This window comes from Ictalurus punctatus, chromosome 19, assembly GCF_001660625.3.
Source record: "Ictalurus punctatus breed USDA103 chromosome 19, Coco_2.0, whole genome shotgun sequence".
NCBI classification, from domain to species: domain Eukaryota; kingdom Metazoa; phylum Chordata; class Actinopteri; order Siluriformes; family Ictaluridae; genus Ictalurus; species Ictalurus punctatus.
In genome coordinates, this window is record NC_030434.2 from 12,001,168 (window position 1) to 12,103,630 (window position 102,463).

The 102,463-nt window shown below is 39.7% G+C and overlaps 1 protein-coding gene across 6 annotated transcripts; it reads left to right on the plus strand.

Annotated features, from left to right (window-relative positions):
- Positions 1 to 4,556: 4,556 nt before the first annotated feature.
- Positions 4,557 to 93,391, plus strand: usp6nl (USP6 N-terminal like). Of its 6 annotated transcripts, none has more exons than XM_017494070.3 (15): positions 4,558 to 4,731; positions 14,921 to 15,007; positions 50,811 to 50,884; positions 56,415 to 56,497; positions 60,440 to 60,479; positions 66,222 to 66,302; positions 71,116 to 71,223; positions 74,513 to 74,622; positions 74,739 to 74,787; positions 78,166 to 78,286; positions 78,826 to 78,920; positions 80,661 to 80,726; positions 81,556 to 81,655; positions 81,751 to 81,903; positions 89,086 to 93,391. In XM_017494070.3, the coding sequence occupies exons 2-15, from the start codon at positions 15,004 to 15,006 to the stop codon at positions 90,324 to 90,326; spliced, it is 2,325 nt and encodes a 774-aa protein (XP_017349559.1). In that variant the 5' UTR covers positions 4,558 to 4,731; positions 14,921 to 15,003; the 3' UTR covers positions 90,327 to 93,391. The 6 variants fall into 6 exon arrangements, with proteins under 6 accessions (XP_017349558.1, XP_017349559.1, XP_017349556.1 ...); XM_017494067.3 differs by lacking the exons at positions 4,558 to 4,731; positions 14,921 to 15,007 and adding an exon at positions 34,127 to 36,406 and having other exon boundaries at positions 89,086 to 90,370; positions 91,587 to 93,391; XM_017494069.3 differs by lacking the exon at positions 14,921 to 15,007 and having other exon boundaries at positions 4,557 to 4,731.
- The last annotated feature ends 9,072 nt before the right edge of the window (positions 93,392 to 102,463 follow it).

Sequence of the window (102,463 nt, forward strand, 5' to 3'; positions counted from 1 at the left end):
TCCTTAATTTACATTTAGAATGAAACGTCATTTACATTACACACAGAAAACCTGGTTTGAAACACAGTATAAAATGTCTGTGCTGATATTGTTCGGGGTTTCGCTTTGACTCCGGCAAACCCAAAGTGCTTCATGTGCTTTGTCACTGTCATGCTGTAATAAAGTTATTCTTCATTGAGATCTCCGACATCCTCTTCATTTTTTCTTACACCTTCATGTTAGCTTGAACCGTTCTAGCCATTCTCCTCTGACTCTGTTATAAACAAAGCATTTCTAGATCCTGATATAGATCGCTGTAGATCAAGTTCATGGCTGGTTTTAGCCTCGGAGTGTATAGTCCCTCTTCTGTTTCATATAAAACCATTCATTTCATTTACCTGACAAACAAGGTGATGCTAAATTCACGGTTGATGCTGATACATATAGTAGTGGCCTCCACTAATATTGGCACCCTTGGTAAATATGAGCAAAGAAGGCTGTGAAAAATTGTCTTTATAGTTTAACATTTTAACCTTTGTTAAAAAAAAAAAATCACAACAATACTCTGCTCTCATAGGGTGCATGGTGGCTTAGTGGTTAGCACGTTCGCCTCACACCTCCAGGGTCCAACAATTATTGGCACCCTTTTAGTCAATACTTTGTGCTACCTCCCTTTGCCAAGATAACAGCTCTGAGTCTTCTCCTATAATGCCTGCTGAGGTTGGAGAATACATGGCAAGGGATCTGAGATCATTCCTCCATACAGAATCTCTCCAAATCCTTCAATTTTCCAGGCCCATGCTGGTGGACTCTCCTCTTCAGTTCAACTCACAGGTTTTCTATGGGATTCAAGTCAGGGGACTGGGATGGCCATTATTTTGTGGTCAGTAAACCATTTTTGTGTTGATTTTGATGATCCTTGGATATTTTTTGGCCACTTGAACCATCCTCTTCACAGTGTGTTGGGACAATTTAGACACAGGTCAGGTCAATTCATAACAATTCCAGTTGACTGGAAAAGCCTTTTGCCACACATCACAGCTATATTCCTTGGTCTAACCCATTGTTATGAATGCCTAAGGGAATTTGGCCTATGTGTTACCTCATATTTATACCCCTGTTCCAGGAAGTTATGGCTGAACAATTTCCTGTTCCTAGTCACCCAGGTGTACTTTGTACTATATATATATATATATATATATATATATATATATATATATATATATATATATATATATATATATATATATATATATATATATATATATATCCATGAGAATATACTTCAAATATATTTTTCTCAAATGAATTCATAAGGGTGCCAATAATTGCTGCACACCTATATTTAACAAAGATATATATTTTTAATAAACCTGTCTTGTGTTTGTGATTGTTTGATATCCATGAGAGCAGGGTATTTTTGTGATTTTTTTTTAAAAACAAAAGATCAAAAGGTTCAACAGTAAAGACATTTTTACAGCCTTTTTTGGAATTGCAATTGTAATTTTTTTCCAATTCTTTTTTTTTTATCTTAATGACCATGATGGACATGGTCAATCTAGCAATATTAGCTCCTCTGCCAAAATGATAGTTTGAACCTGAATTATTTAGCATGCCTTTGGGACAGTCATAGACTGTTTTTTGGCATAAGTTAAAAAAAAATTGTGAACATTTCCTTCAAGGATTTTTCTGAAGGTCCCACTCTTGGGATTTGTACTCACAACCTTATGATAACAAACACACCACACTAAAGTACAACACTAGTCATCGAGTGTATTGTCATGTTCAGTAGTTCAGTGGAGTAAAACATTAGACACATGCAGTGAGGAATGTTGGTCACTAGGTGGTGGTGTAACATTAATATCTATAGTCTGCAGCCTGAAGCGACAGTAATCTTAATTAGTCACTGTGATTAATTTTTCATTCACAGCAGCAAAGGCACTCAGCCACTGTAACACTAAACCCGGAGTGAATGCTAAATGTTTAATGTTTCTCAGCTTTACTCTGTTGGCTCTTCCACATACAGTAGAGGCCACAGAAAGAAACCAGTTCAAACAGATATATCTATATCTATATTTCTGGTATTTAGAACTAGTAGTTATGTAGTACTTAATATTAAGTTAAATTAATACTATTGATTTTTATTTATTTTTTAATTAGTTAATATTTTTTATGTATCTTTGATGATAATAATAATAATAATAATAATAACAATAATAGGCCTGGTGATGATGATGATGATGATGATGATGATGATTATTAATAGTGGTAGTAGTAGTAGTAGCGTTGTTGTCATTGTTGTTGCTCTTCTTCTTCTCCACCTCCTGATTCTTCTACTAATTATTATTATTAGTATTGTTGTTTTTGTTGTTGTTTTGGTTTTCTTCTTCTTCTTCCTCTTCTTCTTCTTCTTATTATTAGTAGTAGGAGTAGTAGTAATAGTGGTAGTGTTGTTGTTTCTCTTCTTCTTTTTCTTCTACTTCTTCCTCTTCTTCTTCTTCCCCTACTCCTTCTTATTAATATTAGTAGTAATAGTCGTGTTGTTGTTCTTCTTCTCCATCTCCTTCCAATTCTTCTATTAATCATTATTATTAGTAGTATTGTTGTTTTTGTTTTTCTCTTCTTATTATTATTAGCAGTAGTAGTGTTGTTTTTCCTCTCTTCTTCTTCTTATTATTATTAGTAGTGCAAGGTGTAGTTATAGTGGGTTGATATGATTTATTAATGTTTTAAGTTATTTATCTGAAACATACACATGTTGTGAAGGACACCAACGCCACCCCAGTCGTGGAATCACACAGTAACAGTAGGAGCAGCAGTAGCAGTGTTAAACCCTATTCGGATTAGATTACTTTATCAGTGGGACATCTGTAATACAATTGTTTACACATCAACATCAGTGATAAAACTCTCGCACCTGGACAGCTATAAAATAATCACAGGAGCAGTGAGTTTCTATCTAGTGGGTTGTATTTTCTATGAACCCGGATGTTTGCGTCACACCGTTGATCCACGCTCCATGGGTGCCTCTTAAAGTAGTCGAAGAGGCACTGGAGTACAGAAGAGACACTGGCTCTTATTTCAGTTTGGGGTGAACCAAAGTGCCAGAAACAGTCTGAAAATGCATTAAATCAATAGTCACAATCTACACTCGGGCGGCTGTGGCTCAGGTGGTAGAGCGGGTTGTCCGCTAATTGTAGGGTTGGCGGTTTGATTCCTGGCCCACATGACTCCACATGCCGAAATATCCTTGGGCAAGACACTGAACCCCAAGTTGCTCCTGATGACAAGTTAGCGCCTTACATGGCAGCTCTGCTACCATTAGTGTGTGTGTGTGAATGAGAACCAGCGTAAAGTGCTTTGGATAAAAGCAGTATATAAGTGCACCATTTACTCCTGGGCAAAAATATTAAGCTTTTAATGATCTTAGCAACAAATTATTGGTCAGAAAATTAGCAAGAATGAAACAAATGCAGTCCTGAGACCTCCTGTGCCACCATATGCTTGTTTACTTTTGCTGCAATGAAGTGTTTGGGGGAAAAGAAAGAAACTCATATACTGTCATCCTCTTGTACACAAAGGTAAAATCATGATAATTATTCAAATGTTTGATGTACAATTCCAACTAACACATGTCTGGCTGTACAAAAATAAAATAAAGTGAAAATAAGTTCAAATGAATCAAATAAAAAAATAAAGTAAAATAAAAAGCTGTCTAAAAGTTTACCCACAAGGTTTAAACATTTAAAGGGATTTACAGAAATCAAAGGGACAAGCTATCCCATACTAAGTTACTTACTTCTTGCTCATTTTCTGACCAATAATTTGTTGATAAGACCATTCAAAGCTTAATATTTTTCCATTTTGGGCTTGGCCCATTTTTGTTACCCAGAAGTGTATACAAGAAGCATCCATTTTTCATTGCGTGTTTAGGAACCCTGCTGTAAAAAAAAACAACAAAGAAACCATTATGGAAATTCTTATGGTTTTAACGGTTATAATGGGAACTGTATTGGTTTTAATGGAAACTATAATGGTCGGTGTGGGTCTCTACTGGTAATGTGTTGGGTTCTATTGATGGCATGTTTATGTCTAGTGGAAACCAGTACAAACCATTAAAATAGAATATGGCCCAAAACACACTACTATGTTAATGGTTCTAATGGTATTTGTAGTGGGAACTATTAGAATTTCTGTTATAGTTTCCATTGTTTTTTTGTTCAGCAGGGAAGTGTTTAATATCTAGGGGAGGGTCAATGGTGCATGTGCAACAAGACTGAATACAGTAAGTAGCAGCGGTCAAAAATCTGTTTTTTTTTCTTTCTCTCTAACGTGAGGTGCCGTCTTCACAGAAAATCATAGACATATATCTGGATGTAGGTAATTTGGCCTGTAATTTTCTCACAGGAGGACAGAAAAAAATATATAGACAGGGCCGATCCAGACGGAAATAAAATCCCCAAAGAGCACATGTAAAATAGGAAATTACCCCATGGACCCCTGTACATCTAATCCTGTCTGGACAGGGTGTTAGTGCTAGTACTGATGAGGTGAGAGGTGGGCGTGGCGCTCGGATCTCCACCTGGTTTGGCGCTTGGCTGAGTTTTGCCCCTTAGGGCTTTCCATACTGAGTTTCAGAACTCTTCACTTCAGCGGGTAAGAAGCGCCCGATTTCCTGGTACGAGGCACAATGGGCATTTCTTTGAACTGGGGGAGAATGACTCGAATAGACGAGAGCGGAGATGAAAACAGGTAAAGCAGTCCGTTTATTTCTTCAAGCGCTTTATTGTGGTTTATTTGCCAGCCTACAAGCAGACTGGCTAATCGCGGTGCTTAAGCAACACGCTTAGCACAGCTAACAGCGCTTTCCAAAGCGGAATAAACATGCAGGTAGAGTTTTCTCTTCTTCCGCAGGCGGAACAAGAAATGCATGGATACTGTACTTGTTGTTTGCTTGGTAAGTGAGTACATTTGACGCAAGATTTTCTTCTTCGGTGTGTTTTATTAAGGCCTAGCCAAACACTCGGGGCAGCAGCAGAGCCCGGAAACTGACAGGCGGTTCCTAAACAGATATGAAGCTTCGCTATTGGTTGGAGCTCACCGATCCAGTTTACCGAATGGCCAGCGCGATCCGTCACTCACCGAGTCGGCGCATGTAGTATAATCCGTCGCTGGATACAGAAATGAATTGTAGAAGTAAGATTGATGTGTTGTGCGGTGATAAAGTTTCCTAACTGTGGTTTGGTCTGTCTGAAGGATTCACGATTTGTTTATGTGAATTAGCAGACATTTTATTTACTTGTATTTAAATTACAGGCGCGTGGTGTAAACACTTTCCTCGCGTTATAGTTTGGTCTATTTGCATATTTGAGGCAAAGTCACTCAGTAGTTTTATTATTATTTTTTTTTGTAGTGCACTTACTAGGGTAGGTTTATGACAAACTCGATCTGATATAAAGAAATCCAAGATGAGGTTTTCAAACATTTAAAATAAGTGAAATATTGAGGTGATAAAATTCAGGTTTGAATTGGAATCCACGGACAGGTGTGGAAATACCTTTTCTTCATAATCTGCTCATTTCTCTCAAAGGCACTATTTAGTTTGGTGGTGCACTATACCTCTTTTACTCAATAAACACTAATGCTTCTTTACACAGCAGCTCACTTTACTTCCTAGTCACAGTATTCCATCGCTGCTCCACTTGTGCAGTGTGCTGTTGTTCCTTTACTCAGTAGTAGTGTTCAAGACTGCTTTAGCTGTGACCGATAGAATCCGAGACAAGACCATAGCCGATAGAATCCGAGACAAGACCATAGCCAATAGACTCCAAGTCAAGACCAAGACCATAGCCAATAGACTCCGAGTCAAGACCATAGCCAATAGACTCCGAGTCAAGACCAAGACCATAGCCAATAGACTCCGAGTCAAGACCAAGACCATAGCCAATAGACTCCGAGTCAAGACCAAGACCATAGCCAATAGAATCCGTGTCAAGACCATAGCCAATAGAATCTGAGTCAAGACTATAGCCAATAGAATCCGAGTCAAGACCATAGCCAATAGACTCCGAGTCAAGACCAAGAACCTAGCCAATAGAATCCATGTCAAGACTAAGACCATAGCCAGTAGAATCCGAGTCAAGACCAAGAACATAGCCAATAGATTCCGAGTCAAGACCATAGCCAATAGAATCCGAGTCAAGACCATAGCCAATAGAATCCGATTCAAGAGCAAGACCATAGCCAATAGAGTCTGAGTCAGGGCTGGGTATGACGAGGGGGCAAGACCTAGATGAGGCAAACACCACACAAGACCGAGTCCATGCCAAGATCGAGACCAGACTCTCAGATGTGTTAACTTGCTGGTTGTTGTATCTTCCTAACCTGACATGAAATATCTTAACTAAAATCACTCCTCTACTTTGGTATTATCATATTGCACCAATACGTTCACAGGACATACATAGTACATTAAGCATAGGTCATTCTTCTAGCATGCGCTGCAGTGTAATCCTATTTTATATCATTGCACTGGGGGGGTTAAGTAGCCAGGGCTGTACAGTGCGACCATTTCACTCGCATTTGCGTCTGAAAAGTACTTTATGCGAGGGTGAAAAAATATTCAGTTGCACCGGTGCTAGTGACCTGTTAAGAGTTGAAATATTGAGGTGATAAAATTCAGGTTTGAATTGGAATGACTTTTAGTCCACGGACAGGTGTGGAAATACCTTTTCTTCATAATCTGCTCATTTCTCTCAAAGGCACTATTTAGTTTGGTGGTGCACTAAACCTCTTTTACTCAATAAACACTAATGCTTCTTTACACAGCAGCTCACTTTACTTCCTAGTCACAGTATTCCATCGCTGCTCCACTTGTGCAGTGTGCTGTTGTTCCTTTACTCAGTAGTAGTGTTCAAGACTGCTTTAGCTGTGACCGATATATATATATATATATATATATATATATATATATATATATATATATATATATATATATATATATATATATATATATATATTATCCTGTTGTATAATACAACAGGAATGAAAACTACAAGTCCAAAATGCTTCTAGCTACACCGTGCAACAGGGTTTAATTCACACTTCTTTAATAAATAATTCCTCACCAATCATAATCAAGAGTTCAACTGTTCAGTCTGTAAACATACAGTACACTGCTGTTTTCCCTTCACTCTCTTCACTAACTCTAATAGACAGCGAATTCACTTCATTTAAACTCACGGTTGCCAGATATTACCAGAAAAGTCAACTTCAGTTTTCATGTTTTGATTTAATCCCTCAATAAACACAATATTATCAGCAGACAAGGCAACACTGTAATATAAATAATAGATATTATAATAAATTAGTAAAATATAAATAAAATGTGAAATGAAATAATGTTTAATTACTATGGGTTGCATTTAATATCAATTTGACATTAATCTTAGTAAGCTATTTCCTTAGAAAACTATTAGCCTATTTCCTAATATGGATCATTTTTGTGTTAGTCTACTTTTAATTAGGACTCTTTATTGTTTAAGATATTTAAACAAAACCTAAACTTCAACCGTGCTCCAAAATTTTTGACCGTGCTCCTAAATTTTTGTAATTAGGAGCACAAGTGCTCCTAAAATAAATGGTTACCATAGAGCCCTGGTAGCGTGCGTGAGGTAAATGAAATGACACAGAGTTTGCTAATAATACAAAGGATTTAAAAAAAAAGAAGAAGAAATGCAACAGCACATGTAAAGATTTGCAAATGAAAGCACATTTCCTTTGATTTAAGGACACAACGGGTAAATATAATGCATTCAAACCTAGAATTTGTTTTGGCTCAAATGACTTTGAGAGACCAAATCCAGCTGTGCATTACAGCTGCGTGTCCTGTATTATTTTAAACATAAGAGAACGAAGTATTTTGAAAAATACCCACTTGAAATTTATAGGCACTATGTAACTCCACATGGAGAGAGAGCCATTTACATTTTGTACTGTAACGAGAGCATTGGAGTTCTAGTTCATGAAAATTACGTTCTAAAACACGGACAAGTAAAATTTCACCCGCGTTAATGACAAAACCGAGACCGCTGATATGTGGTCTCAAGATCAGTTCTCAATCTCGAGTAACACAACTTTACTCAGTCATGTGCTATCATTTACTCATTTTCTTCTCCTCTCCATTGATTAAAGAGGCATTGCTTCATTGTTGAGCGCAGTATCGCTCCCTTTCCTCCCTGCACTGTTTCACTCCCGCTCACTCCATAGTGCAGTTTTGCTGAGCTTTGCGTTTTCCCTGCCGCAGGCGTGCCACTGGTCAGCCCTCACTTTCCAGGATTACCGGTTTGTTAGGCTTTCAGCAGATGAAACACTCACTGATGAAGTGCTTTGTGTTGATGTCCCTGTGGAAATGACCGGAAGTAATAAAAATTAGTGTATGGCGTTAACAAAGGAAGCTATTAAAATGTAGCAGGCTTGTCTGTCAGCATTGAACATGTTTATTCCAGAGAACTCCAGTGCCTGCGTCATGAGGTAAGCGTTTTAACAACAAAAACAACAATAAACAAAAAGAAAAAGATAGGACTGTTTTCTCCAAGAAGGCTCAAAGGGACATGACTCTGTGTTTGTGGTGATGATGGACCAGGTTTGTTTCTGTGTTTTGTATTTTTTGTCAAAAAACTCCCCAGTTTCAGGGTCTAAGAATATTGTCAAACTAAAACACTGTTGGAGAAAGTAGTGCACGAATAACCTACTAGTCAAGGTAGTAGCCAGATTGTATACAATGAACTGTGTAATTTATACAAATTGCAGTATAAAAAAAAACCTAGGAAATTTTAGACCAGCCATGTTCGCTTGACTAACTCTAATAACGCACGGCACAGGATTGACGTGAAACCGTTAGTTGTCAGACCTGTTCACGGTCATTTGTGAAACAATTTTGACCATTCAGCCAAAAGTAAATGCAGCATGCAAAATGTGGAGGGATGGAGAAAATGTTAATACTTTCGTACAAACTGTGAAAGCTGAAACAGTGCGAACATAATGTTTCTATGACCATATCAGGGGAAAGAAAGCGCTAGATGAACCTGAACACTCCCGTCAACAAACAGCCCTGTTTTTAAATAAATGAGATGGGTGAAATTGCCAACACTCGGCTTCAAATCGATTCCGCATCCAGTGTAAAGCCTCCATGCCTACTTTGCACACAAGTGCAATTCAAGTGGAAAAATAACAACACACAGAGAGTTGCTGCTTTGTGCATCTGTGCGGTTGCACTGTTACTGCCAAACACTGTTTATACTGCCTGTAATGTTACTTCATTCCTACAGTTGAACACACAGGATATAAACTGATCAGCCGTAACATTAAAAGCACCTGCCTAATATTGTGTAGGTCCCCCTTGTGCCCCCAAAACAGCTCTGACCTGTCGGATTGAGATCTGGGGAATTTGGAGGTCAAGCCAACATCTTGAACCTTGTCATGTTCCTCAAACCGTTCCTGAACAACTTCTGCAGTGTGACAGGGTGCATTATCCTGCTGAAAGAGGACACTGACATTAGGGAATACTGTTGTCATGAAGTCATGTGCTTGGTCTGCAACAGTGTTTAGGTAGGTGGTATGTGTCAAAGTAACATCCACATGAATGCCAGGACCCAAGGTTTCCCAGCAGAACATTACCCAGAACATCACGCTGCCTCCGCCAGCTCGACCTTCTTCCGATAGTGCATCCAGGTGTCATCTCTTCCGCAGGTAAGTAACGCACACGCACTCGCCTGTTCACGTGATGTAAAAGAAAACGTGATTCATCAGACCAGGCCACCTTCTTCCATTGCTCCATGGTCCAATTCTAATGCTCACTTGCCCATTGTAGAGGCTTTCGGCGGTGTACAGGAGTCAGCATGGGCGCTCTGACCAGTCTGCAGTTACGCAGCCCCATACACAGCAAGCTGTGATTCACTGTGTGTTCTGAGTCCTTTCTATCATAGCCAGCATTATCTTTCTCAGCAATTTGTGCTAAAGTAGCTCTTCTGTGGGATCGGACCAGACGGGCTAACCTTCTCTCTCCACGTGTATCAGTGATCCTTGAGCTCCCATGATTCTGTCGCCAGTTTACTGGTTGTTCTTCCTTGGACCACTTTGGGTAGGTACTAACCACTGCATACTAGGAACACCCTACAAGACCTGCCGTTTTGGAGATGCTCTGATCCAGTCGTCTAGCCTTCACAATTCGGCCCTTGTCAAAGTCTCTCAGATCCTTACGCTTGCCCATTTTTCCTGATTCTAACACTGACTGTTCACTTACTGCCGCATATATCCCTGCCTTTCAGAGCTGCCATTGTAATGAGATAATCAGTGTTGTTCACTTCACCTCTCAGTGGTTTTAATGTTATGGCTGATCAGTGTGTTCTCTTTTTTTATTGTATTCTTTGTTTATTATTTTTTTATATAGCATCTAGTAAGGAAGTTGCAAACCCAGTTTCACTGTACTCATGCAATCATGACAATAAAGATATTTATTCTATTCAAATCGATTCTAACACAGACGTCAATATACTTCGCTTGTGTTGTTGAGCTTGGGTGATGAGGACTGTCAAATTTTGGCTAGCTGTAATTACTGCACCGTTCACTTCAGAACATGTCATGAGTCAGTAGGACCTCCTCGTGCTGAAGTGAAGACTATTATTACTACAGCTACACCATCATAACATTGCACAAGTTGAGCAGGACGCCTACAGTGAAGTTTTGTCAGACTCGGCGAGTGCCGCACCTCACTTAGTCGGTGTGGGGTGTAACGTTTGTCGGGAATTGGTGTTTACCTTGACCTGTTCTGTTCTGTTGAACGCCCACCTCACTCCCAGGACAAAGTGCAATCAAGAATCTGTGGTTATTTTCTGTGTGGTTTCTGTCATTTTTGTTTAATGTAACAGGAATGCTCACCGGATGTGTCAGTGTGACACCGCAGCTCTAAAAAGAAACATACGTCTTTAAGCTGAGGTGGTGGGAATGACGCATTGTTATCTACACACACACCCTTGAGCAAAATATAAGTTTGTGTGAATGGAGGCTGGCAGCGCAAGAAGTGCTCCTGGTGTGTGTAATAGTACGAGTACAGGCTTGTATTGCGTTTTCACCCCACACACACTCTGACATCACTGACTGGTTCAGTCCAGGGTCAGTGTCAGCCGTGGAATGAGGAAAGAGGCAAGCAGGATCACGATCACTTCCTGTGTGTGAGTGAGTGTGTGTGTGTGTGTGTGTGTGTGTGTGTGTGTGTGTGTGTGTGTGTGTGTGTGTATACACAAGCACAGACTGGGGAATTTGTATGTATTCAGGTTGTCAAAGTCACTCACTTTCAGTAACCGCTTTATCCAGGAATGCTGGGTGTGAAGCGGGAATACACCCTGGATGGGATGTCGGTTCATCACAGGGCACCACACACATTCACGCACTCATTCACACCTCGGGGTAACTTTAGAGTAACCAGTCCATTTACTGGTATGTTTTTGGGAAGTTGGAGGAAGCTGGAGAACCTGGAGGACACCTGACCTACGTGGACATGTGGACACCAGACCATTACAGCCGTGCATGCTTTATGGAATTTTTTTTGTCCCTTTTCCTGTTATAATTACCTTTACCTTTCTGAGAAGGCTTTACACTAGATATTGGTGTGTGACTGTGGGGATTGGTGTTCATTCAGCTACAAGAGTATTAGTGAGATCAGATAGTGACGTTAGGCGAGGACGTCTGGGGTGCAGTTCATCCCAAATGTGTTCAGTGGAGTTGAGGTCAGGGCCCTGTGCGGGACACTTGGGTTCTTCTACTCCACCTTTAACAAACCATGTCTTCATTGAGCTCACTTTGTGCACAGGGTGTGTTTTTCTAAGTTAAATAATTGGTTTGTTTGCCCGTTTTTATTATTCGGTTCAGATTATGCAGATCATTGCAAATATAAGTCCCTGTATATGGGTTGTTACTATAGAAACCATAACACATTAGAATGAATGCATTAATATAAACCTGTGACTTTTACTGCTTAAACCCCCCCACCAATGTTCTCCATCAGACATAAATATTATGAACATTTGAATAGTATTTGGTTTATTTTAACAGTGCTACATGCGCCTATTGGCTGGAAACCACACACACACACACACAGAGGTCTGAAATCCAAAGACGACCTTGTTGGCTCTCAGGTGGACATATGGTGTCGGTAATCCCAAGTGTAAGTCTCTCTTGCTTTTTCACTCTTTCTTTCTACCCCACTCTCTCTCCCTCCTATTTTATCTCTACCATTTGCTCCTTTTTTTTAACCATCTTACACTCTTTCTTTGCCTCCTTCCCATTTATGATGTCCTTGTGTTTAACCCTTATGAGGATCAGCAGATTCACTATTGTTACTGTTATTATTGTTATTACCCTCCACTCTCCTCAGTCGCCCCTTCTGTCCGCCTCTGATAACCCTTATTACACACTCTCACACACACACACACACGTGCGCTCACGCACACACAAACACATTGAGAGAAAGTGGTCATTACACTACTATAATGATAGCCATGAGTGTAAGGGACTGTAAGGAGCAGAAATGAGGAGGACACACGAACTACTATCTCAAAGACTCGGAGGATTTACAAAAAGGAGAAGCATTCTTTTTTTTATAAGTCTCTGCTCCTTAACCAACTTAACCTGCCACCCTTTTGAATCTATCCTAATTTTTTAAAATTATTTTTAATTAATTATTTATTTTTTTAAAGTGTGATGCTGAAGACCCTGCTGGTGTGACTGTCAAGGAGTGAAGCATGTCTGAAGTCACGCAGCTCTCTGTAGCTCAGATCTGGTTTTGAATCTTGCATTTTTGAGTAGTGTGCAGTAGAGTGTCGTTTCTACAACTCCCTAATCGCTGCAGTGATTAGTTAAACCTGGACTGAAGTCAGTCGGCAAACTGAGTGAGAGTGTGTGTGTGTGTGTGTGTTTATCAGTGCTGTTGCAACACCATTAGTGCTGGTTTGTAGACTAATACAGTAGTACTATGGTATTATTCTGTTGTGTGTCCCAAAAGTCTCTATGCACAGGGGATAATTTTTGCCAGCACTAAATTTGTTAAAAAGTTCGGCACAGTGTCGTGTGTGTGTGTGATGTGCTTGCCATGTTTCCTGTTAAAGTCCATCACAACATTCCCGATCCAGCCATGAGAATGATTTCATTACGTTCTTTTTTCTTTTTTTTTTTTTGGTCAAAGGCTATCTGGGAAAAAAACCCATATATATATATATATATATATATATATATATATATATATATATATATATATATATATATATATAATATAATATAATATAATATAATATAATATAAAGTATAAAACATTTTGTAAGACATTTTGATAAAAAAGTGTTCATTTCCCCCATGTATGGAGACTTGTCTGGGACACGTTGTAGTATGGTAATATGCTAGCGGATTAACTTGTGAAAAAAAGCATGTTTTGTTTTGGATTCCAGATAAACAGGAAGCTACTTTTTCAGAGAAGGGAAGTTGAAATGTTCCTCATACCTCATGCGATAAAAGCCATGTTTTGCGACCAGCGACCTACACAGCCTGGTGAATATATTCATATATCCAATTGAGAGCTTCTTATCGAGCGATATAACCCAATATGATCCTGTACGCCGTATTGTTCCACCCCTACTAATCAGCACAGAGAGTGCTCTTTAAATATTTTGCATGGAGGAATAAACCAAGGTCCCTCTCCAACTTTGATAGACTTTACAGGAAGAGGCTCGGTGCTGCTATTCTCCACAGGAGTCTTCATCTAATGCTTTCTTTGCATGCTGATAATTTTTAAATGAACATGTACTGCTTATATAGATTGGTTGGTTATTAAATTCAAACAAGTGACTAAAGTGGCTGTTTTTTTGTTTTTCCCCTTCACGTGTCGACCTAATAGACGGGCATCTCGTTTATTAAATGTGCACTTTCGACCAGTTTCCTGTGCTTTTTACTGATGCCTTTCTCAGAGGTCAGGATGCACCGTTCCTGTTGAGCAGCCAATCGAGCAGTCTTTGTGACTCCTGCCATCTGTGCTCCAATGATGAAATTTTCTTTCAAAGTCATATAGCTCTACATCTCACCTATCTGGAAGTATCTTGCTTTCTCCACTTATTTATTCTGTTTTGTTTTGATATTTTTTCTTCTTCTAATTTTGCCAGCCATGTCTGTATATTATATGTTGAATGCAGATTGTTATTTAAATGATCGCCGTCACACCGGGGGTCATCACACTGTTGTGTTTTATTTTGTGCATATTCGGAAAATTATATGGTCTGCACTTAAATAGCGCTTTTATCCAAAGCGCTTTACACTGGTTATCATTCACCCATTCACACACACACTCGCACACTAATGGTAGCAGAGCTGCCATGCAAGACGCTAACTTGCCATCGGACGCAACTTGGGGTTCAGTGTCTTGCCCAAGGACACTTTGGCATGTGGAGCCATGTGGGCCGGGAATAGAACCGCCAACCTTACGATTAGTGGACAACCTGCTCTACCACCTGAGTCACAGCCGCCCCATTTATTTCTTGGCTTGGTGTTTGGCACGTTTTCCTCGCACCTGTGGGGTTGAGGGTTCAAACTCCGTCTGCCCTGTGTTCTCCCCGTGCTTCGAGGGTTTCCTCCGGGTACTCTGGTTTAGTCCCCCCGTCCAAAGACACGTGTTGTAGGCTGATTCTGTATTTCCAAATTGTCCGTTGTGCGTGAATGTGTGTGATTGTCTCCTGCAATGGGTTGGCTTCCCCGTCCAGGGTGTCCCCCCATTTTGTGCCCTGAGATTCCTGGGATAGTCTCCAGGCTCCACCGTGACCCTGTGTAGGATAAGCGGTATGGAAAATTGATGGATAGATGGACTCTGTACTTTTGTCACCACTGACTCTCTTGCATGCAGGTCATGAGTGCAGTGGGGATAACATCTGTGGATGAACAGCCTCACCCGGAGCTCACCTGTCTACCACAAACCAGCCTCGCAGTATGAGTGAGTACAAATACTCTCGCGCACACACACACTCGCACACATCTCACTGTTCGGTCTCCTACTGGCGTGGACATGTGGCTCAGATGGAAGTAGTCAGCTTTAAACCACTATTGTCTGGAAGTGTGTATGCATGTCTGGGTTTGGTGTGTGTGTGTGTGTTTTCTGCAAAGGTGTTGGAAGTACTAACAAGTCTGCATCAGTGTAAATGGGTCCATCTCGGGATGTAAATATGGCGTAAGAGTCTTGATCATTTTAATATTAAGGTGTGACCGAAAAGAAACAGAATTATGGATGATGGCTTCTAATATTGGCTTTTCTGAGAAGGACACAGTTGTTGCCTTCATTCATCTTCATTAACCTCTTTATCCCAGTCAGTATTGTGCTTGTTTTGGAGAACACATGTGGTAGGAATACACTCTGAATGGAACCATGGTCAGACACGCGTTCACCCATAATGACAATTTCGAGTAGCTAGTCTACTTAAAGGCATGATTTTGGGAGGTGGAAGGAAAACCGTGAACGCAGAGGAAACCCATACAGACACGAGCGGAACACGTGGGAAAACTCCAGCTCAGGATCGAACCGGAGGCTGTAGGAGTGCGAAGCCAGTTTTGATGCATCCACAACGATATTCTCATTATATATACACAGAACTGATTCTCCATATATATTATCCGTTAGATATTATAGTGAGAATCAACATTGTCCAAGAATTACGCATTATACGTCCTGTGAAAGTAATTAGAGTTGAATGCCAATATACACCCAGCAAGACGCGCAAACACAAGGCAAGCCAAATGAATGAACAAACAAATAAATAAATAAATAGTTGTTCTCTGTCATTCCCTTTCCTCTCTCTCTCTCTCTCTCTCTCTCTCTCTCTCTCTCTCTCTCTCTCTCTCTAATTAGAGTCCACAGTGTTATCGCACAGAAATAGCCTGGCAGCACACAGACCGAAAACAGCACCAAACACACCGCCCTTAAGTGAAAGCACCTCAACACATTTAGTTTGAAAGTGTGTGTGTGTGTGTATGTGTGTGTGTGTGGACTTATGGAATGAAATATTACTATTCATGTCTTGTGGGTGTGTATAGATATATTCATTGGAATGTGCAATTTGTATACTATTTTGCTTGTGTGTGTTTGCATGTTTGAATGGTACGGTAGACCCTTGCATGTGTTCTGTTTTTCTGTTGCTGTTTTGTGTGTGTGTGTGTGTGTGTGTGTGTGTGTAATTACCGTGATTACCCCCCCTGCTCTGAACTGCGGGACGGAGAAAGACCTAACGAGCGTGTAGTAATTATGACTCATACTGCTCCTGATCAACTGATTTATGCCACTTAGGTAGAAGGAGAGACATGGAAGGAAGATATCATGGAGAAAAGAAGGAAGCTGAATTTTTAATGTTTAGATGAAGACATGTTGGAAAAAAAAATCAGTGTTTTTAAAATTTTGATTGGGAAAAACATTGCTACATTGCAAAATGTCAGCATCAAGGATGGATTGTGGGTTTGTTTGGAACTGGGATTCACCATTGCACACTTATTTGAACACGAAGGAGTTTCTTCCTTCTGAATTGCAGCAGTTCGTGCTGCAATTCAGTACGTGCACACCGTTCGTAGAATAGAGACAGTGGAGCGGCATGAGTACCTGCAGTCATGACGAGACAAATATATACAGATAAATTCAAATTAAACTTCAGACTCGTTTTACAAGCAAAGCTTACTTTACAATATGGTGATCAGTCTCAGTGGCGGCTCCTGGATTCTGTAGATTTATTCGATAATTATTATGACGAATAACACAATATAAGTTTGTTAGCAATCTTGAACAGGCACGTGTTCATCTTCATTTCTGAGTTTCAGTGTAGACCAGTGAGACAGTCACTGTGCATATACAGTTATTAAAAATGCTGTAATTAGGAGCAATGTTTGAATCGTTCATAGCAGAATGATTGTTTCATTTAAAATAATGCACATGGCTGATAAGTACATAGTTTTTAAATGATAATGTTATTTATTGAAGCAAAAAAGTTATCCAGTACCAACTGGGCCTGTGTGAAAATGTATTTGCCCCCGTAGTTACTAATTCCTGAAATCTATGTAACCGCATTGATAATGCAGTTCAGCTGGACTAGAAACAACCAGGCCTGATTACTGCAAACCCTGTTCAATCAAATCAACACTTAAATAGAACTTTTTCAACAGCATGAAGTTGGTTAAACGGTCTTATCCAGTAACACACTATGCCAAAGTTGAAAGAAATTCCAGAAATGATGAGGAAGTAGGTGATTGAAATAGATCAGTCTGGGAAGGTTACAAAGCTATTTCAAAGGCTCTGGGACTCCAAAGAACCACAGTGAGAGCCGTTATCTCCAAATGGAAAAACTCGGCACAGTAGTGAACCTTCTCAGAAGTGGCCGACCTTCTAAAATTCCTCCAAGAGCACAGCAACTACTAAACCAGGAAGTCACAAAAGAGCCAAGGACAGCATAAGCAGTGAAAGCTGTAAAGTCAAATTAGTTTTCTGACATAATATGTAAGAAATCAAGCAGACCTGGAATTCTATTTATAATTTAAATTCTGTCATAAATCTTATAGGCAATGCCTATCCTGCGGAGTCGTTCATAGTATGTGAAAATGTTCTGAGTTTCTTTGTGCATAAGATCGCAGCGATCAGACAGTCGATTGTGCCTTCAAAAGATGATCCTTTGGATACTCCCAGCTGCACCATGTTCTTAAATACATTTGAGCCGATTTCTATCCTCTATTTAATGGACAGTGGTTGAAGCCCACCACTTCTTCCTTTGACATTGTTCCTACCCACGTTTTTTAAACAGATCTTTTATATTGTTGGGATGTGGATCTTAGCAGAAGTACACAAAGTCTTTTCTCTGGGTCTGTTACAGCCTATTTTAAACATGCTTTGGTGAAACCATTACTGAAAAAGCCAAATTTGAACTCAACAGATTTATCTAATTTTAGACTTATATGAAATGTACCTTTTACTGCAAATTTTTTTTAGAGAAAGCTGTGCTAGATCAACTACAGAGTTTCTTGGAAAGAAACAGCATTTGTGAAAATTTTCAGTCTGATTTCAGGAAAAAACATAGTACTGAATCGTCTCGGGGAGTCTGCAGTTTTGTTGTTATTAGATTTGAGTGCAGCGTTTGACACTGTTCACTATGGCATTCTTCTGTCATGCCTGGAGCACTGTGTGGCCATCCAAGGACGTGCCCTTTGTTGGTTCATATCCTATCTTAGTGACCTTAGTGACCAACTTTTTCTGTAAGTATTGGATGTCCCGTTTCTTCTGTAGCTCCCCTTACCTGTGGTGTCCCTCAAGGCTCCATTCTTGCTCCCACCCTTTTCGCCCTTTATATGCTCCCACTAGGGTCAGTTTTAAGAAAGCATGCTGTGGCTTTCCGTTTTTATGCGGATGAGACCCAAATTCATCTGCCGATGAAACAAAATGACAAGAAAGGCCTAGAAACCCTGCTTGCACATCTGGCTGTGATCTTGAATATCCTTGAATTTTTTTTAATTTGAGTGAGAGGTAAACAGAAGTTATTGCATTTGGGCCCATTGCGGTTAAATGAAATACAAACCTTAATCTTGGCAATCTGACATTAAACCAGCTGTCAAAAATTTGGAAGTGACTTTTGATTCTTCCCTCAACTTTGACCAACATATTAGTTCAGCGGTTAAGTCGAATTTTTTTTCATCTGAAACTTCTGACCAAAGTTAAGTATTTCTTCTCTTTTAGAGTTATCCATGTTTTCATTTTGTCTCGCTTGGATTACTGTAATTCTCTAATACCGGAATATATCCCAGTCTTCTATCTCACGGCTTCTAATGGTCCAAAACACAGCTGCTAGACTTTTAACTGGGGTGCGTAAACGTGATCATATCACTCCGATTTTAAGGTCTTTAAATTGGTGGCCAGTGTGTTTATAGAATTAATTTTAATGTATTATTGTTTGTTTTCAAGTCATTAAATGGCCTGGCGCCTCTCTATCTGTCGGATCTGTTAAGCTTAAGTAATCCTATCAGATGTCTACGATCTGTTGATCAGACCACCCTGTCCTTTCCCAGATCAAGATTAAAGCTGAGATTTGACTGTGTATTTGCGATTGCTTTTCCTAAGATATGGGACAGCCTACCTCTGTCTGTCAGATCTGCCACCTCCTTACATGAGTTCAAATATAAGATAATGTCTAACGTTTTTACCTTAGCATTTAACTCATTAGTATTAAGTATTTATTTACTTATTTATTTGTTATACTTTGAACTATACCTGGTTTTGTACAGCATAGCGGTCAGCTTTTTTGTTGTGTGTATTTGTGCTTTATAAAATAAAAAAAATAATAAAATTAATCAAAATCATTAAAAATCATTGTATATTATATATATTATTATATATTATTATATAAATCATTAAAAATCATCTGTTGCATCAATAAAGGTCACTGTTCATGACTCCACTATCAGAAAGACACTGGGCAAAAATGGCTTCCATGTTAGAGTGGTGAGGTGAAAACCACTGCTAACCCAGAAGAACATTAAGACTCATCTAAATTTTTCCAAAACACACCTTGATGATCCTCAAACCTTTTGGGAGAATGTTCTGTGGACTGATGAGTGGAATGTGGAACTGTTTGGAAGACTGGGGTCCCATTACATCTGGTGGAAACCAAACACCGAATTCCACAAAAAGATCATTATACCTACAGTCAAGCATGGTGGTGGAAGTGTGATGATGTGGGGATGCTTTACTGCTTTAGGGCCTGGGCAACTTGCAATAATTGAGAGAAACATGAATTCTGATTTCTACCAGGAAATCCTAAAGGAGAATGTCCGGTCTTCAGTCTGTAAGTTGAAACCAAGACATAGGAGTAAGTCCTGGTCCTAGAAGTAAGTGAAAGACTGATCTCCTCCAGTTATTGGAAGCGTTTGGTTGCAGTTATTGCTGATAAAGGTGGCACAACCAGATTTTAAATTTAAGGGGGCAATTAGTTTTTCACATGGGTGTTAGGTGTTGGATAACTTTTTTTATTGCTTCAGTATAAAGTATTTAGTATGAGATATACACAAAAACAGCACTGTATGTACCACGATATATAGTTTAGCCTTCAAACTGCCAGCAAAACAGTAGTGCTGCCATCAGACTGTAAAAATTCAGGATTGTAAAACTGAGTTTGATATGATATTTCTATTTAATAATTAGAAAAAAAATACGTGGGAAGAATAAAGAAAAAATCGTATATGAAATAAATTATTTACAGCAAATAAGTTGCATTCACTCAGTTCTATTTAAATTGTAATTATTTAAAATGTAAAAAAGTAATAAGAAAATATTGCAAAACAAATGATCAGAAAGTAAGTGATACCTCAGTAAAGTGTATTGTGACGGCGTTTATCACCATAACGATATATTGTCATATCCACCAGCACTATGAGTACAATTTCACAGGTTTAGAACCTGATAGAGCTAATATGTTTTGTTTCTCTCTCTCTCACTTTCTCTCTCTTACTCTTTCTTTCTCTCTGTTTGTCTCTCTCTCTCTCTCTCTCTCTCTCTCTCTCTCTCTTACTCTTTCTTTCTCTCTGTTTGTCTCTCTCTCTCTCTCTCTCTCTCTCTCTTACTCTTTCTTTCTCTCTGTTTGTCTCTCTCTCTCTCTCTCTCTCTCTCTCTCTTACTCTTTCTTTCTCTCTGTTTGTCTCTCTCTCTCTCTCTCTCTCTCTCTCACTCTTTATTTCTCTCTGTTTGTCTCATACTCGCGCTCTCTCTCTCTCTCGGACAGATTGGCTCCTCCTCTCTTTTTGCTGCTTTCAGTATTTTTTTTTTTTTTTTTTGCCATCTTTGTACCAGCATACACACACACACACACACACACACACACACACACACACACACACACACACACACACACACACACACACACACACACACACACAGACAGCCCTTTACATTTGTAGGTAATGCTAGTGACTGTATATTGCTTTGGCACCACTCTCTCTCTCTCTCTCTGTGTGTGTGTGTGTGTGTGTGTAGAGATGGAAAAGATGGATGAACATGGGAAGGAAGTCACTCAGGAGTATAATTACATTTCATAATAAACAGCAGGAAGGGGAGATGTGGAACCTGTGCCCTGTATACGCATACACACATATACACACACACACACACACACACACACACACACAGTGACCATGTGTTCATATGGGCAAACAAAACACAAAGTGAATATTCATTTCCTGTGAAGAGCCATGTTTCCAGCCACACTGATACACGACCTTAGAGTATCTCTTTTTTATGTAAGTTCTCACATCGTGTGACTAGAAAGTAAACTATAGGAAACGTTTATAACCGCAGACGTCACATGACACACCGGTGAGATCATATGCATGTTAACAGAGCGCCATGTTAACTTCACAGCACTATTATCAGTAGTCTATTCTTATCTTGGAACTTTGTGCTGATTTTCATGTAGAACACATAATTTATCAGGATGGCAGCGGGTTCGAAAACACCCACCTCTGACTGTGAAGAAAAATAAAGACTATTGGTATCTCAGCACTGCTAAAAAAAAAAACATAACAGAGAAAGTTATAACATCTTGAATATAGTCAGAAGTATCTAATATAGTCTATTACAAGGGTACAGTCAACTGAATGGTACAACTGTATAAATATGCAATTATTTAACCTATTTCTGGAAATCTTTGCTAATTTAAAGCTCAAAATAGTCTTGAAATATTGACAAATGCATTTTTTTTCCTAATTTGTGAGTATTTATCTTTAAAATTAAAATTAGAGTATTTAAATTTTAGTAAATTTAAAATGAGAGTATCTGCCGTTAGAATAAGAAATTTTAATGCTTAAAGCTAAACTTTCTTTAAAGCATCTAAAAACAGGCTGGATAATCTTTTATATCTGATTTTGTAATATCAATAAATAAGAAATATTAAATAAATTTATACACATTCGAGGTATTTTCCATTGCTAAGAGATATATATAATATGTGTGTGTATATATGTATATATAATGTATGTGTGTGTAGATGTAGATATAGATATGTACACAGTAACATAGTAACTAACATGATAGCTAATTAGCGACCATGGGAACAGAAAAAAATTCTTAACGAACATACAAGTATGAAGACTGGATAAGCTTGAAAAGCCTGTTCAAAGATCATAGCAGTACTTTAGCAAATAAAATTAGAGTAAGCACATTACATCTCCAACAGATCAGCTACAGACCAAAACAAGTTGCTACGCTCTGGTAACACACTCTACACAGCTAGGACACCCAGTTTTTTATTTGTTGTTGATTGATTGAGAGATCGATAACTCCTTCCCTGACGTCTCCTCAGCTACTGCGTAGAAATAGAGGTCCTTCACGCCAGTCAGGACAGAAGTGAGAAAGACGAGCTTACAGAACTCACTGTTGTATCTGGCTGTGTGGGTTCTTGTTCCAGGGTTTTGGTGCAGGAGAGGGGCAAGAGGGTAAATTTTACTTAGGCCTACTATGTAAAGCAGTTCAAACTTTTTGACAACCATGACTGATCATAATATTTGATGTTCAGGAATGTTCATGTGGTAAATGGCCCCAAGAAACATAAAAGTGTATTGGACTTCAATCCAAGAGTCATTTAAGGAAGGATCTACGGGTGCAATACCAAATTCCATGAAGTTGTATGGGATAATGCCTGGGATAGTAAAACCGAAGGATTACTGCTATCGGTGTTCTGGAATGTGGTTCGGAATGTTGATGGCAGAATAGTTCACATTAGGACTATGGTTGACAAAAAATCGGAATGGCTTTCATTTACATTTATTCACTTAGCAGACGCTTTTATCCAAAGCGACTTACAAATGAGAAAAATACAAGCACAGCGATATATAAATTAGAGAACAATACAAGTAGTGCTACTGTACAAGATCCATTAATTGAGTTCCAGAAGAAGCAAAGTGCACAGAGTAGAGGTGTAAGTGCAAATTTTTAAATTTATTTTTATTTATTTATTTTTACTATTATTATTTTTTATGAGTTGGTTAGGTATTCACGGAAGAGGTGGGTCTTTAGCTGTTTTTTTGAAGATGGTGAGAGATTCTGTGGTCCGGATCAAGGTTGGAAGTTCATTACACTACTGAGGAACAGTTAGTGTGAGGGTTCTGGAAAGGGACCTAGTGCCAAGCTTTCCACGCGCTCTTCTAACAATCCCTAAAAAAATGTCTTTGTCAGACTTTGAGGTAGTGAAGGGAGCAAAGAAGGAGGCTATAATGTCTCATACATTTAGATACAGCTGTAGAGAGAGAATCTTGTTCTCCAACACTCTCTACTTATCACTGGTTTGAACCCAAGACCAGGTTCTCTTCCTGGTCTCTTCCTGGTCCCTGGTGGATGCCATGGTTCGATAGCGCCTTGTTAGCGCCTTGTTAGCGCCTTGTTAGCGCCTTGTTAGCGCCTTGTTAGCGCCTTGTTAGCGCAAGTTAGCGCCTTGCATGGCAGCTCTGCTATCGTGTGTGTGTGAGTGTGTGAGTGTGTGAGTGTGTGAGTGTGTGTGTGTGAGTGTGTGTGTGTGTGTGTGTGTGAGTGTGTGTGTGTGAGTGTGAGTGTGTGAGTGTGAGTGTGTGAGTGTGAGTGTGTGAGTGTGAGTGTGTGTGTGTGAGTGTGTGTGTGTGAGTGTGTGTGTGTGAGTGTGTGTGTGTGAGTGTGTGTGTGTGAGTGTGTGTGTGTGTGAGTGTGTGTGTGTGTGAGTGTGTGTGTGTGAGTGTGTGTGTGAGTGTGTGTGTGAGTGTGTGTGTGAGTGTGTGTGTGAGTGTGTGTGTGAGTGTGTGTGTGAGTGTGTGTGAGTGTGTGTGAGTGTGTGTGAGTGTGTGTGAGTGTGAATGGGTGAATGAGAACCAGTGTAAAGAGCTCGGGATAAAAGCGCTATATAAGTGCACCATTTACCATTTAATTTTATCTGCTCTGCCACCACAGACTCGGCGCTGATGCCTTATTACAAACCTTTTGCGAAATGAAGGCTTTTGCAGTCAGCTTAGAGACAAATTAGTTGAGCTTATTGAGATTAGTCAAAATTCGGTTAATGGCCCCTGAATACTTTGGAGTGCAGTTAAGGGCTTCAGTAGGAATAATTACATTTTGTTTGCCTCACTGCTCAATGTAGTATGTTTGATAAAATATCTGACTTTGAAACCCTGCTTATTTCTCATTACCAACTAAAACAAATTTAATTAGTCAAGGTTATTCCCCCCCCCCAGATTGCACATCCACTAAAACTGGTGGCATTATCAAGAAAGAGTGTAACCAGTTGCTCAGGTCTGAAAAAGAGTTTATTATTCAAAGATAAAGACACAATTATTATTTCCATAGAAGCAGACCAAGCCACTAACTTGCTCTAAGGCTGTGTAGCAATGAAAAGCTTTCCAATATTGCTACATTTTATAGATCCATTTCATAACAGTGAAACATTTTGCTCTTCTTATTTATTTATTTATTTATTTATTTATTTATTTATTATACTACATACTGCCTACTCTTGATTATTCGAAACCCTTCATCGGCTACGCTTAACTGATTCAGAAACTTTAACCCATCTCACTTAAGTTCAGTCGGATTTGTATAGCCTTCCTGAATCAATCCAACTGCACCAAGTAAACCAAACACACTGTCCATTTTGGGTTACTGACGACGTTTTTCTGTAGAGCCCTGAGACGTAAACTGAGCCAAATGACGGAGATGACGTGCTGACGGAAACATGATGTGTTCTGGAGATGTGGACTAAAGAACAACAAAAAAAAGAAAAGAAAAGCTGGATTTAATGCACAAAATATTTTGATCTAGGTATTAATAGAATAAATTAGTAATCTATTGAGCGCTGAGTCTGTGTTCTTTGTGCTTGGGTGATTTTTTTTTTAATGCTTTCTACATGCACTTCTGGCAAATGAATGTAAGACACACCCCTTAGCCACTGTTTTTTTTTTTGTTTTGTTTTGTTTTGATTATATGCAGTGAGAAAACCAAAACCAACCAAATCGAAATAAAAGTATCAGTTTCACTCTGATTCAGACTTGACCCCAGAATCTGAGCAGTAATGAGCAAGCCGGAGGCGAGAGTGGCAAGGAAAAACTCCCTGAGAAGTCATGAGGATTTTTAACGACCACAGAGAGTCAGGACCTCGGTTTAACGTCTCATCCGAAACACGGTGCTGTTTTACAGTATAGTGCCCCCATCACTATACTGGGGCATTAAGCCCCAAATAGACCACAGAGTGAGCACCCCCTGCTGGCCTCACTAATACCACTTCCAGCAGCAACCTTAGTTTTCCCCAGTAGGTCTCCCATCCAGGTACTGACCAGGCTCAACCCCGCTTAGTGTCAGTGGGAAACCAGGCGAGAGCTGCAGGGAGATATGGCTCTGGCATGCCGTAAATGAATACAGGTCAGTCTTAAAGTCTTTTAACGAGATCACTCACTGAAGCAAGTTTTCATTAAGATATTACTATACCATTATTTGTCTCGTGCTAAAGAAAGGACTGAATATATTTCCCTAGCTACTGTCTGGCTACTCTCTCTCTGGTTGGATAAGACGTGTCTTTCGACATTGATTATTAGACTAGCGCACAAACCCTACACTGCTTTTTATTAACATATGCACCGTTTCTGACCATCTCTGCGGGCTTTCCCCCCATCATTTATTCTTATGATCATATCTAATCTTTTGATGTTTTGAAAGCGTTTGAGTGAAGTTCATCTGGAGTGGAGTTATCTGTTGGCAGTGACTGCATTTACATGCATATCTGATTCTGTTTAAGGTCTTTATTCGGGTTGCAGCCATATTCCCAATACAATGTTTATATGCGTACAGGCATGGGAGTAATGCTCTATACATGCCGATCTACAAATGCGCTTTTCCTTTCCCGCTGTTCTTTCCCAGGAGGTTCCAGATGTTGCCGTTGCTACCCACAATTCCTTGCATGCGCATATATCTCCTTTCAGTGGATTAATGTGTTTACATGCAGCACATTTCCAGTTAAAACAGGCGTGTTCTAGGGGTGGGAATCAGATTATTGTCTTAATCTGACTCGGGCAGTCGGATTGCTGTGTTTACACGACTCAGTACTATTCGAATATTGCCATTAATATTGGAATATTGTTAGTGCCGAGGTTATTTCTGTGTCTGTGAATTACTTCTGTATTAAGTAAATAAACAATCATTCACAAAATTTGAAATATGTATAATCTATGTCTCATCACTTTACTTGGCGCATAACCGTGTAATGTTTATGTAGGTTTAGAGTTTGCTGTAGACTGGCTGCATTTCTTACACAGAAAATTGTGCATTATTATTATTATTATTATTATTATTATTATTATTATTATTATTATTATAATATTTTTTTTTGTACACCTCAGTACACCTCTAAAGTCGATGTGGTTGAAAGTGGAATACATTATAATGTTTGTAACAGTTATGTCTCACTTCTGCTATGTAATTCATTGCAAATCCCTCAAACTTGCTGTTTTGTGTGTGTGTGTGTGTGTGTGTGTGTATGTGTTCACAAAGTGTGCGTTCACAAAGTGTGCAAGTTCCCACAATTACTTTGCTATCACCGTGGGAACATTTAGTCCCTATAGAGACCCTACTCCACACACACACACACACTCACATTTTTGCGTTGTATCCCCAGGACAGTAATGCAAGTGCCTTCGTAAATTACAGCATGCCCCTAGACTGTAAATGTCCTCCGGGTCGTTGAGGAACGCGATGCGTTTTATAGCCGTCCAGACGAGGAATGACTTCACTGCGGCCGAGGCGACTTATTGGTCAGAATAAACTGCGATTCCAAACCTCCTCACAGCCGTCCCTTTTGAGCAGTGTGTGCCGAGTGTTGCCTGGGTGATGCAGGTCTGCCTCCTCACACATGCCGGGAGCTAATTACTACAATAATGGTCACCCTCTTCGTTTCTGAATCGAAAAATAAAATGGATAGAAAAGAAAGAACAGAGACATTGAGACTGGGTTTCAGGGACGTTTGGAGGGAAAGTAGCAGGAGCAATTAAGATTGGCACGACTGTTTAGAGAGGAAAGAGCAGAGCAGGCAGGAATTAAGGCAGGATTTCTAGTTCACTGTCTGCTGCAGTGCATATGACGGACCACGAAATGGCAATGAAAAGTCAAGATAAAATGTATCCGACATCCCTCTACTGGCTGGCGGGTGTACGGATTTAGCCCCACCCAGCAGCGAGAAACATCCTTTCAACATAAGATGTTTGACAGGTATGCACTGACAGCTGACAGTCACACATCATGGACTTTTCATTACCCGGCAAGCTTCACCATTTGACAAGGTATGGCGTAGATTATCTGTAGTCTCTGCCTCAGCTGCTCCATCTCAGACACTTTTCTGCAAACAAGCTTCAGAATCTTAAAGGCTGCGATCTGATTGGCTGTCTGCTCTCACTATGTATGCACATACAGTGAGGGGAAAAAAGTATTTGATCCCCTGCTGATTTTGTACGTTTGCCCACTGACAAAGAAATGATCAGTCTATAATTTTAATGGTAGATTTCTTTGAACAGTGAGAGACAGAATAACAACAAAAAAAATCAGAAAAACACGTCAAAAATGTTATAAATTGATTTGCATTTTAATGAGGGAAATAAGTATTTGACCCCCTCTCGATCAGAAAGATTTCTGGCTCCCAGGTGTCTATTTTATACAGGTAATGAGCTGAGATTAGGAGCACACTCTTAAAGGGAGTGCTCCTAATCTCAGCTTGTTACCTGTATAAAAGACACCTGTCCACAGAAGCAATCAATCAATCAGATTCCAAACTCTTCACCATGGCCAAGACCAAAGAGCTCTCCATAAATGTCAGGACAAGATTGTAGACCTACACAAGTCTGGAATGGGCTACAAGACCATTGCCAAGCAGCTTGGTGAGAAGATGACAACAGTTGGTGCGATTATTCGCAAATGGAAGAAACACAAAAGAACTGTCAATCTCCCTCGGCCTGGGGCTCCATGCAAGATCTCACCTCGTGGAGTTGCAATGATCATGAGAACAGTGAGGAATCAGCCCAGAACCACACGGGAGGATCTTGTCAATGACCTCAAGACAGCTGGGACCATAGTCACCAAGAAAACAATTGGTAACACACTACGCCGTGAAGGACAGAAATCCTGCAGTGCCCGCAAGGTCCCCCTGCTCAAGAAAGCACATATACATGCCCGTCTGAAGTTTGCCAATGAACATCTGAATGATTCAGAGGACAACTGTGTGAAAGTGTTGTGGTCAGATGAGACCAAAATGGAGCTCTTTGGCATCAACTCCCAACTCGCCGTGTTTGGAGGAGGAGGAATGCTGCCTATGACCCCAAGAACACCATCCCCACCGTCAAACATGGAGGTGGAAACATTATGCTTTGGGGGTGTTTTTCTGCTAAGGGGTCAGGACAACTTCACCGCATCAAAGGGACGATGGACGGGACCATGTACCGTCAAATCTTGGGTGAGAACCTCCTTCCCTCAACCAGGGCATTGAAAATGGGTCGTGGATGGGTATTCCAGCATGACAATGACCCAAAACACACGGCCAAGGCAACAAAGGAGTGGCTCAAGAAGAAGCACATTAAGGTCCTGGAGTGGCCTAGCCAGTCTCCAGACCTTAATCCCATAGAAAATCTGTGGAGGGAGCTGAAGGTTCGAGTTGCCAAACGTCAGCCTTGAAACCTTAATGACTTGGAGAAGATCTGCAAAGAGGAGTGGGACAAAATCCCTCCTGAGATGTGTGCAAACCTGCTGGCCAACTACAAGAAACGTCTGACCTCTGTGATTGCCAACAAGGGTTTTGCCACCAAGTACTAAGTCATGTTTTGCAGAGGGGTCAAATACTTATTTCCCTCATTAAAATGCAAATCAATTTATAACATTTTTGACGTGCGTTTTTCTGGATTTTTTTTTTTGTTGTTATTCTGTCTCTCACTGTTCAAAGAAATCTACCATTAAAATTATAGACTGATCATTTCTTTGTCAGTGGGCAAACGTACAAAATCAGCAGGGGATCAAGTACTTTTTTCCCCTCACTGTATGCATACACCAGCTTCTGCAAGGAAACAAGCATTTGGACACCATAACATGAGCGTTTCTGAGCAAGACATAACCACTGGATTGAAAAAAAAAGTTTCTGGCATTCCATCTTTAAAAGATTATTAAAGATGTGAGGTCTTAGTTGAAGTAAATGGCTCTTGGCCATTTATCTATGAAAGGTATCAGACTGTTTGTACAAGTTGTACATGTTTACATTGTAAGGGTAAACATTTACCTTGAAATATGGACTGTAGTGTTAAGATACTACTGTACAGTCCTCTAGCTGCAATTTCAATTTAAATCTTTCTTCTACTCTTGAATTCTTCTCTATCTATCCATCTATCTGTTTGTCTAACTACTGTATTTGTTTTTATCTTTCTCTCTCTTCCTCCCCTCTTTGATTAACAGCAAAGAACAAGAATTCATTATGTGCTTCTCAAATGTCAATTCTAATTCAGTAGTAATTTCAGACTCCAACCCCCCCCTTCTCTCTCTCTCTCTCTCTCTCTCTCTCTCTCTCTCTCTCTCTCTCTCTCTCTCTCTCTCTCACACACACTCACTCACTCGAGCTCATAACTCTGAGGCCCACTCCATCATGCATTATTAAAGACGAGTGATCAGCCTCACTTTATTAACAGCTCTCACTGCAGAGTTAAGGTGCTGTGTGGCTGCAGGTTTTCATCCCACATCTCTGTGTCTTTCCACCATTGCACATTATTGCCTTATGGCAACAGTTTACCAACTAACCCCGCCCCCAAACCGCAAATGTTTTCTTCACATTTTTAAACATATTTTTTTTATTACTTGAACTAATTAATCCAATGCAAAATCATAATAAATAAAAAAAACCCAAACATTTTTGATGTAGATGTAATTCATGCAGTAGAAGGTCAGATAGGTCTGAATCTGCCTGATCTAATGTCTGATTTCTCCTCTGCGCAGTGAACAGATTATTCAGTGTGTACCAAAATAGAGAAAGTAATCCGAATCTGTGTACACTTTTTTTTTCCCTTCTGATAAGTATGGTATTAAGTGGTATATTGTGTCAAGTATATATTTTATTGTTGCCGCTGTTGTTGTTTTTTTTTTTTTAAAGAAGAGAATCAGAGCACACATTCTAAACACCAAATTTGTCAAGCAAGGTAAACTAACTAATAAGAAAGGCACTGATTACTCTCAACATACTCAACGGATTAAATTAACGAATAGGGTGGCAAGGCTAGACCGTGGGTGTTTACCTATGGCCTATGTTTCTTGGTAAAATGGCAAGCTGTAATATTTGTCTTATTTACTTTTAGAAAAATGAGTGACTGTTTATAGCTGTTGCGATGTGTTAACAGGTGATAACAGGATGAACTTTGTGGATGTTCCACAGCATTAAAGATAGCTATAACTTTTTTTTTTATTTAATTTTTTTTTTGTTTTTTTTTTAAAGTACATGCTGTCATTCCTTAATAAATATATGCAAAAATTGTTAGCGTTGTGATATTGCTGTGTTTTGAGAAGATTAAAGCACTTCTGGAGCTCATCCCTACCTAAGATACTGGGAGGAAATATTCTATTGAAGCAAATCTGGTAGCTGTAAAAAAGAGGTAGGGAAGAGGAACACTTGGTCATCAGTGTCGCATGTCTCATGAGACAGACACATTGATCTTGTCCTTTGTGTGTTTGTCCTGTGTCAACACCAAGAATTTAACCTGTTGATTTGTGCACTTGTTAAGATGAGCCAGTAATCTTCATCTTCATCTTTATCTTCAACTTCATCTTCATTTTCTTCCACTCTAGTTGTCACTTTCTTTACTTCAACACTAAATAAATGTTTAATAAGCTGACTTTGGGTTTAGTGGCAGGTAAGGTAAAGGATTAGCTTAATGCGAGAACCAGAAAGTAGTGAGTGGAAAATCTCCCAATTATTTGCTCTTATCTGTTGTACTCTGGTTCAAAGCAGTGCATAGTGTTTGCATGGTTTTCAAATGCCTGTCTCGGAGCCATGCTTTGGTGTGTAAGATTTACTCCACAGATAAAGTGTTGTTTTTACTATATGACCCATAGCTTACTAATGAATGCTGATAGAATGATTTAAATAACAAACTAAATGATTTAATGGATTAATATCTTTTAAGTTTATATTGCTATTATGGTCATTGTTATATTGCCCCTACCTACTGTTTTTTTTTTTTCTTCTCCTTTCTGTCTTTTTATTAAGGTTCCTTATACCACAGCACTGTTGAATTCTCAAGTCTGATTGTTCATATATATATATATATATATATATATATATATATATATATATATATATATATATATATATATATATATTAGTGTGTGTGTATGTATGTATGTATATATGTTGGAGTGTGTGCTAGAACTAAAGCATTATCATTTCTATAGTAAATACACTGGTGCTTGGTGGATAATCCACATGAACCAATTAGAAGTGTATATAACTGTTGATATGGTGATGTTTTCTGTGAGATGTCTATTTTGCATTTTTACACTTGTTGTGATGATCAGACTTTGATAGATCCGTGTTCTTTAAATAAAACAGGGCGCTCACTCACACCTGATTTGTCATCCCATTGATTGAAAACACCTGACTATAATTTCACCTTCAAAATAACTGTTAATACTAGAGGTTCACATACTTTTGCTACTCACAGATATGTAATATTGGATCATTTTCCTTAATAAATAAATGACCAAGTATAATATTTTGTCTCATTTGTTTAATTGGGTACTCTTTGTCTACTTTTAGGGCTTGTGTGAAAATCTGTTGATATTTTAGGACATATTGATGCCGAGATCTTTGAAACGGTGCGTTATTTACAGTGCATTATCCCGTTGAAAGGTCCACTTTCATTTCACCTTCAACTTTCAGACAGATGGCCTCACGCTATCTTCAAGCACTCTTTGATATGATGCAGATTTCAAACTTGAGTCAGTGAATGCAAGCTGTCCATTCCCTGAGGCAGTGAAGCAACCCCAAACCATAACATTTCCACCACCGTGCATCACAGTTCAAGCTGTCTTTGGTAAGTGCCAATATGTGGCCAAACAACTCTATCTTTGATTCATCTGTCCAGAACACATTATTCCAAAAGGCCTGGACTTTGCCTATATGTTCAATGGCAAACTGTAGTCTTGCTCCAATGTTCTTTTTAGACAGCAAAGGCTTTTTCCTGGCATGCCTCCCATGCAGGTCAAATTTGTGCAATCATTATAATAATTATAATCATTATAAAACCATGCACTTTGATACCAACAGTTACAAGAATTACTAGCGGATCCTGTGAAGAAATTTTGTGGTTCTTGGAGACTTCTCTTTGCATCAGATGTTCTGCTCTTGAGCTGAATTTGCTGGGATGGCCAGTTCTGGACAAATTGGAAGTTGTTTGAAATCTGCGCCATTTGTAGATGATTTTCCTTACAGTGGAACGATGTATTTCAAATAATTTGGAGATCTTTTTAAATCTCTTGCCAGATTCATGGGCATTAAATAATTTGATGGATTTGAAGGTGTGATCAAAGTAAGGGTGTACTTATTTTCACACGCACATATACATGGTAGTGCTAGAATAAAACACTGTTATATGGAATCGATTAACATTGTGTCACATCACAGCCTTTTTCCTATAACAGCCCCCAAAGTGTTTTGTTTCTTAATTAATTTAGACAAATTTACAGGAGTCTGATGTGTGTTGCTAGTAGATACAGTGGCTTGCATAAGTATTCACTCCCCTTAAACTTTTCCACATTTTTACAGTGTTAAACCTGCAGTGGGATTCAGATTCACTGGCTTTTTACACAAAATAGCCCATAATATCGAAGTGCAGGAAAATCAATATAAGCCTCTTAGTTGCTTCTCTGACTAATGTTCTCCTGCAGCGCTGCAGTTGTTCTGTATTCCTTTTACTTTTTAATAACGGGTTTAACAGAGCCACAAAACATGTTCAAAGTTTGGGATATTTTTATAACTAAACCCTGACTGCTGCTTCATGAACTTGTTCGGTTAACTCGTTGGTCTTCGTGACGCTTCAGGAACAGGTGTATTTTATTGAGATCATGTGACACTTTCATTACACACAGATGTTTCCTATTCGACTAATTCCATTGCTGCGTCCCAATTCGCTTACATGTATTATTTATTCGCTCTTTTCGCGAAGGAAAAAGTTCATGCTTTTGAGTTTGTAGCAAAAGAGTATGCAAGTTTTGGGACATGCTAACACATTATGCAACGGCAGAGAACGTTGTTGCCTAGTTACGCACACCGGCACCGTAAACAAACCTCATTGCTTTTCAGCATTTCTTCATGAATTATTTCTTGTATAATTTATACTATATAATATACCCTTGAGGTATTTTCCCACATTTCCATGGAAACCTTGGTTAGTGCTTAACATTTAAGTTCTTACATTTAAATACTGAAGACGCATCACTGACGGTCTGCTGGTCCGCCCTGTATGCCATACCATACTACCAGTGTGGTAGTATGTAAATGAGTATCTCAAAGGCGCCAGGATGGTCTACTATTTCCAGTGGATTTTCAGTGGACTTTTTCAGCCAACGTTGCCCACAACGTTAATTCGCCGAATTCAACCTGCAAACAGTCACCTCCGTCATGTCACGCAAGGAGTTGTGGGCAATGTTAGCTGGAAAGGTCCACTGAAAATCCACTGGAAATAGTAGACCATAGAGATCTGACTATCCGGGTGCCTTTGGGATACTCATTTACACACTACCATACTACCAATTGGGACACACTAATTCTCATCTCGGATACTATTTAGGACGGATAGTAAGCGAATCGGGACGCAGCACATGATCTCTCTTGATTGCATCAAGACTAATTTAGAGGTTTTACAGCAAAGGGAGTTAAGTCCGTTTTAGTTCCAACACTACAATATGGAAAAATGTTCAAGGGGGTGAATACTTATGCAAACCACAGTACATGTAGGCGATCCTGAAAGATGAAGGAGTGTGGTGAATTGTAAACTACGATAGAAGGTTAGGCAGATATTGCGATCAGTAGATGATCAGTAGTTATGATTTCTATAGGGGATAAAACCCCACAAATGAAATCAATAACATAAGCAGTGGTTGGAGACTCGCGCAGCTCCCCGGGGTTTAGTTCGTGGTTTCTCTGCACTGGTGTTGCAGTTATTGCGAGCGAGGAGAAGTCCAGTGCGGCCGTGGCAGTGTGTTTTTATTAATCCAGTGTGTAGAGGTGATGTGTGTGTAGTAAAGAGGCTTAGTGACGAAAGCAGCTGTGTAATAATGCAGGTTTAGTGTTTTCACTGCAGTGGTGCGGGATGTTGTTTTCTACTGAGTCACTGTGAAAGGATGAGAATGAAGGCCATTAGAATGAGATTGATTATAGCATATGGAGTCATGTGTCTCCTACACACACACACACACACAGACGTGAACACACTGTCCTTGAAGATAATTGGTGAGACTGAAAGTTAGAGAGGTGGAAGGTGTGTGTATGTATGTGTGTGTGTGTGTGTGTGTGAGAGAGAGAGAGAGAGATGCCGAAGTAGGTCTGATTGCCATCAAACTAATCATGAATTTCTATCTCTAATACTCATTTTTGACAGAGGTGAGAAAGAGAGAGGGATAAGGAGAGAGAGAGAGGGATGAATCTTTCTCTCTGTTTTTCTATCTCACTCATTCACTCACTTCACCATGCCACTTGCCTTTACATTAAGAAAGAAAGACATGGACGAGGAAAGAGAGAAAGTGAAAAGGGTAAGAAGGCAGGGCAGAGAGAGAGAGTGAGAGAGAGAGAGAGACAGACAGACAGACAGAAAAACATAAATGGAGAAGCAAAAGAATGACAAGAGAAGAAGGGATGAAGAGAGGTTAAGAGAGAGAGAGGGCGGGTGAGGAGTGAGAGAGTGGCGAGGAGCTGTAGAGAGGGATGATCAGAGAGAAAGCGGGATGAAGAAGGGAGAAAAAGAAAGAGGGGCTGAGAAGAGAAGGATGAGAAGAGAGCTAGAGAGGAATAAGAATCTCTGTGGGTCACTTTGCTTTCTCTCTTCCATCATCCCTCTGTCTATCATCCCTTTCATCTCTCTCTCTATCTCCTCCCCTCTCAGTTCAATTCAACGTGCGCTTTATTGGCATGACAATATTCTCTCTCTCGCTCTCTCTCTGTCCTCATCCCTTCTGCTCTCCCCTCATCACATCCTTCTCTCTTTCTCCTCATGCCTTTCTCTCTCTCTCTGCCTTCTTATCCTTTTCGCTTTCTCTCTTTCCTCATCCCTGTCTTTCTTCCTTTAAAGGCAAATGGCATGGTAAACGAGTGAGAGAAAGGGAGGGATACACAGAGGATGGGAAAAGAGAGGAGAGGGAAAGAAAAGAGAGCAGAGGGAAACTTGAAGCTTTGCTCAATTCTGAATGAAGGAGAGAGGAGGAGACAGCAATTGTTTGAGATCTGATAGAGAGGTATGAGGAGAGGAAAAAGACAGATGTGGAGAGAGAAAACGTGTGAATGAGATGAGAGAGAGAGAGAGAGAGAGAGAGAGAGAGAGAGAGAGAGAGCACGATGAGGAGAAGAGATGGTGTGAGTGTATGTGAGTGAGATGAGAGAGTGAGTGAGGGAGAGAGAGAAAGAAAAGGAGCTGGTCTCTGGCTCGGAGCAGCAGTGTGTCGGGAGACATCAGAGTGCGGAGGACGGAGCGGTGTAAGGATGAAAAGATGGAGAGAACGGAGGGATAGAAGAATGAGAGAGCGTTAATGGGGTACGAGGCTGCAGTACGCGCTCAGTACGCAGGAGCTTTTCATCAAGCCTCGACTTGTTGCATCATTAGAGCTGCACAGATTAACTGCTGCTAATTGCCACTAATTACCGATCGCTCACCAGGCTGCAGGACTCGAGCGTGACCCGGAGGCATTCTTTCTTTCTGATTGGATATTTAAGTGTGACAGAATTCAGGTGGGCGTGAACTTACTGAAGAGCTGAATTTCTCTCCACAAGGATTTAATATTGGATGAAGAAAATATGTAGATAAACTACAGACGCTAAGGCTTGGACTGTACAGACGTGTGTGGTGTGGGTGTGTGTGTGTGTGTGTGTGTGTGTGTGAGATGTCTTGGTCTTTGTATGATAGCAATGAGGCTCTCGGAGATCTATGTACGACTTTTCTTCTGCCCATCCCAATGTTTCCTGCCTCTGCTGCTAACTCCGCCACATATTCAGCCCTTGACTCTGCCTTCAGTTGACCATGCAGGTCATTCAGATTGTCAAAGAGCTGGTGTCTCCGTCTCGACGCCGTGCCGGCTCCAGGTTCGCAGGTGCGTGTTTTTGCGTGTGTAAAACACCCCTTGTATGTAAGAACACCTGTGTGTGTGTGTGAGTGTGTGTGAAAGAGAGAGAGAGTGAGAGAGAGCCCGACACTGGTGTTTTCCCTTGAAAGACACTTCATTTGTTACTGACTTTTGACAAGCTGCGAAGTTGTTTCACACGTGTTAACACATAAAAGCTGTCAACACTTCAGACTTCATACCACCATGTGGGACTCGGAGAGAGAGAGAGGGAGGGGGGGAGAGAGAGAGAGGGAATGAGAGTGAGAGAGAATGAGAGTGAGCGAGAGAAAGAGAGGGAATGAGAGAGAGGGAATGAGAGAGATGGAAAGGGAATGAGAGTGAGAGACTGGGTATGAGAGAGAGTGAGAGAGTGGGAGAGAGAGAGAGGGAGAGGAAATGAGGGAGAGAATGAGCGAGGGAGAGCGTGGGAATGAGAGAGAGAGGGTTAATTATTACAAAAATAATTAACCCCGAAAAGCAGAAAAAATGCCCTTCAGTTAGCATTGTAGCGCTCACGCTGCCAGCTTCGCCTCGAGCTCCAGCGCTTTGCGCGAGGGGAAATCATGACACTAACGTGTTGCTAAACGGGACTACAGAGGGTGTCGGGGACATTAAACGTCATCACACCGAACAGGAAAAGTCTTTGCAGATAAACTGGTTCAGGTTTGCTGTGCACAATTCCCAAAAGAAAAACGTGGATGAATATTCATCCACAGAGTAAATCCGTATTATGGAAAATGTTTTAAGTCAAGTTTGGGAAAGTTGTGGGAAGCTCGGTGACGGTGATGTTGAAGTCGAGTGGTGTAGTTCGTTTATAGCGTACGGTTAGCTGTTTATTTCTGCCGATTGTACTTAGGCTTCACGCTTCATAAAAGTTGTGTTCATTTGTGAAAATGATCTTGATGCACAAAACGTGTTAGTATTGTAAACTTTTGTTGATCACAAAGTTTACTTTTTGCAATAACCCAAAAGACTATGTGAGAATCCTATTGGGTTTTTGTCGAGGGAAACTTCCGGGTTCCGGTACAAAATGACGTCACCCCTGCACCACCCTATTGAGTGTTTCGTCTGCGTCTCTCCTCCTGTAAACTCTGTTATTGCCTTTTCTGCATACGCCTGAATTGTTTTCATTTGGTTGATGGCGTTTTTATTTTTACTTATCCTGTATTTTGGGTACAATTTTATTTATATTTTGCATGTATGAGATGATTCATTTTAAGGACCAGTCTAATTTGATGCAAGGATTTGTACATTAGCAGGAATGTAGCACGACATGGAGGTGAAAGCAGCGGTCTGTTTATTTAAATGTGAAAGTGCAGTAAAAATATGTTGTCCTTAAAATCAATGAATAATCGTGATAAATAATCGTGATCTCAATATTGATCATGATTATCAGTTTTGGCCATAATCGTGCAGCCCTAAGGTAATTGTAACGATATATTTCATACAGCTCAGATCAGAATTTGTTTTCGTTTATTTGGACAGGTAGGCCTGAAATTCTCATGACTTGTGTAATAGAGATTTATTTCCATAAGTTTAGGATCGTAAGGGATAAATTCACGAATGTAAAAACGTATACTCGGAAGTGATGTGTTCTGTGTAAATTGATTTGTGCCGATAGCTGTGTTGCATTGTTATACGAATTTTGGGATATCGCATAAATATTTAAACAATGCTGGATGGAAACATCGGCTGTGAATAAAATCTCTAAAATGTACATAAATGACTTATGTGCTCAGTTGAAGCTGATTTATTTTTAAAATTTAATAAGAAGACATGCGCATAAACTAGGATGGAATAATATTTACCGAATAAATTCCTCGATGCGCATCCAAAAAAAAAAAAAAAAAAAAAAAAAGTCATGTGACGTTTCCTCAACAAATCACGTGACTGGATAAGTGGCTCATAAACGTCAAAATGGCGGAGAGCGAGACGCACCGGTTTCCCCGGAACTGACCGTTTTGTTCTGTTGAACACGTGGATGGGAACGGTGCGATGTTTGTTTGTAAGTTGAAGTTGCAGCTTGGATGGAAACACGGCGTCTACGTGTTGTTAAAAGTGCTACGCAAGCGAAATCGAATCGAATTATTGTCCATATTTTTACACAGAAACGTCTCATTACCACGGAAACGAACATTTAACCAAAAATGTTAGAGGATTGCGTATTAAAAAACCAAACAAACAGTCAAACAGATTTGAACACTTGATGTGTATCTTTACACTGCTGAAGGACTGTTCGTTTATGATTGATCCATTCGATGATATTCACCACTTCTTTCATTACACAAACATAAACGCTTGTTTCAGAGCAATTATTTGGTTAATCTCTATCGATAGGTCTGTGCTGTTAGTTCTGCTCCATGAAAAACCTCCTGCAGTTCTACATCAATACAGTCTGAAACACACACACACACACACACACACACACACACACACACACACACACATACACACAGAGCAAGCTTAAGTGGTTGGGTACAGGGCTTTCTTTGTGAGATCCTGTGACATTTTGCTGGTTTGAGATGAAGTGATGTTGCTTTAGTAAACCATTTCACCTATCTGTCTTACTATCTGTCCTCCACTCTCTCTCACTCTCTCTCTCACTCTCTCTCTTACTCTCATTCTCACTCGCACTCTTTCATTCTCTCATTCTCACTCTCTCTCACTCTCATTCTCACTCTCATTCTCTCTCACTCACTCTCATTCTCACTCACTCTCTCATTCTCACTCTCTCACTCACTCTCATTCTCACTCACTCTCTCATTCTCACTCTCTCACTCACTCTCATTCTCACTCACTCTCTCATTCTCACTCTGTCTCTCGCACTCTCACTCACTCTGTCTCTCTCTCACTCTCTCTCTTACTCCCTCTCTCTCTCCCCATGTCAGTCTTTTATGTATTTTTATTTCAGCTGTGAAGTTTGGCTAAGTTGGAGACCTACAGCACTCTGTTACACATGTAGGCCTCTGGTCAGGGAAATGCGCAACAAAATTCTACAGATGCTGTCATAAAACATTGTGTGTGACAGCGGCATGGAGCAACCACTGTGTGTGTCCACACACGCACACACACACCACTGTAAAGAGTACAGAGATCAACATGTCACTGCACCTGGAGGGAGGGTGGGAAGGTAGAAAGAAAGATGGAAGGAAGGAATAAAAGATAGAATGAAGGTCGGAAAGAAAAATGGAAAGGTAGAAAGCTACAGAGAAGGAAATAAAGAAAGAAAGATTGAAGAGAGAGAATGTTATGGAAAATGGAAGGAGGAAAAAGATTCAAAGATAGAAAGAAAGATATTAAAAGAAAGAAAGAATGTATGATTGGAGAGAAAGAAAGACCAATGGTTTGTGGAGGTAATGTGAGCATATTTGAGACTAAATCAGTCATCAGCTATCTCGTCCTCTCTCATTCAGCACGTCTCACCAGTCTGAGGGAGTTTTGGGCTTTGTTCCAATACTGTGTATGAAGTGCCCTAGTCATGTTCCCCTCACTATTAGTCATTGGGGGAATTCCCTTTGCCATCGTAACAGCTGCTCTAGCACATGACCTGCTCAGGGAAGTTTGGAGGCCTGAGGGATCTCATCAGCAAGTGTAGAACTTACCCAGAACGCACTGCTGTGACATGGTTTGCTATTCAAACTAGCAAAAAAAGGCAGACATTATAACCACCAGCAGCAACAAACTGTCTCGTATTACTGAGCTACAGAAAGGTAGTTATCCAGTTCTCAGTTCTCTGTTCTCACCTGCGATATAGCTGTGATAAACTGCTGTGTAACAAGCTGTGATTGAATTGAATTGAATAAACATTCATTCCCTCACCACTCTCTCTCTCTCCCCTCTCTCTCCCCTCTCTCCCCTCTCTCTCCCCTCTCTCTCCCCTCTCTCTCTCCTCTCTCTCCCCCCTCTCTCAGCTTCAAAATGGCTTACTTTTCTCCCATAGACAGCTTTCTACTCTTCATGTTGGTTGATCCTTTTTTGAACAACAAAAGCAATCTTCACAGGAGAAACCGAAGGCTTAAACCAAGAGTAGACGTTCAGAGCTGTTTATTGTTTAGTCAGTGTAACAGGACACACCTGGGGAACAAGAAACACCTGTCAGTCACATGTCCCAGTATTTCTGATCACTTGAAAACATGGGTGAGTGCAAACTAAAGGTGACCCGTTCTAATTCACTGAACACATCTAGATGTAAATATGAGGAAACGTAAGCTGAAATTCTGATCTGTCGTGTCATATTCATCTTTAGACCCGAAACCCATGTGTCTTTAGTGTGTATCCGTTCCAGTATACCCAGTTATGATTTGTTCTTGATTTATGCTCAACTCACTATGACTGTAGAATAGCAGAAGACTCGTGTTAGCATTACCATCTGTGAAGCCTGTTGTCAAATCACATACTTTTAGTTTCTAGTTGAATCTGAAGTTATGTCTGGAAGGGAAACAGGGTTATGCTGGAAAAGCACTGTCTGAGAAACTTAAAAAAACAAACAACAAAAAAACATATTTAGATATGTTTATGCCAAATTAATCACTCAGAGGCTGTCTGAGTGGGCTGCAGGTGTGTGTGTGTGTGTGTGTGTGCGCGCTGTCAGAATTAGGTGTGTGATGGCAGCAGTTGTTTATTGTAGAAGTTGGTATGCAGTTTGTTTGTATTTGTGCACTATTAAGCTGGTATTTGTGTGTGTGTGTGAGAGATACTGGATGGTATGTAGTGTGTGGGTCTGTACACTGACGTGTGTCTGAAGTCAATAAACAGTCGCATTGTTGGAGCGTCTCGCTGTTAGACTTCTTTTCTTCACGCTGTCTCACTGTCTTCTCCAGCTTCTTTCGCTTCTTCTAGACTTTTCTGTTGTTTTATGGAATGATGGAAATTGGGGCTCTTTTCGGTGAAAAGCATACTATTGTAGAAGAGGAAAGATGACATTGATATGGACTGTATAAATAGTAAGACAAGTCGGTTCCTGTGAGTGTGTGTGTGTGTGAGAGAGAGAGAGAGACAGACCCGTACAGATGGAAAGACAGAGCTTTACTGAGGACATACAAGAAGAATGGGAGCAAGGTAAGAGATGATGTCATCATACACCTGGTTTAAAGCTCAGTCTTGTGACATCACATTGATGAGGCATTTACGTTTCAGTCTATAATCAGGCGTGCTGAGTTTGACAGAAACCATAAGATGGATGATCAGTAAACTTGTGAAAGTAAATATAATATGCAGTGAATATGATTATACACTGAACTTCTACTTTATTCAATTCAATTTCAGTTCAGTTTTATTTGTATAGCGCTTTTAACAATGGACATTGTCTCAAAGCATCTTCATAGAAACACAATTCATGCATTTATTCATGCAGTTTTTCCATCAGGCAATCGTGTGGCTACAGCACAATGCATAAAATCAAGTAGGTGCAGGTCAAGAGCTTCATTTAATGTTCACATAAAATATCAGCAGTAGGACATAATGTGACGGGGGAGGGGGGGGGGGGGGGGCTGTTGCTCTCCTGAGTTTTTCCTCAAACAACACATCTTGTTGATGAGAGAGGTGAGAGGAGAAAGCTCTGTACAAGGTCGAGCTGACAGGAAGGCTATGGTCACTTAACAACCACTCGTGACAACCGTGGTGAGCAGAAAAGCATCTCAGGATGCACACGGGATCCAGTCTTTTCAGCGAGGAAATGAAGCTACAGTGGACACAGGCTCATCAAAATCAGCTAGCCAATTTTAGTGAAATACTAAAAGAAATGGCTAAAAAGACTCCATAGAACTTATAGGGTTTTCCATCAAGCTCTTTTAATACGACTTTGCAAAAAAAATTTCAAAAATGTAAAAAAAAAATACAAAAAAAATGAATAGAAAAGAAATAGAGAGAGGACAAAGAGAGAGAGAGGACAGAGGCAGAGAGAGAGGGAGATGACAGAGAGAGGACTGAGAGAGAGGACAGAAAGAGAGAGAGAGGGAGATGACAGAGAGAGGACAAAAAGAGGGAGAGGACGGAGAGAGGACAGAGGGGGGGGGGCAAAGAGGGAGAGAGAGAACACAGAGAGAGGGGACAGAGAGGGAGAGGATAGAGAGAAGACTGAGAGAGAGATAGAGAGATGACAGAGAGAAGGAGGGGACAGAGGGAGAGGGAGAAAGAGAAAGGAGAGAGGGAGAGGACAGGGAGAGAGAGAAAGGAGAGAGAATAGAAAATAAATTTAAAAAAAAATCTAAAATGTTGTACTTTAAAAAATAATAATAAATAATAAACTGTAAGGTGTTTAAAAAAATAAAAAAAGGAATATCTGCAGGGGACAGGGTGTCTTAGTGGTTTGCCTTGCACCAGGGTTGGGGGTTCAAATCCCGCTTCAAAGTGTAGCCTCCCAGTGCTTCGGTGGTTTCCTCCGGGTACTCCCCCAGTGCTTTGGTGGGTTCCTCTAGGTACTCCCCCAGTGCTTTGGTGGTTTCCTCCGGGTACTCCCCCAGTGCTTTGGTGGTTTCCTCCGGGTACTCCCCCAGTGCTTTGGTGGGTTCCTCTAGGTACTCCCCCAGTGCTTTGGTGGTTTCCTCCGGGTACTCCCCCGGTGCTTTGGTGGGTTCCTCTAGGTACTCCCCCAGTGCTTTGGTGGTTTTCTCCGGGTACTCGGCCAGTGCTTTGGTGGTTTCCTCCGGGTACCCTCCCAGTGCTTTGGTGGTTTCCTCCGGGTACCTTCCCAGTGCTTTGGTGGGTTCCTCCAGGTACTCCCCCAGTGCTTTGGTGGGTTCCTCCAGGTACTCGGCCAGTACTTTGGTGGTTTCCTCTGGGTACTCTCCCAGTTCTTTGGTGGGTTCCTCCGGGTACTTCCCCAGTTCTTTGGTGGGTTCCTCCCCCAGTCCAAACACATGTACTGTAAGCTGATTTGACATTTCCAAACTGGGCGTGTGTACGTCTGCGATGGGTTGTGCCCAGAGTTCCCTGGAACAGGCTCCAGGCGTGTAGGATAAGTGGTATGGAAAATGGATGGAATCATTTCAGATCTCTTGGGGTCTCGACCCACGAACACTGAAAGAGCGCTACGCTATGAACACTGGTGCACACTTATCGCCTCAGCTTTCATCATGCATTATGCCATTTAAATAAAAAAACTCTTCCCATGTGTTCACTTGTTCGTGCGTAACTAGACAGCAGTAATGTCCTGAGGCTTAACTAGCTAAGCAGCATCCCAGATGTGTCCACAGGTAGTGGTGGTATTTTGTCAACGATTACACTGTGATATTCTACACAATATTCCGGTTAATGACCCATTATGCGAGGTCATGGTAACACGTATGTGTCATGCAGATAGCTGGCGTTTTAAAAAAAATTTTTTTTATATGTTCTGTGACTAAACGATGAAACCAATCAGCAGTTCATCCTCCTTCTCTCCTCGGTCTCCTCTTTTCTTTCATGCCTCTCTGTCATGGATGTAAGGAAAGAGGGAGCAGAGAACAAATGGAGGGAAATAAATGAGGCTCCAATCATAAGATTGCATGCCGGGGATGGTGGATTATGTGGAGAGAGGGAGGCGGTGAGGGACAGAGACAGAAGGGGCATGAAGGTGACCACGATTGAGACAAAGATGATGACAGTAGAAATATGAAACGGATAAACGAGAGGCGAGAAATGAATCTGTCTGCCAAGGAGGCCGGATGACAGCGAGAGAGAGAGAGAGAGAGAGAGAGGGTGTGTGTGATGAATGGATGGAGATAGAAGTGAAGACAATGCGGGCGGAGGGACGGAAGCGTGTGGGAAAGGGGATGATTGAGCGCCTGCGGATTTGACAAGTGAAAGAAAGGAGACAACGAGACCACGTTCTGATAGCTGGGTGTCATCGCACATCACTTTGATTGTGTGAACGCGCAAGTTCTTCTCCTGGGTTAAACCTCACACCTCAAACGGTGTCTCAACCCGAAATGTTTTTCACATGTTCTCATCAGCCTCCTGTCTTCGCCTAGATCAGAAATAAAGACGTCTGATTCCGTTTCTGTCACACCACCATGGGGGGAAAAAAACAACTGGAAATGTGCTCAGGAACAATGTGCTAATATTCATGTGGGCAAATTTTGACTCTCAACGGGGAGTCGTTTTTGCCTGCCATGTACAGTACAACCCAAATTCCAAAAAAGTTGGGACAGTATGGAAAACGCTAATAAAAACAAACAGGGGTGATTTGCAAAAAACTGTGACTTGTATTTAAACAAAGAAAAATGTATAAAGACAAGGTACTTGATGTTTTACCTAATAAACTGCAGAGTTATTTTTTTTTAAGGTAAACGCTTATTTTGAAATTGATGCATGCAACATGTTCCAAAAAAGTTGGGACAGGGGCAATTTAGGACTAATAGCGATGTGACAAGTTGAAATGAGAAGGCGATGTGAAACAGGTGAGGCAATCGTCTAATCATAGTATATAAGGAACCTCCAAAAAGGCCTAGTCCTTGAAAAACAAGGATGGGTCGAGGCTCGGCAGAACACAGTGCATCACGGCTTGTTGCGTATGGGGCTGCGACCGGTCAGAGCGCCCATGCTGAACCCTGTCTATCACTGAAAGCGTCTACATTGGGCAGGTGAACATCAGATATGGACCATGGAACAATGGAAGAAGGTGGTCTGGTCTGATGAATCATGTTTTCTTTTACATATTGTGAACGGTCAAGTGCGTGTGTGTCGCTTACCTGGGGAAGAGACGGCACCAGGATGCACTATGGGAAGACTGCAAGCTGGCGGAGGAAGTGTGATTCTCTGGCAGTGTTCTGCTGGGAAAACCTGGGTCCTGGCATTCATGTGGTTGTTACTTTTACACATACCACCTACCTAAACTTTGCTGCAGACCAAGTACACCCCTTCATGGCAGCGGTATTCCCTAAGAACAGATCTCCCCATCCCTACCCCCAGGTTTGTTGTATATGTGTATTGGAGATATTGGTAGTGAAGGCGCACATTGCTCTGTGTGTGTTTGTCAGACACTTGTGTAGTGTGTGAACAGTTATCAAGAAGCTAACAGTTAAACCGAGGCAGATTGCTATGTTGACTTTTATTAATTGTTAGCCATGTTAGCATGCATCAAGCTTTGTCTTTAGCGTGCATTTTTATTAGAAGTGAAGACAGTCATTGCTCTGTATATGTCTGATTTCAAGATCAAATTTGAAGGTAGTCAAGTTCTACAAGCGTTGGTTAAAATAGCTCGAGAATGTCTTACAGTCTGACTCCCCTCTGAGCTTGATGTATGCTTTTTTCTTTCTTTCTTTTTTTTTTTGCTAACCCATGTCAGACAGTGTTGTTCTGTGTGTGCATGCATTAGAACAATGTGTGTGCAATCTGGGCTGCTCTCAAGGCCAAGTGGCAGCGCGAACAAAAGGAGCTCAGTTCTCAATAAGGCTCTACTTCTCCGAATTCCATCTTTCCATCTCTATTCAGTTTCTCTAGCTGTATTGAAAGACTTAATGAGTCTGATCCTGTATTAATAAACCAGCTAGAATTTTTGTTTGATATTTCTTTCATCCTGTTTTAGGTGTCTGTCAAAAATCGCTTGGATGAATGTACACACTTTAATGAATACTGAGAGAACAATCGGGGGTTGGGTGGTTCAAATGTCCACAAACATTGCAGTCTTTGTAGGAGATGTGTGTGTACCTAGCTTAAAAAAAAAAAAAAAAAATATTTGGAGAATTTGGTGGTTCAGTAAATGTTTGAAGGGCTGCATAAAGGCTGAGATTGAGAAATGTCAGTCATATCAATGCAGAAGAATGCTGAAGAAAGCTTGTTATTCTGATGTGAGTGACACATTGCTGTGTTGTTTACTTACAAAAAATAGTAATTGTATTTTCCTCTAATATTTCCATAAATGTATGTAGTGCTGTGAAAATTTCAGAAATTAAAACAGAATCTAAGATAAAATGAAGGCAACGTGAGTAAACACACAATACAGTTTTTAAGTGATAAAGTTATCCAAAACCAACTGGGCCTGTGTGAAACTGTATTTGCCCCTTTAGTTACTAATCCCCCAAACCCTATGAAACTGTATTCATAATGGGGTTCAGCTGGACTAGACACAACCAGACCTGATTACTGCAAACCCTGTTCAATCAAATCAACACTTAAATAGAACTTTTTTAACAGCATGAAGTTGGTTACAAGGTCTTATCCAGTAACACACTATGCCAAACTTGAAAGAAATTCCAGAAACAAAATTCCAGAGTCATTATCTCCAAATGGAAAAACTCGGCACAGCAGTGAACCTTCCCAGAAGTGGCAGACCTTCCAAAATTCCTCCAAGAGCACAGCAACTACTCAACCAGGAATTCACAAAAGAGGCAAGGACAACATCAAAGGACCTACAGTCCTCTCTTGCATCAATAAAGGTCACTGTTCATGACTCCACTATGAGAAAGACACTGGGCAAAAATGGCCTCCATGGAATAGTGGCGAGGTGAAAACCACTGCTAACCCAGAAGAACATTAAGACTCATCTGAATTTTGCCAAAACACACCTTGATGATCCTCAAATCTTTTGGGAGAATGTTCTGTGGACTGATGAGTTGAAAGTGGAACTGTTTGGAAGACAGGGGTCCTGTTACATCTGGTGTAAACCAAACACAGAATTCCCCCAAAAAATCATCACACCTACAATACCATTGCTGCTAAAGATTTTAAGTTTAAGGGAGCAATTAGTTTTTCACTTTGGCGATAGGTAATGGATAACTTTGTTTTTGCTTCAATAAAAGCTGTATCTTGTGTTTGCTCAGGTTGCCTTTGTTTTATGTTGTATTTCGTTTTAAGATCTAAAACTATTTAGTTATTTATATGCACAAAAACAGAAGAAATCTTTTTCAAAGCACTGTACTTCAGATTTATACTCTTCTAACTTTGTGCTTATAAATATGAACAAAAAAAAGAATGCATTTATAACCATAAACAAAGAAAACTATATGGCAAAAGTATGTGAACACCTTATCATCACACTTGTATGTTCATTTGTTTTATAACCATAGAAATTTATAGAGCGTGCTATAACTGCCTCTGCCACTGGGGAAGGCTTTCCACTAGCTTTTGTAGTGCAGCTCTGAGGATTTGTGTTCTTCAGCCAGAAGAGCATTATTGAGGTTAGGTACTGATGCTAGGTGAGGAGGTCTGGGGTGCAGTCAGTGTTTTTGGTTCATCCCAAAGGTGTTCACTGGGGTTGAGGTCAGGGCTCTGTGCAGGACACTTAAATCAATTCTTCCAAATCAACCTTGGCAAACCACCACTTTATGGAGCTTGCTTTGTGCTCAAGGGCATTGTCATGCTGGAACAGGTTAGGGCTTCTTAGTTCCAGCAATTGTAATGCTATAGCATAAAAAGGCATTCTGTACAATTGTGTGGTTCCAACATTGTGGCAACAGTTTGGGAAAGAACCACATTTGGGTGTGAGGGTCAGGCGACTTTGTTGCAAAGCTGTTGCTTGCAATTACATTTTCGAGACGTCTGGTTGAAGGAGCAGTTAGCTTTTTTTTGCAGCACCGTGATTCAGTTTCCTTTTGGTTAAATTTCATTATTTCCCAACGTTTCTGAGCTCCTTCTGTTGGACTGGCTCAGAATTTTAAAATCCTCTATACATTTTCAAAGGGATTCAAGTCAGGAGAATGGCTAATCCATGCAAGGTCTTCTTGAGTCCTTTTTTTTTTGTCTCCATGTTTGAGCTTGTTGTCTTTCCCCCATCTTCTCTCCAGATTTGTTTTCTTAGCCGTTGAGATTAAATTCTTTTATAATACGTCCCGGAACATCACTCTATTCCTGATTTCTTTCGTGACCTGTAATGCCCCAGTACTGTTTGTAGAGAAGCTAGCCCTGTATCCCGATACTCAGACCTCCAGACTTCACTGTGGGTTTGGAGCTCTTGGGATCATAAGCACAGACATTCTTTCACCAAACGTGAGCTGAATTATTGCGTGAAAAATCTCACCAGAGCATATTATTCCAGAATTGTGGTGATTTGTAAACGCTTTTAGATGTGCATCGTTTTGAGTGGAGTGTAGTAATGATGATTGTGGTGCCTTTCAGTGTTTGTTTTCACTGTAACTGTTGTTCCTGCTGCGTTTAGGCCATGCCTTTTGAGTGACGGCTGGCTTTTCTCATTTCGTTCTCATTAGTCTTAGAGCATGTTGTAAATCTGTCTGGGGGCGATATTTTGTGGTTCCATGAACTTCCCATTAAACATTAGCACATCTCATCCTAATCTTTAACCGAGCCGAAGCAGTTTATCAGTGTTAATTCCATTATAAACTGAAATGTAGTCTAAAATCCTTAAAAGTACTTTTTGGTGTCTGTTGCCTCAACTACTGTAGATTCGGTCAAAACTCGTGAAGTACAGAAAAACCATGGCTGTTGGAAGCAGGGTTCCCACGGGTCATGGAATTTCTGGAATGTCATGGAAATTTAATAAGTCTATACCAGTCATGGAAAGTCAGGGAATTTTGTTTGTAAAGTTTTCAAATGTACTAGCTAAAATGGGGGATATATATATATATATATATATATATATATATATATATATATATACATACATCAGTATTTTCTTTTTTCTTACAGTGTGCTCATTTGCTGAATGTGACACGGTGTTATGGGTTAAAATGTACTTAAAATTACTTACCGTACCTTGTAAATGAATTGATTTTATGTCCATTAAAGAAATATATTTTGTTTTATTAGGACCATGTTGTTTATTGTTTATGAGGCGTGAAGACTAGTCATGAGAAGTATACGTTCTTTTTAAGCAATGAAAACTAAGTTTTGCACTGAAAATGTCTGTTAACCAGGAAATCGAGCTTACAGATTTAATGAGCTAAAATAGTAAGTTTTTTTCTGCTCAGTACCCAGGCAATACATTGTACCATTCTTCATACAGTAGGTCATGGAAATTCAAGATATTGGTCAGGGAAAAGTCATGGAATTTTACATTTGGCTTGGAGTGGGAACCCTGTGGAAGGTTTACTGATGATCGGATAGTTTGTTTGGTAAGTTAGTCGTCTATGTCGTGAGCTCTATACATTCTGGTTCATTCTTTTGCAATAATAAAGACTGACTGGCTCTACACATAATACTTCATGTATTGTAAAGCCATAGCAATAATATTTTGACTGCAAGTGTGCATGCAGCCAGTGAAAGCGGCCCTTGTGTATTTCATAATCCTATAACACCGTCCTTGTGGGATTTGTGGCCAGTGTAGTGCTGTGCACGAGGAAGCAGTGGCAGTGTGAGCTAAGCTCACTCATTAGTTTAACTCTATTAGACTGGAGCCAGAAAAGTGAATCATGTTGCTGCACTGGACCTGGAGTTTATGTGGTTCTGGCTTTGGAAAAGACACCAGTCCACACTTACACACTGTTCTGCAAAACCACACCGGATCGTTAAAGCCTTGCACATAACTCCCACTCAGCATGTGTGTGTATGGGGTGCGGGAGGGGAGGGGGTGTGTGCATGTGTGTGTGTGTGCTGGTGCAGAAATTAAATGGTAAGGCATGATAAATTCTCTCTCAGAAAAGTTCATGATGTTTTTCTCTAGCTGCCTAATGACAGAAGGTTCAGGTTTAACATATAAATTTAACAACGTTTAACAATGAACAGTTTCAATCTCAAGAGAACACCACGCTGCCAAACAAATGCATGTGTGTGTTGGAGTGTATCAGTCTCAGATGTTCCATTTGAGTGTTTGCTTAACTTTTTATGGCCTCAGATGTCTTCGTTCACATCGCCTACGTCTGAGGGTAGGCTGCAGTCCAGCACCTTGTACCGGTGCCCACCAACATGCAGGCAATTAAAGCACACTCCCTGCACACTCCCTCCACACATCCATCCCCCGTTCACTTTTTCCCCGTGGTTCCTGCCACGCTGCATCCTCGCGTTCTCCAAACTCACTGCAGGTGGTGAGAAGCAGAGAAGCAGGGCACAGACGTAAGATCTGAAAGGCAGATCGCTCTGGCTAACGAATGTCCCTGCTGCTGAGAACAAACACACACCACACACACAAACAAGGGCACACAAACCGTCAGGAATATAATGTGTTCATTAGCTGAGATATTTCCTGTCTGTGGTCACTGTGGTCGCATTAATTAGATACAAGAATATGTGTGTGTGTGTGTGTGTGTGTGTGTGTGTGTGTGTTTGCCTATGTGTGGCTTATACCTGCATTAAAAATACACATAAACAGAGGCAGGGCTCTGAATTGATACATTTCCTGTGTGGTGTTGTTGCATTAATGAGGTCCAGGAGAATGTGTGTGTGTTTAGGTGTGTGTGTCTGCTTTTTTGTCTCAGTGTAATTGCATGTATATAGTGTTAGCTTTTGTTAATTATAAACTGAACCATGCCTCTCTCTCTCCCCCACTCTCTCTCTCTCTGTCTCTCTCTGTCTCTCCCTCCAGCGTCTGACAGAGAGCAGGATGCCGCTGTGAAGTTGGATCAGGAACGGGCTGAAATTGTAGCCAGATATGACGAGGTGAGTGTGAGGATCAAAGTCACGTTGTTCACATTCCCAACCAATCCCGCATTTTTCCGATCACAGAGGGAGACTTCATTCCATCCAGATGTGCAAGTCCTCTGAGCTCTAGAGCTTTTACTATTTATCTCTAGTCCTGGATTTCAGAGGTTTTTGTGTACATAGTGTGTAAAGTGGTAGGAATGGTAGGAATAAAAAAAAAAAATCAATTTAAAATTGTAACTGATTAAAATATTTCATGTTTGATCGCATTAGAATATTAATGAGCCTGCAACGTTTTACTGCCACAGACAGAGCGAACTAACAGTAGCACCGCTGTACGAACCCTTAAGTAAGAAAATCACATGGCGACAGCTATATTAGTGTTAATGTATCTTATTGAGAATAAGAACAAGGCTGAAATGAGTTAATTATTGAAAATAATCATAATTCATTCAATCATTTCAAGCACACCCTTAGGATTGGAATCCCAAATAGTAACCTGTTCACTGTACTATATTTGTTGCGGTATGAAAGAAGTCCTTCACACGATATCATTTTCTACTGTATGAATTTCTACATATTAAAGATAAAACTTTAAAGTCTGGTTACACAGTTAGAAGGAAAAGAGTTGAGGGAATTGCGTTTAAAGATTTCGTTTCAGCTTCACTAAAAGGCACCAGCACATTCTCTAGCAGCAACTGATGCTGATTTATTTATTGTGCATTTAATTTGTAATGTATATATTATTATTAATATGACCATGAAAGCTGTATGTATCTTCATACAAGCTTTTGTTCATAGCCAACTGACTGTCTAGTCCATCCAGTAGTCATATAAACATTTAAAGATAATGAGAAATCATTATATTCACATCATAAGCTATTTTATGAGTCCTTAATAGTTCTGTCATGCTATTGTTTTATTATTATGCTCAGTGGACAGGCAAGCAAGCATCCCACCTGCTTCTACATTCATTATATAGAAAAACAACTCATATTTTTTTGCTCAAATTTAGCAACGGTGTAATTTGATGTTTTGGTGCAAAGTTGGAAATGTTCACTATATGCTCACTGCATGGGGTTGTGACTTCAACCCTACATGGCACTCTATATAGTGTAACTGGAGAATTTATTTTCTGAATTTTTTAGGAAATGTCGAAAGTGGAATTGCAAATACCAAACTAGATTTTAATGTATACATATGTGTGTATATATATAGTTGCAATTAAAATTATTCAACCCCCATTGCAAATCAGGTTTATTGTCAAAATTTACAGATTTTCAGCTGTTTGTAATGAACAAATCAAACAAAAGCAATTGAAATAGTTCAACACAACGCATGCTTCAAGTGGTTTCCCCAAATTCAACTGAAAATGCAACTTATAATGATTTCTCCAGTTTCAAAATTATTCAACCCCTTCATGGCAAGCATCTTTAGTCCTTAGTAGAGCACCGTTTTGCTGTTATGACCTGCTGCAAATGAGATTTGGAGGAATCTGAGGAATCTTAACCCATTTGTCATGAGCAACGGCCTCCAGTTCAGTAATATTCTTGGGTTTGCGTGCTGCAACCGCCGCCTTCAGAGATTTTCTATGGGTTCAAGTCAGGTCACTGTGATGGCCCTGTAGAATCTTACAGGACGACTTCTGCAACCAAGCCTTGGTGGAGTTCTGGCTGTTCTCCTGTAAAGCAAACATGCCAGGGGTTTGAAGCTGAATCTGCTACACTTCCTTGCTCAGTTTAAGTGATGTTCATGATTTTATCCAGAAAATACAAGTCCTCTATGTCAGCATTGTCTCTGATTAAGGTGCTGGTTCTTCCAGTCTTGGACGATATGGATGACGGCATTTCACATTTTTTTAGTGTAAGCATAAATTTCAGTGTGGCATATGGTGGCTACATCAAGCTGTCAGACAGCCGTGCTGGACTGAATACTGCTCCTCGCTTGAGCTGATATCACTCAACAACAAATGTGCTTAAGTTCAAGGTCAGAATCGTGCATAACTGAGAAACTGAGTTTTACTTGAGCTCAACCCCATGTGCACAACACTTGCGTAACTTAATTATGGAATCAAACTCTAAATAATGACGTGTGCAATTTCTATATTAAATCTGCACTGCGTGTACTCAACTCGTTCCTGATCATTTTGTCAGTTTGCACAATGCTATATACAGTGCTCACAGTAAGGTATGTACTAAACACAGAAGGTTTCCATGCCAGAACTCCAAGACGTACACCACTACTGACCCAAAAGCACAAGAAAATTCGGCTCAAAGACATATAAATAAGCCACGGAAGTTTTGGGATTCTGTTCTGTGGGGCGATAAAACAAAACTGGAACTTTTCAGCACGACGGATCAGCGGTACGTCTGGAGGAAGAAGAATGAAGAAAGAACACTCTGTCCACAGTCAAGCATGGTGGAGGCTTGGTGATGCTCTGGGGCTGCTTTGCATCTTCTGGCACTGGAAACCTGCAGCTTGTGGAAGGCGAGATGGATTCAGTGAAGTATCAGGAAATCCTAGGAGAAAACCTCATGCCTTCTGTGAGGAAGCTGAAGCTTGGCGTCATTGGACCTTTCAACAGGACACTCAGTACATTTACATGGACAACAATAATCCAATATTAACCCGATTAAGGCAATACTCTGATTAATAAACTATCATGTAAACAGCGATTGTTGATTTCCTTAATCCGATTAAGGTCATACTTGAAGTAAACACAAAATGGAAGTAAGACATGTTGAGTACTCCTGTTTTAGTCGCATTATCGACGTGTATTACAGACATGTACACACCTCAATCCCAAGGCTTCAAACAGTCATCTATTTGCACGTACAGCACTGTATATGTTACCATTAGGGAGAACAACTGTATGTTTATGCGTGAAATTCTGGAGAGACGTCGAACGGCGTGGCGCGGTGACGTAATGATGTGTGCCGTTAATCGATCTATGTTCTATAACATGTAAAACAGGAACATGAAAGTAATATTCTAAAAGCAACTCATGTAAACACCTTAATGAGAATATTGTCTTATTCAGAATAAGGTCAATAATTACATGAGTTGCTGCTGGCCATATAAACATAGTCACTGATTCCAAGCATACCTCAAATTCCACCAAGGCTTGGTTGCAGAAGTAGTCCTGGAAGATTCTACAGGGCCGTCACAGTCACCTGACTTGAACCTCATAGAAAATCTCTGGTGGGATTTGAAGAAGGCAGTTGCAGCACGCAAACTCAAGAATATTACTGAACTGGAGGCCGATGCTCATGAGGAATGGGCTAAGGTACACAGCTGCCCGTTAGCGTCTTTTCTTGCTTGTTAACTATCTTAGCCTCATAGCTCCTGTGCAAAACAAAAAAAAATAAACAAACTTGGCAACCTTTAGGGGAAAGAAAAAAATGGCAAGAGTTATTTTTTTGCTGAACTCTTCCTTTAATACACTGTTGGACTAAGCATGAATATCATGAAGTGTCGTATATCATGAAGATGGAATAGTCATTTAGTTCTCCCCCATTAACAGCTTTTAATGAGCAGTGCAGTAAATTTTGTGCTTCTGCTCTCACTGGTTTTGAACTATACTTTTGTGCATTTTTATCTCTATACAGTATACAGTATGCTGTATGTGAGCATGAGTGTGTGTTTAATGGTCCTTGGTTGTCTCAGCTTGTCCCCATAGTCCAGGACACTTTGGAGTGAAATTGAGTGTAGGCATGGCTGTCCATTAGGTGACTGACATGCTCATTAATTAGTTCCTAATATCCTTTCTGCTCTGCTTACACACACACACCCCTACACAAAGGCAGTGTGAAGCAGTGTGAGGACTTGTCATGCATGTGGTTACATCGATTATTGAGGGATGGATGGATAGAAAGATTAATGGGTAGCTGTAAGGATGAAATAATGAAGGAGTATCTGTTTTTAATATGGGATTTAGGTTCCAAAGCCCGTGTCTTTAATTCCAACTTTATTGCACTGCAGCTTTATGAGACGTTGTTTACGGCTCCTCTGTGCCGTGTACATCATTCATCGTTGCGTTCTGTTTTCAGTGCATGTAATGTATCACTGCTGCACTCAGTTTCTCACATACTGCATCCCATATTTATAAAAAAAAATAAAAAAAAAAGCTTCTCATCAGTTCCTCCAGGATGTCGCGATTTTGTGATCGTACAAATTTACGCAAAAACAAGCAAACTCTGCAATATTCAGAGGAGCTTGCAATTTTTCATAATTACCACAGATCATGTGACATCATCTCAATGCGCATTGAGTTAAAGCCCTCTTTGATTCACGTGTGTCGAACATGCGTACATCTAAAAGGTCTCATTTACCAACAAACATCACTGCGAAAGACAATTTCACTTGGATGGCAGACGCTCCACGTAATCATGTTCAACCTAATGTTTAGTTCTGCTTGAGTGTTGGAGCAGGTTGGGCGTCTCAAATGCATGTCTATGAAGTCATGATTGGTTTGAATATCAGGTCACATCTGAGATTGGCCAGATCGGTGAATAAAATAAGAGATGATGTATAAATATAGACATGTTTGTTAGAACTGAATGTGATCCTGTTAACAGAGTTATGCCCTGACTATTATGTGTATTGATCAAAATTCTGGAGGTCTTTAATAGACTTAAACACACACACACTGCTAGTGTGTGTGTTTGTATGTTCAGCATCTCTACTAGAAGTATAAGAGGATAAGTGGAATCATCTTGGATAAGGTGTGTGTGTGTGTGTGTGTGTGTGTGTGTGTGCACGCGTGTGCGCGCGTGTGTGCGTGCACATGGAAGAAAACACAGCAGCAGTCTTCTTAGTCCAGCCCAGATAGTTCCTGTAGCCTCGCCTAATGTGTGTACATGTGGTTTATTTATAAGAAACCTTCTGTACTTTGTGTGTGTGTGTGTGTGTGTGTGTGTGTGTGTGTGTGTGATTGTAATGCCAGGAAAAGGTTGTGGTCCATTTATGTTGGAAAAGCTTCAGCTGTTGCGTCAACTTCTCACAACTCTGTTTTTGAGACACTTAAGAAAACGACTCCCGCGCGAAGAGAAGTTGCCGATAGCAACTTTTGCACGAAGAATCCCGAATCCTCGGGAATTCCTTAGCTTGTGATTTCTGATTTCATGTCAAACAGACCGGACCTTTGTTTGCCGTGAAAACATTTTTTCAAATAAAGACATAATTCTGTGTAGGTATATTAGGTTTGATGTGTTACAAGCCGGTTACTATATTAAAGTTAAATATTAATATGAATAATAAAAAGCAAGTTTTGTGACTTTTAGGGACTGAATTTGTACGCCCGGCCCAAATTTGTACCAAGGCCACTCGGGTACATGACACTAAATTACACCCAGCATGATGCCTTCACACTGCACATTTCCATGCATCTGATATTAATACACATGCATATTTATGAGCATTTCTCACCTTGGCTGCTTGGCCTCAATCTAACAGGCTGGTTAGAGTTTTAAAACTAAGCCACACACACACACACCCCCACAGAGAATGTGTGAACAGATCTGTATCGCTGACTTCCTTTTCTCCTCAGGGTGTGGAAGGTGGTTCGGTTGAGCCGTGGGAGGAGGCGAACTATGACCTCTACAAAGTGGTGGACCGCTTCGGCTTCCTGCAGTAAGAGTCTTGACTCACAGATTGACCTGACAGATTTATACACTTCTACAGAACACTGTACTTGTCCTTACCCATCTGTACCCTACTGTACTTCTCTCCGTCTTCCTCTACTGCTACTCTCTTCTCTTTATTGCCCCAAATATTCCAATAATACACATACAAACTTGTCTGTGTAGTCCTCTCCAAACATCTGAATGTACTATAGTGTGTGTGTGTGTGTGTGTGTGTGTGTGTGTGTGTTTATATATGTATATATACACACACACTGTATATATACTCTGTACTCCTCTACACACCTCTATACTCCTTTGTACTCCTCTACACACCTCTGTACTCCTTTGTACTCCTCTATACACCTCTATACTCCTCTTCACACCTCTGTACTCCTCTACACTCCTCCATACCCCTCTACACACCTCTGTACACCTCTATACACTGTACTCCTCTACACCTCTCTGTACTCCTATGTACTACTCTACACACCTCTGTACTCCTCTACACACCTCTATACTCCTCTACACACCTCTGTACTCCTCTACACACCTCTATACTCCTCTACACACCTCTGTACTCCTCTATACACCTCTATACTCCTCTACACACCTCTGTACTCCTCTACACACCTCTATACTCCTCTACACACCTCTGTACTCCTCTACACACCTCTATACTCCTCTACACACCTCTGTACTCCTCTATACACCTCTATACTCCTCTACACACCTCTGTACTCCTCTACACACCTCTATACTCCTCTACACACCTCTGTACTCCTCTATACACCTCTATACTCCTCTACACACCTCTGTACTCCTCTATACACCTCTATACTCCTCTACACACCTCTGTACTCCTTTGTACACCTCTGTACTCCTCTACACACCTCTGTACTCCTTTGTACACCTCTGTACTCCTGTACACACCTCTGTACTCCTGTACACACCTCTGTACTCCTGTACACACCTCTGTACTCCTCTACACACCTCTGTACTCCTCTACACACCTCTGTACTCCTCTACACACCTCTGTACTCCTCTACACACCTCTATACTCCTCTACACACCTCTATACTCCTCTACATACCTCTGTACTCCTTTGTACACCTCTGTACTCCTTTGTACACCTCTGTACTCCTCTACACACCTCTATACTCCTCTACACACCTCTATACTCCTCTACACACCTTTGTACTCCTCTACACACCTTTGTACTCCTCTACATACCTCTGTACTCCTCTGCACTCCTCTACACAATTATGTACTCCTCTACACCTCTATATACTCCTCTGTACTCTTCTACACACCTCTGTACTCCTCTATATTCTTCTGTACTCCTTTACACACCTCTATACTCCTCTGTACTCCTTTACACACCTCTATACTCCTCTGTACTGCTCTACACACCTCCCTGCTCTTCTGTACTCCTCTACACACCTCTATACTCCTCTGTACTCCTTAACACACCTCTGTACTTCTTTATACTCGTCTGTACTCCTTTTCACACCTCTGTACTGCTCTACACACCTCTGTACTCTTCTATACTCCTCTGTACTCCTCTACACACCTCTGTACTCCTCTATACACACTACATATCTCCACACTCCTCTACAAAAGTCTCTACTCTTCTATACATCTGTTTACTTCTGTATATACACACTTTTATAGACCCTTACAGCCTGTTCTCTTCTGTATACCTCAACTGCTCCTTCTTCCTCTGCCAGGGATGCTTGTGGCTTTCCCAGGCTTCTTAAACAGCCGAGTACTATGGTATATTTATAGGGTGCCACATGTGGCTGGCAGAGCAGGAAGCCACAATCATAGGGTTACAAAGAAAAAAGGTTGTGTGTTCTGGCAGCGGGAAAGACAAGCGGATGTTAGAACGTTAGAGAGCGTATGCCAGTGAAATGTTAAATAACAGGTGGAAAAAGGGTAGGGTTTTTGGAGAGGGTTATGTTGAACACCCCTGCTGTGAGAGAGATGGGTGGGATTAGCTGAAGAAGGGAAGTGAACGCTTATCCTCTAGGTAAACAACGGAACAAGACAGCAAGTGAATTCACAGCACTCAGGATTTGCTACACTGGCTACAAGATGGGAGATAATATTATGTGGAATGTCACACACACACAGAGAGAGAGAGAAATAAATTCCCTCATCAAAACAAAACCACGGATACACAGAATACTCCTAATGCAACCCACAGATTCAAATAGACAGTATAGTGAATAAGCAGCATACCGACAACGGACGGACTACTGACAGATGATGTGGTTTATATAGCGCATGTAGTATTGGATAAATCAACACTGCACTATTGGTGGGATGGTAGCTCAGTGGTTAAGAGTTCAAGCTGCCACTGCCGGGCCCTTGAGCACGGCCCTTAACCCTCAATTGCTCCACTGTATAAATGAGATAAATGTAAGTCTGCCAAATGCCATAAACGTAAACTGTAGATGGCAATATATAGACCATCTTACCGCCACCATTTGGATGACGAATGTGTCCCAAACCACACTGCTTATTCACTGTACTGTCTATCTGTGAATTGCATTATGGGTATTCTGTATACTTATGGTTTTGTTTCGTGGAGGGAATTTAACTCTCTCTCGCAGACATTCCATACGATGTTGTCTCACTTCCTGTAACTTCCTGTTCCTTGTTCCGTGGACTGACGTGTACTGATGTCCTATTGTCCAAAACCACAGTCCTTATTCACTCTACAAGCTGTATAAACTGAACTACAAATACCTCACTATAATCAGTCCTCTGGGTGTCCCATATGACACACCTTTTCCCCTATAAAGACTATATAAAACATGTATAATATGGCATGTAATGTGAATCGAGTGCGTGGGACACAGCAGCAGGGGAGTGATGCGCATTTATGGCCATGTCTATGTGACCGTACTATTGTACTGTCACTCATAATTATGATTTTTTTTTCTATATTACAGTTATTTCCAAAAGGAAATTGTGTCAGTTCACAATGCTTTCTGGGTAAAAGGCATCCCTGAGGTGTACATTGGTGTTGATTCAGTCCCTCATGTAACAGCAGTCTAACAGACGTTGCTTGATCTGATAATGAGTGAGGATTTAACCATAGGGAAGGACAGGGCACGTTAAACCCATGTTTAAGCCTGTATTAGGGGCGGCTGTGACTCAGGTGGTAGAGCAGGTTGTCCACTAATCGTAAGGTTGGCAGATCAATTCCTGGCGCACATGACGCCACATGCCGAAGTGTCCTTGGGCAAGACACTGAACCCCAAGTTGCTCCTGATGGCAAGTTAGCGACTTGCATGGCAGCTCTGCTACCATTGGTGTGTGACTGAGTGAATGAGACACAGTGTAAAGCTTTGGATAAAAGTGCTATATAAGTGCAGACCATTTACTCGACAGCACAGCTGTAGTGTCCACTCTCGTCCCTGCTACGAAGCGACACCAAATGACCCCAAATGTCTGACATGGAATGTTATTATTTCCTGTTTGTGGAAATGTCAGCGATTCCTCACTTTGAACCGGGTTGAGCCTAGTGGCGTCACGGGTGACCCGTTGTCATAGTGATGCAAATTTATCTAGCGAGTGCACTTCCTGTGGAACAGATTGTTTCCCTTTTTTGGTCCACAAGTGCCTGTGTGTGACCTCAGCAACGTGATAGTTAGATGATTTATTGGTTTGTAATAATTCCCCTGCAGTACTGCCACTCCACTGTTTTACATAAAGTTACCTGAATAAAAGAATAGTTAAGCTTTTACTGGGACATGTTGTGATTTTAGAGACATTTCCCTGAGGAAAGCAAAATAACAATTGGAAGAATAATTTTCCTGTTGACAGAGTGATGAAATAACGCTGCAATTTTGTTGAATTAATGTCTAAAAAGTGTGTGTGTGTGTGTGTGTGTGTGTGTGTGTGTGACTTTCTGGATTGCTGTCTGTCCTGTTTCTTTTAGTGAAAATGAACTTCCAGCCTTCAATGCCATGGAGGAAAAGGTAAGCACCATGACCCTGCTACACTTAAAAATCTGAGTTTTTATTTAATGATAATAATAATAATAATAATAATAATAATAATAATAATAATAGTGTTTATAAAGCACATTTCCAAAGCCCATTTAATCATGAAAAAAACCAATGTAAACTCTCCAAGACTTTCAAATATGTCACTTTTGCAGACCTGATTTTATTTCATTAGTTACAGTATCCTCCACTAATATTGGCACCCTTGTTAAATATGAGCAAAGAAGGCTGTGAAAATTTGTCTTTATTGTTTAACCTTTTGATCTTTTTTTTTTTTTTTTTTTTTAAATCACAAAAATACTCTGCTGTCATGGATATCAAACAATTGCAAACACAACACAGGTTTACCCCGAAAAACTTTGTTAAATATATGTATCACAGTTATTGGCACTCCTATGAATTCATATAAGAAAAAATATTTGAAGTGTATTCCCATGTATATTTACAATTTTTTTTTTTTTTTTTTTTGCAATCCCTATACCAAAAAAGTTGGGACAGTGTGGAAAATGCTGATAAAACAAAGAGGAGTGATTTGTAAATGTACTTTGACTTGTATTTAAACAAAACGTATAAAGACAAGGTATTTGATATTTTAGCTAATCAGCTGCATAGTTTTTTGAAGGTAAACGCGTATTTTAAAATGATGCATGGGGGCACGTTCCAAAAAATTTGGGACTGGGGTAATTTAGAACTTATAGCGATGTGACAAGTTGAAATAAGAAGGTGATGTGAAACAGGTGAGACAATCGTCTAATCATAGTATATAAGGAACCTCCGAAAAAGGTCTAGTCCTTCAAGAGCAAGGATGGGACAAGGCTCCAAATCTGCCAACAGATGCGTCAAAGAATAATCCAACACTTTGAGAACAACATTCCCCAAAGACAAATCAATAGGATTTTGGGCATTTCATCTTCTGCAGTGCACAATATCATTAAAAGATTCAAGGAATCCGGTCTAATCTCGGTGCGTAAAGGGCAAGGCCGAAAACCACTTCTGAATGTGTGTGATCTCCCTAACGTCACCGTCTTAAAAACCGTCATGAGTCTGTAATGGATATCCTGACATGCGCTCAGTAATACTTTGGTAAACCTTTGTCAGCCAACACCATTTGCCGCTACATCCACATAAAGGCTTTACTATGCAAAGCAGAAGCCATACATCAACACTGGATCTGGAGAGATTCTGTATGGAGGAATGATCTCAGATCCCTTGCCATGTGTTCTCCAACCTCATCAGGCATTATAGGAGAAGACTCAGAGCTGTTATCTTGGCGAAGGGAGGTAGCACAGAGTATTGACTAAAAGCGTGCCAATAACTGTTGCACACCTATATTTCACAAAGATTTTTTTGATAAACCTGTGTTTTGTTTGCAACTGTTTGATATCTATGAGAGTAGAGTATTTGCTCAAAATATCAAAAGGTTCAACAATAAGACACATTTTGACAGCATTCTTTGCTCATATTTACTAAGGGTGCCAATATTAGTGGAGGGCACTGTATGATTCAAATTATTATTCAGTCGATACTTATGTATAATTACATTAACGCAAATTATTTAAAAATGTTTTAGCAAACCCTCTGTATGAATATCTTGCTTGTTTTATTATTATTATTATTATTATTATTATTATTATTATTATTATTATTATAAATATAATAATAATAATAATAATAATAAATATAATAATAATAAATATAATAATGCTTAATTTATGTATTTATTTAATAATTATTCTTATGGTAAATCATTCCAAGCTAACACCATGTTAGTTTATTTGGTCCCTTAGCAACACATGACCTTCAGGTAGAGTGGAAAGGATTTATTTATTTATATATGTATTTTTATTAAGGTCATTGTTCCTGAGTTGTATTGAGGATACAGTGACTGGATTTGTGGATTTCCTGATCATGGGAATTTGTTTAGAAAATCTATCAAATCTGTAAAGGATTCGATTAAAACAAATCAGGTTAGCAAATAAAGCAGTGTTACAGGTGGTTCAGTTTGACCTCTGAGGGGAGGTGTGTGATTACCGATGAGATTCATATAATAAGGTGCATAACAATTATAGGTCTAGAGAAAATGAGCCTGTGTAATTGTGTGCAAACACAGAGCTCCCTTGGTAATAGTACTCTAAAGTACTCTGGTAAATAAACATGGCTATGTGCTGTTTATGTTGAGGAAGGGAGTGAAACGTGACATTCCGGGTCTGTGCTATTAGGGGTAATTTGGGAACATTACACAGATGCTTTATCTTGTTGGGAATGGTCAGGTAAATCCCTTATGAATCACATCGCTGAACCTACTCTGGTCAAATGAATATTTTTAAAAGCAATAACCAGAAAATTGTGCTCTCCAGAGACTCCCCAGTGTGTGTGTGTGTGTGTGTGTGTGTGTGTATAGTAGCTCTGATGTTTCAGATTCAGACTAAGTTGTCAGGAAACACTGGCATGCCTTCTAAAATAATGTGGACCAGACTGAAGTAATGATGAATTGCACTGGATTCTGAGCAGTCATTAACTTTTCATTTGCTGTTTTGATCGGTCAACAGTAATAGGTCTAAATACCTATGTGTATAATTTTGGTATTCGGCTATTTCCTCACTATGCTAGGCCTGTCACGTTAATTACATTATCAACTTATTGTATAATATATGGACTTGACCATGATAATTTTAGCTGACCTCAATATCGCCCATTAAGTGTACATGCGTGTTTGTTTACATAAGAATGAATGTCACCAACATTTTAGCCATTCGTGCTGCTTCCGTCCCCTCATCTGCTCTAGGGCTGTCAAATTACAATTCAAACTTTGAATATGCTTCGATTTTGATATAAAAATGCACATTTAAATGCAAAAACTGCATTCGAATTTAAGATGTGTATTTTGATGTGTATAGTGGTGTATATAAGATGTGTATAGTGGATTTTGCTAATAACTAAGTCGTGCGGTACCTACCTGCCGATATCCGATTAATCAATCGATTGTTTTTAAAATTGATACTGAATGAAAACATAACAGTCAAAGTAAAATTGCTGAACTTAATTACAAAAATAAACAGTACTGACTGCACCATGAAAATGTACTCTACTTTTTTTTAAATGAAATAAATAAATAAATATTAATACATATTAACTAGTAATAAATATTAAAGTGAATAAGATATATACATCGAAACTGAGCCAAAAAGTAACACCCCAAATAACAAATAAAAATTGAATTGAATTTAAAAAAAAAAACACTTCAAATAACACAACAAAATTTGTCAGGGATAGTTTTTATTTTGCCTCTAGAGGCCGCTCTCGTACTGTATAATGACAGCGGACTCTTCTCAGCCACTCCTGCAATGGACGTAACTATCGGTGTGGATTTTTGCCAATAACTGATAGTTCCAGCAATCAGTTCTTGGTGCTGATTAATCGGCAAAACCGATCAATCAGTTGATCATTATTATATATAGATATCTTTTTGTTGAAACATGTTTAAGTTAATATATAAAATATGTGAATATTTGGGTTAATTTTTGCATTTCTCGTCAAATAAAACCATTGACTAATATTCGCCATTTTAATAAGAGTCAAATTCACATAATTGAATAAATCAATGGCATAAAGTTGTCTTAAAATGACAATAATATCGTTTATCGCAATTATTTCCGGGGCAGTATATCATCCAACAAAATAGTTATCGTGACAGGTCTGCACTATGCACAAATAACTCAACTCTGATTGAATACGGCTTTATGACAAAATAAAGCCATGTGAAAAAATAAGTACACCCCATGGAAATTGTTGGATTTTTTGACATATTTGAACATGCAAACATTTGATCCTGTTTGAAACAGTGCCTATTAATAAAGGTGATACACTCTTATCAAATGACACATAAAATTTATATTTTGTAGTAATTTTCACAATTGAAACTAACAACAACAAAAAAAAAAAAGTCAGTCATATGGAAAAAGTAAGTACACCCCAACATTTATCACACCTTCAAATCTATGAAATTAGAATGTAGGTGTACAAGCTTGTGTGCCAGTGATTAGAACCTGCGTATAGCATGCAGGTGGAGCCTGTCTTATTTATACCCCTCTCATGTCTAGTGTCTGGTGTCCCCTTTGCTACTGAGGTGTGTGGTGTCATCATGCCAAGATCTAAAGAGTTCTATAAGGCCTTCAGAAAAAAAGGTTGTGGATGCTTATGAGTCTGGCAAGGGATTTAAAAATATCTCCAGATTATGTGAAATACATTCCACTGTAAGGAAAACAATCTACAAATGGTACAGATTTCAAACAGCTGCCAATTTGTCCAGGACTAGCCATCCCAGCAAATTCAGCTCATGATCAGACGGTCTGATGTGAAAATAAGTCTTTAAGAACCCCAAAATTTCATCACAGGATCTGCTAATAAGTCTTGCAACTGTTGGTGTCAAAGTGCATGCTTCTACAATCAGAAAGAGATTGTACAAATTTGACCTGCATGGGAGACGTGCCAGGGAAAAGCCTTTGCAAGACTCCAGTTTGCCAATGAGCATATAGACAAAGAGCAGGCTTTTTGGATTAATGTACTCTGGACAGACAAAATCAAAGATAGAGTTGTTTGGCCACAGTAACAGCAGACATATTTGAAGCAGAACAAAGACAGCTTTTCAGGAGAAGCACCTCATACCAACTGTGAAACACGGTGGTGGATTTGTTATGGTTTGGGGTTGCTTCCCTGCGTCAGGGACTGGACATCTTGCATTCATTGATTCAATTATGAATTCTGCATCATATCAAAGAGTGCTTGAAGATAATGTGAAGCCATCTGTCCGAACCAAAAATGTACCTTTCAACAGGATAATGAACCTAAGCACACTTGCAAATCCACCAAGGAATGTCTTAAAAAGAAGAAATGGAGGGTTATGGAATGGCCAGTTCAAAGCCCGAGAGAAATGATGTTGGGGGATTACAAATGGACAGTACATGCAAGAAAACTCTCAAACATCTTGCAGCTGAAAGAATACTGCATGGAAGAATGGTCAAAAATTCCAGCAAGACTGGTGGACAATTATGCAAAACGTCTACAAGAAGTTATTTCTGCAAAAGGGGGCAGTACTAGCTTATGAGGCCAAGGATGTACTTACTTTTCCACAGAAGAATATCACATCTATCGATATTTATGTTGAATAAATGATTGAAAAAGAAAATTTTCCTTTTGGTTTTGTTCAAGTATATCACTTTTATTAATAGGCACTGTTTCAAAGATAATCAAATGTTTGCTTGTCCAAATATGTCAAAAAAGCCAACAGTTTCCATGGGCTGTACTTATTTTATCACGACATATTAAAGAATAAGTGAACATAGTGTGTCAGTATGATGTTAGGACACCATGAGCCACCCGAACAGCTTCACTGTTCTTTGGTCTAGATTGTACTTGGGGTATAAACTTCATTCTTTCAGAAGCTCTTTTCTCAGTTGGTGTTAGGTGATGGTGGTAGAGAGTGACCCTACTGCTCTGTGGCTTGAGCATGGTCATCTTGGAAGAGACCATTCCCATCAGGATTAAAATGCTTCATAATATTCACTACATATATTTGTCAGACCCAGTCTAATTGGACAAACATTTTAATGGATTTTTTAAAATAATTAAAAAAAAAAAAAAGTCCAGTCCATATATGTTCATCATTTAATGGTGTGATGTCTTAATAGTTCAATGGTATTTGTATTTTTCACTCAGCAAAAGCAGCTGGAACTGGAGAGGACAGAAAAATGGCTGAAGATGCTGAAAAGCTGGAACAAGTACAAGAACAGCGAGAAGGTGTGTGTACGTGTTTCCCCTGTTTGTGATTTACCATTAAAAACAAAGTCTTGATAAATGACCTAATCATCCAGAACCAATAGCTTATAAAAGACACGAAAATAAAAATTTCTACAATTTCAGGTTTAAGGAAAGTATAAAACGGTGTAGTAATAATCATCAGTACAGTTCAGAGCAGCAGTTGTGAAAACTCAGCTGGATGGTGGATTTGAACTGCTTCTGCATGAGTGTCCAGTAAACACACAAAACAATAACAGTACGTTTTCAATATAATCCTTTTACAGATTGGTTGTCCACACGGCGGTCAGTCTTAGCTGTTGGTCCGCTGTGTTTGAACGCATCTGTGGCATCCACCCAATATGATGCAGTTTCAGTTCTTAAGCCAAAGATTTGATGATGCCACAGAATCTGCCACGATATGCAGTCCCTCCAGGAGTTAGCGATTTTTGCGATCGCAGACATTCGCACAAAATCGAGCGAACTCTCAGAGCGTGCAATTTTTCTAAATTACCGCGGATTTTCTACTGATTTGGGCCAAGACACGTCATGTGACGTCATCACAACATGCCTTCAGTCAAAGCCCTCTTTGATTCATGCGTGTCGAACACGAGTACAGCTAAAAGGTCTTATTTACCAACAAATATCATTGTGAAAGACTGCGCACAACTGTTTTGTTTGCAATTGCAATTTCAACCAATTTGCTTCCAATTCAAGTAGTTTTCCGCAAAAAAAAGCACAAACAACTCTGCAAATTTTGAAAAAAGCGCAGAAAGAGCAAGCATTTTCAGCCGCAGCAATCACAAAAAACCCTGCGGAATTCTGTATGGACTGGATTAGAGCTGCAACAACTAATCGATAAAATCGTTAATAATCGATTATGAAAATAGTTGTCAACGAATCTCATTATTGATTAGTTGGTCTGCGCGCGTTACATTTACTCATTACGTTACTTCTGTTCTGAAAACACGGGTCAGAGAGTAAATACTAAAGTTTTGTCCGAAATGACGTACTATACACGTACACTATGCACTTACACTATGCACTACCGTCTAGTGCACCCGGGGTCCGCGGACCCCTAGTGGTCATTGGTGTCATTGCAGGGTGTGTGTGTGTGTGTGTATGTGTGTGTGTATATGTATATATATATATATATATATATATATATATATATATATATATATATATATATATATATATATATATATATATAAATTTTAATGTATCAAAACATATTCAACTGAGATGTTTTAAAATTAAATCAATTTGGTTATTCACAAATGTCACGTTAGCTGAGCTGACGATCGTTCATTGGTGGATTTATTTTAAATTTATTTACAAATGAAATGATAATTTGCAAAAACCTGAGTGGTAGACAAGTTCAAGTGTCACATTGATGGATAAAATAAACAAAGGATAATTCAGAGAGTCAAATTATATGTCACACCAACAATAAAATGTAAAAAATAAAACCTTGAAATGTTTTGATTCAATTGTAATGTTAATATTAATAATATAAAGTAGCATATATAGAAATTATATGTTAAATATATTGCCTATAATTACTGTGGAGTGAGGGGGTCTTTGTGGATTGTTTGAAATATGCTAGAGGTCCAAAGCTCACAAAAGGTTGAGAGCCACTGGTCTAATGTATGAATTTTAGAAAGGTAATATTGTCTCAAATGGAACACATCAGTTTTTTACTAGCTTGACAGTTTGCCTCCATCCGATTAATCGAAAACTAATCGGCCAACTAATCAATTATGAAAATAATCGTAAGTCGCAGCCCTAGACTGGATATGATTCAGTACAATTTCGTATCTTCGACCAGTTATTGAACTGGATCAGTTGCGATACGAGACGATTCGGTTGAACAGCCTCTATTTGAAATTTTTTTCAAACCAAATCATCCAGTTATTACACCATTGGTATTTATTTACTTTCTAATGATCACCACCATTAACATTATGTTTAAAGTGTTGGATTTGACTCTTCGTTGTGTGCCTGTTTAAACTTTTTAGGTCAAAATATTTGTTCACATAAACCTAATCTTCTTTGACTATGTGTACTGAATTTAACAGTAACTGCTATAGCAGAAAATGAGTGTTCTGCTGAATCTGTAGTGCTTGTGTGTGTGTGTGTGTGTGTGTGTGTGTGTGTGTGTGTGTGTGTGAGTCATGTGAATGGTACCACAATGCTTTTGGGCACTCGAGGGCATAATAAGACAGTGTGCAAGTGTGTTAGTGTGGAAAAGTAGCAGTGTGGTATTTCGAGGAGGACAAGCCTCCACGCATTGCATCATTGTACCAAACATCCTCTAGGTCTTTTTACAATTGTTAATAAACAGCTTTTATATAAATCCAGCACCAGACCCGTAATGAGCAAACCAGAGGAGACAATGGCAAGGAAACAGTCCCTAAGACAACCAAGAGCAAGACTCAAAAATGGAGCCCAGCATCTTCGTGGTGACTCTGGATAGTGGGATTTTGATATGAAACTAATAAATGAAAGTGTAATAGTATGTGGGTTCTACAAAGGAAAGGCAGATCAGATAAACTGTCTTGATTGATAATATACAGGATCGTGTTTATCAACATGCTGTTATGAGCATTGAATAATATATTAGCTTATAAACTAATAATCACTGTAGCAGTTTTTGGAAAGCGTCAGTCCGTAGCTATGTTTTCATCCACGTATTTCATCCGCATTTTGGGATATCGTATAAAATAATCATAGGATGGAAACACCAGATGCAAATAAAATCTACAAAATCTGCATAAAAACCATTGTGGCGGATAATGTTTTTTTTACTCGATAAGTGGACATGCGCATAAACTACGATAGAAACACATTCACAGAATATACCTCGATACGCATAAAAAAAAAAGTCATGTGACTTTACCTCAACAAATCATACGATTGGTTAATTGGCTCAGAAAAGTAAAAATGGCGGAGCTCGTGCTGCGGCAGTTTCCTCAGAAGTGGCGGTTTTGTTTTTTCAAAACGGTGCTTTATCGACAAATGTTTAATGCGATCTTCCAATTTCTCGCACAAGTTCAATTCTGATCTTGGATAGAAACATAGCTAATGAGGCTTCCGGGAAAGATTATTGACTGCAGCAGGAGCGTGAATCATACATGCAAGATAAAAGCAGCAGGAACCACAGAAGCAATTGGTTAATGCACCCGATTTATGTAATGCACGTCTGGAGGCAGAGAATGGCTCATGGCAAGAAACATTTTAGGATCACACACTAATATCAGTATTACGCAGCAGGAGCTGTGAAAGAAAGCTAGGCAGGCTTAATTTTCAGATATGCAAGTATAGTACAGTGAAAGTCCACTTATAGTAAACACACTACAGTCAACTATATTACTGTCAGATATATTGGGAAGTGGTGGCTCAGTGGTTAAAGGCTCTGGGTTACTGATCAGAAGGTCAGGAGTTCAAGCCTCAGCACTGCCACTGTTGGGCCTTTGGGCAAGGCCCTTAACCCTCAACTGCTCAGTTGTATAAATGAGATAAATGTACGTCGCTCTGGATAAGGGCGTCTGCCAAATGCCGTAAATGTAACTATATATTAAGGATAAGAATACATCATTTGGATTGAACATACAGTGTGTTTTTTTATACAGATACAGACAGGAGGCTAAGACTTGCTTGGCACAGATGATTAATTGTGGTTTCATGAACTTTCCACCTGCATGTTAGCAATCATTTGTACTGACAGGGTTGTACTGTTCTATGGCTCTGTAGCTTATAATGCTGTCCCTCAGAACTTTAGGAATCCTCTTCACCTTCACCATGATTGCATAAACTCTTCTCAAACAACAGCAAAGATATTCTGAAGGTCATTAGTGCTTTTTTTTTTTCTTGACGAGTGCTGACTAAATGGACTGGAGTTGGAAGTAGGACTGTTAGGGCTTCTAGGTACAATAACCTAGTCTAACAAAAATCACGATTTCACCGTTTTAAGTGGTTTCTCTCAGGTTCCTGTCTAGACCCAAAAGGCATGAGTAGGGAACTTGATCGGGTACAAAAATGAATGGGTAGATGAATGGGTAATAGACAGAAATGAGTTTTAATAAGTATTTTTGAAAAAGTCATTGTTGGGGTATCCATATCCATCTAATTATACACCATGACACTGTAACGACCTTCGAGCTGTGTGGATTGGACGGAAGGTAAGTGTCCAGAGTTACCAGTCTGTATTTTAGGCAACCCAGGGCATATATACGGTAATCATAGTTCAAGAGGACGTGAACTTCAGTCAAATTATTCATGTGTATAGACCTGTCAGCTTAACCCCAACTGGCTGAAAACGATGGCCCGGCATGGTGCTCAGTTTAGAAACACCCCATTTCTGTGCTGAGCAGGAGAGCGAACATACCACAGTGTTTTCATTCTAAAAGAGGATGACAGGGATTTGAATCGCTTACAGTAATAACAGCGTGTGTCTCAAAGAACCATATGCATCCCATATATATCCCGAGCAAAAATATCCCTGATTGTAATGTTAAGCATTGTAATCATACGCTGGCTCAGGCAGTGTGAGCGGCGTTTCCCGCAAACTGAAATGAAACCTACAGTAGACATATCTAGTGTGATTTTAGCGCAGGAGATGGAGTGATGAGAAGCAATCCCCCCATGCTAAGTATTTATAAAGACTATGTAATGCTTCACCTAGGCTTAGACAAGAACATGCACAATATGGTAGAAGATACTCATACAGCTGTTCATGTTATTGTTAGGACAGATGTGCTAGAGTTCTGACAGATTGTAACAAAGCAGTGCGTGTGTGTTTGTGTGCATGCAGCTGGTAAGGAGGATCTATAAAGGAATCCCACTACAGCTTCGAGGACAGGTCTGGTGTCTCCTCCTTGACGTCCCCAAAATAAAAGAGGAGAAGAAGGACTTCTACGAGGTACACACAACTACCTGCATACCTACTGGATTAAAGTATAAAAAGCCCACCTTGATGTACATGAATGTTTATATTGAAATATTTCTGATGTGCTTAGTGATTCTGATTGTTGCCCTGCTGGAAAAAAGCAACGGAAACCCTCATAGAATTTGTAATGGTTTTAATAGGGATTTTATTGGTTTTATGGAAACAATAATGGTCCCTGTGGGTCTCTAGTGTTAATTTGTTGCCTTCTATTGGTGGCATGTTATATATAGTGTATACCATTAATGGTTTTAATAGTTAGCTGTTGGTTTGTAATGGTATTTGTAGTGGAAACTATTAGAATTTCTGTGATGGATGTTGTGATGGTCTATTGTTTTTCTGTTTGTTTGTTTGTTTGTTTGTTTGTTTTTTCAGCAGGGTGGGTGCTGCATTTCTTTTCTTATTCCTATGAGAAATTAGTGTTTGTGTGGCATCCTGCTGTCCCTGAGGGACGTCGTTAACACAGATACGATCGTGTTTAATAGTAGAAAACCTTTCAGCAATAAAAGTTGGATTCCACGTACCAGAATGCAATGGGGCTGTACGGGCTGCAGCACAGACTTGGCTTGGCTAGTTAAAGTTCTACGAGCGTTCCGTAACGAGCATGATGGTGTTGAATCTACTATTGACTTGAAGGTTGAAGCTTTGGAACCTGATCTGAGTAGAGTGCACAGATGAGAGAGCTGTGGACACAGTAGACTTCACTTGGATGTGGGAAGTCAGAACTTTTTTGGGAATGATGTCATTTTCAACCTCCATGTGCTACAAAGTGGGGGGAAAAAACATGGCGTGTATGTTGATCCTTCAAAAAGAAAAATTCTAGCACGCTAACTGTGATGAGTGATGTACAGGATATTTACCTCAGAACAGTGAACTGTATAGTCCATATTACATAAAACACAAGTAAATATGTTTCTATTTTGATGGCTCTAAAGCAAATACTTGCATTTACCGTATAACTCGTTTAAAGTGAAAGTAGGCCTATTTTATTTACTATTGATGCTATGAGCCTCCATGTTGATTTGAGGAGACCTTCCCTGCATTCTGTATAGGAATTCCGATTCGAAGGGCATTTTCTTTTGTGTTTCCTAGTCGTAAGTCGGAGATTCAGAGTTACAACTTTTAGTTGTAAAAAAAAAAAAATGTTGATGGAAGATTATTGAAAAACAGTATACACTGGATATCACACTATTTTGTATTATTATATTATATTATAAAGGCTGATATGCAAATCATCTTGGGTGTATTTTTGCTTTAATACACACTCAATGAACCATTATTGAAAGACGCATTCACATACGTAATTAGACTCCATGCCTCTTATAACAGGTTTAACTGGCATATAGTCATGTGAAAAAATATGTACACCCCATGGAAATTATTGGCTTTTTTGACATATTTGGACAAGCAAACATTTGATCCTATTAATAAAGGTGATGTACTTGAACAAAACCACAATGAGAATGAGATTTTTCAATCATTTATTCAACAGAAATATCCATAGCTGTGGCATTGTTATGTGGACAAAGTAAGTACACCCTTGGCCTCAGAAGCTAGTACTGCCACCTTTAGCAGAAATAAGTTCTTGTAGGTGTTTTGCATAATTGTCCACCAGTCTCTTCCATGCAGTATTCTTTCAGTTGTAAGATGATTTGAGGATTTTCTTACATGTACTGCTCGTTTCAAATCCCCTCACAACATTTCAATGGGATTCAAACCCGGGGTTTGACTAGGCCATTCCATAACTCTCCATTTATTTTTTTTTGAGCCATTGCAATTGGTGGATTTGCTAGTGTGATTAGGATCATTATTCTGTTGAAAAGTCCATTTTCAGTTCAAGTTCAACTTTTGGACAGATGGCCTCACATTATCTTAAGCACTCTTTGATATGCTGCAGAATTCATAGTTGAATCAATGAATGTAAGCTGTCCATTACCTGAAGCAGCAAAGCAACCCCAAACATTTCCACCACCACGCTTCACAGTTGGCATGAGGTGCTTCTCCTGAAAAGTTCTCTTTTTCTGCGCAAAACATGTCTGCTGTTACTGTGGCCGAACAACTCTATCTTTGATTAGTCTGCCAGAGCACATTATTCCAAAAGGCTTGGTCTTTGCCTATATGCTTAAACTGTAGTCTTGCAAAGGCTTTTTCCTGGCACGCCTCCCATGCAGGTCAAATTTGTACAATCTCTTTCTGACTGTAGAAGCATGCACTTTGACACCAACTTGCCAGACTTACTAGCAGATCCTGTGATGAAATTTTGGGGTTCTTGGAGACTTGTTTTGCATCAGATGATCTGCTCTTGGGCTGAATTTGCTGGGATGGCCAGTCCTGGATAAATTGTCTTTTGACAAATCTGCACCATTTGTAGATGATTTTCCTTACAGTGGAATGATGTATTTCAAATAATTTGGAGATATTTTTAAATCGCTTGCCAGACTCATAAGCATCCACAACCTTTTTTCTGAAGGCCTTACAGAACTCTTTAGATCTTGGCATGATGACACCACACACCTCAATAGTAAAGGGAACACCAGACACTAGACATGAGAGGGGTATAAATAAGACCGGTTCCACCTGCACTCCCTAAGCAGGTTCTAATCACTGGCACCCAATCCTGAACACCTGAATCTAATTTTTATGGATTTGAAGGTGTGATAAATGTAGGGGTGTACTTACTTTTTCCATGTGAATGATCTGTTTGGTTTTTTTGTAGTAAATAGTGAAAATGACTACAAAATGTCAATTTTGTCTGTCATTGGAAAGTGTAATTTCCATGGGGTGTACTTATTTTTTCACGTGACTGAAGGTCACTCATATAATTTTTATATATATATATATATATATATATATATATATATATATATATATATATATATATATATATATATATATATATATAATGTGTGTGTTTGGCCACAGAGAATACACTCCCCAGTAATTTTCCAGAAAGGTGGAAGGGGCACAGGTTGTGTGTGTGTTTTGATGACAGCACTGCGGATTGATTTCATTTTTATTAATGAGGTCTCTCTCACCCCCCTTCTCTCTCTCGCTCTCTCTCTCTCTCTCTCTCTCTCTCTCTCTCTCTCTCTCTCTCTCTCACCCTTTCTCTCTCTCTGTTTCTCCCACTCTCATACACACTCTCTCTCTCTGTCTCTCTTACTCTCACCCCCTTCTCTCTCTCTCTTTCTCTCTCTCTCTGTCTCTCTCTCTCTCTCTCTCTCTCACTCACACTCTCTCTCTCTCTCATTCTGTCTGTCTCCAGAAGCTGAAGATGAGAGCAAGAGGTTTGTCCCCTGATATTCGTCAAATAGATTTGGATGTGAACCGCACATACAGAGACCACATCATGTTTATGCGCCGCTATGACGTCAAGTGCGTGATGCGCGCGCACACACACAGACAAACAAACAAACAATTTAGATGTGTGTGCTAATTGGGCTGGTTTCTCATGTTTGATTAATGAAACACTTGTGTGTTTGTGTTTACAGGCAGCAGGACCTGTTCCACGTCCTCACGGCGTACTCCATGTACAACAGGGTGAGTCAGTACAACATCTGCTCCATCCTCAAGATCACTGACTCACTGACTTGACTCAGAGTCTCAGTTAAAGCCAAGATTAAGATTGTTGTTCTGAAATGGAATTGCATTAATCTGGTTAATGAGAGGAGCGCGGGGCTTAGTAGTTAGCACATTTGCGTCACTCCTCTAGGATTTGGGGGTTCGAGCCCTTCCTCCGCCCTGTATGCGCAGAGTTTGCATCTTCTCCTCATGCTTTGGGGATTTCCTCCAGGTACACATTTTCCTCCAGGTACAAATTTGGCATTTCCAAATTGTCTGTAGTGTGTGAGTGGCGTGCGATTGTGCCCTTGTGATGGGTTGCCATCCTATCCAGGCTGTCCCCCACCTTGTGCCCTGAGTCCTCTGGGATAGTCTCCAGGCTCCTGGCAACCCTGTGTAGGATAAGCGGAACAGAAAATGGATGGATGGACGGCTAATAAGTGTATACATACAGTTACAGAGAGAATGAGAGAAACTACACTAATCTGATGTAATTCTTTGTGTATGTGAGCACAAAATGGCTACCTCGCATGCCTCATGATGGTCTGTCTCCTGCCTAGGGACAAGCACTATGTGACATGATGTCTGGAGCAGTTTGAATGACAATGACAAGCTGGTTTGTGTTTCAGTATGACATCTACAGTGATCTGCCATCTAGTGGACATCTGCCAGTTTGCACATACACCATTCTCTTTTTAGATTTTAAATTTTTATTTTTTTAAATTTGACTATACAGCAACTTCTGATTAACGACATCCTCATTGTAGCCAAGCCGCCTTTATGTATATTCTGTTACTATGTTATGCAAGGCATCGGAGGCATGATGGCAACAGTTTATGTCCTGTGTTCACATGCAAAACAAGATCTGGATCCGTTAATATTACACATGTTCACATCAAAAGTTTGTCAGTGAATCAGAATTTTTTTTTTTAAATGTCTCTACTTCAGATACACAAAACAGGCCTGAAGGATGGGTATGTGAACAGAGCTGTTCATGTACATGTAGTTCAAAGATATACAGTACATATTAGAGAGAGAGAGAAAGAGAGAGAGATCTGTGACAGATATATGTGTGGTGATGTGGGAAAACGCTTCACATGGTGAAATTTAGGCACCAACTATGTTTACATGCACATCACGTTCTGTTTAAGATCTACATTCGGGTTGCAGCCATATTACGAATACGATGTTTATATGCCTACAGGAATCGGAATATTCGCATATACATACATGGTTGTTGTAAGCATGCCCGAGTTCCCATTCTTCAATACCTAGCCTACAGATAAGCATCTGTCAGCACCCACAATTCCTTGCGGAATAAGCATGCGCATATACCTCCTTTCAGTGGCTTTTCTGAATGAGTTGTTTACATGCAACAAATTTAATTTAAAGTCAGTTTAAAACAGTAATTTGTATTGGCTAATCGGATCGTGGCGTTCACGTGCCTCAGTACTAATTAGAGTATTGCCAATTTCTGTTTAAAGTCGGAATGTTGATATGCCTGTAAACCTAGTCATAGTCTACATGCAAAGTAGAAGTTTTCTACAAGGAAAGTTTCAGCACAGCAACATGTTTAGAAATTCAGACAGCCGGTATCTGACTGCAAACTGAATTGATTAGACTTATGTCTGTTTTGCTACAGCACACAGCAATCAAACAGCTTGATCAAAGCCTGACATTCACCAAGTTAGAAAATCCCACTTAGCAAACAAGGTTTTAGATATCTTTAGACAGACTGACTGTTTTTACCACCATGGCTCCTTACCCAGTCTGATCATTGCAGGAAGCCTAGGCTGGATTAAATGTGTGTGTGTGGATATTTATAGATATCCACACACACACACACACACACACACACACACACGCACACACACACACACACACACGATTTCTTAAAATTAAGGTGTCAAAGTATGTTTGCACTTTTTGGCTCGTTGCCAGAATTAAGCCACAGTGACACCTGACAGGTTTTCCCAGTCTGTCAAACATGTACAAGAGAGAGAAAGATAGATCTGGTTCTTTAATCTCTTCAAGGAAGGGTTATTGAATTCCCTGCTGATTGTGTCTTGGTGTCTCAGTGTAAATCATCAGTTTATTTTGAAGCATGGTTGGTGAGCTGCACATCCGTAATGAAGCAAGCTCATTAGCTTGTATTCAGTGAGAGGATGCATTTATGCATGATGTCAAGCTGCTGTATTAGAATATATAACACCACTGGCACACAATTCTGGAGCTGCATATTTTTGGAAGGTCCCAGACCTCATTTGGGTTCATTTCTGGTGCAAGTAGAGTGCTGTGAAAAAAGTATTTGATTTCTTCTGTTTTTGTGTATATCTCATACTAAATAGTTTTAGATCTTCAAACGAAGTGCAACATAAAACAAAGGCAAACTGAGTAAACACATAATACGGTTAAAAAAAAAAAATTATTGAAGCAAAAAAGTTATCCAAAACCTATCACCCATGTGAAAAACAATTTCCCCCTTAAATTTAAAATCTGGTTGTGCCACCTTTAGCAGCAATAACTGCAACCAAACGCTTTCGATAACTGGAGATCAGTCTTTCACTTACTTCTAGGACTAGGATTTACTCCTATGTTTGGATCATTGTCTTTCTGCATAATCCAGTTGCGCTTGAGTTTCAACTTACGGACTGAAAACCAGGCATTCTCCTTTAGGATTTTCTGGTAGAGAGCAGAATTCATGTTTCTCTCAATTATTGCAAGTTGCACAGGCCCTGAAGCAGCAAAGCATCCCCACACCATCACACTGCCACCACCATGCTTCACTGTAGGTATGATGTTCTTTTTATTGAATTTTGTGTTTGGTTTACGCCAGATATAACAGGACTCCTGTCTTCCAAACAGTTCAACCTTCAACTCATCAATCCACAGAACATTCTCCCAAAAGGTTTGAGGATCATCAAGGTGTGTTTTGGCAAAATTCAGAAGAGCCACCGTGTTTCACAGTCTGCCCAGTGACTTTCTGATAGTGGAGTCATGAACGGTGACCTTTATTGCTGTGCTCTTGGAGGAATTTTGGAAGGTCGGCCACTTCTGGGAAGGTTCACTGCTGTGTTGAGTTTTTCTACAAACAGAAGAAATCAGCAAATATTTTTTCACATCACTGTAGCTTAAGAGCAAGTGAAAATCTCGCACAGTTCAGGAAACAGATGTATTCGGTGTAGTTGAGATGAACTAAAAATACAGCTCTCTGTACATAACCTGGATTTTTTAAAGTTAACTCTTATTTATTAAAAACAAATTTGTTAAAGGAAATACCCTACAATGTAGTTGTGTGTGTGTGTGCGTGTGTGTGTGTGTGTGTGTGTGTGTGTGTGTGTGTGTGTGTGTGTGTAGGAGGTGGGATATTGTCAAGGTATGAGCCAGATCACCGCTCTCCTCCTGATCTATATGAATGAAGAGGACGCATTCTGGGCTCTGGTCAGGCTGCTATCTGGACAGACACACGCGATGCACGGTACACACTCCTCTCTCTACACAAACAATTTATACCGGATACACACACATTATACACAGCTATAACAACTTACACAACAAATATTAATTTAAAAAAAAATCTTTGGACAGATTTCACAATATTAGAATAGGATTATGATGCAAACTATATAGATTTTCCACCCAGTGCCTTATAATGGGCTATTTTGTATAGATTTATGACAAATAGTCCTAATTATTTCAATCTTATTTCCAGGTTGTAACGGTACAAAATGTGGAAAACATCCAACTGGGGTGAATACTTGCTCAAAGCATTGTAAATGCACAAAAATCCTTGTATCCCTGGAGCTACGACGTCCAAATAGTTAACACTGAAAATATTCGAGATCAAACAGACTTCTATTATAAATAGTTCGGGCTCACAGCTCAGAAAAGAAGAAGCAAATAGCACATCATGTACTGACTGTTCAGCTACATTTGGGTTAAGTGATACATTTTATAGGTTGAACTGATCCTAAATTACATAATGGCACTGAATTTTGTGTGTGTGTGTGTGTTCAGGATTTTTCGTGCCAGGTTTTCCAAAGCTGCTGCGCTTCCAAGAGCACCATGACCGGATCCTGAAGAAGATGATGCCTAAACTTAAACAACATCTAGTAAGACACACACACACACACACACATGTTGATGTTAAATCTGGATTTTATGGTTGAAGTGTTTCCTAAAACATCATAATATAGATGTGTAGAACCCTGGTGTGGGAGTGTGTGGAAGAAGACTCTGGGCTCCGGGCTCACGTTTATTCAAACCGTGCACGTTTCATCGCACCTTCAAAACACAACAGGAACAACAAAAACTCATGGCGTTCACTCCGTCATGATCAAGTTCATGCTTCAGGGCGTGTGTGTGTGTGTGTTGCAAGATCTTCAAAGCTGACTCGCAGTCTCTCTCTCTCACATTACCGGTTACGGGAGCCCTGAAGGCTCAAAAAGACACACAAGTAAATTTCGAATAATAAGGCACAGGTGAGAATCATCATGCATTACCTGCCGGTCACTTGATAATGAGTCTTTATTGGTCACATGTACATTACAGCACAGTGAAATTCTTTTTTTCATATATTATGAAGTTGGGGTCAGAGTCAGCCATGATACAGCAGACCCTGGAGCAGGGAGGGTTAAGGGCCTTGCTCAAGGGCCCAACAGTGGCAGCTTGGCAGCACCGGGGCTTGAACCCCCGACCAGTAACCCAGAGCATTAACCGCCAAGCCACCACTGTAGTTACATTTAATGTTGTGGAATGTCCACAAAACAAATGAGTTCCTGGTATCATTTACGTTATAGCAGTTATAAAGTTATAAAAGCACAAAGCCCCCCTTTCCTGAAGTTACAGCTTTATCTTCGACTGTTACAACGCATTAACACTGGAGACTCCTTCCTCACAGAAAACTTCACCATATCATCGATTACATACATTTTTTGTATATACCTGGAGCATCTTCCATATACGTCTGTATGAATCAGCCGTTAATATGGAAATGATAACGTATTAGAACAAACATATTAATATCAAAATTTCAGTGTAATTATTAATTGTGTAGCACTTTTTGATTTCAAGTCAGAAATCCCAGTATTATTTACATTTGACCTTATTATGGAGATGCTGAAAAGATTAGTAAACAAGGTAGAATAAAGCAGATCAGTAAAACAATCTGCAGTCATTACATCTGTCTCCGAACACAGCAGGCGTTCATGCTCGTTACCTTGGTACAGTTACTGCTGTGGATAATCATGAGTTACTTTTATTCATAATTATTTATCAGTTTTCCTTATTTGAATCATTTCGAAAAAAACATCCCCCTGAGCTAAATGTCGATGGATGATTAATTAATAGGTGAGTTAAGAGATGAAAGGAAGCATTAATAATAAATGGGAACTCAGTCGTCTCAGGGGGACCGTGTGTGTACGAATTAAGCTAATTATCAAGCCTCTTGTGAGCAGCGTAAGCCATGCATGTAGTGATGCTGCTTCATTTTTACACAATATACTGTGGGTGTGCAGTGACTGCCACTGTAGTAAAAATATTCATTGTGTATTGTGGAATTTATTCATATGATTATTGTTATTTCTGTAATTGTAACCCCGTAACGGATCGCAGGAAAATACGTAGCAGCCGAGTTAACCCCCCCCCCCCCCCCTTCCATGTGTCCAGTAAACACTGTTGAATGGAAAGTGAAGACTGGAATATAGGTGAAGGTGTGAGAGTCGAGAATTGTAGGGCAGGTCAGAAACTGTCATAACGAAGTCACCTGGTTTATTGTCACATGGAAGGAAGTTGAGAAACGCTCCTTTAGTGTGATATGTAATAAATGCGTTTGTGTGTGTTTGGCTCTACAGGACAACCAGGAGGTTTTCACCAGTCTCTATACCATGAAGTGGTTCTTTCAGTGCTTTCTGGATCGTGTAAGAGACTCGCACACACTGCATTCTCAAGCCAAGCAGAAATTGGCGGCAGGGCTGTTTCTAGGCATAGGTGAACTAGGCGGCCACCTATATATTACACTATGTTATATTATTATAATAATATATATTATTATTATTATTATTATTATTATTATTATATATTGGTATTATTGGGGTTTGATTTTCTTTTCTTTTTTACTAGTCAGAGTTTGGAAATTCCGAGTTACGAGTTTTAGTTACAGACAAAGAGATAGACAAAGAGGGATATTGTCATGGACAGAGAGACACATCGAACTGGACAGGGAGACAGAAGGACAGTATGGGGAGACACACAAGGACTAAAAGGTGGAGACTGTGAGAGATATAGCCAGACAAACAAATAGAGAGGGCAGGAAGAGAGACACTTTGAGACAAAGAGACAGCAGGGTATAGAGAGAGACAGAAAGAGATCGAGAGAGGAAGGGCTGCATTAGGAAGAAACTTTTTTGTGGCATCATTATACAAGTATAACATTAAGAGAAGAACTATTTTACATTCCGTTTTCACGGTACATGCCAATATATGAGCATACCCCTAACAATGTTAAATAATGTGGCTCCGCCCCTGCAACACATTTAGGGGCTTCTGTACAGCAGCTGATGCTTATAAATAATTAATAAGGACATTGAATGGAGAAGTAGCCCAATGACATTTAACAGATGAAATCACCTCCTTCCACATAGATAGAGCACATGTAATTTGTCTCTTTGCCCTACTTTAAGTGTGTGTGTGTGTGTGTGTGTGTGTGTGTGTGTGTGTGTGTGTGTGTGTTTTCCTTTCTGTTTGACAGACCCCTTTCACATTAACCCTCAGGATATGGGACATCTACATTCTAGAGGGAGAGCGAGTTCTGTCTGCGATGTCCTACACCATCCTCAAGCTCCACAAAAGTAATGGAGCCCCTTGTGTTTGTGAAATTGACCTTCTGTGAACAAGTGGTCACCACAAGTACAGAATACAAGAGTATATATGTGTTTGTATCCAGAGACCCTGATGAAGTTCTCCATGGAGGACCTTGTGGAGTTCCTCCAAGTTACTCTCTCGAAGGATTTCTTCTTCGATGATGACTATGTAATCGAGCAGCTCCAGAGTTCCATGGCTGAACTCAGACGCACCAAACTAGAGCTTCCTCCTCCAGGTAAGGCCCACATGCTCACATCTGGTAGTGCCAAGAGTGCTTTACAAGCTTACAGTAATTATTATGAGATGTTATTGAATGTCCCTTTACGTTATTTAACCACTGGCATTTCACACATACACACACACACACACACACACACACACACACACACACACACACACACACACACACACACAACAGGATTTGTTTTCTACTCACTATTTAGACAATATAACTTTCGAGCGATATTAATATATTGTGTAGTATTGATTTGAGAGTCTCATTCTTCACATATACTTGTGTTCACACACAAACATATATATATATATATATATATATATATATATATATATATATGTGTGTGTGTGTGTGTGTGTGTGTGTGTGTGTGTGTGTGTGTGTGACTGCTACAGTGCATTATTTGTCTAATCTTCTAATTTAATTTTCAACATCTGGTCTAATCTCATTCTTGTTTTATCTACTTTTTCTCCCCCTTGTCAAATTATCATACTGAAAGACTTTTTGTTATTCTTATCTATTTTTCTTCTAATCTGATCTTCTCATGGAACCACCCTGTTGTTTTTTCTCATCTAATCGTCTCTTCGATGCATTTTTTTTTTTTAATCTGATCTTCTTGTCTAAACTTCTCAATCTTATCTAATCTGTCTGACTCTTGATCTTCTCGTTCTCTCCCTCTGAACTGAACTCGGCTCCAGTCAACAATAGTGCAGTTGGGAAAGGGGACAAAACCCCCTCCATCAAACATAACCGGTGGGCAACGGTGTCTGTCTGTCAATCATGTTCCTGTGTGTCCCACGCCTTGCCCTCTGCACCCTCCGAAATGAACACACACACTCATGCTCATACACATGTCTTTCCTTTTGTCAATAACAAAACCTCTGTATGTGTTACTCTTTTTTTATGTGACATTTTTGTCCCCTGAAAACCCCAGAAATGTTTCACGAACACTCCGCTGTGTGGTTGAAGAGTGTTTTTAAAGCAGACATTTTCTAAGCAGGAAAAGATCTTTAGAATCAGGGTATTTGATGAGGTGAGGACAGATGAAGGTAGGTAATTAGTAAGAGTGTGTGTGTGTGTGTGCGCATATATGCACTCTCACTATTTTAGACCGCATACCATCACCTGACAGTATAATGGCTTGTCTCCTGGGTAGCTCTATGGGGAGGCGCTCAATCTGTCGTACACTAAAAATAAAATCTATTCAAAGACTTACCAGGACAGTAATATCCTAAATAATCGCTACTAGAGGTGGATAATAATAATAATAATAATAATAATAATAATAAAAAAATAATGTTAAAAAATGTTTTACAATATATTACACAATATTAACAGAGAGACAGTAAAACCTAAAATGTAGAGAAAAAGAGTTTATACCGTTCAAATGCACATTCCACTTCCCACAGACACACTCCAAACTTCTGTACAAAGTCTTTGTAGAAGACTGGAGGCTGTTATAGCCACAAAAGGGGGAACACATACCTATTTATGGGATTTGGAATGGGATGTCCAACAAGCTCATGTACAGTGCCCTCCACTAATATTGGTGACTAATATGGTAAACCATGACTACATTCCTTGGTCTTACCCAATGTTATGAATGATTAAGGGAATTTGGCCTACGTGTTACCTCATATTTATACCCCTGTGAAACAGGAAGTCATGGTTGAACAATTTCCTGTTATTGTTCACCCAAGTGTACTAAATAAATGTAAAATATCAGTGGGAATATACTTCAAATATTTTTCTCATATGAATTCATAGGGGTGTCAATAATTGTTGCACATCCATATTTAAAAAAGATTATTTTGGATAAACCTGTGATTTGTTTGTAATTGTTTGATATCTATGAGAACAGAATATTTTTGTGAATTCTTTTTAATAAAAGATCAAAAGGTTCAACTAGAAAGACAAATTTTCACAGCCTTCTTTGTGCATATATACCAAGGGTGCCAATATTAGTGGAGGGCACTGTAGGTGTGTTGGTCAGGTGTCCACATGCTTTTGGCCCTATAGTGTATCTTTGTCTAACCTTATAGATATGTACTTTCACAGTGGTGCTTGAAAGTAGAAATTTCTATATTTCTGCATAAATATGACCTAAAACATCAGATTTTAACACAAGTCCTAAAAGTAGACAAAGAGAACCCAATTAAACAAATGAGACAAAAAATATCATACTTGGTCATTTATTTATTGAGGAAAATGATCCAATATTACAGATCTGTGAGTGGCAAAAGTATGTGAACGTCTTGGATTAGCAGATACAGTGAGGGAAAAAAGTATTTGATCCCCTGCTGATTTTGTACATTTGCCCACTGACAAAGAAATGATCAGTCTATAATTTTAATGGTAGATTTATTTGAACAGTGAGAGACAGAATAACAACAAAAAAATCCAGAAAAACGCATGTCAAAAATGTTATAAATTGATTTGCATTTTAATGAGGGAAATATGTATTTGACCCCTCTGCAAAACATGACTTAGTACTTGTTGGCAAAACCCTTGTTGGCAATCACAGAGGTCAGACGTTTCTTGTAGTTGGCCACCAGGTTTGCACACATCTCAGGAGGGATTTTGTCCCACTCTTCTTTGCAGATCTTCTCCAAGTCATTAAGGTTTCGAGGCTGATGTTTGGCAACTCGAACCTTCAGCTCCCTCCACAGATTTTCGATGGGATTAAGGTCTGGAGACTGGCTAGGCCACTCCAGGACCTTAATGTGCTTCTTCTTGAGCCACTCCTTTGTTGCCTAGGCCGTGTGTTTTGGGTCATTGTCATGCTGGAATACCCATCCTCGACCCATTTTCAATGCCCTGGCTGAGGGAAGGAGGTTCTCACCCAAGATTTGACGGTACATGGCCCCGTCCATCGTCCCTTTGATGCGGTGAAATTGTCCTGTCCCCTTAGCAGAAAAACACCCCAAAGCATAATGTTTCCACCTCCATGTTTGACGGTGGGGATGGTGTTCTTGGGGTCATAGGCAGCATTCCTCCTCCTCCAAACACGGCGAGTTGAGTTGATGCCAAAGAGCTCCATTTTGGTCTCATGTGACCACAACACTTTCACCCAGTTGTCCTCTGAATCATTCAGATGTTCATTGGCAAACTTCAGACGGGCATGTATATGTGCTTTCTTGAGCAGAGGGACCTTGCGGGTGCTGCAGGATTTCAGTCCTTCACGGCGCAGTGTGTTACCAATTGTTTTCTTGGTGACTATGGTCCCAGCTGCCTTGAGATCATTGACAAGATCCTCCCGTGTAGTTCTGGCCTGATTCCTCACTGTTCTCATGATCATTGCAACTCCACGAGGTGAGATCTTGCACGGAGCCCCAGGCCGAGGGAGATTGACAGTTCTTTTGTGTTTCTTCCATTTGCGAATAATCGCACCAACTGTTGTCACCTACTCACCAAGGTGCTTGGCAATGGTCTTGTAGCCCATTCCAGACTTGTGTAGGTCTACAATCTTGTCCCTGACATCCTTGGAGAGCTCTTTGGTCTTGGCCATGGTGGAGAGTTTGGAATCTGATTGATTGATTGCTTCTCTGGACAGGTGTCTTTTATACAGGTAACAAGCTGAGACTAGGAGCACTCCCTTTCAGAGTGTGCTCCTAATCTCAGCTCGTTACCTGTATAAAAGACACCTGGGAGCCAGAAATCTTTCTGATTGAGAGGGGGTCAAATACTTATTTCCCTCATTAAAATGCAAATCAATTTATAACATTTTTGACATGCGTTTTTCTGGATTTTCTTGTTGTTATTCTGTCTCTCACTGTTCAAATAAACCTACCATTAAAATTATAGACTGATCATTTCTTTGTCAGTGGGCAAACGTAAAAAATCAGCAGGGGATCAAATACTTCTTTCCCTCACTGTAGGTGAAATTACAGTCAGGTGTGACAATCAGGTGTGAGTTTTATTTAAAGAACAGAGAGCTATCAAAGGCTTCACAACGCATGTTTGTGGAAGTGTATCATGGCACGAACAAAGGAGGACCTCAGAAAAAGAGTTGTTGATGTTCATCAGGCTGGAAAATGTTACCAAATCATCTCTAAAGAGTTTGGACTCCACCAATCCACAGTCAGACAAATTGTGTACAAATGGAGGAAATTCAAGAAAACTGTTACCCTCCCCAAGAGTGATCTATCAACAAAGATCACTCCAAGAGCAAGACATGTAATCGTCCGCCAGGTTACAAAGGAACCCAGGGTAACTTCTAAGCAACTAAAGGCCTCTCTCACATTGGCTAATGTTAATGTTCATGACTCCACCATCAGGAGAACACTGAACAACACTGGTGTGCATGGCAGGGTTGAAAGGAGAAAACCACTGCTCTCCAAAAAGAGCATTGCTGCCCTTCTGCAGTTTGCTAAAGATCACGTGGACAATCCAGAAGGCTGTTGGAAAAATATTTCATGGATGGATGAGACCAAAACAAACCTTTGTGGTTTAAATGAGAAGCATTATGTTTGGAGAAAAGAACACACTGCATTCCAGCATAAGAACCTTTTCCCATCTGTGAAACATGGTGGTGGTGGTGGTAGTATCATTGTTTGAGCCTGTTTTGCTGCATATTTGGCCAGAACTGGCCATCTTCGATGAAACACTGAATTCTGAATTATACCACTGAAATATTAAGGAAAATTTCAGGACATCTGTCCATGAACTTAATCTCAAGAGAAAGTGGGTCATGCAGCAAGACAACAACCCTAAATACACTAGTCGTTCTACCAAAGAATGGTTAAAGAAGAATAAAGTTAATGTTTTGGAATGGCCAGTTCAAAGTCCTGACTTTAATCCAAAGGAAATATTGTGGAAGGATCTGAAGCAAGCGTTTAGTTGCAGTTATTGCTGCACAAGGGGGTCACATCAGATACTGAATGCAAAGGTTCACATACTTTTGCCACTCATAGATATGTAATATTGCATCATTTTCATCAATAAATAAATGACCAAGTATAATATGTTTGTCTCATTTGTTTAATTGGGTTCTGTTTATCTATTTTTAAGACTTGTGTGAACATCTGATGTTGTTTTAGGTCATATTTATGCAAAAATGCCAAAATTTCTAAAGGATTGTCAAACTTTCAAGCACCACTGTTTGTTCTCATTTACAAGTACGAAGTCAAAAAACATTGTGTTTACGTTTGAAGGGAATATATGCAATTGGAGTGTAATAAATAACAGAAGAGGGTCTGCTTATGTGTTTCCCCTCACTGTCTATCTGTTTCACTATTGGCATGTTGCTGCCCAGCAACTTGATAAAAGCATGACAGTCATTCTGTGGCGAAAGCAATGGAGGAGCCTTTCTAACCGAGTCAGTATTAGAGTTTACATATCAGAACTGAGAGGTGTACTTGCATGACTGCTTGGAGGGAATTTCTCACAGACAAACATAGAGTTCTCTCAGTTTTAAATGCTTTAAAAAAAAAAAAAAAAAAAAAAAAAAGTGTCAACTGAGGAAAGAGTCGTATTAGTTAATGATAAAGCATCCTACTTTGATTAGGTCCAGTCGTCTCAACACAGGCCTCAGTGTCAACATGACCATCCATGTGCGTGTCTGTTTTACCTGTTACTGTTCCACACATGAATATTGTGTACCTGCCGTGTGTCACCTGTATGCTCACGAGAAGCACTTCTCTACACATCCTGCTGTGTTCTAACTGGGCCTCACATGATTTAGATCAATGTTTGTTCCCGAGTCTTGTATTTGATGTGGTGAGAGCTGTCGCTTGACTTTTTTTCCCCCCCTCACAGTGAATGTGGATACTAACTTTTTATTTTTTTATTTTGATTTTGATTCTCTGAAGGATGTCCCGTTGCATGACTGCTTACACTTCACTGTTGGTTTATTTATTAGTTTAAGAGTATTGTTTTTTGCAGAGCTGTGTGTGATTTTAAGAATTAAGGTTGGTTTCCAAAATGCATTATACACCTAATCTTCACTGTGTGTTTATATCAGTTAGCTCATATGTAGCAATTATACACGAGCACATTACAGGTAAATGCGTATGTTTTGTTTACACAATTGATAGAGGAGTTTCTTTGCAAAAAATGTGTTCTCTGTTAAAGATATTTTATGTAGGCGGACATTTTAAGGGCAGCCTGTAACTTAAAGTGCCAAAAGGGTCACACCAGTGGCAATTTGAAAGTGCAAACACATAAACATTACCTCAGCACTGAATGTAAATCTAATCATTTTCAATGTTACATTTGTTTCCCTCAGAAAGCTGTTGGCATTTTAAAAGCATTAAGATAATAATTTGATTATTTTGTGGCGTAATGGTTCACATTTTTATGCCAGCTTCTTTTGCCGATTCTGGTGTTGCTATCCGTTAATATTAGTTATTCATTTTTAATGTTTAATTTTGTTATTAAAATTCAATAGATACTCAATTTTGTTGTTTCTGATGGAAATAAATAAACAGATTTTTAAGAAAAGTGTTATTAATATATATTGAATACATTTACGTGCCTGTGCTTAAATTAGTTGAAATAAATGTAAAGAAAGTACTTGCACAGGTTTCCTAATTTTCACGACAAAAATCTCATAAAATGACGATTCAACTTTTTTGGATTGAAACTCTTCAAATACTCCAGCGTTTTTCAACCTAATCGTCACCTCCCTCTCCAGTATAGTGCATCTGTAGTGTGATGCCTGATGTAGATCATGTAAAACCTGTTTATTCCAAGCTCAGTTATAATGCTAGTCTATATTCAATTGTTGGGGAATCAATAAACGTTTATGTGAAGCATTTTTAGTCGATGAGTTTAAAAATTCTTCAGTCAAAAGTAATTGTAAATTGAGGTGTGAGTTTTTCTAATTCACCATTTCAGAAATGTGCTGATTTTTTTTCACAGTGAACAGTCTGATGGTGCTTTAGACATTTTATTTTTTATATTTTTATATTTATTTTATATTGAACGTTTACATTGTATTGGTCTACACAAAAAACTATTCAAAAGCAGCTTTGGTAAGACATTTTTTCTTGTTTGTCTCCTTGTGGATCAGTCATAGCATGCGTTTGAGTAAACAGGTTTTTTTTACTACACACACTACAGGCACGTTGAATAGAGAGTAGGTTGAAAAATGCTAGAATATTCATTCAAAGGTTGAAGTACATATGATATTTTGTCATTTTTTTTTGCGCTCTGATTAGCTTTTGTATGTTCTTCTGTATAGGTAAAGACGAGGAGTTTCCTACAAAGCCACTGGGCCAGCTTCCACCAGAGCCTGAGGGATTGGTGCCAAAGAAAGCCAATCACATCGCTAATGGGCGGATGGAGGCTCTGCCCTCTCCGAGCACAGCCACGGAAACAACCGTTTCGGAAAACAGAGAGAAAAAAGACTTGGCGGATAAAACATCACAAAAGATAGAGAAAGGGGAGGGGGCCAAAGAAGCCAGGCCCTCTGAGAGTGGAAAACCGCACGTGTCATCGAGTCAGAACTTGGATGTAGGTCCCAGTGGGCGGAGAGACATTGGGCCACGCTGGGTAAAACCATCTGAGGGCAGGCTGGCGGCCATGATGGACAGCCGCACGATCGTCAGTAGCACGGTAACCTCTTCTCCTGCCATGTCAGTGGCCAGCGTACTGCCCCATCATCATCAACCTCGCTCCCGAGGTTTCGTGCCCGGCGCAAACCGTGGCTCTAACGCCTCACAGTACGACAACGTTCCAGAGTCCGATGGAGATGTTGCAGACATTTCAGGTATCACGCAAGTTTCAGAACCTTCTCATGAGTACATGGGACCATCTGTTAGACAAGGAAGCCCTACAAGGCCCCCTAGTGGTGGTATCACTGCTCCAACTTTCAGAATCCCTAAAAATACACCCGTACACCTGATGGCCGACCCTCACCAACCTTTACACTACACACCAGGCATGACACCTCTTTATTCCCCCTATCCACCCAAAATGCAGCCCGAGAACAGAGCCTATGGAGTGATATATGATGAGCGGGCTTATGGTACTACAGTACGCTCCACACCCCCAAATCGCTCACCAGAAAAATCACTGATGAATAACTACAACTACACCACATACCGGCGCCAACCAATAAATGCAGATCTTGCAGGCCAGATGGACAACCTTGTTGAAAGCGGGTATTTCCTGAGGCAGCCTACTGGTCATGTAGATCAGCGATATGAGAGGCAGTGGCAAGGCCAAGGCTGGCACGGTGAGATGGACGTGGATGTGGCACCCCTGCGCACTCCGGGTGGGTTACCCCGCTCATCAAGCTTTCAGAAAGCCCAGCTCTCACCTCTGCACCCCAGTCAGGAGTTCAGCTTCCCACCAGTGCCAGTCACAGACGGCGTTATACACTACAGAGCTGTGACCGGCAGGAAACAGACGAATACGGTGTTCGGAAGACCTCATTACCGACAAGAGGCCTTCGCCATGCAGGAGTCCATGCTGCTCTGAGAGCGAGAGAGACAGAAAGAAAGAGTGAGACAGGATGTGAAATGGTGAGAGAGAAGTTGAGATGTGGACCAAAAGAGCGAGAGAAGTATGGTTAGAGTGAGTGAGAGAGATTAAGATATGGACTTAAAGAGTGTGATTAAGAAATATGGAGTAAAAAAGTGAGCGTGTTATTGAGAATCAGTGATGGATGGAAAGTATAATTGCTGGTTATCTTGAAAAGTGTTTGTGTGTGAGAGAGAGATCTGTTTGTTTGGTTTGTTTAGTGTTTGGTTTGTTTACTCGTTGTGAGACTCTGTCCTCAGCGTCTTTACTGAACCGATATGGCAGGACCCACCAGATCCAGGTGTTTATACTGATCAAGCATCAAGGACCGACTAAAGATTTATTTTCTTCTTTTTCTTCTTTCCTTAAATATCCTAATACTTAACAGCAGCATATTTTTTACATTGTACAGAAAGTTTTTTTTCCACACATATTTATCCATGCTTGTCAATAGCATGAATTGGAGAGAAAAGAAAACACGAAAAAAAAAAATTGTTTTTCCATACTTAGTTTTCCGTACATAAAATCTTTATATGTATATAAGGAATACACATTTTTGAGCTCGGGTGATTATATAAGGTTGTGAATATGAAAAGAATAAGCTAAGATTCGAACAACAAAAAAAAAAGTCCCTCTTATAAATATTTTGTTTTTGTATTATTTTTTTTGCACAAAACGTTCTGAGATTTCTGAGAGGTTCAGGAGAGGTGTACGGTATAACTGTCAGTCTACAGAGTTTGATGATAAGTTGGATCCTGAATTCCGTCATCCTTCCACCTCGTGGTAAAACCCTATAATGAGCCTCAGCGCAGATGGAGCATCCAGCTTATCGCACTTTGCACAAATCTTTCCATGGTGAGATCAGGTCAGGATTAGAAAAGCAGAAATGTTCAATGTACACTCAGGTTAGAGATGTTTTTGTCACAAAAGCTGCTTTGGAAGAGAAATAACAGCATGAAAACACTATCATCATCATCTGTGCAAAAAGCAATATCTTTATATATAACTCATTCGTTTAGCTTTATTTAGTCAATATACATAGGCTGCCAGTTTATTAGGTACTTGTCGGTAGAGGTGTTTTTTTTTTTTTTTTTTTTTTTTTAAATCCCAATCCCATTATTATTCTTTACACCTGCAGGACATACTTTCTCAATCATTAATTTAGTTGTTGTTAGTACTCTAACATGTTAATGAACATGGTCTTTCTTTGTCCTACAGCTTTATATCTGACAGCATGCAAGGAAGAAAAAACTTTCCATTCCCAACCATTTTGGTTGCAACCCAGGGTCCTGGAGGATCCCACTCACGATGCACACCTCTACTTCTACCTATACTCACTGGCCATTTATCCTGGGTTTAATAATACATGGGGTAGAGAGAGTGTACACCTTGTTCAGAGAAATGAAATGTACCCTAACTTTTATAAGCTCTACTCTTGGAACGTGTTCTGAAAGGGAAACTTTCCCGTTGCAGGGTTCTACATAGACCCTTTAAAGGAACGCACCAAAGAATGCTTTAAGATGCTAGATGGAAACATTTTTTAGTTGTACCTAATAAACTGGCAACTCAGAGTTTATGTATAACTAACAAGGAGTGCAGTTTCCTTTTTTTTTTTTTTTTCTTTTTTCAATGGTAGTGCTGTAGCCAGAGCAATCAAAATCAGTAAGAAACACATATCCAACACTCCTGTGTTAGTGTTTGACAATTTATTCTAACTATGAACATGTTCACGTTTTCCATCATGCAAGAAGAACATCAGATTTTACTCTCCTGAAAAAGTCAGTAACAGATTACTGCTTCAGAAAAGTGGAAACGAAACACACCTGTGAAAAATATCCTTTCGATTAGTTCAAGTGGACGACGTTATGTAGTGTAAATAAATGAAGATTTCAACACACACACACTTTTTTTAAAAAAAAGTTGTCGTCGTGCCCCGTTAAGCAGGCCGAGTGGCTTCTGTCCAGCGCGTCTTTCATTCCGGAAAATGCAGATACTGCAGCTTACTTCAGTAATAAATGTAGAGATTATGAACCTTGCAGAGTACTGCAGAAAAAGTGCTGGTGAGAATTTGTGTACGATTCTGCAGTTTCTAAGATCCATGTACTTCATGCAAAATGGTTTAGTTTTATTTGTGGAATTGCTCTTTTTTTGTGCAATTTTAAATTTTTTTTTTTTTTTTTTTTCTTTTCAGTAAATTCCACTGCATTAGCCTGGCTGCTAGTGACCTACAGTCTGGAACTGCTAACAACTTTTCTGGCTTTTCTATAAATAAATTTAAAAAAACAAAAAGAGTGATAGTAAATATACTGGATGTAAGTAAAGAATGTGTACTGCGATGTATACACTCTTCAGCTGGTCCACATATTCCTTCTGCTAACACTAACGTTTTACTGCACTGCATAAAAGTTTATTTTCTTTGATTTTTTGTAACGATCATTGAGTACTACGGGGAATCACCGGCTTGAAGAGTTTAGAAGTACAGAAGGGTACAGTTTGAATGGAACAGAGCCTGTGCTGTATTCTCCATCTAGCCTTCTCACTGGATATTAACTTATTATGAAGTGTCTTTTATCTGTTGCACATCTGTATTACAGCACCTCACCAAACAGACTACTATAACACTTTTTTTTTTTTTTATACAGTGTACATCACATTTCCATTTTATATCAAATCGACATCATTTCTTTACACAAACTTAAACACTAAAAATGCATAATATTCATGCTGATTATATGTGTATATATAAAATATACTTCATGTGGAATCTACTAAGCACAACTCTCAGGCTGACTCGTGTATTCCCACCCACCCATCAATCATTAGTGCTACTACAGGCCTGAGTGTGTGTATATATTGTTAAAGGACAGTGCATTTTGATACAGAGTTTTAGTTGTGATTATTCAAACAGGAAGATTAATTTGTTTCTTTGTTTTGTTTGTTTGTTTAAACTACTAAATGCAACGTGGCGATCAAAAATGACTTTGTCTAATAAAAGAAACCCTCCAAGGGGTTCATCAATCAAATCATGTTGTCTGAGTGTTGTTTGTTGTAGTGATAATAATAATAATAATAAATAGAGCCACAAGTGGTGATCTGTGGGGTCCAAGCACTCTTCACAAGTGACTCCCCTCCATCGTCCCGTTCTTGCCATAGAACACTAAAGAGGTGATTGATGAGCATACCGCTCAATGCTAACCCATTAAATGTCTGTTGATTGGCTGATGATGGTTGGCCATGTTTTTAAGTAATTCAATCATCATGAGAAATCCAGTTCCAAATCCAACCCGACTTACGATTCCTGTCTTAAACATGCCTTTCAAATTCCGTCTCGTTCCATGTTCATCAATCACGGGTTAAGGGCGGTCAAGCTACACTTTTCCTACCATTGAGTTTCATTCATACACATGCGAATGCCAGAGATGAAGAACTTTCGCATTTTGCTGCATTCCAAAGTTCAAGTTTGGTAAACTCGTGTAACATGAAGATGTGTGACCTATAGAAGATCGACACGTCGCCCATTTTAAACGACACGGCTTTAATAGAATATAAAATCAGCATCAAAACAGAGGTTGCCTAGATTGCGATGTTGCTGCATACAGGAACAGATGGTATATTTTAACGTTGGTGTGTGATGCCGTATCCGGTTGCTGGCCATATTTGTGGCAGTGTCCAAAGAAATTCTGCATGCTGAAAGTATAGTGTGACCCTCGCTTTACAGCCGACTGAGTCAATTTAACTCCAAACCTGAAAATAGATTGTCATGTGGTGGCCATATTCTTTACAAATCTCAACATGCATCATGTTTTCCTGTTCTTGATAACCATTGCGGGTTTGACTGTACTGACTATTGAAGATTCACCAAAAATTCTAGGACTAGTTAGCAAAAATTGAATTTGCATATCATGCAAATTATCTTAAATCTGAGTGGGCGGGTGCGAAATGTTCTTAAAGGCATGTTTTATGGCTTTCGGTGACCGTTGCGGGTGACGTTGCATATGGTTATACAGGGTGCCTGAATGAGCATACCGCTCAAGTAAATGGTCTGCACTTATATGGTGCCTTTTTAACTGGTTAGCGGTTCTACAAAGTGCGTTACACTGGTTCCCATTCATACTCACACACACACACACCAATGGTAGCAGAACTGCCATGCAAGGTGCTAACTTGCCATCAGGAGCAACTTGGGGATCAGTGTCTTGAGCAAGGAGACTTCGGCATGTGGAGTCACATTGAGAATCGAACCACCAACCCTACGATTAGTGGATAACCCGCTCTACCAATTGAGCCACAGCCGCCCAAGTGTAATGTGCATGTAAGAGTGTAATGAACATTAACATAACATTGATCTCTTATCCCTGTCAAATTTCTGCTAAAATCTGATAATGCTAATGGTTGCCATTTTTTAAAGTTTATTTTTATTTTATTTTTTATAAACTAATCAGGTCGTTAGAATTCTACATATATTAGCACATAGATGCAGTATACCAAATTTAAGCTTGACGACTTAGTGACAAGCAGTTATTTGAACCTAGCTCCTCCTATAATCAATAACTACGTACCAAACTTAGCAAAGTTTCTTTAGCAAAGTTGACATCATGTGTTGGTTGTATTTATGTTTTTATTAAACTTAAGCGCACAACCTTGGTGAATGCAAATCTAAAATATTTCTTCTCTGCACCTGCTGGAGGGGGGAAAAAAGGCATCTTACCTTTGGGGAAATATGGTAATAATAATAACACACTGTATTTTAAATAACGCTTTTGAAAACCAATTTGTAGAATGCATAAAGCGTTAAACTACAAAGAGAAAATAAAGACAATTTTATGTGAAAACCTTTTTAAATGCAATATTAAACTGATATAAATATAAACAAAATAAATGAATGTGCTTTATTATTATTATTATTATTATTATTATTATTATTATTATTATTATTATTAAGAGCTGTTAGGTGTTTGTGTGGAGAAGTATACATTGCTGCCGTAGTTTGATCATTTCTATTAAGTCTGAGGTAAGATTGTATATTACTTATGTCTGAGGTTAGACCACTTCCTGTAGTTTTGTACCACCTCAAAACCTGCACCGTACACTTTTAGCCACAAGATGGCAGTACAGACAGACACAATGATACGAACACTGACCTTCGAGACGCACCTACTTTGTTGGTTCACCTTGTGGATGTACAGTATGTGTTAATCATCCTCTGTCCTGCTGTTGGCTGGATATCTGTTGGCTATTAGACTGGTAATAAATCCAGCAGTGACACTGAGATAAAAATCCCAGCAACGCCACTGCACTGTATGCACAACGCTATACCTGCACTAGGCGCTAGCGCACTACCCTCTCTGCACTGAGAATAATCCTTTGTCCAGTTAGCATCTGGAAAGAGGTGTTCCTATCCTGGTGTCTTTTATTTAATGGATAGAGAACAGATTTATGATGTAGAAGAGAGTGCAGTCCACCTGTAATCAGCTGAATGTGGTAAATGTGAATGTAACGCTGGATGCTATTTGAAAAAATTGGTCAATGAGTGTAAATTTCTACAAAAAACAAGTGTAAGACAGTTAAAGGAAGATGACCGAGAGGTGCAGCTTAACACAAATGTTGCTATAAATGCTAGTACTCAAGAGTGCTACAAGCATTCATCCTAATGCAAGCAGTTGAACTACAAATGACACCTTCTTTATTACCATATTTATTACAAGTCAAAAACACCTTGAAAAATATCCTAGCAGAGCTGACAAAACTGGTCATTCAGTTTATCTAATCCCATGCATTTATTTAAATTATTTAGCAGAAGTCCTATTTATAACTCTGTTTGCTCGTCTCTAGAAACAAGTTAACATCGGGCTCGCAGTGTCACTGAGACCAGACACCAAAAAAAAACAAAAAGAGTCATTTGAAAATTCAGTTCACCCTGTACTATATTGAAAACACATTATTTGTGGATTTAATTTATTTCTGATTTCAAATCTGATGACTTCAAAAAAAAAAAAAGTTGGGACAGTCGACTGTATACCATTGTGTAACATCACCTTTTCTTTTAATAACACTTATTAAGTGTTTGGGAACTGAAGACACCAGTTGGTTAAGTTTAACAAGTGGAATTTTCCACCATTCATCCATTATGCATTTCTCCAGTTGCATAACTGTACAGGGCCTTCTTTGCCTTATTTTGCACTTCATAATGTGCAACACATTGTCAATCAGAGACAGGTCAGGACTGCAGCAGGCCATGCTAGCACCCGCACTCTCTGCTTACGCAACCATGCGCTTGTAATCCGGGCAGAATGTGGTTTGGCGTCGTCCTGTTCAGGATGTCAGCACATTTACATTTACATTCATTCATTTAGCAGGCACTTACAAATGAGTAAATACAAGCAAAGCGATATATCAAGTGGAGAACAATACAAGTAGTGCTACTATACAAGATTTATAATTGAGTTCTAGAAAAGCAAGTGCGCAGAGTAGAGGTGTAAGTGCCAGAGTATTTTTTTTTTTTTTAAGGATAATGTGGGGGTTGGCGTTTTATGGGTTGGTTAAGTGTTCACTGAAGAGGTGGGTCTTTAGTTGTTTTTTGAAGATAGTGACAGATTCCGTGGTCCAGATTGAGGTCGGAAGTTCATTCCACCACTGAGGGACAGTTAGTGTGAAGGTTCTGGAAAGGGACCTTGAGCCAAGCTGAGTAGGTACTACGAAGCATCGGTCATTAATCGATCGCAGATTATGTGAGGGACCGTAAGCCTTCAGGAGTTGAGTTCAGGAGAGTTCAGGAGAGTTGAGATAGAGGGGTGCTGTTCCAGACAAGGTCTTGTACATGAGCATCAAGGTCTTGAATTTGATACGGGCAGCTACAGGAAGCCAGTGGAGGGAGATGAAGAGGGGTGTGACATGAGTTCTCTTGGGCTGATTGAAAACGAGGCGTGCTGCTGCATTCTGAATCATCTGAAGGGTTTGATGGAGTTGGCTGGGAGGCCTGAGAGTAGTGCATTGCGATAGTCCAGTTTTGAGATGACGAGAGCCTGGACTAATAGATGTGTAGTCTGTTAGGTGATAATAGGGTCTGATTTTCTTATTGTTGTACAGAATGAACTTACAGGACCGTTCAGTTGTTGAAATGTGGTCTGTAAAGGTCAAGCTGTCATCAAAAGTCACCCCAAGGTTCCTGGCTGTCCTGGTTGGCTTGAGTGTGGTTGAGCCGAGCTGTGCAGTGAGGTTGTGGTTGATTGAGGGGCAGCCTGGGATGACGAGAAGCTCAGATTTTGCCCAGTTGAGCTTAAGGTGGCGTTCCCTCATCCAGACCGGGATGTCCGACAGGCAAGTAGAGATTCGTGCTTAGACAGATGGATCATCAGGCTGGAAGGACAAATAGAGCTGGATGTCATCAGCATAGCAGTGATATGAGAAGCCATGAGACTCAATCATCTACCCCAGATATGTAGTATAAATAGAAAAGGGCAGTGGATCCAGAACTGACCCCTGAGGAACCCCAGTTGTGAGCTGCTGAGTTTCAGAAATACCTCCCTTCCACAATACCTCGAAGGATCTGTCTGAGAGATAGGATTCCACCCAGCGCATAGCCGTTCCGGTGATGCCCAGGCTGTTCTGAAAGTGATGGATTGTTCGCTGACGCAACTGTTGGCAGATTTGGAGCCTCAACCCATCCTTGCTCTTGAAGGACTAGTCCTTTTCTTGGAAGTTGCTTATACTATGATTAGACGATTGCCTCACCTGTTTCACATTACCTTCTTATTTCAACTTCTCACATCGTTATTAGTCCTAAATTGTCCCTGTCCCAACTTTTGTGGAACGTGTTGCATGTATCAATTTCAAAATAAACGTTTATATTCAATAAACCATACACTTGATTAGGTAAAACATCAAATACCTTGTCTTTATACGTTTTTTTTGTTTAAATACAAGTCAAAGTACATTTACAAATGTATTTTTTATTAGCATTTTCCATACTGTCCCAACGTTTTCAGAATTGGGGCTGAACACCAATCATCCTGCTCAAAAGTATACAAAAGGTGAACTAAAAGGACTTATGAAATAGCTTATTAAGGGCAGTAATTAATAAAAAACAAAATGCAATCCCTCTTATTTTTTCATTATTAACATTTTGCAGATTCTGCAAGGCGTATGTACACGTTTGACTGCAACTGTAGCTAATAAAGTACAAAAGCTGGCATAATGCTGTATTACACAAAGACTAGCTTGGTGCAAAGAAAAGTATAAAATGTCGCTAGAACAAACCTAGAATATACAACAGTGTGCGTCAGTTGTTAACAGGACTGATATGATGGGCTCAAACATGCCACCATTGTCATCAGCAGTCTCCCTTGTAGGTTCTTCTAAAGAGATGACGTCTTTCCAATCCCCCCATCGGATCTGGCTCTTTTTCAGGAATCCTAAACACATAGTAGAGCGAAGGACGGACAGAGAGAGAGAGACACAGAGTTGTAACACTATACCAGTATACTGTAGCATCATGTAAACAATGCAGTTATTTTTGACTGTGTTATCACTGTATAGTGCATACCCTTATAATTTCTTCTGACTGCCACACTGTACTGAAAACAGCTTATCAGTCTGCTCAACCCACAGTGTCTCTGTTTAGTCTTCAGGCTCTCTGTGTTTGTTTGATGTGTTCTCTGCAGTAACACACCTGACTTACTTTGCGTTCAGGTCCTCCTGGGAAGTTCATATGTACGAGTTGGGAAGTCATAATCGTAATGTCAGATGCATTCAAGTCACTTGTGCACCTTTTCTTAACTACAAAACAACGCCGCAAGCTTTTAAGACTCTGCTTCTAGAAAATTAAGAACAAAGAATGCGCATCAGGGGTGTTTTGCTTTTTTAAAAAAAATGTTTTTAATCAATTTATGAAGCCACTGTAAACTTTAATGTTGCATATTATATCGTAGTTGTACAATGCTGTTGTGTTTTGTGCAGGCAATAAACCTGACAATACTTGCTGCAGGGTCATTCCATCTCCAGTGGTCCAATAATTGCAAAGTTGGTTGCTTTTTAATTTTCCAAAATTTTTTGAGTGATCCAAATGTAATGTTTAAGATTGCTCACAGTTCCACTTTTAGGGTCAATTTATAATGAGTTATAAAGGGTTTGAGTCTCAGAATAAGTTGTTTTGTAGAGTACCTCTGGTAAGTATAGTGTGCATGCAGAACACTTTAGGTTCAAGGTTTTTTTTTTTTATCGGTGTGAGAGTGCAAAATTTTTTTTAAATTCCCTCAGTTTCTGGTTGAATATCTTTTTGGTGGGGGGACCTATAGCTATACCTATACTATATATGAACCTAAAATTTTGAGAGAAATAAGTCCTTTATAATAGCATTCTGCTGTAAAAATTGCGAGTTTGAGATTGCAGGACAGTGGACCAACGAGGGCCAGATTTGAAGCACCAGCCTGATCTGTCATGTTGGTACAGGTGTACAGTTGGTATACGTGAATATATTTTATTCAAATATGGAAGTACAGTGTTCAATCGGGTGTTTTATAAATGAACAGTGTCATAAACAGAGCTGTGGTGGTGTTTCTCCTGTGACAAAAGCAGTAAGTGACTTCTGAGCTGTAGTCAATGCAAATACATAAAGGTAATCACTCAAAAAACAATTAGAAAAATTAAAAATAGTTGAGCACCCTGCACTGGACCACTTGAGATGAGGAACGACCCTGCATATACAGTACCAAACACACAATAACTGCTTCTGAGAGGAGTAAACATTAAATTTCAACAAATTTGCTGTAAACTATAGACGTCGCATCCATTGATTCCACCATGTTTTCTTACTGACACACACCAAACTCAGCAACTCTGAGCTCAAAGAAAATCCAGAGTTTCCCCACTCGTAATTGCGACTTTGTTCATGAAGAGATCAGTATTTACCTGATGAGTTGAATCAGGTGTGTTAGAGCAGAGGAAACACTCACTGAAGGTAACCTCTGTTTTTTCTTTTAAAGCAGACTAAATTACAGTTTCCATGTCAGATGCTCAGTGGATGAAGTAAGATTTTTCCCAGAAATTGGTGTATTTATTTATTTGTTTATTCATTTATTTAATCAGGGTCGTCACTTTGAGAAGTAAGCAGGCAATAGTTAAAGAGGCAGCAGAGCAATTACCACAAACAACATTCAGACATATGACATGACAAAAAGTACACTTACAAATAACTGTCTAATATAAATACGAGTATTTCATGTATTATTATTAATCCTAGGTCTCATCAGCTAGGATTCATCAGCTGTTTGCTTGCTAACCCACTTAACCCACTTCAGATTAAAACATCTGGTAAATGAATATAAGTAAAGGATCATTTAACCATAGTAAAAGATTAATAGACCACACACATACCCTTCATTGGAGAGGCTCAGCCATGGGAACTTACATGAATGCATAACAAAATTTTTTACAAGCTTTTCATACACACACATGCCAGTAACACAAGCTTTTACTGTGTGTAAATGTATGCTAACATAATTCTGAGACTTGAATCTGTGTTGTACATAAAAAGCTTTTGATGCACTGATTAACTGTGTCGGCTTTCAGTGAAGATAACAGCGGCAAAGCAAATCCACATCCAGACAAACATTATTCACTTAATGGCTGACAGTTAAACCTGCTCTTTGGAATAATTGGTTCGGGCCGTTCATACAAGCAAGATAAACAAAAGTCTTTTCTCTGCTTACTTTGTTCATCTTCTCTGCTTACTTTTTCCCCAATTAGAGGTTCCATCAGAATAAACTGCAGCTAGCACTGGCAATCACACGTGCAGAAAAAATGATTTTTATTCACCACATAAGATTCACTTGGCAGTTGCTCAATTTGACTCACCCATTGGAAAAAGCAAGTAATCAAGAGGAAAACAAGAGCAAATGAATTGTATACAGTTTCCCTCTCCACCCCAAATCTAGCCAAACCTCCAAGACATGATTTTGTTTCCTACTAGAATGGGGAAAAAACAAGTAAGGGAACCTTACAGCTAGCAGTTTTGTACAAGTATAGTACATGTCTATATCATCACACACTCACCTCAACTGAGATGTCCGGCTCAGTAAAATTGATAATATTTAAACTTTTATTCATTTTTCTTCAGTAACATCTTTATCCTTTTCTGTGCTGCAGTGGATCCTGTGGAACAATGAACACAGTGTGGGAGAATTCACCTCGGATGGGATGCTCGTCCATCGCAGTGCACCAATCACAAGCTCATTCACATCTACACTCAATGTAGAGTAGACAATTCACCTAGCTACGTGGTTTTGGGAGGTGCGAGGAAACCAGAGAACCCGGAGGAAAACCATGCACACACGGGGAACATACAACTTCTTTAAACGTTGAGTAACGCCTCCTATCTGAAGATACTTTTTTTCTTACATATTGTAATTATGGCACACAATAAAATAAAAACTGTGCAACTTCCACAGCTTTTAGAGATTGCACAGTATAGTAATATATTATATAGTACGGACATTGAAGGGTTTCATTCCTAAATGCAGTATATTATTATTATTATTATTATTATTATTATTATTATTATTATTATTATTATTATTATTATATCCAAAATCCCTTAAAGCAGCTTGCTTGATAAAGTGGAAGAAAACAGTACTTTGTTAAAATTATTTATACAGTGCTGTAAAAAAGTTTTTTTTCTTCTGTTTTTGTGTATATCTCATACTAAATAGTTTTAAATCTTCAAACGAAATACAACATAAAACAAAGGCAACCGGATTAACACACAATACAGTTTTTATCAGGATTCCTCCATTAGGAGGAAACCTATTGTTATTGTTAGTATTCTTCTCCTTCTTTTTCTTTTTCTACTTCTTATTATTATTCTCCTTATCTCCCTAAGGTTCCCAATAACTCAAGATCTGAATGGTAAAAGTTTTTAAATTTGGCACACTGATACACTGATTTTCGCTCCGCCCCATAAGACCAAAATGTCTGAAAATTGGTATACAGGTCTTATTTCTCATGTGGAGCAAAACATCCATTTGGACCAATAAAGTCTGCCCTGATAGATTTTCCCCAACATTGAAAAGTTGTCAAAAACTACAAAAAACACTTCTTCT

Bases quoted from the DNA above. Each gene is read 5' to 3' on its own strand.
- usp6nl (XM_017494067.3), top strand. From the start codon at position 36,337: ATGCAGGTCATTCAGATTGTCAAAGAGCTGGTGTCTCCGTCTCGACGC. The intron at 66,303-71,115 runs GTGTGTGTACGT...GTGTGCATGCAG, and splicing joins AGTACAAGAACAGCGAGAAG to CTGGTAAGGAGGATCTATAA. The intron at 78,921-80,660 runs GTAAGACACACA...TTGGCTCTACAG, and splicing joins CTAAACTTAAACAACATCTA to GACAACCAGGAGGTTTTCAC.